The sequence below is a fragment of the Phyllostomus discolor genome, chromosome 13 (assembly GCF_004126475.2).
Source record: "Phyllostomus discolor isolate MPI-MPIP mPhyDis1 chromosome 13, mPhyDis1.pri.v3, whole genome shotgun sequence".
Taxonomy (NCBI): domain Eukaryota; kingdom Metazoa; phylum Chordata; class Mammalia; order Chiroptera; family Phyllostomidae; genus Phyllostomus; species Phyllostomus discolor.
In genome coordinates, this window is record NC_040915.2 from 27,779,530 (window position 1) to 27,908,131 (window position 128,602).

General features: G+C 45.3%; 3 protein-coding genes and 1 long non-coding RNA gene across 10 annotated transcripts; 1 reads left to right on the forward strand and 3 right to left on the reverse strand.

The window, feature by feature from the left end:
• The first annotated feature begins 20,920 nt into the window (after positions 1 to 20,920).
• On the forward strand, positions 20,921 to 52,367 carry TTC1 (tetratricopeptide repeat domain 1). Of its 2 annotated transcripts, none has more exons than XM_028527892.2 (8): positions 20,921 to 21,076; positions 22,030 to 22,389; positions 38,872 to 38,932; positions 40,382 to 40,494; positions 43,358 to 43,394; positions 44,914 to 45,062; positions 47,588 to 47,642; positions 51,799 to 52,367. In XM_028527892.2, the coding sequence occupies exons 2-8, from the start codon at positions 22,060 to 22,062 to the stop codon at positions 51,930 to 51,932; spliced, it is 879 nt and encodes a 292-aa protein (XP_028383693.1). In that variant the 5' UTR covers positions 20,921 to 21,076; positions 22,030 to 22,059; the 3' UTR covers positions 51,933 to 52,367. The 2 variants fall into 2 exon arrangements, with proteins under 2 accessions (XP_028383693.1, XP_035870294.1); XM_036014401.1 differs by having other exon boundaries at positions 21,075 to 21,196; positions 51,799 to 51,938.
• Positions 37,262 to 37,701, reverse strand: LOC114509545 (60S ribosomal protein L34-like). Its single transcript, XM_036014402.1, has one exon. It carries the CDS (start codon positions 37,659 to 37,661, stop codon positions 37,329 to 37,331), a length of 333 nt encoding a protein of 110 aa, XP_035870295.1. The 5' UTR covers positions 37,662 to 37,701; the 3' UTR covers positions 37,262 to 37,328.
• Positions 47,560 to 47,999, reverse strand: LOC118497980. Its single transcript, XR_004900510.1, has 2 exons — positions 47,705 to 47,999; positions 47,560 to 47,668 (listed from the first exon to the last, which is right to left on the reverse strand). It is a non-coding gene; the product is annotated as an uncharacterized LOC118497980 (long non-coding RNA).
• A 7,381-nt stretch (positions 52,368 to 59,748) lies between the features above and the next one.
• Positions 59,749 to 94,016, reverse strand: PWWP2A (PWWP domain containing 2A). Of its 6 annotated transcripts, XM_028527873.2 has the most exons (4): positions 93,353 to 94,014; positions 73,888 to 74,852; positions 64,210 to 64,329; positions 59,749 to 61,926 (listed from the first exon to the last, which is right to left on the reverse strand). In XM_028527873.2, exons 1-4 carry the CDS (start codon positions 93,919 to 93,921, stop codon positions 61,913 to 61,915), a joined length of 1,668 nt encoding a protein of 555 aa, XP_028383674.1. In that variant the 5' UTR covers positions 93,922 to 94,014; the 3' UTR covers positions 59,749 to 61,912. The 6 variants fall into 6 exon arrangements, with proteins under 6 accessions (XP_028383674.1, XP_028383672.1, XP_035870557.1 ...); XM_028527871.2 differs by lacking the exon at positions 64,210 to 64,329 and having other exon boundaries at positions 73,155 to 74,852; positions 93,353 to 94,016; XM_036014664.1 differs by lacking the exon at positions 64,210 to 64,329.
• Between the last annotated feature and the right edge of the window lie 34,586 nt (positions 94,017 to 128,602).

Sequence of the window (128,602 nt, forward strand, 5' to 3'; positions counted from 1 at the left end):
AGGACTCAGTGAGATCATTGTGGTATAAACACTGAACTGTAAACCACTGGGCAGATGCAAGCTATAATTTGGACCTCGGGCTATCTGAAGCCACAGGCACCAAAGGCATTTCCTGAGCCACTCAGTTCTGATAACCTCAGGCCTTGCTGGTGTTTGGAGGCCACCCAGGAGGCACCGGGAGGCAGGGGCAGCCTCCTGCCTCTTTCCAGAAGGAAGGTTTACCAGGCAGTGGCTCTCATTCCCAGAAAATGCTGGGTTCCAGTTTACCCCCAGGTGAAACCTGCATCATGCTGACCTGGGCAGGTCACCTCCCTGTGGTCAGGCCCCGGATGGGCCGGAAGTTCAAGAGCCCATGGGGTCCTACTCTGACCTCTAGGTGGCAGCAAAGCAGCCCTACTTTATCCTCACCAGCTACCCAAACCCTGCTGAGTCTTTTGTTACCACTGTGGCAGGAAGAGCAGTACATCTGCCAAAGAGGGGAGTGGGCTAATAGTCAATCCTCCAGATTTGGGCTCAAATCCCACCTCTGCCAGTTGGTAGCTGTGTGGCCTTGGGCAACACGTGGCCTCGGTGTAAGCCTCAGTTTCCTTAACTATTTAATAAGGAGGATTATAGGGCCCACTTCATAGGGACACTGGAGGATCAAATGAGATCCTGAGGGTAAAGCACCACCACGCCAGTCTCCTGGACAACATCCCAGCAGAAGCATACCTCTGCTAAGGTATTCATGACTCGCTTCTTTCTAGAGTTTAGAAAACCTGAATAAAGAGACAGAGACAACACATTCCATGTCATTCATCAGATTCCAGGGTTGCAGGCATCAGACCACCTTGAAGAAGAAAGACACACGCGTGTGACAGCGTGAAAGAATCCTGTGTCCCACGGTGCGAAGAAACACAGCACTCAAAGAGGTAATCGACCTCAACTAAGAGTAAACATGAACTCTAATAAAAAGTGTGAGGTGGTTACAGCACAACAGACTACAAAGGGAAGGTCTAAGCTTTCTACCAGTCTGACCTCGGAATTCACTTTCGTAACCATCCCCTCAGCACCTAACTGCAAACGTGCCAGCAAACCCGGCAAACCCAGCGAACATCCCTTCTCTCTCGACAGAGCTGGTGAGATGCTGGGACAGACTCGAGGTCTGGCGCCTTCTGGCCTTGACTTGAAAAGTACACAGAGGGTGTGATGGGAAAAAAACAGAAAATCGGGCCTGGAAGGGATAGATGGGCTTTGTGGTTTGATTGGTTTTCCCCAGCTTCACTGAGGTATCGTTGATAAATTAAAGTTGTATGTAGTTGAGGTCAGAATGTTATGTTTTCATACACATTTACACTGTGAAATTGGATTATCACACTCAAGCTAATTAACATACCCATCACCTCACAGTTACCTTTTTTGTGGTGAGAACATGTAAGAACTACTATTCTCACCCTGGCTGGTGCGGATCAGTGGGTTTGAGCGCCAGCCTGCGATCTGGAAGGTCGCCAATTTGATTCCTGGTCAGGGCACATGCCTGGGTTGCGGGCCAGGTCCCAGGTTGGGGGAATTTGGTTGGGGGTGTGAGAAGCAACTGATCGATGTTTCTGTAGCACATCGATATTTCTCTCCCTCTTGTTCTCCCTCCCTTACCCTCTCTAAAAAAAATCTTTAAAGACAAAAAGTACTACTACTCTTTTAGCAAATTTCAGGTGTATAATAGAACGCTATTAACGGTAGTCCCCATCGTGTGCGTGAGGTCTTCAGAGCCTACTCCTCCGGCACATCGGAAACTCCGTGCCCTTTACAAACATCTCCTGCCCCCTCCCCCCACCCCTGGCCCCTGGCACCTACCATCCCGCCCTCTGCTTCTGTGAGTCAGTCTTTTTAGATGCCACATGCAAGTTTGGTCGTGTAGTATTTTTCTGTGTCTGACATTTCGCTCAGTAGAATGCCCTCCAGGTTCACCCATGTTAGAGCACATGGCAGGGTCTCCTTTTTTTTTGAGGCTGAATAATATTTAAATTAGGGCAGGCAGCTCCGTGCTCCCCAATCTCGAGGACCTCCAAAGTTTGTTTAGTGCTGACTGTGTCGGTTTGCCGGGGCAGGCATAACAAAGTGCCACAGACCAGGGGCTTGAACAACAGAAATCTGTTTTTTCGAAGTTCCGGAGGCTGCAGGTCCCAGATCAAGGTGTCGGAAGGGTCGATTCCTTCTGAGGCCGCTCTCCTTGGCTCATAGATGGGCGTCTTCAACGTGTGACCTCTCACAGCCCTTCCTGTCCCCGTCCTGTGTCCAGTTACCCTGAACTACGGTCCGCCCTCATGACCTCATTCTCCGTTACCTCTTTAAAGACCTGGCTCCAAACAGAGGCACAGTCTGAAGGGTTTGGGGTCTAAAGCTTCAACACACGAATCTGGTGGGGGCGGGGGGCACACCTCCGTCCATAACATGTGTTAGTGCCTCAGAGCAGTGGGACAAAGGCATAATGTTAGGACACAGCAACGAGGCAGCACTGTCTCCTTTTCAGGCTTAAAGAAGTTTGCGTAACTGTCCACGATGATGTGCCCTGCAGGCGGGAGAGGCAGGGTTTGAATTGAACAGCCACCGACCTTTCGCTGCACACTTACAGAAATCTCTTCTGCACGTGGGAGGAGGTCTCTCGCCTTCTTGTTTCTTCAAGGGCCCTTCTCCCCACCCCCACACCTCCACCCTGCCCCATCTCCACCTCTCTGTGGTCCTGGGCTTTTAAAAAAGTCGGGAAACCTTGCAACTTCTGCTGCCCCTCTATCCTCACCTCCCCTGAAGATTTGAAGCACAAAGCCTGCGGCCTGCTTGAAATACCGGAAAGGGATGGGTGGGGGTGGGGGGCAGAAACATGTATCACCCAGTCTCACTACCCAAACGTCCGACCGACCCCCACCTGGAGGGCAAATCAGTGCGGCCATGCTCCTTGTTGGTGCGTGCTGACTCAGCCAGGTGCGGAGGGTCCAGGGCACACAGCCAGTGCAGCCCCGGGCCACCCCACACAAGCTCTTGCAGAGCAGGGGCAGGTGAGGAAGCTTCCGCTGCAGCGTTCAGGGTTGAGGCGACCTCCTCCCCACCTGATTCCAAGATGAGCTCAGCAGCTTTCCCAGGAAGGGGTCACGGGCCTTCGCACCACAGCAGAGTCTGCAGGGCTGACCCCCCCCTGCCCCCCACTGGGTCCCCGATGCTGCCCCGACCGGGCTCTGACCCCTGCACCCTGGGCGGGGCTTCCCTCTCCCCCCACTGCTTGGAAAACACCTGGGAGATGGTGTCAGGGGAATGAGATGCCCTGGTGACAGACTCTGATCTTGAGTTAAAAACAGGAGAATTCTGCTCGGCACACGGCACGGTGAGGGCGCTGTGAGACCTGCAGGGAAGACACTTCCATCTGGTCCCTGGGGTTCGCAGCTCTGGGAGGCCCGGGACTTTGCCCGCAGGGAGGCAGCGAGCTTGGGAGGTACCAGGGGACTGAGCTGCAGCGCTTCCACTGTGGTTCAGGCTTCCACTGCGGTCCAGCCTTTCGCAGCTCGCAGGAAGCAGTCATTAGGGGGATGGTGGGAAAAAGGAACTCCCAGGGGCTCCCAGGGAGTCTTTCTAAGAGGGCCTGAGGTTTGATAGATGGGGGCCACTAGCCAGAAATAGTAATTATTCATATGCACATGACCTAGTGTGTACCCTCTGACGGGTGGGACCAGGGACAGCCAAGGTGGGAAGGAGAGAGGGGCTCAGCGGCTGGCTCTTGTGTCTGAACCAAAAGCTTTTGGCACCGAGAGCTGAGCCTTTGGCTGTGAAACTCATAGAGTAAAAGAATTACTCAGGGTCTTATTAAACACTCCACCACCTCTGGCCTCTGCCAGCTGCTTGAGCAGGTGGAGGGGAAGCCCAGTAGTCCGCACTTGAGCAAATGATCCTGGTGGTCCTTAGACCACATTGTGATAAGCACTGTACTTTGCATGCACGCGGTCAGGAAAAGGGCCGGATTTCACTTCCCTCGAGATCCCCTACCGCCTTCTGGGACCCGCTCTACTAAACACTGAGTTGGAAGAGCCGCTTCCCCCTCCCCGAGGCCTGCTAGCTCTCCGCTTTAAGCCCAGGATGGCTTGGGGGAGAACGCTCTCAGCTGACCCTCACTTCTTAGACTGTTTACGTCCTCACCGTGCCTCCCTGGAGGAAGGAGCCAGGCCCGAGGGCGAGGGCGAAAGGGCGGTGTTGTAAGAAGCTCGGGGAGCCTGTTTCCAGAAATCAAACAGCAGTTGTTTTTCGTGCCTTTTAAATCGCGCGCGGGGAGGTTTCAATTTCTTCCATTTGCCGGCTCATACATATTTGGCGTTCGGTTTGTTTTCTTCCACTGCCGGGAGCCCTGATCGCGGGTCCCCGGGAGGGGGTGCAGTGGGCGCCCAGGTGCGCGGGTCTCTCCCGAGGGCCCCGCGGGCCCAGCGGGCCGGCGCCGCGGCGTCTCCAGCTGCGCAGAGCCTCTCGGAGCCGCTTCTGGCCTCCTGGAGCCTGGCGTCTTTCCTCGGTACGTGCAGAGCATAGGAAACAGTTCTTTAGACACCGCAGTGACCGCTCCACGCCCCCTTCCCGCGAGCAGGTGTTCGGAGTGGGCGAACTCGGCCTTCAGGCAGACCCGGGCGCCCCCTGCTGTCCAACGCGCCCCGGCAGCGGGGTGGCAGAGGAACGAAGTTGCTTTGCAATTTCGCCTGCGCTGCTCTGCCTGCTTCCTCCGAGACCCCCTTCGGTCTCTCAGCTATAGCTAGACGTTCTAGAAATCTGGATGCTTAACTCGGAGTCACATGCTGGCTTCAGCGGACCTGGGAGCCCCCTAAACAGCTATGCAGAAGGTAGCGTCTCTCTACGTTTTTCTGTAAGAGTGGGGTACAGCTTTCCTGAGTCTGTCATTTCATGATCTGGGGACCATGTGCCAGGCAACGTGCAAGCCATTGGTGGTCACTGGTAACCAAACAGGTCACGTCTCCTCATGGACCTTACATGACCTTTACTGCAGTCTGTAGTAGGCTGAATAATGACCTCCACATCTATCCAGCTCCTAATCCCTGGACTTGTACACATTTCCTTTTCTGGCAAAACGAACTTTGCAGACGTGATCAAGTTAAAGATCTAGAGATGCGGAGATTATCCTGCGTTATCCCAGTGGACCCAATGTCATCACAAGGGTCATTGTAATAGGAGGGACACGGGAGCAGTCAGAGACAGCCAGAAGGCGATGCGACGACAGACACACGAGGAAGGAAAGAAAAACGTTTGAAGATGCTGCATTGCTGACTTTGAAGATGCAGAGCAGGGGCCAGGAGCCAAAGGATACAGGCCGAGTCCAGAAGCTGGAAAGGGTGAGGAAACAGATTCTCCCCTAGAGCTGCCAGGAGGAACTGCTGTCCTTGTGGCCTGAGCTCTGGAAGTGGCTTTCTCGCTTCCAGCCCCCAGACCTGCGAGAGGATACATTTGCGTCGTTTATGCCACTAAGCGAGTAGTGATTTGTGTCAGCAGCAATAAGGAGCTAATGCACATCTTAGCAGGTGTCAGACCCCAAAAGTGGTGAAACCCCTCACCCACAGTCCTTTCCAATGCTGGGGACCTGGGTGTCACTGGCCCTCGCCCTCTCCAGGAGGGGACAAGTCAAAGAGCCAGAGAGTGAGTGCACCTAACCCTGAGACGTGGCTTCGCCACACCTCTCCCCGGGCTCAGGTAAGTCCGCACCGGAGTCCCTTTCCCGGAGAGCTTCGGGATGAGCGGGGAAGGTCAAATTCAGATTGCATTTTTCTGCCTGGGCAATAACAGAGATGTGCCAGGGACTCCACAGAGCTACAGGGTAAGTGTGGGGCATCTCCTCGAGCACCAGTTGTCCTGGAAGAGACAAATTTAAAAACGTGTAACACAAGCCTACCTTGGCAATGTTGCGGGTTCAGTTTCAGACCAGCCAGTTGTGATCTTTTTGACTGATGGGGGGGGGGGGGGTCTTGATGAAGTGCAAAAAAGTGAAGCGTGATAAAACAACGTATGCCTGTGTATAACTAGTGTTAAGACAAAACAAAGGACTTCAATGAAATTTTTATCTTTTTGTCCCAGACAGTCTGAGTTATACATTCGTTCTTCCCCTGCCCTTAGTGATACCTTGGTGGAGAAATCGGAAAAGATCAGGTTAAAGAAACAGGGGACTTGGAAGCAGTGTGGGAGGTGCCTTTAGGTAAGTCTCTGTGGCTCAGCGGGGGCCTCCAGGCAGAGACTGAGGCAGGAGCCGCTGGGAAGACTGCTGAGAGGTTGGGCCGAAGCCTGCCTGGAGGATTGTGGGTGGCAAAGTGGAGGGGAAGGAGGGAGAGACCATGGGAAGACGGCGTAGGCCGCTGTGGGCCGCTGCGTCGGTTGGAAAAGGTGTGCAAGGTGGCCTCACTTGTGGAGGCCTGGGAAAGCACAGCAGGAAATATTTTGTAAATTGTTAATTGATTGAGAGTGTGGAGACAGAGGCAGCCTCATACGGTGCTGCGGGGTGGTGTGAGTTAGCGCCGGCATTTTTTAGGGTGATTTGCCAACATCTAAAACGTTTTAAAGGGGCGTTCCTTCCGCAGAGCGCACGTAGGCCTGGGAGCCACAAAGATACTCCCACAATGCCGTATGAGGATGTTTCCTGCAGCGTGGAAATCTTGTAACTGTCTGTCCAGAGGAAAATGTTTGAATAAGTTATGCACATCCGTGCCGTGAAACTACGCAGTGGTTAGAAGAAGGACGTCACTCCCTATGTAGCGACAGGGGAAAACCTCCGAAACGTGGCGGACACGGGAGAGGGCAGGCTACCCAGCCACAACTAGACCTTCGTTCCGCGCAGACACGTGTTCCAGCCGTGTGTATGCGTGCGTCCCGGCAGGAAACCGGCACGAGAGCGCCAGGAAGGGGGGACAGGGGAGGTTTTCTCTCTTTATTTCATGTGTTTCCTGTCTGTGTTGTTTTTTACACAGATAATGTAGTCCTAACGTATTCAAGTAAGCTTTCTTTTTCAATCGTGGTAAAATACGCTTAACATAAAATTTACCATCATGGCCCTTTTTAAGTGCACAGTTCCATGGTGTTAAGTACATTCAGTTGGTTGCGCAAACTCCAGAGCTCTTCCATCTTGCAGAGCCGAAACTCTGCTCCCCAAACAGCAACAACGCACCCACCCTCCACCTCCCCACGCCCCACCTCCCCACCCCGCTCCCGCACCCTCCCTTCTCCCTCCTGTTTCTGTGAGCTTGCCGCCTCTAGAAGCCTCCTGGGCGGTATCTGTCTCTCTGTGACTGGCTCATTTCACATAATAGAATATCATCAAGGTTCGCCCATGTTGTAGCGTATGTCACAATTTCCTTCTTCTTTTAAGGCTGAATGATATTTCATTACATTTATGCACCACATTTTGTTTACCCATTCTCTCCTTGATGGATGTTTGGGTTGCTTCCATCTTTCCGCTCTTGTGGGTAATGCTGCTATAAACACGGGTATAAATATCTGCTCCAGGACCTGCTTTCAGTTCTTCTAGGTGGACATCCAAAGCAGAATTGCTGGATCACATGGAAATTCTCCGTTTAATTTTTCAAGGAACAGCGGCACCATCTTCCGTACATAGTTGCTGCATCATTTTACGTTCCCACCAGCTGTGCAAAGGGTTCCGATTTCTCCACCTCCTCGCCAGCCCTTGTTATTTTCTGGGGGTTTGTTTTTGTTATGTAATAACCGTCTGAAAAAGTGTGAAATGATATCTCCTTGTGGTTTTGATTTGCATTTCCCTAACGATCTGTGGTGTTGAACAAGTTTTCATGTGCTTCTTATCCTTTTGTGTTTCTTTTTTGAAGAAATGTGTATTCAAGTCCTTTGCTCATTTTTTTAATGGAATGACTTATTCCTTTGTTATTGAGCTTCAAGTAAGTTTTTTTCATCAGTTTTATTGGAGTATAAGTTATATAAAATAAGATTCCCTCTTTATTAAGTGTATGGTTTGATGGATTTTCAGTCGTTTGCAATCATGAAATCAACACCACAATCAAAATATAGAACATTTTCATCACCCCCGAAATTTCTCTAATGCCCCTCTGCAGTCCCACCCTCTGTCCCGGCAACCTCTGATACTTCCTATAGTTTTGCCCGGTACCGATCGGTGAAACCCTCCTGCGTGGTAGCCTGCCAGGTCTGGTTCTGTTCGTTTTGCATGATGCTTTGAGATTCATGCATGTTGTTGTGTGTGCCAGTAATCCATTCCTTTGTATTGATGGGCGTTGTGCTTTCATGTGGATAAAACACAATTTGTTGATTAATTCCCCACTTTATGGACATGGAGCTGTTTCGAGTTTTAGGTTATTATAAATAAGGCTACTGTAAACAGTAGCCTGCGGGCTTTTGTGTGGGAAGATGATATGTTTTTCTATCTCTTGGGTATATACCCAGGAGTGAAAGTTCTGAGTTGGATGGTATAAAAACTACGGAACTGTCTCCCAGATTTGCTGTACCATTTTGCATTCCTTCCAACAATGCATGAGATTTCCAGTAGCTCCACATCCTCACCAGTTTCTGGTATTGTTGGTCTTTTTAAGTTTAATCATTCTAGTAGATGCATAGTCTCTCTTGTGGCTTTAATTTGCATTCTCCTAATGACTTAGAATATTCAACTATGATCCCATTTATATGAAATATCTAGAGTCAGCAAATCCACAGAGACAACATGGGTCAGTGGTTGCCAGGGCTGAGAGGAGGGGCAGGAGGACGGGCCATTGGTACAGGTGCTGTTCCGGGGATGATGACAACATTCTGGAACCAGGTGCTGGTGGAGGCTGCACGACATTCTGCATGTGCCAAAGGCCACTGATAGCAGCTTTCATGTTACCTGGGCTTTACCGCTATAAAAAATGGGAAGTTCCTTTGTCCTCCTCTCCCCCTCGGGGCCCTAGTTCCTTTGCCTACACAAGGAGGAAGTTGATCTCGTTATGTCCTTCTGATCCTAATTTTTTAAGATGCCGTAACTGCTCAGGTAGTGGGTGTGGCGCTCTGCCTACATGTGGGACGGTCATGATGAAACCAAAACAGTCAGTACTGTTGGGCCATAAAATGAGAGCGTCCTCTCTTTTTTTGGTCTCTTTCGCTCCATCTGATCACATCCAGTGGGAAGTCTCAGGCTGATGCTAGTACATCTCTAACATTGGCCAATCTCTCTCTCTCACAAATATATGTATATTTAAGTAAAGAAATAGCCCTGGCTGGTGTGGCTCAGTGGACTGAGCGCGGGCTGCAAACCAAAGCATCGCAGGTTCAATTCCCAGTCAGGGCACATGCCTGGGTTGCAGGCCATGGCCCTCAGCAACCACACATTGATGTTTCTCTCTCTCTCTCTTTCTCCCTCCCTTCCCTCTCTAAAAATAAATAAATAAAATCTTACAAAAAAAAAGAAATAGCAGGGCTTAGGCTGAGGGCTCAAGTTTAATAGTACTGATTCCATCATATTTACTTTTACGGAAAACCTTTTAGAGCAAGCAGCGCTGACATTATGCAGATGACATAACATTTTCCATTTAATATAAATCTTACTAAGTGGAAAAGGGTGACATTATTTTAAAATTTCGGTCAATAATAGAAGAGCACAGAAAGAGCAAAAGTCACAGCGTGAGTACACTGATGGCCGAAGCACACTGTTCAGTCACTGCTGGTCCTTCTCCGGAACTGCAGCCCCTCAACCCTTGAGAAATGACAGGCTGTGGTGGACCAAGTTCTGGCTCGGAACGTAGACCGTTCCAACCCCCACGCATCCTGTCACTGTGTCACTGCAGTGGAGCTCGGGGCACGGGCCAGAGGGGCCTGCAGTCTGGAAAGGAAAGCTGAGGAGACAGGGGCTGGCTTCTGGTCCGAGGCCCTTCTCGCTGACCCTGACCCTTCTCGGTGAGAGGGGTGTGCTGTGACTCCATCGCAGAATTTCCCAGCAGGGAAAAGGGGGACCGACGACAAAAAAATGCTTGGTCACTCTCACTGCCTCCCCAGTCCCACCCCACCCTCCAGAGGGGGCCACGGCAGCCGCCCCCGAGCTAAGGAATTGCCAGGGCTGACCACCGCTCGGTAAGAGGAGGAAGGGAAAGAGAGGTTCAGCACAATGCGTCACTTGGAGAAACTGTCCGGCTCCTGTACTTACGTAATGAAGTCAGCGTATTAGCTCGGGCAGCCATAACAAAGCAGCACACACATGGTGACTTAAGGGACAGGAATTTGTTTTCCCACCGTGCTGGAGGCTGGAAGTCAAAGGTCAGGGTGTCCGCAGGCTGGTGTCTACAAGGCCTCTCTCCTTGGCTGGCAGGCGGCCCCTCCTCACTGTGTCCTCACGCGGCCTTCTCTCTGTGCGTGCATCCCTGGTGTCTCTTCCTCTTCTGTTAGGACATCAGCCCTATCGGATCAGGGCTCCACCCGTATCACCTCCTTTAACATTCATTATTCCTTGCAGGTGAGGTCTCCAAACACAGTCACAGTGGGGGTTAGGGTTTTCACATGTCACTTTGGGGGAGACACAGTTCACTCCGTAACAGTCAGGTCATGGGGCTCTTCTGGACGGACACACAGCGCACTGTTGCCGCTGTCATTTCTGGGCCGTGGTGCTGGGCTCCCAGGCAGTCCTACTCTTCCACCTGAACTTGTTTAATGGTGTTATTTTAAAAGGCGGTAATGATGATAAAAGGAGAGTAAACGAAAGGGGTGGCGAATTTTAGCCTGCCGAGTACATCTCGAGAGACAACCCAGCCCCGAGTGCCCCGGGCCCCACTTCCTGATGCCCGGGAGGCCTGCTTTGCAGGCATTAGCACCCCAGGTGGTCCCCAACCCATCGGTGCTGAGGGAAGGACGAGGGTCCTGTGGGAAACACCACCATCCTGTGACCAGACCGTAGGCCACACACATCTTTAGGAACCTCCCCTGCCTCTTTACCCTTTGACCCCTCCTTAGGCCTGTGGGCTCACACATGCCCTGCACTCCCCATGCGTCCCCAGCTCTGAAGGCAGAAGGTCCAGCGAAATGGCCACTGGAGCAAGGTGTTGGGAACCGCCCTGCCTGGTATCAGAGCTGTAACCCCCGCCTAGGCTAAGGCTAAGGGAGCGCCCTTGGAACCGTAAGCCAGCAAGGAGACAAAAGCTTATCTCCCTGGCAGGAACGCTGCTTCTGCTGCTTCATTCATAACTGACCCCAAAGCTTGGTCGGTTAGTCAAAGACGGGTAAGATTCCCCAAGGGGGGAACGACCTAAGACAGGCACGATCATGTGGGAGGTACCCAAAAGAAAGACTTTGGGGGCTACAGCAAAAGGGGGTGATGGACCCTCGCTCCTCGGCTTTGACATAGCCTGAGTCCTCATCATCTGGGAGAAAATCTCCTTATCTCTTGGTTGCCTCACTTCCCTTGCTCCACCTAAGCCTCAAACAATGACAGGGTGGTGCAGCTCTGTGCTGAAAAGGGCGGATTCCCCGGGTGATCAGAAAGAACATGTAAAATCCTGTGAAGCCTTCTTTGTTTAGAATGCTCTCAGTTGAATGAGAAGGGTCCAAGGAGGAACTTAGTTTGTTCCTCAAAGTCTTACAGCTCTTTGACCCTGACTCAAAATAGACCCGAAGAGTTCCTTGTTACCTATTGTTCCTTACTTCCTCGTAGTGAGTAATGTACTTTACCTGAATTATTATGCAAAATGAGCCCAATAAAAGCAGGTATGGACATTAAATTGGTGCGCTCCCCACTAGAGGGGGTGGCCATTCCGTCCCTACTTCTCCACAGAAACTAGTCTGTCTCTGTGCATGTTTTTTCTCGCGTGTTTTCATCGAGCCATCCGCAGTGTTCCGTGATCACTGCTGGCCGGTGACCCACACATCAGCAAGGAGGAAGGAAGGAGGCAGACTTCAGGGTCTGCAGGTCCTCTGCAGCCCCCCACAATCTCTCCACTCACTTCTCATCCTTCATTCTTCCTGTGAAGTCAGCCCTGCTGGCAGAAATGACAGCTCAGGGGCTTAGGCAAGAAATGGAGGAATGAATGAGAAGTTTCTTCAGTCCCCTGGATTTACATAAACCTCCTAATTGCCTCCGTGTCTGTGGTTGTTAGCCACTAATTACCAGGTGTTTTGCCTCTGTCAGTGTTTTCATAAAACACTGTTCCTTTCTGCGAGGCATGACCGCCATTTAACCAAGGCTGAGATGCCGTGACAGCGTGTGTACCTGAGCATCCACCACAGCGGGCTGGAGGGTGGGGGCGGGGCGATTTTGAGGCTGTGTCTGGGGGCTTGGAGCTGTGAGCCAATGTGGTAGAAAGCGCAGTGATATAATAACATCTGCCTTTTAATGTGCCGGGCACTGCGCTGCATCCTTGGTGTCCTCTAGTCCTGGCCAGGAAGCCTCAGATGGTACCCTTCTGGACGAGAGGCTCGGTCCCCAGCCAGGGAGGGGTGGGCGTCAGTCGGGACCTGTGTTTGGCAGCACATGACAGAGACAAGTGACGGTGGTTTGGACGAGCCAGAAGATTTTTTGTGTCTCTCACTTGAGAAGTCTGGAGCTAGCCAGTCCGGGAGCAGTGTGGCTGCTCCACGGTGTGGGGAGAGGGCCACGTCCCTTCTAATGCTCGCCTGCACCCTCCTTCCCGTGTGGCTGTCGTGTCCCTCTTCTGGGCAGGAGGAGGAAAGGGACAAGAGCAAAAGCCACACACAGTTGACTGTGTCCCCCTTTCAAGGGGGTTTCCAGAAAGTCCTATTTCCGCACTTTGGTGGTTTCTGCTGGACGCTGCTGTGCACCTGATACTGTGCTGAGCCTCACACGTATCACCACACTGAGCTTTCACGGCAGCGCTTGCAGGGAGGTGTTTTCAGCCCCGGAATCTTGTGTCATCCCTGCTGCTATGCTGCTAAGTAATCTGGGTCAACCGCTTTCCCTCCCTGCCCCTCCGTCTTCTCCCTTGTTTTATGAGGAATTGGACCAAATAAAGGAGTTCTTGACTTGGGGTCTTGCAGACCGCTGTGGGGACATGGATAAAATTTAAGGGGGGTGAGTCATGAATTTGGATGGGGAAAAATATTATATTCTTGTTTTCACTAATCCCTAGTTAAAATCAAGCTTTTCCTTCTTTTATGACTGTAGGCAACAGACCACAGTAATCTTAGCAGAACCTGTGACTTTCTCACCAAAAGAAATCACAGATTTTTAATAGCACATTTCAGTTTTTCAGCTATGTTAAAATAATGTTTTTTTCTCACCACTACTTCAAAATTTTGGTAGTTATTACACCTACCATATTTAATGTAATTTTATGTACACATATCTCAAGGATATGATGTATGCCATCAGAATATGTTTAAATATTTCAGTAACTTATTGCAACATAATTTTATTTCTTTACAATCCTGTGTGTTTTGTTTTGTGCACTAAAAAACATTTTTCTAAAAAGGGGTCCATAGGCTGCGTGGCCTGCTGGATGAGTCAGTCATACTCCTACACTATGAACTCGCTTTGCCCCTCTGGCTATGAATGAAACCCTGCCACTAGCTATCACGGTCATCCTGAACAAGTCCCTTTATCTCTCGAATTCCTCAGTTTTCGCTTCTGTAAAATGGGGATAATACGTGCCTTGTCTAGCTCAGAGCTTCCAGGAGAACCAAAGTAATCTGCATTAAGCTCACTCAGTTGCAGAGCTTACACCAACTCCTTACACGGAGTCAGCTTCTGAAGTGCTAAGCAAATGCTGAGTGTTATAAAATCATTCAACTTTAGCTCAATTTCCCAGAGATGCTGATGTTTTTCTATTGCTTCTGGATAAGTGTCCTGCTACAGCCACATATTTGCTAATGCCAGATTGGGATTGAACTAGTAGAAAACTCAATAATAAAGATGAAAATGCACCTTAAGTGCACTTGCATGAACCTACTTAAGAACACAAGGAGATAAAAGGAGATTTCACCAATGAATCATGTAGCTTCAATTGTCTAAGGCTCTTTGAAAAACTTGAGCCGATATACCATGGTTTAAAAAAAGTCGTAGGTCAGCAAGTCATTTCTCTTCAATCTCAATGTACAGGGATAATGGGACGAATGACAGGAAAGTTGGTTTCCTCTAGAATCCGTGCCTTTAAAATATCTGTGCCTACTTATTAAATATTTATTGATCCAAGAAGTCTGCTGAGATGGCCATAATCAATGTGTGAAATAGCAAAGTAAAGATCTACATATATCTTATTTATTAAGTTATGTTTTAGAAAGAACCTTAAATTATGTCTGGCTCCTCACAGAATGCTTGCAGACTTGAACTCAAAGATACAGGCAGTCCACTTGGCCAAGGAAGACGGTTCCTAACCAGGCTGGTATTTTGATCAGTTTCCTCAAGGATCTATGGGAACACTCAGGGACTCGGGTGTTGGAGAGGACGTTTGGGCTGTGCAATGGAACCGGCCCTTTTCTCCGGCCTGGAGAGAATTTCAGTCTGATCTGGGATCTGGGCTGTATAGAGGATCCAGCTAAAAGTTTGGCATGGAGGAAAGGTTTATGCCACCGAAAAAGAAAAAGAAAAGCCTAGTATATTTAAACAAAAATTACAGAGAATAAACCGTGTTGTTTTGTTTTTTGTCTTGGGCCTAGTAAGAGATCACTCATTCGTTCATTCATGTGTTCATTCGTTGACAAGAGTTCCTTGACTGCCTCCTTGTGCAAGGCGCTGTGCCGAGCACTCAGGGCAGAACCGATGTGGCCCCTGCCCTAGGGACACTTAAAGGCTATTATTGTTGATAACGTTCAAATGTTTAAAAGACAGGCTCTGTTCTGACTATTTTAATATATCAATTCATTTATGCTTCCCAACCACCCCAGAAAAAAATACTGTTTTTGTCTCATATAACAGGGAATCAGGAATTATTGAGCATAAGGAGTTTCCAGAAAACTTTATGGACTAATCATGGGCTGAGCTGAGATTCAGTCTTGGTCTGTCTGATGCCACAATCTGTGTACTAACACAGGGGTTGGCAAACTGCAGCCCGCTGGCCAAGTCCAGCCTAACTTGTGGTTTTCTAAATAAAGTTTTATCGGGATTCAGACACTCATTTATTTACATGGTGCCTGCAGCTGCTTTCAGGTGAGCACAGCTGTGCAGCCGTTGGCCCCCAGGCCCTTAAATATTTACTACCTGGCCCTTTACAGGAAAATTTGCCAACCCTTGTTCTAAAACTCTACTCCCAGGCAGAAAAGGCAAGTAAGAGGTGAGAATAATGATTGGAAATCATTGTTTAAGCGCCGTGGTTCATGAAATGGAGTGCTACGAAAGAGAACAGGTGACCGGAGCGGCAGGTGTGGTTGGAGCCATCCTCTCTATCATGCGAGCCCCCGGAGAAGGGCCCTCCACGCTGAGATCCGAGTCTGGAGCACAGCTTCTTGCGGAGGGAACTATAGATTGCTTAGTTCCCCAAATGTCCGCCACCTCTGCTTGGACCTGAGCAGAGGGTGACGAAGAAACCAGTCTCCTATCTGTAGTGGAAAGATTTTCTCCCCCTTTAAAGGGAGCCTGGGAAGATTCAGTGAGGGGAATGACAGGTGAAAATGCTCAGCACAATGCTTGACCCCCAGCTGGCCCCTTTCCTTCTGGCTCCTGCCCCTGCCACCGGCTGGACCCAAGTTGGCCCACTGCCTGAACTTGCAAAGGTTTGTACATCGTGAACTCCGTGCCTCATGCTTTTAAATGGGCATTGACATTTGATACAGAAAAGTGAGGGTCGGAAGTATGTTTCCCAACTTGGAATAAATTGTTTGGTTCCGTTGACGAGTCCCAGGGGGGAAAATGTGCTAGCTCAGTCATTCCGTTTGTGGTTGGGGCACAAATTCCCTTTCTTGGTCCAAAAGACCAAGGTTGTGAGGGCAGAGGGGGGTGGAGCAGTGGGGCTAGTGGGTGCAGGAGGCTTGCCTCGGCAGTCTTCAGGATGCCCGCCTCCGAGACTGTCAGTCTCCATTTGCACAGTATCTTCATCCATCCATCACCAGCCTCAAAGGCCTTATCTTTAACCAGGCTCTGAGCCATTTGCTTAACACTGAAAACCAGCTGAGTTTTCCTGCCAAGTATATATCCCCGTATATTTTTTATAGATATAGATCACCTTCAAAGGGCACTCCTGCTTTTTGCAGTTAAGGTTACTATATCTGCCCACCTCTTTTGTTCTTTAGGAAAACATACTTTGTGGCTAGACCTGGCATTCTGTCCTTGGCTTGTTCTACTAGCTGTGTGACCTCGGAGAAAACATTCAGCCTCTCTGAGCCTCCACCTTATCGTTTGTAATAATAATGCCTAACAATGCCATCCTCTTATACAATATTTGAGGGCTCATTGTGCACCAGGCACTGTGCTGGGCTCTGGGAATTTGAAAACAGGGAAGAAAGACAAGGTGTTGATCTTTGTGGCTCATACAGTCTAGTAGAGGGAGTTATAACAATCAAGTACATAAATACTCAAGATTGTTACATCTGTGCTAACGATGTGAAGGAGATACACAGGGAGCTTCTTTAAACGACATTGAGGCGAGACCTGAAGGAGGAGAATGAGCGAACTGTGGGAAGAGCATCGGCAGAGGAAACACTGAACTCGAGGTCTGGAGACGGGAAAACACCGCGTTTGGGGAACACGGAGCAGTATTGGGTCCGAGGGGAAAGGGGCACAGGTTAGGTCGGAGAGGCAGGTCACATGCACCTTATGGGTCGTGAGCAGGAATTCTAGATTTTGTTCCGATTGCAATGGTAAGTCACTGAAGATGGTTAAGGCTCATCCAGGATTCATGCTGTTAATGACCGGGCTGGTGATTGAATGGTGAAGGGACTGCAGGAAACAGGGGTGAAAGGAGGGAGGCCAGGTGGTGTTAAGGATTCCCTACAATCACAAGTGTGAAATGATGAGCACAACCCCTGACACACAGAAGTTCTCCGTGAAGGTCGTTGGCTGCTGTTCCGGGAAGTCTACGCCCGTCCCAACATTCTGCGGCTCCTGAGCATGCGCGGTGTGTCCAGCGCAACCTCAGACGGAAAGTTCTCATTTCATTTCATTGTAATTAAATGCAACTCAAATTTAAAAACTAGTATTTGATTCAGTCATTGGGAAGTATATCTTTTTAAAACTTGGATATGTGGATCTACTTTTCTCATGGTAAGTGTTATGAAATCTGAGTACAGATCCCAGTGTTTTCAATGAAAACTTGATGTCCGGATTGCGGTGCACTACAGCCGTAACACACACGCGATTTTAAAGACTTAGTTTGAAAAAGAGAATGTGAAATATTCTTTTCATTTTTATACTGATTACATATTTATATGATACTATTTTGGATCTACTGGATTAAATAACCTATTATTTACATTCATTTCCCTTCCTGTACTGTTTTAAATGCTGCTACTAGAGATATGAAATTACATCTGTGGCCTATATTTTATTGCTATCGCACATACTGATCTAAGGGAAAAAAGAAATACAGAAATTTAAATGCTCAGTGTGTTAACTGTTGATCGTGTCTCCTAACCAGAAATCTCAGTTTGAGGGCTGGAACTGGGAAAGAGTAAAGAGCAATAGCATCTTGGGAAACACGAAAGGAAATCAGGCTCTGCATCTTAATCGTGTATTTAATTCATATCTCGTCGGCATCGCGGACTGTTCCTGGTTGTCGGACCTGCCTTGGCAAATTCAGGTTTCCCAAACCTGGGGAAGGTGAAGAATGATCCCAGAGTGTGAAAGCATCATTCCCGAAGCTGGGCTCAGTAAACCTCGTGGTATTAATATATCCATCCCCTCCGGCACAGAGAGGACTGAGTCAGTCTAGCGTAGATGTATTAAATCTCTAGCTCCAGGGAGCAGAGAAGCACAGAACCTCCCAAAGGCTTAGCACAGTGCGTGCATAATAAGTCACCGGGGAGGCAGGAGTGATTTCCATCTCTGCCTGCTGATTCTCCACAAAGCAACTTATTTTAAGTTAAAGTTTGTGCCAGGGTCTGTGCAAAATGGTTTAGGTTTGTTATCCCATTTAAGCCTCATAAAACCTCACGAAGTAAGTATCAAGGTTCAGTGATTTGTCCAAGGTCAGGTTCCCCAGCTGCCAAGAGGCTGAGTAGGGATTCAAACCCAGGTCTTCTGACTCCAGAACCTTCACTCTTAACCACCAGCAACCCTGGACGGCAATCCTGTTTCCCTGCCAGTGACCCAAAGGACCACCTTGAGGACAAGCCTCCTCCTCTAGTATCCTCCGTCACTTCCCACCATGCTAGGAGCTGCTCACCTCTCCCCCGTTTCTGCCCTGCTCCCAACAGAGCTGGCTGGCCACAGACCGAGGGGGCAGCTCCTTACTGGTTGAGGGGTAGGTGTGGGCCATTAAGACATCTCGCAGCTGCTCCCGCAGGTAGAAAAGAAGAGAAAATAGCTTCTTTGCTACTCTGATTTATTGCTGTGCCCACCGCAGGGTCTAGTCTGATGCCTAGTGTTCACTCATGATTTATTTATTCATGTTCAGCTTCCGTTCTTTCAACAACTTCGGTGCTCAGTCCGGTGTGCCGGGGCGGGGGGAAGGGGGGTGAATGAAAGCTGCACAAATATCACCATTAATGAGATTATGGTTATCATTAATAACACTAGTAATAATTAAATTCCTATCACCATTAATAATTGATCATAATAGTGGGAATACTGTGAAGCCTTCATGAGTAACAATTACAACAACAGCAGATGTTTATTGAGTACTTTCTGTGCTAAGTGCTGTAAATAATATTTTTTTCTTTTTCAAGCACTTCCTTTTCTGTGTTTCAGATAAGCCATGGCACCCTTTAATTCTTACAACAATTTACCTGGAAGGTAAATCCAGAAGTCTCCAAATTTCTTTATGCAATTCATCAGAGCACTGAAAGTCCAGCATTTGGACTGTAATTCCTGGAAGAGGATCATTCACCCATGTGGTAACAGGATATTCATTTGTAAGCAAGGCACACATGGTCTCTACCCTGGGAAATAACAACAGAACGGCCCTCTCAATGAAAAACTTTTTTTCCCCTCTTTACAGTGTGGCTGTCAGTGCTGAGACACACAGTCTCCTTGGTTCTGGGAACTGATCAGTGCACTTCCGTCTGTAAAAACCTGTTTCTTGCTTTGGGCTCTATACTTTAGCAACATCCACCAATTTATTGGCAAAATCTGAAGCAAATGGAGACCAGCCTTGAAGTTTCTCTGAGCAGATAAAACCAATTTAGTCATTAATTTAGTTTATGGCCAATCACAGGGGAGAATAAGCAGTCGCTGCTTCCTCACTCACTATATAAGCTGCTTTATAACAACATACCCTGAGCCTCATTCTGTGTTTTGAATGCTGCTGGTTTGCAAGCTGTCTTTTTGGTGTGGGCATGATACATTTTTACTAATTGCCACTTCAGTGACTCAGGGTCTTCCTTTGGCTATTTCTGGAACCTTGACATTTCATGGCACCTGAACAAGGCCCAAAGGAGATGAACCCCTGCAACCCCAAGGCCGGTGAGCAAACCGGGTGCCCGCACCCAAACAGCTCTTTGTGCTCGCTGCTTTCTCACCCACGTGGGGCTCTTGGGTTAAGTGCTTTTTCCCTATAAGCTCCCCTCTCTGCCTTCTGAGTTCTCCAACTGTATTGTGCACACTTGCTCTCCGTTTCTGGTTGTTGTTTTTTTCTGGTATGTTTCTGTAGAAGTTTCCAGGCAAGTCACCTGGCCTGTTTAGAAGTAGGGAAAACATATTGGAAAACAGGGCCCCTTGTAGGTAAGATGTTTTAGGGAATCCAAAAACAAGAGAGGTTACACCTGTCCTTGGACCAGGGTTTTGTGCCGTTCTCGAAAAAGGGGTGAACCGTTGGATATTTGGAGTTATAATGGCCATTCTGGGGAAACTTGGTTTCAGGTAAGTCCACCTTCGGGAGCACACTTGAAAAGGAAAAAATCTCAAACCACTGGGAGACAATGGAAGGCGTTATTTGGTATGCAGAAGCTTCTTAGTTACAAAATGACTCCAAACATAGCCCTAAAAATACCCTTACTTAATGCAAATAAGTATCTTCAGTTAAAGACTCTGGACATCCGAGAGGTCCAGAATCTGAGATGAAACAGAATTTGGATCTAACTATCCTTTTGTGTTTGCTACCTGAGACATGGCTAAAAGGTTTAAAAGGTCTCTGAATCTGTCCATCCATATATGTATGCCTATGTATGATCGTATAGATATGTGATCTTTCTCTGCCTCTGGATGGTATTTCCAAAATTAATTTGTAAAAAGCTCTATTCCATTGGTTTAAAGACAAGCTCTATACAAATCATGTGCTCAGAAATATAGAAACTAACCCAAATATTTTTCAGTTTTACATGATCTGGGACAACCTTTGATACATAAAAGCTAGTTTGTTTAACAAAAACAGTCATGTCTTAGAGTTGCCAGTATTGAGTGTACTGCAAATATACAGCTTTATCTGGGTTTACTAATCAAATAAACTCATGTTACCTCTGTTACAAAATTCATCAACCAAAAAAATGAGATGATGGTCAACTGTTTAATGTCCAATCCAAAAGCAAATGATTTAAATAAATTTAAATAAATGTTTATAAGTTAAACTAAATCATGGATATTCGTTGACATCCAAATCATTTCCAAGTAAAATAAACTTTCCCCCAAACGCTCCTAGTTATTTTCATAATGTCCTCTTGAAAGGCACACTTTGAAGACCATTATAGGGGAAAACTTCATTTTTGGACAAGGTTTATCCTCAGGATTCTTCTATACACTGCTAGAATGAGAGAGGCCGGAGTGAAGGAGTAAAAGGAACACCGTACAAACAGCCTTCCTCTGTTCCTTTCTTGTGTCCTAACGCGGACTCTTGCCGTAACCCAAGATGGCAACCGTCACTCATGTTGCAGTCCGTACAGTGACGTCACGAAGTGCCGTTCCACTACATTTCCCAGGATGCTCTGCCAACAGCGACGCCATTGGCCGGCGCCGACGGAAATGCACTTGACCGAGCGGAAGTAAGAGGATCTCGGAGGCTAGGAAGGTGAAGAGGAGAGGACCTGCGAACCTGTAAGGAACCACCTGGGTGTTTCTATTTGGCATTGGGGGGCGCAGCCAGGGTACGAACTGTTGGAAAGCGCGGGGCGGCCGTTTCTTTATCCTGGGGCCTTCAACGACTGTGTTCTTCCAGTAGGCCTGGAAGCGGCGAGAAGCAAAACATTGCTGTGCAAGTGAAGTCTCCCTATTTAAATGTTACTGTTTTAAGTTTGGTTGGGACGAGCTGGGGCGAAATTGGGCTGTTGTCGGGACACAAGTGCCGCTGGCGTGGTTTTGCTGCGACCAGAGGGGTGGGGCTGTGACGGTGTGACTCAGCTTCTCGCGCAGTGGTTCTCAGCTGGCTGTATATTAGTGTCACCTGGGACGCCTTTTAAAAATACAGATGCCCCAAGCCAACGCCAAACCAATAAATCAGAATTGTGGCACCTAAGCTCCGGGCTGAAGCGTTCCAGGTGTTACACTGTGCCTAATGTAATATCTGATTTTAACCCCCGTGGTGATCCTGATTTGGACCACCCGCGCCAGGGCTCCCCTTCCAGTATAACCGGCATGGGCTTATCTAACGGATTTGGGTGGGGTTAATGATCACTGGGCACCGATTGCATTTTGAGCGCCATCAGAAACTTATTCTTGACCTTCGTGTGGTGATGCTGGAAAGACAGGGAGTATTTTCTTACTGAGTAAAGATTAGGGTCGTTTCGTTTATCTTGGCATTGCTTTAGCTTGTGCCTATTTCTTGCTATCCCGACAAAATGCGAGCAGTGGAAGTGGAAGAGTCACGTTAAAATCCGTCTCTTTTGTTGTTAAGAATTTCTGAAAGGGATATCAGTTTGGCATTATTTATGGACTCATAATATCCTAATATAGTGAATTCTAATGAAAGGAAGTTAGGGTGTGTTTTGAAACGTAATAGGATTGTTTTTGAACATAAGCACCATTGCCAGACGTGTTTCCTTCTTTCCCAGAGCCATCTTCATCTCCCTCACTGATTCAGCATGGGGGAGAAGTCAGAAAATGGTGGGGTTCCAGAGGACCTGTTCAATGGTTTGAAAGTTACAGATCCCCAGGAAGCAGAATGTGCTGCCCCTGCCGCCTCTCATACCAAAGACCACCAGCCCCAGAGCAAGCTGCTCAGGGAGGTTGAGGCTCATCCGCAGGAGGAGCAGGGAGAAGAGGAGCACTTTCATGACTGCAGCGCCTCCTTTGAGGAGGAGCCAGGTGTGGGCAAGGTTGAGGACAAACCTGATGATGGTGTGGATTCCTCTGAGCTCGATGAAGAATACCTGATGGAACTGGAAAAAAATATGCCAGATGAAGAGAAACAGGTAAGTAGTTTGTTTGTTTTTTTTTTACTTATGCATGACTTGCCATGTAAACTGCTTTTTAAAGTGAGTAAATGTGGCTGGCCCTGTTATAGACCGCTTCATCTGTGGTTAAGAATGACTTGCCCACCTGTGTCTTTATTGCTTTAGTAGGGATGCATCCGAGATAAATCAGTAGCATGAGAGGGAAGCATAGAATGTGTCTGCTTAGCAAAAAAATTTCTATTTTTCTGTGGATTTTTAAAATTATATTTTATTGATTATGCTGTTACAGTTTTCCCAATTTTTCCGCCTTTATCCCCCCTCTACCCTGTACCCCCCCCCCCAAGCCCTCCAGCATCCCCTTAGTTCATGTCCATGGGTTGTACATATAAGTTTTTTGAGTCCTGTTTCCTGTACCATTTTAGACCTCTCCCCATCTATTTAATGCCTGCCAATTATGCTTCTTCCCTGTACCTTTTCCCCCTATTTTCCCCTCCCCACTGAAAACCCTCCATGTGACCTCCATTTCTCTGATTTTGTTCCTGCTCTCGTTGTTTGCTTAGTTTTTGTTCCTTTTATTTTTTTAGGTTCATTTGTTGGTAGTTGTGAGTTTGTTGTCATTTTACTGTTCATGTTTTTGATCTTTTCTTAGATAAGTCCCTTTAATATTTCATATAATAATGGTTTAGTGATGATGAACTCCTTTATCTGGACCTTATCTTGGGGAAGCACTTTATTTGCCCTTCCATTCTAAACGAAAGCTTTGCTGGATAGAGCAATCTTGGATGTAGGTCCTTGCCTTTCATATTTTGGAATACTTCTTTCCAGCCCCTTCTTGCCTGTTAGGTTTTGTTTGTTTGTTCATTCATTTGGTTTTTTGATAAATCAGCTGATAGCCTTATGGGCACTCCTTTGTAGGTAACTCTTTCCTTCCCTCTTGCTGCTTTTAAGATTGTTTCTTTGTCTTTAATCTTGGGTAACTTAATGATGATGTGCATTGGTGTTCCTCTTTTGGTCCAACTTCTTTGGGACTCTCTGGGCTTCCTGAAAGTCTTATTTCCTTCGCCAGGTTGGGAGTTTTCCTTCATTATTTGTTCAAATAATTGTTCATTTTCTTGCTATTGTTATTCTCCTTCTGGCACCCTTATAATTCGGATATTGGAACCTTTTTCAGGTTGTCCCAGAGATTCCTCAGCCTCTCTTCATTTTTTTTTGGATTGTTTCTTCATTGTTCTGATTGGATATTTATTTCTTCCTTTTGTTCCAAATTGTTGCTTTGAATCCTGGTTTCCTTCCTGTCACTGTTGGTTCCCCGAATATTTTGCTTATTTTTTAAGATACCTTTCATTCTTTTTTCGACCAAGCTCAATCAGTTCTGTGAGCATTTTGATTACCAGGGCTTTAAATTCTCCATCAGATAGATTGGCAATCTCCTCCTCGCTTAGTTGTCTTTCTGAGGTTTTGCACTGTTCCTTCATTTGGGCCATATTTCTTTGCTCAGAGCCCCTGATAAATTGTAAGGGGGCAGGGCCTTCGGTAGTCACCTGGGCAGGGCAACCTCTTTGCTGTGCTGGTTGCTGCCAGTGGGTGCTGCCTGTGGGGGAGGGGCCAGAGAGGGAACAGTGTGGTCGCCTGCTCATCTCTAGTGCACTTTCTAATGAACTCTCCTGTGTGAGACTGGGAGATTCTCCCGCCGTGTTGGCTGCCATAGTCCACAGCCACCTCTGAGTCTCGGTTTCCCCTTAAGTCAGCCCCTCCTGCACAGCCAGCCCTGCCCCCTTGGTCTGCTGCCTTACCGGTCTGGTGGTTCTGTTTGACTGTTTCTTTAATTCCGTGGTTGTTGGGACTTCCATGCAGTTTGATTTTCTGGCACTCATGGTGGTTTTTTGATTTTTAGATTGTTTTTTTCCTCCTTTTGGTTGTGTGAGGAAGCAAAAGGTTTCTATCTATGCCTCCATCTTGGCCAGAACTCCAGCTTTGATTTCTTATGTTCATCTTGTATAATTATTTTCTAACCTGTATATATGCCTTTTAGCTTTTTTGTGACCTCATGTATGGTTGGCTGCTGAAATTCCAACGTAATGGACATTGTTTTGGATTTGTTTTAGAGAATGCTGCCTGTTTGTGTTAGCCCTTGTTAGCAAAAAATGACTGTCTGGATGCCCTGGTGGTGGTTTGGTTACAGAGAGGAGTGGCTGGGGCTTGTATCAGTTACACAGCATTCTCAAGGACCAGAATTGTGTGTGGTAGAAGCTATAATTTGTTAAGTACCTAGAATGTGCCAGCTGTTGAGCTTAAAATGTTAATTGTATTTTCCTTTTGTCTTCACCACACACCTTATGAAACACACACACGAGAAAATGTACACCTTCCGCTTCTTTGTCTCGGGGCCTCATCCTTCACTAGGCAAGCTTTCTCTTTTGGAGACAGAAGTCTTGGTGCCCTGCACATGTCCCCCTGATCTCATAAGCAAGGTCATTTGAAGAGTTACCATGATGTCTGAGCTTGTGTGCAGAGAACTTGAACGAGATTTGTAGCTCAGCCTCTGAAGAACTGCCGCGCTGACCGGGCTGTGAGGGGTTGGTGATGGGCTGGGGTAGCAAACGTGCAGCGGCAATGGGAGCGGGCAGGCAGGTAGCCGGGGATGAGAGGAGCGGCTTCTCTTTGTCTCTGCTTAGGCGCTTGTCATTATTGAATCTCTTGGTTTTGACGAGCTTGTGTTAGCTTTTGTGCTAGTTGTGTGCCACCGGAAGAGGAGGGTGAAGGGCAAAAATGAGCCAAGTTCAGACACTTAGCAAAAATGACTTGGAAGATTAAATCAATGTTTAACATCAGGGAAATGATTTTCCAGAAAGTGTTTGGTTCAGCTTTCCTATCACTGGTGCAGGCTTTTTAGAAAAAATTTTAAATGGTAGCAAAGCTTTTCTGATGCCTTAATATATTGCCTTAATATATTTTGTTGATACTACAGTGAATTTTCTACAGTGCCATTGGTTTCACAGTCAAGTGGTTTGGCTTAGGTGTTACACGCTCTCTGCACGCCGTTCCCAATTTAACAAAACTTTTCGTGTCTCCCAGCCAGGAAATTACATTTTAAGTTCCAGAAATACTTAAAATTATTTTTATTGCCCATCAATCAAATATTCTGAACAGCACAATACTTTTTAAACTTTAAAAAATTTATAATTTACATATAGTGAAACTGTTTCTGTTCTAATGTGTACAGCTCATGGAGTTTTGATAGTTGCGTGCGCCTGTGTAACTCACACCCTATCAGGGAAGAGAACACTTCCATCCGGCCAGAAACCCCCTTTGTGTACTTGCCCATTCATTCACTCCTCTCCCAGCCCAGGGGCCACTGTTCTGATTCCTGTCCCATGGGCTGGTCTTTCCTGTTCCACACTTTTCGGTAAATGTAATCCCTTTTAGAATATAAAAGTTTGTAACAATATCTCCTGCAATGATAGCCGTTGTTATTTTATAGAGAATGTAAACCATCAACTCCACTGTAAGAAAACAGCCGTGAGAATGCAGGCTGCCTTTAGCTAACTGTGGTGCTCTTCTGTCAGCTCTTTTGCTGCTGGCCTGATAAATGTCTTTGTGAAATGCTCGTTAGGAAACCAGCAAAACAGTTGAAGTGTCTTCTTGGCTACACATGGTTAGGTTGTACAGGTCATTGGGAACAGGATATCTTTAAACTTGACTCTCAAAATAGACAAAGTTTAGATAATTCAGCAATAAAAATAAGCACAAGTGGCCAAAAAATGTGAAAAGACTTCTAGCCTTTCCAATAATGTAAATTAAATCGTATGCCTCATCTATCAGAACATTGATCTGATATTGGCAAAAAGCCAATGTAAGCACTCATGCTGGGAGTTTACATTGCTACATCATTTTTATGGGATACAGGGAACACATTTTTATGTGAACTTTTCCGTAAACCAGGGCTGTCAGTAGAACCTTCTTCCGTGATGAGAATGCTCTGCGTTTTCACTGTCCGGTATGGGAGCCCCTGGCCTTCTGCTACCATATTTCAACAGTCACCTGGCTGGCGAGCACTGGAAATGTGACTCATACGGCTGAGAGGCTGAAATTTTAAATGTTTTATTTTAGTTCATTTAAATAGTCATGTGTGGCTGGCAGATACTGCGTTGGACAGAACAACTTTAAACCTCTGATTCTCTTCTGGTCATTAAGGAAGTTATTAGAAACATGCACACACACATGTATATAGAAAGATGCGTTGCAGCATCATAATTTAGAAAACTAGAAATAATGTTAAACAGAGGGTATTACTTTAAATATATTTGGCATATTGATGCAGTAGTGTACACTGAACTCATTAAAAAGGAAATAAGTCATGGCAATGACATAGAAAAACGCCTGTAATGTAGTGTTAAATGAACTAAGCAGGTGTGATAATATGATTCATAATATATGCATAGCTGGTGTTTGTCCAGTTCTTAGCACAGAGTGCCTACAGCCCTTGGAATGTCCTAAGTGAGAAGAGGTAAAGTAAAGGGGTGTTTTATTCGTAACACTCCCCTTTCAGCCACATCTAACTTAATGTCACCAAGGGGACTTTAGTAAAGCCTGTAAAGATGAGGTCTGGTTGTCAGTTTGGAGCTTTCAGCCCCACTCCACTCCCACCCCTTAAGGGCGGAAAGGGGCTGGAGGTTGAGTTGATCACTAATGAGCAGTGATTTGGTCAGTCCTTCTTACCTAATGAAGATTCCATTATGACTCCAAAAGGATGGAGTTTAGAGAACGGAGTTGTTAAATCTTTGGGGGTACTCGGAGGGGGACCCACCCAGGGGCATGTGCGGCCCTTCCCGTGTATCTTGCCCTGTGTGTGTCTCCCGTCTGGAGAGTCTCCCCCATCTCTCCCATCTGGCTGTGCCTGAGTTGTACCCTTCATACTAAACCAGTAGCGAGTGAGTCCCTTGTATTCCTGAGTTCTGTGAGCCACTCCAGCAAATTAATTGATTTCGTGGAACTGTGGCCACACTGAGGAGCCAGAGGGCCAGACAACACTGATGACTAAACTTCCAAAGTGAAGTAAGTGATGACCTAACCGGTGTACTGACTGCGTCCGACATCAGAAGGATAGTTTACTAACAGTACGTTTTCCTTTAACCCTCACCTCTGCTCAAGGTCTAAAAGGGCTTATTTTGGGGGCAGAATTTAAGCAGTACCAAACGGAGGAAATGTATCTCTATTGAGTTTTGGGAAATAGAATTTTTGAGGTAAGAAACAAGGAAGTGTTTTCAAGATTAATCCTCAAAGGTCCATCATCTTTCCTCATAAGAAAATCTTTCTGATCAGCCTTAATATGAGTCAGGTTCTGACCACAGCTTAAATCCGGAGATCCTCCCTCCAGACTTCCTGATGGGCTTCTAAAAGTGATGTGTGGAAAGAACAAAGTGTCTGCACGTGGAATAAAGTGATGTCTGATTTAAGAAAAAGCTCGAGCTTTTGCTAATTTTTATGATGAAGGATTCCCTTTTGGAATAATTTGCAAGGCTGCTGTCCTGAGCCCTGTCACTGTGCCGTTTTCTCATCCCACCTGCATTGTGCTCACGCGAGTTTTGTTGCAAGTGCCTCCACTTTCCAGCCCTTTAACAAGTATGTGGCTTTTAGAAACCCTCCTTTTACCAGATGCGATTGATCTCTGGGCGATTCTGCTGGACTTAAAAGTTTATGCTGTTTTATTTTGTAGCAATTCCTCTACAAAGCTGCAGTGGGCAGCAGAGAGCTGCTTATAGGTTTACAACACGGACATGGCTGATGTTAACCTCATGGCTTTTTCCCTGTTGTCTATTAAACACATGCTCACTGCAGGATTACTTAAGGGAATATTTTTAAATGTATTTAATGCCAGGTCTTATCATTTAATAACGATAGGAGGTACATACACGTGTAAGCACCATGTCAAGTGTGTTTTTGTTGTATTCACTGACCCAAAGTCCGGGGAGTGTCCCCAGTCAGCCGCCGCACTGAGAGGTCTGTGGTGGAGAGCGGTGGCTTTGTGGCTGACAGAGGGACGGAGACCTACCTTCTGACACTTGGCCAGCTTGCACCAGGATTTAAAGTTGTATCAGTTGGAGTTCTCTAGGATTTTGAGCACAGTTAGAAAGCCATTTCTGCACGCTGAGGTGAAAGTGGGATTTACCTGTGTGTTTTTCCTAGTACTTGTATGGTTTCACTTTTTACACGTAGCTTGCCAATCCATTTGGAGTTTATTCTTGTGTGTGGTGTTACATACAGCTCTAATTTTACCCTTTTCCAAATGACCAGGTTGTCCCAGACCCATTTTTAAAAGTCATCTTTGCCTCAGTAATCTAACTAAATTTTAATATCATCTAAGACCAAGTCTGGACCCTTTTCCAAGTGCTCAGCTCTACCTGTTTGTCAGATTATGATTTAAAGCCTAACTTAGTATATAATGGCACTGATATCAAAATAAAGAACCTCATTTAGACTCAGACTGGATCACCATTCAGATAACTGGAGACCTGAAAAGTTTGAGAAGTAGAGAAACAGACATCCAGTCAAGAGGGCGGCACAGCTAAGCACGCCCTTCCTCCATGCACAACCACAGCAAAAATACACCCAGACTACAAAATAAGTATCATCCAAAATTGTTAGAAATCAAGCTGTGTGGAAGTCTGACAACCAAGGATTTAAAGAAGCACATTCATCCAGACAGGTAGGAGGAGCAGGGAGATGGAGAGACGTGGAGACAGGAACAAGCATTCCCACATCCACATGTGGTGGACAAAAATTGGGAGGGATACCTCAGGAATAAGGGATCCCAGCTCAGACTACCCAGGCCAGGGTTCCAGTGTCAGGAAGATAAGTCCCCATAACTTCTGGCTGTAAAAACTGGAGGGTGTTGGGGTGGCAGAAGAAACTGCAGGATTCTCAAGAGATTCCTCTGAAAGGGCTCACAGCAGACTTAGGACTCAGTAGACCTACCCCCTCTGGGACTCAGCATCAGGGCACCAGTAGCATACGGGGAGAAAGTGAAGTGACTGGCATCAAGGCGAGTGCCAGGAGACATCTTCCTCCTGGGCAGAACTCCAGAGGCCAGAAGCATTGTCTCCCCTCTGAGCCCTCCGCCACGGAGCAACAGAGTAGTGACACACACTGCCGCACCCCGGCACCCCGAGGGCTCTGCCCCATACAACTTAACAGGTGTGCTAGGCTACAACAGGCCATACTACTAAGACAAGAAGTCAAAGCAGCTCTACCTAATACACAGACACAGGGAGGCTGCCAAATTGAGAAGACGAAGACATATGGCCCAAATGAAAGAACAGAGCAAAACTCCAGCAAAAAAACTAAGTGAAATGGAGATAAGCAACCTATCAGATGCTTAGTTCAAAACACTGGTTATCAGGATGCTCCAGGAACTCACTGGGTATTTCAATGGCATAGAAAAGACTCGAGCAGAAATGAAGGTTGCAGTAAATGAAATAAAGAAAAATCTCTAGGGAACCAACAGTGGAGGGGATGAAGCTGAGAATTCAAATCAATGATTTGGAACACAAGGTAGGAAAAAGCATTTAATAAGAACATCAAAAAGAAAAAAGAATTTAAAAAAATAGGAGGATAGGCCTACAGACCTCTGGTACATCTTTAAATGTACCAACATCTGAATCATAGGGGTGCCAGAAGGCGAAGAAGAAGAGGAAGAAATTGAAAACTTACTTGAAAAAAACTTACTTGAAAAAATAATGAAAGAAAACTTCCCTAATTTGGTGAAAGAAATAGACATACAAGTCCAGGAAGCACAGAGAGTCCCAAAGAAGTTAGACCCAAAGAGGACCACACCAAGATACATCATAATTAAAATGCCAAAGGTTAAAGATAAAAAGAGAATCTTAAAAGCAGCAAAAGAAAAGCAGATAGCTACCTACAAAAGAGTGCCCATAAGACTGTCAGCTGATTTCTCAGAAGAAACTTTACAGGATAGAAGGGACTAGCAAGAAGCATTCAAAGTGATGTAAAGCAAGGACCTACAACCTAGATTACTCTATCCATCATAGCTGTCATTTAGAATGGAAGGGCAGATAAAGTGCTTCCCAGACAAGGTAAAGCTTAAGGAGTTCATCATCAAGCCATTATTATATGAAATGTTAAAAGGAATGATATAAGAAAAATCAAAATGGTGAACATTAAAATGGCAAATTCATAACCCTCAGTAATTGAACCCATATTCATAACTCTCAGTAACTAATTCCATATAACAAACTAAGCTAACGAGCAGAACAGGAACAGAATCATAGGTATGGAGATCATTTGGAGGGTTATCAGCTGAGGGGGGAAGGCACAGAATGGGGGGAAAGGTACAGGGAATAAGAAGTATAAATGGTAGGTACAAAATAGACAGGGGTGTTAAAAACAGTATAGTAAATGGAGAAGCCAAAAAACTTAAATGCATGACCCATGGACATGAACTAAGGGGAGGGGAGATTGCTGGAGGGAATGGGGATACTGGGAGGGAGTGGGCAAAGGGAGAAAAATTGGAACAGCTGTAATAGCATGATCAATAAAACATATATATATTTTTCAAAAGACTTGTTTGTTTCCAGAGAGACAGGAACGGAGGGAGAAAGAAAGAGAAACATCAATGTGTGGTTGCCTCTCATGCACACCCCCAACTGGACTCCTGGCCCACAACCAAGGCATGTGCCCCAACAGGGAATTGAACAAGTGTCCCTTCGGTTTGGAGTCCAGTGCTCAATCCACTGAGCCATACCAGCCAGAGCACAATAATTTTTTTTTTTAAATAGAGAAACATACTGTTGAATGGTTTTTTGTAATAGAGTATTTCAGAGTTCTTTCATCTTTAAGTACAGTTTCCCATGTAATACAAAATTCTTTTACCCTGTGGTCCAAGAAACTCATTCCCTGGAAATTACCTTTCTTTAGGACAGTGAAGCATTTAACTCTGTACTTACCTTTTTACAGCAGTTTCTGTGCCTTATTCAGTTACTTCTTCCTGCAGTGTCAGTTCCATGCTGTGGAAGACAGTGAGTCGTCTTGTGGTTAAGAACATGAAAGCTTAGACACATCTGTCCTAACCATCATTTAACTTGGGATAATAATAGTACCAGCCTCATGAAGTCGTAAGGATTAAACGGCTAGCACATGAAAGGAACCAGAAGGTATTAGCTGTAGCTGTTAAGTCAGAATTCAACATGAGTAGAGACTGCAAAATACCTTTAGGGGTCTGCAACCTCTAAGGTCTCTTAAAAGTCATTTTTGAACACATTACCCCCAAGGTGTCAAGCATACGTGATTCTGAAATGTTTTAGAAGTATGCTAACCTCAGTCAATTGTCCATAAATTATCCTTCAACTTACGAAAAACGAATTGAGTGTTTGGTTGCAGCTGTTGGGTACGGGGTGTGGGAGATGAGCGTTTTGAACTTGAAAGGGGCACATGAGAAGCTTCTGAGGTTCTGACAATTTGTTCTTTCTTTTTCAGTAGTGGTTGTGCGGATGAATGTTTTACAGCAATGTGTTAAGCTGTACATTGTTTTATGTGTATTTCTCCATGTGTTTGTCTAATTCTATCAATTTCTGAGAGTGGGGTATTGAAATCTCTAACAATTGATGTTGGGTTGTCTATTTGGAAGAGAAACAAGGGCATTCCTTGCATAAGCAAAAAAGGGGAAGTGAGTTTTGAGAGACAAAAAGAGATCAGACTGTTAAGAGAAGCTGTGGTTGTGTAGGGTAGTAAGAGGAGTTAAGGTTGAGTAGGCTAGAAATTTGATGTATAAAGAACAAGAGATTTCTAACCTGGATGTTCTTACCTGTAAAATGGATAGCTGAATACTTCCATGCCCACCTCTTAGAATTGTCTTGAAAAGCAAATAAGCTAATAATGTATAGGACAGCGGATTGTAGGCTGTGAAATGCTATGGTGGTATAAGTTATATTGAACTTTGACTACCAGGCTGAAAAGTCTGTGGTCGTGATAATAAATGTTGACACACTCCACTTAACCCTGCCCAGAGTAGCTCAGTTGGTTGAGCATCATCCCACAGCGTGAATGATGCTGGGGTCACCACCCCAGGTCCCGGTCAGGGTGCAGGCCTGGGTCATGCCTGTCCTGGTTGGAGGTGAAGAGGCGACTGACCGACGTTTCTCTCCCTCTTTCCCTCCCTTCCCGTCTCTCTAAAAATAAACTAATAAAATCTCTGTCTCTACCTCTAGCTATAGAGAGAGAACACATATATGTATACCATTCATCAAGGGCACTGTCTGTCTGGGGTTTCCCTTGACACTGCCGGTGGTGATTTTTACAATGCAGAACATCATTGTTTCCCCTGAGTTTTCAGGGGTGGGGAGGAGTGAGGGGTAGAGAGCCCTGCCAAGTTCCTTGGTGCCCATTGTTACAGAAGTAGGATTCTAGAGCAGATGCCTCCCTGCGAGGCCTCCCTGGAGTGTGTGGTGGAGAGGCATTGCTCGAGGCCTGTAGGAGGGCTCCTAACTGTGTTAGACTGGAGCCTGGGCAGGGTTGCACCTGATGGTGCTGCAGGAAGTCGGCGCCCATTTACGTGTGACTGCACCCGGCCCTCAGCATGGTACGTAAGACTTACACACTATAAAATCTGTCCTTGGATTCCAGTAGCATTACGCAGTATGCTGCTGTCCTTTGGAGAAAGACTGTATTCCAGCAGCAGAATAAACCCCAGTCTTTGCACCAGGATCAACTTAGTCTCTTGGCACAGTTGGGAGATAGTGCAGCTTTCTCTTCAAAGTGCTATTTTTAGCTGTTTCCAAGGAGATGTTCAGCACGATATTGATAACTGCATTAGGCCTCAATTTCCACAATCTGTGGAAGCAGCAGCTCCTCTCCAGTGTTTAGTGCTCAGTGTGTCACTGAGCTGTAATTGTCAGCCGAAAAAATAAAATGCCTTCCTGAGAATAAACGGCCTTAGAAATATGTCCTATAGCCTTTCCCTTTCCCAGTTTAACTTTCAGTCCTAGTTAGTAAGAGATACTGTGACCTTCCTCAGGCTGGCTGCTCAGGTTCGCCCTTAACCGGTAATTCCCTCTGGTGTACCTTGGATCTAGGTTTTACCCTTTGGGATCTTAATGTTCTAAATTTACTAAAGAATGATGAAACTCTTAACACACATGCACTCATACACACTTCACAAGAGCCTGATCTGGTAGGCTGAGGGATCCTCTGTGGTCATGGGACATTGTGATGAGCCGGCCCTGGAGAACAGATCATAGGCAGAAAGTGTCTTGAATTGGAGTTAAAGTAGAAGACATTGAAATTTCTTAAAGGATGGACACAAACTCTATTAACTTGATGAGTCGCCTTTCTCCAAAGAATTTTGTTTTTGAAATAACTTTTTAAAAATCTATTAAAGATCTTTAAGACCTGTGGTGCATTTATTCATGAGATCATCTGACTTTCCCTTTAATTCCGTAACATATTACCTTGCATTGAAACCTACTTTTCATTTCACTACTAAAACTTTATTGAATAGTGATACATTATGTGTATGAATTTAAAATTAGTGGAATACATTCCCTCCTAATATTTATAGGGTTTTACTCTTAATTGAAGTTGTTTGTAATTTTAAAGTTGAATGCATTGGGGTAACTGGTTAATAACATATTAATGTTGTATTTCAGATATACATCATTATAATTCAACATCTGTACACTCTTGCGTGTGTACCGCTCCAAATCCAGTTTCCTTCCCTTACTGTGTATTTGACCCCTTTACCCACTTCGCCCTTCCTGCCTGCTGGCCACCCTTCTCTTGTCTGTGAACGTGAGTTTGTTTTGTTTGGCCACTTGTTGCTTTTTGTTATATCCCGCATATGAATGAAACCGTACAGTTTTTGGGTTTTTTCCCCTCTGACTTATTTCACTTGGTCTATCCATGTTGTTGCAAATGGCAGTATTTCATCTCTTTTATGTCTGAGTCGTTTTCATTGTACACGTGCACCACATATTCTTTATCCACTCATCTGCCGGTGGGCACCTAGGTTGCTTCCATTTCTTGGCTACAGTAAATACCGTTGCAGTGGACGCAGGGGTAATACGTCTTTATCAATAAGTGTCTTTGGGGGGTTGAATAGAAGTTATTCAGATTTTAGTGGTAGATACCCACAAGCTTGCTGGATCACATTGTAATTCTATTCTTCATCTTTTGAGAACCCCCATACTGTTTTCCACAATGGCTACACCAGTTGACATTCCCGCTAGCAGTATAAGAAGGTTCCCTTTTCTCCAGATCCTTCCTAGCACTGATTTGTCTTTTTGTGAACAGCTGTTCTCACAAATGTGAGGTGATGTCTCATTGTGGCTTTGATTTGCATGTCTTCAATAGCTGGCGATCTTGAACATCTTTTCATCTATCTGTTGGCCATCTGTGTGTCTTCCTTAGGAAAATGTTTAGGTGGTGCTCGGCCCATTTTTTTTTTTTTCATTGGATTGTGGTTTGTTGGTTTGTTTGTTGCCATTAACTTGTATGAATTTTCTAAATATATTTGGATGGCAGCCCTTATCAGATACATGATTTGCAGGTCTTTTCTCCCATTCAGTAGGTTGTTTCTTCATTTTGTTAATGGTTTCCTTTGCTGTGCAGAAGCTTTTTAGTTGGATGTAGACCCATTTCTTTTTTTTGCCCTTGTTGCTTTTGCTTTTGGTGTTAGATTCAGAAAATCAACACTGAGACCTCTGTTAAGGAGCTTACTGCCTGTGTTTTCCTCTGGGAATTCTGTGAGTTTAGATGTAGCATTCAAGTCTTTAGTGCATTCTGAGCTAATTTTTGTGTGAGCTAGTGGTCTGGTTTTATTCTTTTGCATGAAGCTGTCTAGTTTTCCCAGCACCACTTTTTTTAAAGACAGCTTAATGGGTTTTGGTTTTGGTTTGCTTGTTTTGTTTTAAGATTTTGTTTATTTCTAGTGAGAGGGGAAGGGAAGAAGAGGGAAACAATCAACGTATGGTTGCCTCTCATGCATTCCCTACTGGGTATCTGGCCTGCAATCCAGGCATTGGAATCGAACTGGCAACATTTTGGTTCCCAGGCCGACACTCAATTCACTGAGCCACACCAGCCAGGGCTCCCAGCACCATTTATCAAAGACACTGTCCCTTCCCCATTGTACATTCTTGGTTCCTTTGTCATAAATTAATTGACTGTGTATGCCTGGGTTTATTTCTGTCCTCCACTCTGTTCCATTGACCTGTGTGTCTTTTATGCCAGTACTATATGGTTTTACTTCCATAGCATAGCTTTGTAATAAAGTTTCAAATTAGGCAGCATGATGCCTCCAGCTTTGTTTTCTTTCCCAAGGTTGCTTTGGCTATTCGGGGTTGAGATAACTTTTCATTAGATTTCTTGTGGGGTTTTCTTGGCTTGTGCATCCAACACCCCTACATGCTTGGAGGAATTCTTCTCTGTTGTAATCTTGTTGAGTGATAGTACCCCATCTCCCTCACTCCATTCTCTGACTACCAAGGTGTGTGACCTACACTTGGCTCATTTGATGCTTCTGATCAACACTGAACTTGGGGCAAAGAAAGGGGAATTGGTAGGATTCATTGCTACTGTTACAAGCCTCACTTGGCCAGATTCTTCCACTAAAAGACAATGTCACCTTGCATCTCAACTTACCAGAGCTGCCTTGAGTCTTGCCTGTTTTCTAAACTTATGCATTAGGCCTGTCATTGATTCTGTGAGCACCCCATATCTCTCCAGCAAATCTGCCCCCCTTAAAATATGTTGCCTAAGATAGTCTTTTTGCTTGCATCCAAAAACCCTAACCAATATGGTAGAGAACATTGTAATCCAAGCACCTCCCTCCTGGGTGGCACTATGTAAATGTGGCCACACACTCTTATGTCTGAGTCCCATCACTACCTCCCGTTTTACTTGTTCTCCACTCCCTTAGAATAGCTCTTCTTCAGATGTGTTATGTCTTAAATGAATTACTTTATCCGCTGTCATATGGCACACAGTAGACACCATAAGAATCTGATTAAGCCCTGGCTGGCATAGCTCAGTGGATTGAGTGTGGGCTGCAAACTAGGCATCGCAGGTTCGATTCCCAGTCAGGGCACGTGCCTAGGTTGTAGGCCACAGCCCCCAGCAACCACACACTGATGTGTCTGTCTGTCTGTCTGTCTGTCTCTCTCTCTCTCCCCTTCCCTTCCCTCTCTAAAAAATAAATAAAATCTTAAAAAAAAAGAATCTGATTCAGTCTACACCTCCGTTTTAGTTTCTGTGTTAAAATTCATCAGGTGCTCCGTTTCGTCCAGAGTACAATCATAAGGCATTCAGGAAGCACCCAAAAGCATATTTACAAATCCCCAAAGACATAATATTTTCACTTTGGTTCCTAATCTTAAGAGTACCAGTTGTTTGGGCTCCAGGCTTCTCCGGTGCATGCAGTACCCTGCTAACTGTACTTCCTCCCTTTGAAGTTTGCATGTAGTCCGAAGCTTCGAGTGTGAAGGGAGCGACAGATGGGCTCCCGCCCGCCGGCTCTGCTTGTGCCTCTGCTCGTGCCGTACTGCGCAGACGTGGGGGCTGAGGGCGTGTGCCGTCTCTGCTCTGCTGAGTAACGTTCACTTTGTCTTAGAGTGTGGTGGGTGCCTGGCCGGCCTCCTGTGTGTTTCTGAGCTGTTAGAAGAAACTGAGGAACGGGAGATTTGTTTATCTGGGTTTCCTCGAATTTCCTTGTGTTCTCCTGCTAACAGCGTACTGCCCTGACCCTGCAGATGAGGTGTGTCCCCCATAATGCACTCTGTCATCGTACCTGTGCCACCTTCATGACGTAAACCACAACTGTAGCTAAATAAGTATAAATGACTTATTCTATAGAAGAATTATAGCTCATATTTATTTTTTAAGCCTTTTAATTATTTTTATTACTCAGAAAAGCTCCATTTTTTTTATTTAGCTTTCTGACTCTGTGCTTATGCCTTCAGTACTTTCACAACAATTTTCTGCTCCTCAATAAGGAAAGCACACTTGATCCTGTCACGGTCACACTTAGCACACATGGATCCACCGTAGGCCCTGCTGGCAAGTTTTTTCGTTTTAGACAACCTCATTAGAACTTCAGGTCTCACAGCACGAACCTCATGAAGTTGGCCTGGGCACACGCCACATGCAGATTTTGGTGCTTTCCCGACTTTTTTGGTATAAAGGTAAACAGTTCTATTATTGCCAGGGGTTCGGGACAGCCTGTTTTTGTTAGAGGCTGTATTGTAGGACAGCCTCCGACGGTCTGTCAAACGCTGGACCATTGTGAATACCTAATAACACCGTTCCCAGAAGAGCCAGCTCATATTTATTGAGCCCTTATTTGCTAGTCACTGTATTGAGAGCTTTACAAGTCTGTCCAGAAACCGCCCAACCATTGTAATATAACAAGAACAACAATTTGCCCCACATTGATGTAACCTGGCAGCCAAGGAGAGTGGACCAAATGAGCATGTATAAACAATGACAGCTTCACTGTACTAGTCATTGGGGGTGGCAGACACCTTTGAGGAGCATGTGTACTGTGTGGCCATTGCATTAAAAATGACTGAACAAGTAGAACAATGAATCTGTATCCAGTTTTGTGTTAAAGCTTGAACATTCCTCTGTGGAAACTATTTGGATGATTCAGAAGGTCGCAGCTATGGGCAGCCGGTGATTCGCAGCTTCATCATGACAGAGCATCTGCTCATGCATCAGGTCTTATACAGAGTTTCTCAGTGAAACAGCAAATCACTCAGGTGACTCAGCCCCCCCACAGCCCAGATTTGGCGCCCTGCAACTTCTGGCTTTTCCCAAAACTAAAATCACCTTTGAAAGGGAAGAGATTTCACACCATCGATGAGATTCAGGAAAATACAATAGGACGGCTGATGGCAATTGGGAGAACTGTGTGAGATCCCAAGGTGCCTGCTTTGAAGGAGACTGAGGCATCATTGTCCTTTGTACAATGTTTCTTGTATCTTCTTCAATAAACGTCTCTATTTTTCATATTACATGGCTCGGTACTTTCTAGATGGACCTCATCATGTGTACATTATTACGTTTATCCAAAAGTGTATTAAAGCCTCACTTTTTAGAAGAAGAAAATAAGGCTCAGAAAGATCTGGAAGTTGTCCAAGATCATGTGATTAATAAGTAGCAGATCCAGAATTTGAATTTACAGTGGTATGTGTACCAGTGAGTATATTGTTTAGTTTCAGTTTGAGTAAATAGAAATTAAAGACCTGAATTACCACTCGTGCAAAAGATAGAAACATAGGAAATCCAGGTTTCCTGTTTTAAACACAATCAAGAATGCGGTTGATGATTAGCAGATGATTGTTTTTATGTTAGAGGTTTAGAAAGAACTGACCCAGTTCTGAAAAGTCAAGTTTCTGCCTATTAAATAGCCTGATGTGTAAAGAAAGCTGACCTTTTCATTCACTTAAAATGATATTGTGACAAGTTACGTGATTCTCTGGTCTCTCTTAGAAAAGGAGAGAAGAAAGCACTAGACTGAAGGAGGAAGGAAATGAGCAGTTTAAGAAAGGAGGTAAGAGAACTCTTTCCCCATTGGTGTCTGCTCACCTTGGCTCCTCTTTCTTCTGCAGGGTCTGTGAAGAAACCCCAAAGAGCATTTGGGATCAACTACCAAATAAGCTGCTCACAATACTGCACTGCCTCCCCACGCCTTAGAATTATGCTTTTTACCGGGTTCAGATTGTTCTCAGCTGACGGGAACCGGTGAGCTGTGTCCCTCGGCACAGGCATAGTAGTTCTTCTTTCCTGGAATCCACTGCCTGTAAACCCCACAGTGGGGAGGGAGATCTCTGCAGCTGTTGCTTTGGGCAAGTCTAACCTGGAAGGTTAAAAGGCTCTTCGCGGCACTGCTATAAAACCAGGGCGCCCCACCCCCACCCCCCACCCCCGCACTCTGTGGGCAGTGCTGTAAAACCCAGCCCGTTGGTTGCAGCAGGGCCTTGCGGGGAGCTTTGCTCGTACCTGGGGGGCCTTCACGGCCCTTTCTCTTTGGTGCTGTAAGTAGAGAGGTGCTCTCCTTGTCCTTCCGGACTTCACACATGTTTAGGAGTGCTGTATTTTGCTGTGTATAATGGGCACTTTGTTGCCCACATTTTTGAGGGAAAAATAAGGACATGAATTATGCATGTTTAGTACTAATTCCCTATCTATATAGATGCTTTAATTCTTTTATTTATGCTTATGCATTAAAAGTGTAACTCTAGAGAGCAATAACAATATCTGTATGTTCAAGAATAAATACTAAAATTCCTTTTATAATACAAAAAGTGTATCTAAATGTAAATAAATAAATAATTGAATTAGAATTAAAACAAAATATTTTTTTTTCCTGAAAGTTTGGGCCAAAACCATGGGTGCGCATTATACATGGCAAAATATGGTAAGCCGGGTTCATTCTGTTAATTCAGGGAAACTGTTTAATCTTCTGACAGCCTTCGTCATGTCGTAAAGTGTGGATGCTTTAAGAATCTAGGAGTAGTGATGTTTTCCCCCAGTCACTTTATCAGGTTAAAAATTTTTTTCTTACATCCTGGTTTAGCAGTCTTTACTTCTTTTGTTCTAAGAGAACTGAATGCTTCTAATGTTGAAAACATAACTCTTTGCATTTTAGTACTAAGTCTCTCCAACCTGGAAAGATGTCAGTAGGCAGTTTTCCTCCAGGCCTCTGACCGTCATTCTTTGTGTCAGTGAATATATACATTGGCCACCACTTTCTCTTCCAAGGGCTTTAGTCAACAGGCCACTGATTTCAGACTTCAGTCTCTCTCACCTGCCCAGTGTCCAGATCCCCTCTCAAAACGCCTTACTAGATTGATACGTTAAGTGGAGGCTGAACATTTAGAGTGTTCTTTTGGCGTCCTTTGCACTGTAAGTGGAAGGCCGTGCACTCTGAGATCCTCTGGAGTATGGGAATGTCAGGAATAAAATCATAATGACCTCTCACCTTTGACCTTATCCTCAGATTACATAGAAGCTGAAAGTGCTTACAGTCACGCCCTTCAGATGTGCCCGTCCTGCTTCCAGAAGGACAGGTCTGTTCTGTTCTCCAACAGAGCTGCTGCAAGGATGAAACAGGTATGCAGCTTTGGCCTTTTTTTTAAACGAGCACATGGACTTGCAGTGTTGTCGTACAGTAGCCTCTCCCTGAAAACTAGCATGGGCCCTCAATGTTGGTGCCTCCTTTTTCCTGCCCATTATTTCCCTGATATAAAGGGCATAGGAGAGATAGAAACGTATTTTGAAAAGCTTGAGTCAGATTACTGTTAGCATTCTTCATTAAAGTGGCTGGCTGAGCACTTTCATGGCAAGAAGGCTGGCAAAGTTTCTGCCAAACCAGAGCAGGTTAATGAAGCCAAGACCCTAGTAGTGCTACGAGACCCTAGAAAGCCACACGGCTCATGCTAGGCCTCTGGGATTCTAGACAGAGACCCAGAGAGAAACACTGATTAAAATCTGGATTTCAAGATGCTTATTCCTGAGACTCTGATTTCTCTGAAAGTATGGACGTGGGAAGAAGGGTCCGCCGCTTGGGATGAGAGGTGCCCCTAAATGCAGAGTAGGTCTCAGGGGAAGTTCAGGAGCATTTTGCCTTTCCAGAAGATGGAGAACCTGGTGAAGCAAGGTGAATGTAGAGTAGAAAAGAGTGTAGTTACATTTGTTTTGCACTGTGTTGCTATTAAAAGTTAGATCTCCAGTGGATTTGTCTGATCTCCTATTTAGTCAACACAGTAAATTATGCTGGATTGAAATGATGAGAATTTGGGGGGCAAATACACTTGTTTAACTATGGCTACTTGTGTCCCAAGTGCAAAGGGTAGGCTATTCAAGCAGCTAAGAGGCGAGCCCTAGAGTGGGTGGAGTGGTTTTGTGTCTGTTTAGATCAGCATCTAGTTCAGCATCTGTATCACTTTGTTGTTGATGTTGCCTGAAATTCTCCAGTGCCTGTACCAAAGGCTCTCTGGATAGCCAGGTTTGAAGGAAAAAAAGGGGGCGGGGGCTGGTGTTTGAAGGCTTGGCCATGCAGATAGGTGGGTTTTTAAACCTGAACTTGTATGTTTTGTTACTGGATTTAGTCCCCAAAGTGAAGTATTTTGGGGGTGATTCATGTGGCACTGGAGAAGAACTAATTCTAGAGTATATGAACAGGCATCATGTGTGAGGGGTGATAAAACAATTAAGTTTATTTAAAACAATACTCATTAATTATTCCACCATCAATCAGAATTCACACCTCCCAGTTTTTACACGTAGCTTGGAAAATTCTCATCTCTTGCGTTTGCTTCTTGGAACCGTCTTGCCACGTTCTCAGACTGGAAGTTGTCATTGCTAAATGGAATCAATGACACCTTGAATGTCAGAGAAAATGCACCATACCCATCTGGCTCCTGGGATTTGGGGTTCTTTGTTTCCACGGGCACCGAGTCACCCATATCGCTAGGGCTGGCCTAGCGTGATGGACAGGCGCCTGAGTCAGGGCCGTGTGCACGGTGTCCGACACGCCAGGGGGAGCCCAGGACAGAGTTGCTCTGTGACCGACTCCTTTGACAGAGGTTAGTTCTGCCAGTGGGGTGGGTGGTGGTGCCTTGCTTTAAGTGCTTTAAGTTGCACTCTTTTATATTTTTAAGAAGATTCTATGAAGTTAGAAACTTGAAAACTTCCAGAATTAACATGTTGTAACAATATAAAGACCAATTCTGAGTTTATTCACAGAGGTAATACCACTACAACAGACATACACATACATGTAAAGATTCACTCCTAGTTCAGAAGCTTTAAAATATGGGATTTTGAGTGCTAGCTGTATAGAAAGCTAATAAATTGGGGAAATACTGACTTACACAAAGTTATACAAATTTCTTTACTATAATATTAGAGCTTTTAATATGTGAATTGCCATGATGAACATTGGAAGAGATAAATTATAGTTAGTGGTTCCCAGATGACTCGGGAACCTTCTGTGTTTGTTTTTGGTAAGATACACATGACATAAAATTGACTATTTTAACCATTTTTAAAGTATACAATTTAGTGCCATTAAATACATTTATAAATATTATGCCACCATCACCATCTGGTTCCAGAACGTTCTCATGACCCCGAAAGGACACCCTGCACCGGTTCAGCATTCACTCCCCATCCTGGAACTGTTTCTGATTCAGTCTTAAAATTCCATTTGGTACAGCACATTGCTCTAAAAATTGTGAAAATATTTCGTGTGTGCTACAATAGCCATCACGGAAGTATTGGGCATTTGTTTGAACTAATGTTTCTGTAATGGTGGAGAACACTAAATTGGGGGAAATAGGCGTGTCAGAGCAGGAGGGGTTAAAGGGCAGGTTCCCCTCAGAGCTGGAGCCGGAACGGAGTTCTGTGGACGTCCAGCGTTCTTTCTGCAGCGCCACGCTCTCTAGACCCGGCAAGTTATCCCGGGGAGGTGGCTGTATAGTTTGTTTCGTCTGCCGATAAAGCAAGGCTTGTGACTGCACGACGAGCCACACTGCCACTGTGGAAGTGCCGTCGGTGTGCTCACTGGAAGGTAACGCTTTGGGTCAGCTCGTCAAAGAGGAGGGTTATTAGTAAGTCCAGTTTTTGGTGGACCAGCCATCTGTCCTGTTCGCTGACGAAAGCTTTCTCAGTGTCAGCATTCTGACATAAAGCATCGTGCAGATCTAACAGATCGATGATGACGATCTTGAAAGACACTTGAGGAAGAAGCTACTTGAATATTTTGTTGGCAGAACACTTTCAGGTTAGCGCTGTCACCGTGTTTGAATTTCAGCTTGGAAGTTGCATGTTTTTATGTGATTTGTTTGAAGAGAATTCTGCATCTCCACAAGCAGTTATTAATCATCGGCTTACATCATTGAGCTTTGGGCCATTACGACAGAACTAGGGTGACACATATTAATGTTGGAATTTTTAAATTTTTTTTTTTTAGGACAAGAAAGAGATGGCCATCAGTGACTGCAGCAAAGGTACAACTTTTTGGTCTTGTTACATGTCTGTATCCAAGAGCATCACCTCAGCTACACCAACAGAGGCGCTCAGTCAGGATCCCCTTCCTCTGAGGCCTTTCTAGAAGAAGCTTCTGCCCTGACTGGTGTGGCTCAGTGGATTGAGCACCAGCCTGCGAATCAAAAGTTTGCCAGTTCGGTTCCCAGTCAGGGCACATGCTTGGGTTGCAGGCCAGGTCCCCAGTTGGAGGCGTGCAAGAGGAAAGCAATTGCACACACCGATGATTCTCTTCCTTTTTCTCCCACCCTTCGCCTCTCTCTCTAAAAAAAAAAAAGAGGGAAAAAAAGAGTCTGGACTTTGCCGTCTGTCACCTGAGCTCTCTCTGGGTCTTTTCATCCCACCAACACACGGAGACACCCAGACTTAGGGGCACTGTTGACTGTTTGGTTTACAGAAGTGTCACTTTTCCTTGCGCCTTACTACTCACTCACTCATGAGTTTTTCTAGCTAATTATTACTTTTTGTAATTTGTATTTTTTTTGTTGGGTTTCCTCTCTTGGGATAATAATTTCTTTGAGAGATGGGTTTAGAAAGAACCTTATGTTGTCTAGTCGAACCCTCATACGAACCACAGGTTCCGTTTTCTATTCTTTAGATTAATCTGTCACCCTCTCTACAAGGGCTCTCTTTTCTTTACATTTGGTGCTTCTTCATAGTATCTGAATGAAACCATTAATACATTAGAATCTAGCCAGCTGCTTCTGGCCTGATACTCTTGGCCTGGAACTAAGTCTGAATGTACTGTCACGTGGAAGATGGTGTTCAACCGTAATCTGTATGTGATGTGTAGGTTTGAAAAGTTGAGTTTTCAGAGTGCCTTTCTCTTGTAACCAAATGATGAGAAAACGCCTGGTGAGTTTGATTAGCAGGGTGTGTGCTAGGAGACGGTTCGTTTCCAGCTGTAGCCCTGAGTGTAGCAGCCTTATCAAGGAAGTAAGAGGAGGGGGAAGAGAGTATTTTCCAGATTTGTGCTTGGATATGGTTGAACCAGTATCCGTGTGCTTGTATGTAGTCGCTATGGGCGATATGCATGGTACCATAGGCAGGACACACTGACACTGGTGTGGTTTGTTTGTGCGGTGGACCTCGCCCCACCCCGGCATGCACACAGCCCCACTCAGTCCACAAACCTTCTTGGCAGAGCATAGCTGCTTTCTGGGGTCATGTCAGAGTTCATTACTACCAGTCATATGGGACAGTATTTAATGCGTCTCACCTGAGGGTTTTCAGCCTTGGTTAAAAAAAGAACTTGAGCCCTGGTCAGGGCACATGCAAGAATCAACCAGTGAATGCATAACTAAGTGGAACGACAAATCAATGTTTCTCTCTTTCTCTCCCCTGCTCTCTTTCTGTCCTCTACTCTCTTTCTCTCAAAACCAATCAGTTAAAAAACACTTTTTTCTAAGAAAAGAAACTTGATATAGCTGAGGATGTATAGGCCCTCTTCCTTCGTGGTAACAGTGACCTCTTCGGTTTCAGCCATCCGGTTAAACCCCAGCTACATCAGGGCCCTGCTGCGCAGGGCGGAGCTGTACGAGAGCACTGACAAGCTCGACGAAGCCCTGGAGGACTACAAGTCCGTCCTGGAGAAAGACCCATCAGTACACCCAGCAAGAGAAGCTTGTATGGTAAACCTCACTTTTTTTCTTTCGTTCGTGTTGCTACTCAGTGAAGTTTCAATAATCCTTTGGAACACAAACGCATTCCATTTCTATACTTTTGAGGAGCTAGGAGCTGATCAAAATACACGAGCACCCTGGCCAGTGTGGCTCAGTGGGTTGGTTGTCGTGAAAGGCTGTGGGTTCGATTTCTGATCAGGGCACATACCTGGGCGTGGGTTCGATCCCCCATCTGGGCACGTGCAGGAGGTAACTGATCAGCACTTCTCTTTCACATTGGTGTTTCTCTCTCGCCCTTCTTGTCTGTCTAAAGGCAATGAAAAAATTGTCCTTGGGTGAGAATAAAATAAATATATATGTGATGGAATTTGGGAATAGTGGCCACAGACCCACTGTGACCGTGTGCCATTTAAGCTCCATTCTCAAAGTGTTACTTGGGTAAATCGTTCATCTCTGGGGTTGACAAGAATTCCGTTTCCTTGTTATCCCCTGTAGATGTACTATAGTTCAGACCAAAGTGAGTCTTAGTGTTATAGGCAATAAATTTCTGGGTTTCTTCCCATCCTTATTCAGTCTCCAAGTTTCTACTTACTGTCATATGCCCAACACACTTGCAGTTGAATGTATCCTGAAGTAACCTCCTTACCTCTCTTAATGATGTCTGTTCTTATTCGTGATGCTACAAATCCTTTTGCTTCTAAATGTCATATTTTTATGTCAGCTGTAAATTAACAGGTGTTACTGCTTCCCCCACCTTAAAAGTAACTGTGCGTTTGTGCTTCACCTTTCACTCCTCTCCCTCATCTTGCCTGATGCACAGAGCAGGGTACGCCCTGAAGGATGTGCTCCTAAGTTGGATATGCCTGTCATTACCCCAAAACAGTGTGCGGTCAGAGAAGTTTGAGAAACACTGGCTGTAGCTGAGCAGCTTTCTTCACCACCAGACCTGGCAGAGAGCCACTGGGTGGGGCGGCCTGTCGGAACCCCGCTGTGCAGCAGGGAGACCGCAGGCCAGCAGGCTGGTGGAAAGCCACAGGCACGTTTTATTTCAGCCAACTTACTGTTTGTTTTTAATGAAGCCACTCGCCAACACTTTAAAACAGGAAGAGTTTACTAGATAAAAATCAGAGCACACTCTTGAAAATACATTGGAGGATGCGGACATACTGGATTCTTCTCAAACTCCTGGACAGTGGTATTTGTTGGGGGCCTCTCCAGTCCTACTGCCGCCCCCCCCCCCCCCACACACACACAGCCCCCAGTCCCGGTCCTCATTCACATTTTCTGCCCAGCAGACCTGAGAAATGTCAGCTGATCTTTCTGCATTCACAAGTAGGTGGTTTGAGGTTTTTTGCTCTGTTTGTACACATACTGGAGGCGAAATCCTTCCGTAATACCAGATCTTCCGTTTGTCTAGAACTGGAGTAATGCAAAACAGCCTGGTTTGGATAATTAAAATTCACAAGCAACTGAAACCAGTTTTAATCCTTTATTTGACTTTTAACATATTTCTGAACAGTGGTAAGATTGACCAAATTTGACATGAAGAAAGGGAATACCTAAAATCTTGGCCAAATTCTTGCTGACTTCTATTCTTGTCATAGCAGTTTTAAGCCTTTTGTGAAAGGGAGCCTTTTATGCTAGTTATGTGCATAAATAATTTTATTTTAAATTACTATAACTGAGTTATTACTGGAATCTCAGAGTACTTGGGGCCGGTTGCAGAGTGAAGTGACCTTAGTCTCTGAACCAGATCCATGGTTCTCAGCCGGGAACGATTTGGTTCCCAGGGACGTGTCCGGAGACATCGTCGTGACTTGGAGGGTAGGGGCTAGGGTACCACTGACATCTCAGTGGGGAGAGGCCAGGGATGCTCTCAGCATCCTGTCGTGCACAAGACAGCCGCCGCCCGCCCCCCCCCACCCCGCCAGCAAGGAGCCGCCTGGTCAGAATGCCAGGAGTGCCGGGGTGGACCCGGCACTGAGCTAGATGACCATTTGGGATCATCCACTATCGATCTGACCCTTTCTTGATAAATTAGATTGTGTAAAGAAAAGACTTCAAGTTAAAAAATATAAATGAGCAAAAAAGCTAAAACTATAAATACCACCCATAATCTTACCATCTAAGTATACATTATATATACTACTGTGTGTGTGTACATATTATATATACATATATATAGTATATGCATACACACATATATACAGTATACACACACACACTACTGTAAACTTCTGGTAGTTTTTTTCCCCAGAGTGTTTTGTATGTGTATGTATGTATTCACCAAATTTTTAATGGAGGTTTTCTTGGGCCACTGTTGCCAAGGACTGGGCAGCGAGCAGAGCACCAAACGAAACTGCCTTCGTGTGGCTCACCCACAGACTGGTGCTCGGTGCGCTCTGGAGCACCACGTGTCTGTGCTTGTCCCTGTCTCACTCCCACCTGAATGTTCTGTGTTTTCCAAATTCCGGGTAAGCTCAGAGATCTTGGGAGGTTTTTTTTGCCGACCCGTTTCTCCTCTTTCCCCTCAGAGATTACCTAAGCAAATCGAAGAACGAAACGAAAGACTAAAGGAAGAGATGTTAGGTGAGTTTGCTTCCCTTCCTCCCTCCCTCTCTCTCTCTCTCTTTCTCTCTTTGTCTCTCTACCATAAGTAGCCGGGTGTGGGGGGTGGGAACATCGGTGTTTCTCTTCCCTGGAGGCAAACACAATGGTCAGAAACGGCTTCTGGGCCCTTTATCTGTCGCGGGCAGCCGTTCCGTGGGGCTGGTGCGGTCTCAGCTGGTTTTGCTCCAGAAGGATGGCTGTGGTGTGCGGAGGATGTCAGCTTTTCAAACCCAGGCTGCCATTTTATTTTTCTTGGGAAATGTGCCTGCCTTCAAGATGCAAACCCAGTTCAGTTCCAGCCTGGGTGCCGGCACCCGTGTTTCAGGTCATGAGTGCCGTGCAAACAGCTGAGTTTCTGCACCGAGTAAACAGCGTCGGTTCTGAGTCCATCAGGGTGCGGTCCCCACAAGCCAGGACCACGTCGGACCCGAGGGCAGTGTTGTTCCGGACATGCACCGACTCTGGGAGGGGGCAGGGCCGGGGGTGGAGAGCAGGGCAGATGGATTCTTTTGATCCAAGTTTTAGTCGGTTCTCTTACTTGCCAAAGCAGGCAGCTGGCGTAGCTAGAGAGCCCCTCCGTGAACAGTCTGCCTGACTCAGGGGAGTTTGGGTTCCCGTCCCGAGACCTGCCCGGAGTGTTCTGCTTAAAGCCCGTGTGGTACTTCCCTGCTCGAGGTCAGCTCTGGGGGGTCTTCCTTGTGGATACTTTCCAAATCTGCATGTGAGTTACATTCACTGTATTGTAGTCACATGGGCCTACAGGATAAATTATGTACGGTAATTTGAGCCTGGCCATTTGTGACCTCGGGGCATCGGTGTCCGGAGAACGAGAACAAATTTCCCAGCCGTTTGCGCTGACAGCAGAGTTGGCTGTGGGGAGGCCACGCACCTGGACAGTCCGCAGCCCCCCGACTCTGCTGGCTGGACGCGGACCGCAAGGAGAGCTGCTCCAGACTTGCACAGCTTCTGGAGCCTTCCCCAATTTTCTCCCCAAAAGGCTCTTGCCCTAATTTACATATTTAATTAAACTCTACTCAGTGTTTGAGCAGAAAAATTATTTTGGAGGTACTCTTCTGTCAAAGAGTAAAAAGAGCATTTTCTCTCCTATTCGAACTATGACGCTTTATTTTAGCCACACACAAAAAAATAAGTATTTGCATTTAGCCGAGCTGGACTTCCTGCTGAAAGAGCTACTTCGTGAAGACCACCGTGGGTGTGGGGCGGACACCTGGGCACTGGTCTCCGGCACTGTCGTCGTTTCTGAGCCAGTAGGAAGCCATAAGGGGTGGGTGCGGGCTGAGTGCTACTGCGTTGTCAGCTCCAGCTGGAACCAGAGCTTCCATCTGTCCCTGTCGCTGTAACTTCTGATGAGCCGAGACTTCCTGTCTCGTGGCTTTGGGTTTTACGTATATCGTTCCTTCCTGTGAAATGTGCACATTGAATTCATTCTGTCGGTTGCTTCTGTAATGAAATCTCCCATCAGACGTAAACAACTTAAGTTGCTTGGTAAGTAACATGTCAGTTCATTGTTATACAGTAGGACTGTGGATAGCTAGGCTCTTTCGTTCTCTAAACATAAGGACGGGGAGTAAAGTATCGTGCCTGGGTGTTGCCCGCGTAGGAGATCCCTGTGGGGGGCAGGAGCCACTCCCCACAGGGACCTCCGCCCCACGCAAGCTTTCTGCTGCCCTTCCTGCCCTGTTGTGGATGGTGCGGCCGTGGTTCCCGTGCCGTGGGGTCTGGGCGGGCAGTCACTCTGAGTGCAGGACCACGTCACTTCCCGGGAAGAGGAGCGAGCTTTTCGCAGTGGACACATGATGTTCAGTGCTTGTTTCTGTGGGAATGATGGCTTCTGCTGGTGGACTGGCGGTTAAAAGTTTAAAAACTGCTTGGTGTCCTTTGTCAGTTTATGAAATTATGTGATTATTTAACAAAATGAGCTTTTATTTAGGTTTGTTCCATGATCTTTGACTTGCTCTTTCCTTTCTCTCTGTAACTTCACTTCCTTTTTGTTAGAAAGAAGGCCTGTGCCCCACCCCCCTTGGGCAGCACACGCTTGCCCCTCCCTTCCTGGCCCGTCCGTCCCTTAGGAATGCCATCAGGAGTGGGCACCGGGGGCTGGCAGTCTCAGTGCTGCTGGCCTTGTGAGCACAGCACGGCCACGCTAGCCACAGATCTGAGGACAGCAGTCAGCAGCTGAGTGTTTGTCTTTTTCTTCGGGAAGATTAGCCCTGTGGCCCTGAGAGCCAGGGAACATCAAGTTTGACAGGACCGGAGGAGCCTGTATGTGGTCGATGTGATGATGGGCTTCGGACAGGTGCCCTGGACAGAGCACCTCAGGAGACTCAGGTTCTTTTGTTTGTTTTGAGCAGCTGGTGCTCCAGGTGATTGATGCCGTTACTGGTCTTTGCGCTCATCTAGCAATCTTCACATTTTTTAAAACAATAGATGTTTGTTTTTAAAAAGTTGTGTATGAGCCCTGGCCACTGTGGCTCAGTTGGTTGGGCATTGTTCCACAAACTAAAAGGTCTCTGGTTTGATTCCCGGTCGAGGTGCATGCCTGGGTCACGGGTTCAGTCCCCAGCTGGGGCGCATACAGAAGGCAGCCAGTCCACGTTTCCCCCTCACACTAATGCATCTCTCCCTCTCCTCCACCCTCCTTCCCCCTGTCCAAAGTCAAAAATATTTCTTAAATTGTATATGAAACCATTCGAAAACAAGAAGTATTTTATATGCATAAATTGAAACGTATGTCATTTATAATGAAGATAGATAGGTAAATAGTAAAACATTTCAAAGGAAAACTGATGGGACATTTTCAGGAGAGCTGGGTAGGGGAAGGCACACCCTCCCTGGGGGGAGGCTCTGGCCACAGGAGGGGGAGAGGGGGCTGACCACTGGGCAGCCCCGTGGGAGACCAGGCACTGGAGCTGACATGGGTCTCTGAACAAGTCTGGATTACAAACAGACAGGGTTGTGGGATGAGGCTTTTGTTACCATCATTTGCAAATTGTTTTATCCTGTGTCCTGGCCGAGCCATGAAATCCTCAAACGAGTGGAATTACTAAGAGCCTGTGCGAGTTGGTGGTTCTTCCTGGATCTCTGGCCGCCCCGGTGTGTCGGGCTGTGGGGGAGAAGACAGAGCCGTCTCCTTTCTCTGGAAGGAACTCGGGCTTCCTTTCCTGTCCTCTTTAGGGGGACGTTCCTCCCAGGCAGCCCTGTCCCTCTCGTCACTAGAAATGGCTGTTTTCAGGTCATTTTTAATACCGGCCTTCTGACCAAGACCCCACTCGGCGACAAAGGAAGTTACCTTTCAAAGCTGCTTCTCAAAATACAGTGCCCAGACCAGCCTCACTCGAGAGCTTGTCCGAAAAAACATATTTTCCAGCCCGCTGAACCAGAAATGGGGAGAAGCACCCAGCACTGTGTTGTGACCCCCTGGATGTTTCTGATGCACGCACTGAGTTTGTCCACCGCCGTTGGGAGGTGTGACGGTGCGGGAGCCGAAAGCAGAGCAGGGCGAGGAGTGGCCGGCAGTCAGCAGCTCTGCCCTGAGAGCTCCCTGCTGGGCAGAAGCAGGCATATCCCTGGGAGTTTTATCTTTCCCTCCTTGAGCTGTGGCTGCAGCAGAAAAAAAACAGAAAGTGGACCCATGGAAGGACACAGGCTCTGGGATGAGTGGTGGCCAGATCACCTGCTGCTGAGTGGAATTAGAGTCAGCAGGTGGCTGCTGCTGTGTCACAGGGAACAGACTCGGAGGGACCTCTGTCCTGGCTGCCAGGCAGCTGGGCTTTGGCAGGGTGCCTTCACTCCCCGGGGAGCAGGAGGTGGTCTGGCCACCACTCACCCCAGACCCTGTGTCCTTCGGTGGGTCTGCAGTTTGGACAGGTCTGCAGTTTGGCTCTCCTGGGGGCCAGCCGGGCTCCCTCACACTCATCTGCGCAAGCGCGGGCTCCGGGCTGGACAGCCGTGAAGTGACTGCACTCCCGAGGGGAAGCAGAGACACTGGTGTCATCATTTCAAAAGCAGGAGCTTCTGTAACCACCAGGAGTTGCTCTGTACTTTGTAATCAGGTAGGAAGACATGCCTCTGTCCATTCCCTGTATTTATTTCAGTTTCTGCTTTTACCTTGCAGGTAAACTAAAAGACCTTGGGAACTTGGTTCTCCGACCTTTTGGACTCTCCACAGAAAATTTCCAGATCAAACAGGATTCCTCTACTGGCTCCTACTCCATCAATTTTGTTCAAAATCCAAATAATAACAGATAACAAAGATAACAGCTTTAAAAGCCCGCTAGTACGTTGTGTGCGGCTTGCTGGTAGCTGCCGAGTTTACCTTCTAAAAGCATCTTATCTCAGAGATAGGCTCCCTCTCCCCGGTCCCGATCAGGGAGAGCTGCTGCACTTCCTTGTGTGGTGAGCCTCATTTGATTTCCGTTTTAACTGGTGTCTGCACAGCTGCTGTCCTCGGTTCCGGCTGGCCTTTGTTGCGTCAGGGTGAAGCCTGTCGAGGCTGACCTCCCGAACCTCGCCAGCGTGCAAGCCCAGACAGTCTCTCCTGGACTGAGCAGACCTGCTGGCCGGAGACTGCGCACACGGGGCTGATGGGGTCCTGCCTGCTGCCCCCGCTCCCCGATCACGCGCGCCGCCCGGGCTGCTGTGTGTGGGCTCCTGATTCACTCTGTGGTAATAAATGCTTTCTGTGATGGTCTGAGCTGGGTTGTGCACTTTGTCCCCCTAACAACAGCCAAGAGGAAGGCTTCCCCGGCTCTGGGCGGGCAGCGCTCCTGGGTGCCACCAGGGTACACAAATCTGACCCAAGGCTGAGTCACCACCGTTGAAGATGGCCTTGAGGAGTTGACCGTTCTGCCATGTGCCGGGATTCAGAAACCACCTCACAAGCTTTTGGCCTGTCCAGGTCTGCGCATAGAGACCTGTGAAGTCATTTTTATTTTGACCAAGCCTCGAGCTTAACAATTCCAACCTAAAATAGCTTCATTCAGGAGTGGTGGTATGTGAATCCCAGAGCAAAGCCTTTTTTTTTAACGTTTGTTTTTTTTTAATTTATTGATTTTTTTTGACAGACATTGATTTTGTCGTCCAGCGTATTTGTGCATTCGTTTCTTGATTTTTGTGTGTGTCAGAGGTCGAGCCCACAACCTTAGCACAGTGGGCCCACGCTCTAACCACTGGAACTACCCGGCCAGGGCCCCGCACCGTTGCTTTTTAGATTGGACTAACCCAGAGGTTTCAGAGGGAGTTTGTTGTTGTTTGTGTTCATTAGCCGATGCTGGTGAGAGCTTTCAGCTGTTCTGGTTTGAGGTCAAAGGGCAGTGACTGCACATTTCCTCTCAGAAATGGTGTGTGCGTACACCCTGAGAGTACAGCACAGTCCCTCCCCCGAGCTCAGGGTTGCACCGGTTCTGTGAGCTGCCGATCAGAGCCCCTTAGTCTGTGTTGCTGTGCGATAGCGGGTGATGCAGTGTTGCCTCTGATTTGCTGAGCTTGCCTCCCAGATCGAGGTAAATTCTCCATAGAATTTACTAGGGGAGAAGGAGAAAGAACGTGATTAATGTTGGTTTGCTATCTTTATGGTATGTCCGATATCTAATTTTCCCAAAAAGATGTATGTGAGAAGTCCCACATGTCGTGCAGGAACCTCGGGTAGAAGCTGTGGGGCCAGCCGTTGGTGGTGAGTGGCCCCGAGCAGCCGGGCACGGCCAGAGCGGTCCTCGGAGCGTGCGGTCTCAGGACCGGGTCCCACTGGCATTTACAGAGCATTTAGGCTCGTGTGCATTATAGCTGTTGCTATTTACCACCTTAAATTTAAACTGAGAAGTTATTTAGTTAATTCCTTTAAAAGAAATATATTTCAAGTTAATATAAATATTTTTAGAAAAATATCCAAAGCGAAAGCACATTTTAGTAAGAGTGACATTTTACATTTTTGCAAATCTTTTAAATGTGAGGCTTGATAGATTCTCATGTTGGCATCTGTACTGTTTGTCACAATATGTCACGCAGTCTGAAAAATTCTGCATACTGATGACAGGATGAGTGAAAATGCAAATAATCCCTTAGTAGTACTATGAACATATTATGAAGTGGGCTATATTCTGAGAACCAATGGTTAGATTATGACTTGAGTTCAATGGCTGCCACCAAGCAAAGGTTGGGACTGGGATTCCGGAAAGGCTGAGCTCCAAGGAACAGGAGATGGACTTGTGTGTGTGGAAGGACTTGTCCTTAAGGTGCTAGCAATCCTGCAGGGTGGAGGAGCGTTGCTTCTCAGGCCCCCTCTGCTCTCCTCCCCTCCCCCGCCCTCCCCCACCACCCTCCTGAAATCTTACAGGATGCCGAGCAAAGCCCACGTTCACCTCTTCCACTGAGTGGGCCATGTAAGGCACCTGGAGAGGAAAGAAATGGATTCTAAGTAGGTGTGACTTAAGCCAAGAAGTTTTTATCTACCACTGCTACTTCTCTGCTTCTGAAATCTGGAAGAAAAGGTGGAGATTCAGACCTTTTAACATTTGACAATAGATAAACCTTGAAGCTGTTGAAAAGCAGGTGTTGGTGTAAAGGAGGAAGGTGGCCTGTGTTAGCCTACTGTGGCTGAGATGTGTGACTTCAAGTTCTGCGATGCCTTTCTCCAAAACAGTATGCCCAAGTTTACTTTGAAGGTAATCACAGTGTGACATTGTATATAGTCTTATCCCAATGATATTACAGTGGATCAAAATAATTTTGGATTTCCTTCTAGGATATTTCTGAAGACTCAAAGACACTGTTATTGGGGGGGTGGGGGAGCTATTGTTTTTTTGTAATATGACTCTTCCCCGTCTGTCTCCGTGAGTAGACCAGAAGCTCCTAGAAGGCAAGGGCCCTGTTAATATTCGAAACAGCACCAGCCCTGCTGCTCCCTGGAAACTTGGTAAACTGGTATGAGAGTACGTTCCTCTGGAAGTCCCGGTGTGAGCCACAGCTATCCAAAAGTCCGGTTCCGTGCTTTTTTAGCCCGTGTTTTCAAATGTGTCCTTTGCTACTACTTGTTATGTTATTTCAAGATAAGTAGAAACTAGTTTTCTCAAAATTTTCAGATCAGCAAGTGATTCAAATGCCAGCTTAGAAGTTTATGTACTACCTTCACCTTCCGAAGAACGGGGTGGAGCAGTGAAAGGCAGCCCTGCTGTCGTCGCCGAGTCGGGGCCAGCGGATTGATCTGTGGCTCCGGGCTCTGCTCAGAGGGCCTCGCGCCCTGCTCGGGGTTCCAGTTACCCCTCCGCTGTAGAGGTCGTTCCGGTAGGTGTGCTGTTCTGGCTACTTGGGACGGTTCAGCTAGGATGTCTCAAGTGGACCCTATAAAGGTCACGTGAGCCCATTGTGTGTAGCCATGTAGAATGTGCTCAGATGCTGAATGTTGAACCTGGTTTCTGTGGTTTTTGTAATTGAGAGAGAACATTGGTTTGTTACCCTGCTTGCTTATGTGCGCCCCCATTGGTTGATTCTTGTATGTGCCCTGACTAGGGATCCAACCCACAACCTTTTATCGGGACGACGCCCTAACCGACTGAACTACCCAACCAGGTCTTTTCTGGTCTTTTCATTTTCATGTTTGCATCTTGGATATTTGCAAGGATTTATCTGGAGGCTTTCAGAAATCCCCAACTTGTCCTCTGGTTTCAGCTTCCCACATTCTCCCACATTCGCATTGCACCTTGTACTCTCTCCGTGTCCACTGTCCCTTAGCCACCTCTCCCTCTCACATGCGCAGCTTTCCCACTCACTGGAGCCTCTGCACGAAGCCTGCCCAGGGGATTGGGACTATTACCACAGCAAGGTCATGGCCAGCAGTGGTTTTTCTGTGCAGATGCACATCACGGATCTGCGCTATGGTTAAATTCTGTTCTTCGAATCGAGCCTCTAAGAACTCTGATTTTTCACGGGTTTCCCCCTTCCATCAGAAGCAGCGCAGCTGGGGTTTTTCTGTCCTCGTGCCCCGAGACTCAGCCCCCACACCCTACCGCGGCACAAGTCACTGTGCCGATGGGAAGAGAGGCTCCCTGCACCAGGCGGGGATGTGGAGGCTGCGGAGTGGCCGGACCTACCAGCTAATGACCCAGACATTGCAGCCGGGCCTGCGTCTGAGCTTCAGTACAAGGACAGGACCTCACACTCGACCTCAGAGTTGCTCAGGTATAGTCAAGGCACAAATGTTTGCTTAATCCATAAGTGACAGGCACATTTCCAGCAACGTCTTGTATAGTGGAAGGTGGTAGGGAACCACTTGAGGAAGCACTGCGAGGCCTGGAGACAGTCTCCAGTGCCCCCCAGGTCTCGGAGGCGGCCTCCGGACCACTGCTGAGACACGTCTCACACAGCGTCACGCTGGGCTCCAGACTGAGGAAGAAAGAGCAGGTGCCTGTTACTGTCTGAACAGAGTCCTGCGATGGGAAGCAGGCGGCAGGTGTGCAATGTAAACCTGACTGTAAAAGTATTTGCCAAGGTTGTCTGCTGCCCAGAGCTAAACAAACCTGCAAATCCTGTCTTTCACAAACTGCTTTGGCAAAACCTGGGATGTTGAAGGGAAGGCTCTGACAGGAGACCGAGGAAAATGGAAACAGCCGTGCAAGTTAATGATAGCTTTTCTCTCTCTGGGAGAGGTCTCTGAAGGGAAAGGTCCAGTAACCCTCCAAGACCAGGTGCACATCCGAGAGACACTGCACAGGACAGGAGAAGCCACTGAGTTAAGCCCCCGTGTCCACTCCTTCATTACCTTCAGCCCCTCTGAGACAAGGCGGGGGAGGCCGGAGCTACAGGAGCTCAGTCTCTCGGATGACTGCCATTCACATGCTCTTGGCGACCACTTCCTCTCACCGCCCGGCCTCCTCCCTCCCTCTCTCCTTCAGGCCTTGAACTGGAACGCTCCTGTCGGGGCTTACTGTGTGCTTGGGACCCACTCCCCCCTTAGAAACACCTCCTTGGGTCAGCCTCAGTGATGCGTCCCGTTCAGCCTGCCCACTCCGTACTGCACTAGTCAGACTCAGCCCTTCCGCCACACGGATTTCCTTTAAAAAAGGAAGTACGTGCATGTTGTACCAGGAGTGGCTGGAAGATCTGTTCCTTCAGGGAACTGCACAGTTAAAGCTGTACAGGGAAAGGTGGTGATCATTTCCAACCACTCCTGTGTCCCGTGGAGAGCCGCCCTGCGCCCACACTAGACTGAGTCCACTCGTGCTCCCGAGAACGAGAGAGGATTCCTGGCTAGCAGCCAGCCCAAGGGGTGTGGCTAAAACCACCGCAGAGCATCAGAACTGCTTCCAGACTAGTGAGGCTGCTCTCGTATTTCAAAGCATCAAAAATTTCAACCTTCCTGACTCTTTAAGTGGTACTTGAAGTGAGGGATAAGCACGTAAGATTTGCTATACTAGTGTACCTTTACAAACGTTTAAACCATTCAGTTTTCTTCTCCTTTTCCTTCCCACCCTCTGAGATCAGCCAGTGAGGGATAAGCTCCATCACACAGGCGTGGCACTCCATCAGCCAGAACCAGAACAGGACTCCCTACCTTCCTGTTCCTTTCACTCAAGGGGACACTGGAGCTCACGTTTCCCACTCCGCTAAAGCGGGGCTTGCTGCCCCTCTGCCAAGGAGGCCGGCTGCTAACGGCCTGTGGCTGTGAGTCAGTCCCAGCTACTAGTGTCTGGCTTGCTGAAAAACATGGCCCAGTCGGGCGGGAACCCATCAGGCATGGGGCTCCTAAGCAATCCAGAATCACAACACGTGTGCAGGGAAACAACCCACAGGCGGATCGGGACACTTTGTCCCAGCTGTGAGGTGCTGGGCCTGAAGTTCCTGTAACCTCCCTGTCCCTCTGTGGGGCCCTGTGCCGGACTAACGGGGTGATCAGACACCCCACCTGAACTCACCAGGCAGCCACCTGTGTGTGCAGGTGCTCTCCAACGCCCCGCACACAGAAAGCCCCAAGTGTAACGTCTTCAGGCACGCTGGAGACAGCAGTCCTCGGGGAGGCCAGGGAACGGGGGGCGCTGAGGGGGCTGTGTACGTCTGAGAGGACAGAGGCTGCGGTGGGCTCCCTCCGACACCGGGTCTCGAATACCCAAGACTGTTCTGTAGGGAGACTTTGATGGCCCCCAGAGTAGGATGTCCTGTTTGCAGCTTTTACCTGGAAGGAAAGGCCTGATGATTTCCTACGGCTGTGTGGCATTTTGACTGGATTCTGCCGCTGGCAGAGTTGGCACCAGAGGCTGGATTTACAGCCTCCGCTCATCTACAGCAGCTTTTCCAGGCCACCACTTCCCCAGGCGGTAAAGCAGCTGCGTTGACATGTGTGAGGACCACCCCACCACTGTCCCCTGTGAGCTGGCTTTGTGTCCACTGAGGCCCTGGTCGGGCTCTTCTGGTCAGTGACACCTCAGGACCCCTCTACCTCGTCCCATGGGACATGGTGCCTTCTTCAGAGCACAGGCTTCTGCTGGAGACTCGGGATCCACAGGAGGTAGGGCCTGAGCTTCAGAGAGAATTCAGAAATGTGAGATGATCCAAGATTTCCCTCAAGGGGGATAGCAAAATCCCCGTCTCCCGTGTTTTGGGTCTTGGCTAAGTAGGAACCGAAGGGCTTGTTGAGTGAGACCCCTCTTTTCCACACCCCATTTTGGCCTGTGCTGCCTGCACATGATTCTTCCGTGGGGAAGGTCACCACCAGAACTGAGATAAGAGCCCGTGTCTCTGCCTTAGACTAACGCAGTTATTCGCATAGAAGTATCCTCCTCTTGATACATCACCGACTCACCTTCCCTCCTTTACGTCAAAAGCTTCTACTTCTGTGCCTCGCAGGGCAATGAGGAAGGAGCTAACCCCCAAAGCATTCTTAACTCTTGCGGTCAATGCCCTAGTCACTTCCTTCCTCTGGCACAGTATTCTTGAACCTTCTTTCATCCCAGATTCGTCACCTTACTGAAATCCAAGCAAAGGAGTTGTTAGGCCATGAAATTTCGTAAGCAGAGATTGAGCAGGACCCTCATCAGTAGAGAAGTATGCTTAAACACTATGCTCTATTCAAAGCACTAAGGGAAGCGTCATCACTGAAGAGGAGAAACGACCTCAGATATAAAAGCAGCAGAACAGTCCCTGCCCGCAGTGCGCATTTGCGGTGACAGCCCCGCCTCGCCCAGGGAGGCGCTGGTGCAGTCCACGGGTGACTCCAGGGCAGGAATCCGAGTCTCCTTACCTGAAGAGGGCACCAGAAAGACCGTAAGTGTGTCCAAGGGTTTGATCCCTCGTTCCCTGTATCATGGAGGAGTCGTGTCTATACACACACTGGCACACGTCTGGGACACCATCAGCTACTGAGGGCTGAGAGGGAGTCTCATCTGGGCCTAAAGACAAGGAGCTCTGGCTCGTCTACCTCCCTGGTCCTCTCTGCCTCCCTTATCAACAGTGGGAAACCTGAGGAAGAAATACTGCCGGAGCCAGATTCCAGTGGCCTCCTTTTTCCACTCATTCATATAGGCTGAAACGGGAGGCTGATCGTTAAAGACTCCACGTGCACTCTGGAACAGCAGGCAGACTTCCAAAGGATTGCTTTACACAAATGGGGGCAGCAGGGGGCACCACCACTGACTGACCCAAGTCTTTGGATCAGTGATAAAAAGCCTCAGCTGTCTTGGGAGGTTTTAAGAGGCTAATTTTTTCCTAGCAACTGAGTATTTCTGGTCAAATACTTGCCCCGCCCCCTTTCATATGCTGGGCTTTTAAAGAAGCAACCATTTGTAAGATGGGACTCCTTAACATTCAAACAAAAACCCCCACCAGTAGACGCTCGTTTACACCCTGAAGAGAGCGTGCTGTTTCGGTGAGAAAGCAGTCCTGTTTGTGCACAGGGTCTCGTGACCCAGCCTCCCGCCAGCCTTAGTGACTAAGGACCTACAGGTTCTGCGAAGGAAGCAATGCCACTTAAAATCCAACCACTGGTTGTCCTTTGGAGAGCTGTTTTAAGTTAAAAAAAATAATAACCTTTAAAACCTAACTCCTAAAACGTAAACAGTCTTTAGGTAACTAAATTTTAAAAAATATCAAGACTTTATTGGATAAATGTTACACCACATTCTTTAACATTTATGTCTCAGCATACTTTATAGATGAGAAACGATTTTTGTCATTCAAGTCTACAAAATGAAATAGGCTTCTGAAATTTGAAATACAGACAAAGGTAGCACGAAGCAAAGCTTAAATATTAAGCAACTAAAGCAATGAAAGTGAAATAGCAACATGGTATATCTAGATTTTAAATACCACTAAGTTTCATTTTTAAAAAAATGAAAATCTGGTTTATAACAAAACACCCTTGAGAATTTGTCATGAGAAAAATTAGGTATTTAAAACCTGATCTCAATTCTTTTGCCTTTATCTTACTCCTTGGTCACTCCCATCACTTGGAACAAATAACTAGAAAGCCTAACTGAAACTCCTGACCGACAGTCACCCTGACTGGGGCGTCTGGTGAGAAGGGAACCTGAAGGTGCCGGGGGGTAGCGCAGCCGGGGGAGGGGATGGCCAGGCCTGCACCCCTGAGCCGAGCCGTGGGGGACGGCACCCTCGGCCCCCCGGAAGGACGCGCACGCCTCCGACCCCCTGCTGGTGGAGTTCCTCCCCCGGCTTCCTCACAGGTGTGCTTGCTGACTTCGTGATAAATGCTTTCCCAAAAAGACAATTTTAGAAAGCCACCAAAACTTTTAATTACTTACAGTGTAATTAGGATTTGCATTAAACTCACAGAAGCAAGACTGCCTACCTTTTCCTCTTGATTTGTAAAACAAATCGTTGGTCAGGTCTATTGCATGTTCTGAAACTCCCACCCAGACCTGTTACTGAGCCTGAGTGCGGAGCCAAATGATTCCCAACGTGTCCGGTGAGTATGGAAAGTTTGAACATTTGAGCCCAATGCTCAGTTATCTATTACGTAGCTTCAAATGATTTGTTTTTTGGCATTTTCCCCCTTTTTTGTATTAAGTAATATGGATTATTTTTCTGGTTTAAAAAATAAATCAAGTATTGCCACTAAAAAACTTGTTTTATTATTATTAAAAGTACGGCACCATCAAATATAAAATGCCTTAAAAATGTAGTACTAACAGGTCAATCTGGTTTCTTATTGTTTTCTCCACTCAATAAAAAAATTTTTTTTAAATATGTAGTTTCCAAAGATAAAAACATCACAGTCTCCATACTGACATGCCCCGTTGCTGGAAAGCCCGCCGCTGGCCGCACAGGCCCGCTCCTGCTGCCGAGGCCCCGGCTGGGCCCCCCGCACCTGTAAGGGTTTCCTGCACTGAGATGGAAGGAGGGCTCTCTGGAGAGAGGGCCACCTCAGAACTCAGAGTTGTCACCATTTCTGATCTGGATAAAATTAGTAATGGTAGGAAAAATAAAAGCCTTTCCAGCTCAGTAGATTTAAAAACTAGCTCTCAGAGTATACCTTTTCACTCCAAGATCAACACTAGCCAATCTACTTTGACTCAGAATTTAAAAGTACGTAATTATGAAAATGTGCACAAAATGTTAAAATACTGGTGTCAAATAAATACATCTTAATATGTTCTAACAAGCAAACATATATTCAAGGTAATACAGCCCTGCTTTATCGAACAAAGAAAAGATCCAAATTGTCAGGGTGAGGGGCCATCCTTTCAGTACCAAGTCAAACCGTCCCTGCTGTCTCCTCCACTGGGCACCCTGAGGGGAGCACGGGCGTCCCAGGCAAGCCGTTCGGAAACGCCTTTGCTCCGATCTGAGCTGAGGAACGCAAACCTCGGAGAAAGCACAGGGTTTTAGTTTGGAAGAGAATTCCACATCTCTGCCATCATCCTGTGCCTTTCAGGCCTGTCCGAACTATTCTGAGAAGAACTTCATAATCAAAACAAAACAGTCAGTGATTCTTCACGCATAAAATTCAAATGAGTTCTTTTCGTATTTCACATCACTTTTCTCATCTCATGCATAATTTATTGCAATAGTTTATATTTTAGAAAATATTCCCCTAATACCTTTTCTTCGGTTTAACATAGCACAATTTGCAGGTGCCCCTGGAGAGACTGTGGGTTTCGACCACTGCCTGAACATTTCACTTCTTAGTGCAGCTGTAAGAGTCAGTCCCCGTTTCACTCCGTGCTGGTGCTCTGTCTGGTGTCCTCCGTGTCGCTGCGGGACAGGTCTGTGAGCCCGGCGGCCTGCTAATGTCTCTGTGCTGCAACAGAGGAAAAGGAAGTTAAGCACAAGTAATTCTATGAGAAAAGTGATGCCCTTGTTTAAATTAAGTCCTGTATAGATTGTGGGATAACACCTGATTTCTTTTAAATCAGTTAAACTTTATGACTTTTTTTTTTAAACCACTTACTGCCAACTCTAAACCAGCAGAAGCAATAATTTTTTTCTGAAGTATATCTGGACAAATTTCAATACAAAATTGTCATCTTCACATAATCAATCTGTACTTGAACATTTCTAATGAAGGGAATTTCAGCTTCGTTCTTTCTACTACCATTTCATAGTCACAAGACTAAGCTTTGGGCGTCAGCTTAGCTGCTGTGGACTGCTAGGAAGTTCCAGCAGCCTTCCTTCAGCACAGGCTACACAGGCAGACTTAAAAAGCAAATTTACATACAAAACCTGGCTACATAATAAAAATCGGCTGCAGGTCACACTGCACATGTGCAAAGAGCAAAAAAGAGGAGGGTGGGAGTTGCCTCCCCCGAGGAAGACACAGCGAGCGCGTCACGAGCCCCGTTTTGCCGCTGGAAGACAACTGCACGCCGGTTGGGCTGAGCACAGCCTGCCTTGCCGAATAAGCCAACATCAGCAGAGGCACTCTGAAACGGACCTCCTACAGAAAGGACTCTGAAAGGACAAGGCTTATGAAAATTACTGCCAAATGGCATAAATGAGTGCCTACTGTTCTGACCTCCCTTTATTACCAAAAAGTAGCAAGAACCCCATTGAAACCCTCTACAATCCCTGGGAACCCAAGGATCAGTAAGTATTTGAATACCGAAAAGAGGTGGTCCAATAAAGAGAACAACAGTGAGGGGGTTTTTTGGTCAGATGTATTTTTAAACCAAAGATAGGGCATTTTCAGTGGAGTAACAAACAAAACAAATACAGAATGCAAAACAGAAAAAAAAAAAAAAAAGCCATCCCAACCTTCCCAGTATCCGCAATAGGCATCTTTCCTTTACCGGAACTCTTTCTGAGTTTACTTCCAACTGCTCACGTGCCTCATTCACTTGCTGGATCGGGGCCTATAAATACATTTCACGTGGTATTCTATCGCATTCCTTCTCAGGCAATGAAAATCAATTCTAGCCATAATGCAGCACATCAGAGTGGAAGGGGGGTGTCGTCTTGGCTTCTGAAGGACCAGAATGATTAACACTTTCAAAATCTGACATTCAGCTAAGAAAGTTCTTCTTTTCTAAAGCTATTAGACTAAAATTTAGACTCAGAACTTTGGTAATAAATATCTCACTTTATAAACTGAAGGAGAAAAATAGCAACTAGTCAGTCCCATGTACGTTTCCATTTCCTTCTATTTATGGCTGTCAATATCTAGCTTCAATCTGAGAGAGGCCTACTCAAGTTGGCAGGAAAGTCAAGGATTGAAACATCGTACTACTCATATGAGAGGTGCAGAAAACTGAAAAGACACTATTCCCTCGAGAGATCATTGTGAGGGGAGCTGCCAGCCCTATACGGTTAAGAATCCAAAATATCCCAGCCTCAACCTCTGATCCAAAATGTGCCCTTCTGACCCAGGTTGCAAATTACAGCTCGGATGCAATGATCCGGCCCAATTACAGCTCTTCACTAGCTGCAAACACCAGAGGGTTAAATAGCCTTGATTCGGGGAAGCAAAAAAAATCACAAGTTCAAAAGCAGCACAACAGAATCCCTAAACCTTTCCACTTGTAAAAGAGCCCAAAATAAGCCTTTTAGGCACTACGCAAGGTTTTCATAAATGTGCTTAAATAGATTACAGCCACATTCCCACACTCTTTTGCCACCCTGAGTTTTATAAATGACAATGGTTTTGAGGTTAATCACTAAGAATATATATGCTTATATATATTCTTATATATCATTAAGAAGAAATGACTATTAAGAAGAAGTTAAAGTAATGGATACAAAAGTGACAAAGGCTGAGGTAGTGAAAAGGTAAAGAAATCCACCATTTGACCATCCAGGGAGGCTCAGTTGCTATCTGACATAATTCTACAACTTGACACCCAATTTGTTCCACCATAGGAGTCTCGGAGGAGGCTGGCTCTGCCTCTCTAGTACAGCAGTACTAGCAAATGAAAAGTTATTTTCACTCATTAAAACGATCACCTAATGACGAGCACGCAGCTACCAATGGACTCTAAGGAAAAAGAACGAATGGATTCGTTCACAGCTAGCCTCATCTACTTGGGGAGTGACCAAGTGATGACATGGTGCCCTCTTCACTCTGTGGCAGGGCTTAACACAGACAGACCTGCCCGTTTCACTGTTAACTTCAATGCTCCCAGTCTGAATCCACAGTGGTCTGTCAGACACTGTAAGGGAGCAGCAGGATTCGTCACTGTCTGATGTAATAGCTGCCATTTGTTGAGACCTATGGTAGAAAAAACCAAGTTAACAAAAGTGGAGAAGTCATTTGAGTTCTTTTTAATCCATTTTACAAAAAAAAAATGTAAAAAGACCAAAATTCAGCTGAATTTTCATAATGAATTTATTCTACATAACTTGCTGGCTTCACAAAATGTGAAGCTTTGGCTCTAAACTAAGGGAAACAGACTTGAGGTGTATGCACCAGCCTTGGCCAGGAGAGGGCACTCTCCGGCCCAAGTCAGTTCAGCAGCAGAACACCTTCAGCCACAGCCAAGATGCTGCCCTCACATTTAATGTTGCTGACAAAAAGAATTCTTACGAACCTAACACTAGCCTCCTTCTGGAGTAGCCCTGATCTTAGTACTCAACAAGGGGTGAAGTCACCCCTTCCCTATCGCATTACAACATTAATGAGACCCTGTTTTGCAGAATCACCGAAATGTGCCTGAATCCCTTTCTCCTCTGAAGCCGATGCCCATCTCCACATAGTATTCAGGGCCCGGAGTTACTGCATGAGTTAACACCTGCTTGAAATAAGCTTGAGAAGATAAGCTTTCTCACCTAAGCTTTCAGAACCAAGACTTCATACACTAAGCATAATTCAAATGAAAGATTGCTATTTTAAGATTGTTTAATGTACTGTATTTGCTAGTCTGCTTCACTCCGTACTTTAAATATAAATTTAAAAAGTCATCTATCACATCGCTATAGTAACCCTGGGGTCGCCGAATTAGATAATGTTTGGTCCTTATAATGTTTAAAATGCTAAGTTAGAAGCAGTAGTATATGATCAACTCTTTTAAAAAGGCTTTTCTGACATTGAACAGGAGCAACTATATACACCTGGTCAATAAACATAATTTCAAATTTTAACTGAGAGCAATTTCCTTAAATGAGGCTTAACAATGAAGTTATTTACTCTTTTGTTCATGGGAAAACTTAACTATACCACAGTAATGGAACAGCAATCACACCAAGAAGAAAAGGAATCTGAATGTATAAGAGTTTACCTTTTGAACCTCTCCCTCCATAAGTAAAACCTGTTAGGTCTCAAAGATCATTCTCTAGGATCTCCTCTGCAATTCTAGGCAAGAGAGTCGAGAAGCTGCAACAAAGAATGACCAACGTTCCCTGGGCATTTCTCCCCAGACCCCAGAGCTTGGTTCATGAGCCTTTTGTGCCAATGTTGAAGATGAAGTTGGGGTCTCAGGGTTTTTCTTTAGAAACTGACCACACCTACAAGATCCATTAGAAAAAGCCAGAGAGCCCCTATGGTGATACAGTACATGAAGGGAAACCCTCATTAAAGCAATTTCACTGGAATTTCTCATTTTGCCCATTAAGACAAAGGTGACACGTAACAGTGGCAACTAACTATTCCTGGGAGGCAGCAGAGATAGGAAAGGACAACTCAGAACAGGGTAAGGAAACAATCTCCCGTTCAGAGCACATGAAAGAAGGAAGCAGAGGAGGTCACACTCTTAGAGCACAGCCCAGGATGGACAACTAAAGAATTAAGATTATATACATGTGCCTGTTAGCTTGCTGAACACTCAACATAAGTGTTCTCTTAATACAATACAGTACGATGTAACATGAGCAAGCAGAAAAAAGCATAAACAGTAGCTCATTTTATAACAGACATTCTGGTTTCTAGCCTTGGTCCTATTTTCCTAACCAGTTATTTTTCCAGGGTTTTAAACACACCGAGCCTGGTACTACCGAGCCTGGTTCTTCCCAGCATACCAGCAGTCACACCAAGATGTGGCGCTCCAAGCCAGGTTCCCTGCCAGAAGCTAAACTGTGGAGGAAAATCACAGGTTTGTCGTCAACAGCATCTGAGAAACGAGTGAAAATGACCACCCTCTGGAAAATGCGGCCACGACGCACACAGATCAAGGCCTTGGAATGTGAAGTATTTCCCTCCTAGAAGGGGGAAACAATCTCCTACTCAATCATACCAATAGCAGCAAAAAGTAAAATGTCCAAGTTAATGTCCACTTTTCACCATTCAGCAAAATACCATCACAACAGTACAACACCAGGGTCCCAGGGGAACACACCAACCACGCAAATCAGCGAGTTTACACTGACAGCTGTTAAGGGTGGCATTGTGGTTCGAACAGCTTTGGAAAGCTCCCTCAAGAGGACCTCTGCTCCACCGAAGCCGGCAGCTCAGACACTCCTCACGTCTCTGCAGGGATGTGCGCTGTGCCGGGATTCCGAAATGGCAACTGGTCTTAGCACATGAGCGTCGCAACAGCAGCCACTCTCCCTCAGGAGTGGACTATCATTTCTATGTCAGGCCACACGATTTCTATGGCGAGTCCAATACTCGCCATAGAAATCGGCGAGTATTGGACTCCTGGAATTTATGTGATCCATAAATGAATGGGGCAAGCGCTGAAATGTTAATGCACTTCTCCCTTCACCATAATTCCCGCGACCTCCAACCCAGCTACTCTCCACAAATGCCTGCTGGAAATAATTCATACCTACTTATAGGTATTTATGGATGATCATCCTATGGTTATTGTAATTTCCATATAATGTTAACATGTTTTTCACTTGCACTGAGTATGTTGCAGGATATTATGAAAAGCTACCTGAATGAAATTTCAATGCTGTGCACAGAAAGTGGTGGCTGTGGTAATGATAGCAAATATTTATCTTGTACTGAACACTTTATTGCTTTAAATATTTAAATGAGTAATTACCTTATGAGGAAATAATACTATTATTTTCCCTATTTCACAGATAAGGACATTGAGTAATCAATCTAATGTCACACAGCTTTGAAGTGGCAGACCCCTTTGCATCTAGGAAATCCAGCCCAAGAGCCTGTACTTGCAACTGTGTGTCTGAAAAGCAGAAAACAACCTGGCTCAGTGCAAGCCGGACCTGGCTCAGGGCAAGCCCGGTGTGGAGCACTCTGGTGCACAAACGTCAGTGCGTGCTCCACCTCACCCGCGTCACTGGCAGGTTATAAACTCAAAACCATTCACTTCTACCTTTTCCACTCAATAGGAAGGACCCTCGAATTTCTACAGAACATTCTCTCCAAGAAACAAGTTATTTTGTATTTTATGGGGGGGAGAGGCAGGAGTGCAGTATTATTCCTTCTAGGCTTTTTCAACAGCTTTTAGATGAATCTTTGTGTTGAAAAGAACTGAGACACAGAGGATTACACAAAATTATCTTAAATATTTTTAAAAGACCTCACTAAAACTTGATATACAATATAATTACAAATTTTTTAGTTTGTGTGAAACAGAAAAAAGTGTGATAAAAGCCTAGCACTTCAGCTATGAAGTATCTGGTTTTCCTTCTAATACTGAGTCTAGGGTAGAAAAGAATTTGAAGTTTTAAATCATGATTTCTGGTTAAGACTCAGATATCTAAGGCAATAAAAGAAGATCATCTGTCGCATTCTTATTATACAAGGAAAAATTTTTAAAAATCTCAACTCATGTTTAAACCAAGTTTTAAGACTGAGTATTTTTAAGTGGGCCTGTCTTCAACAGCGGAGCTCTAAGAAGGTATTTTACAAGTGTCCAACAGAAGAAGGCCCATACACAAGTCAGACATGTACTGCGAACATCTCCCTTATTCCGTTGGAAAATGAGAACCTGACTCACAAATTCAGTATTTTGATAAATCCTGACGATTGAGTCTACAGTTTCTTTTCCTTTATACCTCCCCACAACCAATCTTTAATTTGTGCCAAAAGATGGGAATCTATAAGAAAAAACTCAAGTTTGGTGATTTTTTTTCAGATTAATTAGATGCATTAAAATTTGATTTAGCCCTGGCTGGTGTAGCTCAGTGGACTGAGTGCAGGCTGTGAACCAAAGGGTCACCAGTTCAATTCCCAGTCAGGGTACATGCCTGGATTGTGGGCCAGGTCCCCAGGGGAGGCCACATGAGAGGCAACGACACACTGCTTCTCTCCCTCCCTTCCCCTTTCTCTAAAAATAAAAAATCTTTAAAAAATTTTTGATTCAATTCATCCCAAGATGGATTTAAAGACACAGTATAAAAATGCATTATTTCCTACCACAGTGTGATAGATGATCTTAAAATTGTATTTTAATAGTTATCTATGTGTCAAGAAACATGTTTTCCATTAGTTGTACAGACATAAAAAATGGAAAGTATAAACACAAATTTGAAAATACGGGGAAAATATGATACTATGTAAATAAGTTTTGCATCTAATTTAATTAACTTTGTAACAAATAACTTAAATGGTTTCCATATTCATAAATTTATCCAAAATATTTTTTTCATCACTGAGAGGGAATGGTTTTGACCTAAAAACTTACTCTTTAGAGTATTTAATGGGTAAATGCAGCCATGCTAACCCACCGAGAATCTCACCAAGAGGCAGCTCCAGTGCTGAAAGTGGGAACGGCGTGAGCACTGTGCAGGGCTGCAGGTTGGGTTGGAAGGGATTCTGGAGGCCAGGCGGCCAGTGGCACGTTCCCATCAGTGCTGACCAAGGAAAACACTCCTGTGACTTCATTTCCAAACACCTTCTAGAACAGCATCCCAAATTGAAAAGATTTCTATCAAAAAACAAATTACAAGCCCTGGCCTGGTAGCTCAAATTGATTAGAACACCGTCCTGATTTGCCAAGGTTGCAGGTTCAATCCCCAGTCAGGGCACCTACAAGAACCACCGATGAATGCACAAACAAGTGAAACAAGTCCATGTTTGCCTCTCTCCCCCTCCCCCTCTAAAAACAAATTTAAAAATTTTTAATTACAGATGGTGATGATGGTTATGCAATGTGAGTGCACTCAATGCCATAGAACTGTACACTTTAAGTAGTGGGTAAAATAGTCAATTTGAGCTTCGATACATTTAACGACATAAAATACAAAAAAATTACAGTGCTCTATTGATGTGATGAAGAAAGAATTTCCATCTAAAATCTCAAGGAAAGGAAAAAAATCCTTGAGTCCATAAATGTTAAGTGTCTTACCTGAGTGAAAAATTTTCAACGAGTTGAACTATTTCTCTTCTTAGTGTCAACTATCTGTGATAAGACACTGTGACATCTTGGAAAACTAAAAGTATATAGACCATGTGAATCACTACAACCTTAAACTTCCTATTCTTTCATTCAAAATAGCATATCAGAATATTAATTGCTAAAACTTTCACTTTTTAATTCTATTCACTTTGCTGAATATAGTAAGTGTACATACACTATATATACAGAATATGAAGGGCCTATTAACCAAGTCAGAACTAAGCATAAGTAACTAATGCAGCTTAGCCGTTCTCTTTCCTCCTGCCAACTGGCATGGCACCAACCAGCCTCCTGTTCCATTTCTAAATTCCCTGTGTCAGGCACTTCAACAGCAGCCATAATATAACCCCCAAGCAAACCCTAAACTTGCCCCAACTTTAAGATATTCACTGTCCCTGCCAATCACCTATTGGAGGGCATCACCTGACCCGAATCAAAACACCCTGAATCAATGACATTTGGACACCTACCAGTCTCTTCCCTGCTTTGACTACTTAACAAAAGTGAACCAATGCAGCACAAACCATAGAAAAGCCCACAGTTTAAGAGGAAAGCTAATTTTTTATCCAAATTGTATTTTCCAAATCCCAATTCAGCTATATCAAGGATATCTACGAAGGAAAAGTAAAGATGTAGCTTTCCTTCTACAAAACCATGTTAAGTAAACCTGCTCAAAGAGGGATAGCAACACAGTATTTTACAAATTAGAAATACACTAATGTACAGTTGACTTTACAATTCCTTATTTTTTTCGGGCAGTCTTATATTCCTATTGCACTCAGCACTAATATAAAATAACTGTTTATAGATTTTTCTGATCAAAACCACATCAGACCCTGGCTGGGTGGTTCAGCTATACCAGGAGGATGCACTGCGTTCAATACCAATGTGGGCAAGTGCGGAAGGCTGCCATTGATGTTCTTCTCATATCCTTCCTCTCTAAAATCAACACATCTTCCATTAAGGATTAAAAAAAGAAAAAACACCTCAAGACACACTATCAGGCAGTGCAAATGGACTTCCCACTGCATATTTTAAGTGTCTGCATATTTTAGGTTCCACATCTATGAGTTGAATGGATCCTTCTACATGAAGTCAGTTTTCTAGTCTATAAATCCTAGAAAACTAAAAGGGAATAATACAGATTTAATTTCTGAGAATTTCTAGAATTAAATTCAGCTTTGGCTTTGACAGCTCTTCACTTGATTTCTCCCCTTGCTAATCCTTGGTTTTAGCCACTTTTATTAACCCCTGGAGATCTAGACCAAACCTAGTTTTCGCTTTGCAAGGGGAAAATTTACCCATTTGGTTACTTTTATGCAAGTAAATGCCTGTTATCTTTTTAAAGAGAAATGTAAAGAAAAAGGGCTTACAATCACCCACTTCTACTCTAGATCTGCAAATTTATCTAGCTGCTTAAGAAGTTTCTATTTCAACAAGACATTAACATAGAACTATTAGTGTTCAGAAGTTCTTTACAACTTGTCTCACTATTGAAATTTCAAATGAAACATGCCAGACTGCTAGTTTATGAAGGAGGGGCCATTCTGCGTAACTGCAGAGCATGCCATGTGATTATGCTTCCAATCTTTTCCTCAAAGGTATGGACTGAAGTTGAGTGTCATTTGTGTACTCAACCACCATGACTATTTCCTTTCTTCCTCCCTATGGCTTCTGAAACCAGTCAAATTTGGTTTATGTCACAAAAGCACACTTGCCAGAGCACTTGACTTTACTAGCAGTATCACTGTCAAAACCAAGATGTTAACATAAAACTCACCTGGATCATTACAGGAAGCCTAGGAATCACATATTTTAGGTGACTTTTTGCTCTGCCTTGTTTAAATCTTAACCTTAGAATCAAACATTCAAAAATATCTGAACAAGTTCATTAATCTGAAACAGATACTCAGTAAATCTTTTAAGATACTTCCTTAAAACTCCTCAATCATGATGTGAACTTTCAACCTGTCATCAAAGTTTTTTTTTTAATAGTATACTTGTTTCTGTTTGCAGGAAAGAATATGTTCTATTCAAGTGAAACATCTTTTTTTTTTTCAATTGTGTGTTTATTACAATCAAAAAGCATTGACTCAGTTTCCCAGAAGAAATTCTTTTGCATAAATCTTTTGCAGTATATAAATCATAGAAGTCCATAACCTTCAGGAAACTGACAGAAGTCTATTGGTTTTAAATCTCCATTAATCTTTTCATCATTAATTCCATAGTATCTAATGTATTTCAAATTGGATTACTTAGAAAACCACAAAAAAAATTGCTCTTTAAAATTTAGTTACTGAAAGTGTTAACTTGACATATCAAATTTACAAGTTAGACACAAAAAGTGTGAAAGGAACTTAATCTTTGGATAAGCTTGCCTTTCAGAGGCAATCTGATCTGTTTTTCACTAATACAACACTAAAAATGGAAAATCAAATCATAGGAACGCATGGACCATGTAGAAAAATGAGGAGCTAAGGTACCAGCCCCAAAAGCAATGATACTTGAGGCAGAAGACCAAGGAGAAGAGAGACTGTTGTAATTACCCAAATATTAAAAAATGAAGCATGTAATAATGAAATATTAAGGCTAATAATGAAAAAATTAAAACCCATACATTTGAGAAACTGGCAGAAGGGTCTCATATCTATAAGCGTATCAGACCTCTGTGCTACAAAACCTCAGTTTAAGCATATTATCTATGCTCAGATACTATATTCTGTGATAGAGCAAGTAAGAAAGTAAGTTTGGTTTTTCACTTCCTCTACAGTTACAAAGAATAGTTTTCTACCATCTTGAAATTTTTCAAAGCTTTTTGAGAAACACACACAAATAATTTGGATTTAGTTGATTTTATTTACAGCTTGTGTTTTTACATCAGAGCATTACACAATTACATTTTCTCATTTTCTGACCTGCAAACAGATACCTTAAACGGAAATATTTTTTAAATTATCAAATTAGGTACATCCAAAATGCAACAATTACACATATGACAATTAATTCACAAAGTGTAATTCATCAGGACGTATCCTAAGAATTTAGGAACAGCCAGTCAGGAGAAATCTGACCAAATGTAGCAATAAACTATTTACATATCCAAAGACAAACAAACCTATCTGAACTCCCAAACCAGAAGTTTGAAAGTTTTTGTTAAATCCCCACTGAACAAAGGAGAGTGATGATCCAACCCCAGTCAGCCCTGACAGTCTGAATCCCAAACACTGGGCCATTTCCTCAGTGTGCGGCTGAAGAGCAAGCATCTCAGTCTTTCAAACACCTTAGTATCGAGCTCTTGCGCCACTATGCCCAAAGAAAAGCTTAAGTGTTCATTAATTAAAAAACAAGTAGTCATTAAATATCCACACTATTCCCTCCCTGCTCACCAGCCCTTACTGCAATCCCAAATATGCAACCTGTGTCACATAGTGACAGGTTATATTTAAATATAGTATGTATGTATACAAACACACATACACACAGTACTAAGTACAAATGGCAATTAATAGTCCCTGCAAAAATTCATTTTCAGTTGAGGCTATGGCTCCTATGCCTTGGGATGGTTTTAGACTTCAAAACTGAAAAATGCTGCTAAAATCTCACTCTCAAGATAAAATTTGATTGCTTGTCCAGTTTAGCTTCTCAATCTAAAAATGGCTATAAGTTTTTATTTTTTAAAAAGCAGCCAACTGAGTGCAATTTCTCTCTCCAATTTGGCCACACTATTTGAAAGAAGTTATTCCTAACTAGACTAGAAAGTCTGGGGCGCCTTTCAATGGTTCTTGCCTACCTTACTGTCCACGTTCACGTTTCAAATTGTGTCAGCAGAGCCCGTACTTCGGGGGTCAGCTGCTTGGCAGCCTTAGCTGCCTCTGTGATAGCCTTGCGATACAGGCCCTTTCTCTTCTTATTAAAGCGTGTCTGGAAGTTTTCTAAAAAGGGGGACAGTTGCGAAAGAGCAAGGAAAGAGGTTGTTGGAGACCCGAACCATGAAATACGGGCCTCCTGTCGCACTAAGAGGCCGTTATCTTTCCGGCTCACAGTTATAGTAAGAATACGGGCTGGCCACCAAGGGAAGCCATATATCTTGGCCCAAACAATGTCCCCTACACATATGGTCCTGCCATCTGGTGTGACGCATTTAGAGACGTTTTTGGAAAAGACTTTCATTTTCAAGGAATTACTGAGCTTTTTCTCTTCCTTTGAAGAGGAGGATGTGGAGGAGGTGGAAGGTGCATGCATACTGCCTGGAGGAAAATCAAAGCTTTCAGAAGAACTACACTCAGAGTTGGAGGATTTCAAATCATCTGTGCTATCAATGCTACACACTGAAGCACTGGAAGAGTCAGGTTTCTTTTGATTTAGGGTCATGTAAACAGAGATACTGTTTTTGCTGCCCTTTTTGCCCAGTGTCTGTGGTTCATCCTGCTCACCAGGCACAAGCACTTCCTTTGTGTCCTGAACCTCACTGCCGGCCTCTTCAGGGCCTTCTGAGGGACTCTGATTTTCTGAAGGGGCCTCACCTGCTGAGCGGGTAGAGGTGCAACGGGACTGGGGCTTGGGTGCCAGCTTGCCACTCCGCATTTTCTCAAGTCCCGTCTTCAGAGAAGAGTCATTTTCTTCGTTCCTGTACCTCTGTGGTTTTAAACGAACCCGGGGTGGAAGGGAACCTGAGCTAGGATTCTGGTATCGACGTGTGAAATGGACTTTTGAATGTGCATTTTTGGACGTAGAGGTTTCGCTTTGCTTCTTTTGTGCCTTTTCTTTGGCAATTTTCAACACTTCCCGAGCTTTAGCATGATCCATGTTCTTACTCTGGAGCACTTTTTTAGTACTTAACTGAGCTTTTGATGTATTTGCCTGAGCAGAAACTTTGACTACTCTGCCTCTGCTGTGAGCAATATTCGGAACTTTAACCACAGCATTTCTTTTCTGGCTTTCATTTTGGTTTTTCCCATCTACTTTATGGTCAGTTTTCAGTTTTTTGTTCACAGTAGTTACACTTTCATTTCTCCGTTTTTTATCTTCATATTTAGAAGAGTCACTTGCACTACTACCTTTTCTAATTTCCTTTTTTTCCGCAACAACACTGTTTTTACACTTGTCACACAGGACTTGCCTTGGTCGTAGTTTAATAGCATTCATTATTGAAGTAGGTTCTTCCCTGTACATTTTTCTTTTGGGTCGTTTAATTTTCCGAGGAGGTGGCTGAGGTATTGACTGGTTATATGTGTCCCTGATAAACAAAGGGGGAGGATAAGGTGCTCCTTCATGGAAGAGAGGTGGTGGTTTAGAAGTCCACAAGCTTTCGGCCAAGCTCGGCTCGGGCAGTGGGACAGGAGAGGGGTCGTCGGGAACAGCACCATTCACTTCGCACTTGACTTCTGTCCCTTCTGGGAATGTATTACTTTGCAGCTGCATGGCTTCAGGCTTATCCTTATACTCCCTTTTGGGAAATACTGTCACGGGGATCCCATGGGGCCCAAACCTTTGAAAGAAATGGAAGAGAAAAGGATTAAGTTAATGGCTATAATACAATTTCTTAAACAATACCTAATATTTATTTGCATGACCTTTTCTGAAAATTATTTCATATTAAACAACAAATACAAAAACCTATTAACTAACTACCTCCCCTCCAAAACCCCAAAGCCCTCCATACTTCATTGGTCCCACATTTTAGGTTAAAATAGATATACTCAAACGGTTGCTCTACGCAATGCCAGAATAGCTGGACTTACTTAGAATAGACTTTTCCAGTATTGAATCAGAAAGGACACCAGACCCCTTAATATTAAACATCTGACATTACATTCACTGAACTATACACAGCATGTCCAATACATGCAATTATAAATTTGCAACATACACATCTTCCTCTGATTACAATGGCTTTCAAAAAAGCTTCACAAAATAAATTCACCCTTAGCTACCCCCAAAATACTGAATCGGTAAAACCCCATCTCTATTTTATTAATCACTAAAGTTTCAAAAAGTTGCCCCTTTATTCTTGCATCTGAACTCTTAAGCCATTCATCCACACCAACCCCCATAAAAATACTAGAAACTCCGATACTCAAAAGCTGTACCTCAAAAGCAGACAGATATAGAGCTGTGGGTTTCTAACTTTTTAAAATCGTATCACACATTAAGAAATGACAGCGTGTAGCCCTGACTGCTGTGGCTCACTGAGTTGGTCATCATGCAGGAAGCCCAAGGGTTGCCAGTTTGATTCCCAGTCAGGGCACATGCCTGGGTTATAGGCCAGGTCCCCAGTTGGGGTCACACAGAGGCAGCCAATTAATATTTCTCTTGCACATCAATGTTCCCCCTCCTTCCTTCTTCCTCCTTTCCCCTCTCAAAACAAAGGAAAGGAAGGGAAGGGGGGGGAGGGAAGTTTATCCTTGTATTGTAATTTAATTATTGTATTTTCCATATGAACATACAGTTAATTAGTAAGTTATAATACAAGAATAAACCATGTTTCAAGTACTCAAAACTGTGAATCTACTTCTGCCCCAACCTGTATTTTCACATCACAACCCAATAAAAACGTTTATGTCTGTGCACATGCCTGCATCCATCCATACATAAACACACTCTTTGTTTTCATGCTAGTCAGACGCATTAACTCCTTAAGGGTCCAGATTCGGTTTGCAAAGCAATGGCATGCAACACAAATCTTTATACTGTTCTTAGTTTCTCATAAAACAGGGCCAATAACCTTGTTGCTTACGTATAATGAGAAGTAACTGTGGCTTAATCTGCCTGGGCTAAACATCAAGCAACCTTACACTAAACTCACTATACTCAGATTCCTGCACATAAAAATAAGTCACACTAACAACTTCATCATATGCATGTTAACATATTAATTTTAAACACTATGAGCCAAACAGCATTAAACACAATTATTGGACTGGCCAAAAAGTTTCTTCCTTTTTTCCCCATACAATGGCTCTAGTAGTGCTTTCTTTACCTTCATTCGAAGTGATTTTATTAGATTGTGTTATTATCAGCTTGCATTTAAAAAAACCATCAAAATAGGTAAATTTTTGTGCAGCCATTTTAATATTGAAGATAGAAAGAATATGCAACATTTTCAGCATATTATGCTATATTATTTCAAGAAAGGTAAAAATGCAACTGAAACATAAAAAAAAAAACAACAAAAAACTGTGCTGTGTATGGATAAGGTGCTGTGACTGACCAAACATGTCTAAAGTGGTTTGTGAACTTTCTTGGTACTAGTGGCATTTTGGCTAAATAATTCTTTGCTGTGGCCTGCCTTACGTCTTGGAAGATGTTTAGCAGCACCCCTGCCCTCTGCCCACTAGAAGCCAACAGTAGGCTAGCCAACATACTCAAAATACTCACAATTGTTGGCAAAAATGAAAAATGTGTCTTGTCTTTTACAGAAAAAACTACATGAGACTTCTGGCCAACCCAATATACTGCCAACCCTTAAAGGCAGAAGTACTCAGAACTCAAGGATTAACTTCAGGTAGTCAGGCAGAGCCCTGACACTAGATGCAAGTGTTCCGTACGCATACTTTCCCTAAAGGTTCAGAGTATCTGTCGAAAAGAAATCTTGACATTAGGCAACTAATGGCTAGGCTGTGGACACACCTAAAATCGGGCAAGGATACAGGAAGAGCCAACACTACCAGGGCATCTGCATCTAATACATAGTTTTTTTCCTAAAGCATTATTAGCTTGACTACCACAAACCAACAACTTATAGCAAATATTTAGAAACCACAAAGGAAGAGGAAAGCCTTTCTTTTTTTTTAACCTAAGGTGAGGCAATTCGGGGTCTGGCCTAGCCCACAAAGGAAGGACACCCTCCTCACTGTTAGACTTAGCAAAAAGTGGCTTTTTATTCTAGCATAGCAGCTGGTACCTAAATGTTTGCTTCTTGACTACTTAATTGCAAGGCATTTTGAGCATTTAGCCTTTTCTTACATGTAAGTGACTCAACCACCTTTTCAAGATGACAGCACAAAGGAGAGGTGATTCTTGCATTTTATCACAGAAGTTTGTAAAATAATACAACTTAACTGAAGTAAGACCACTGTTGGTATCAACAATAAAAGTAACTCACAAGAAGCCATCATTTTGTCCCCATTATATTTTCATGTATTTCCACAGCTGAAGGAGCAACAAATTTTCTTCCCTTTTTAAGGAATAACTAAACCATAGTCATGTTAATGTCTGACATAGTTTCACAGCCATCTCTTATCAACCTGTATCCTTCAGGTGTTACTAACCCTCTCTAAACTCAGTTTTCTCATGTGTAAAATGGGTTAACATTCTTTCCCACCTTAAGGATTAAGGCCAATAAATGTTGGCCATTTTTCTTGGCTAAAATTTACTTCATTTTAAGTAATTTGAATTTATTTTCAACTAACAATTAACTAGATCTTCCCATATCTTAAATTTATAATCTCAATGTGAGGATAACCCAGCCAGTCATTGAAGTTGTTTATGTCAAATAAGCTGTGGAATCGGATGTGTTTACCCTCATGGGATTAACAAGAACATTAATTCCTCATCTAGGTTTTTTCCCCTTGCCTCTCCCTCCTAGGCAGATAAAATACAAGCATTAAATGTTTTAATAACACAGGGAGGTGCTTAACTGTGTGCAAATAAAAGGAAACAGCACCAAAAGAAAAAGGGAAAAATAAGTACAAACTGGTAATTCTGGGTTGTGGATGACTGGCAAAAGCAGAAAAATAGTTTTAAGTAAGACTCCCTGAAAGGACCAGAAAGATAAAGCACTTCAAGAGGGATCAATATTCTACTCCATCCCAGTAATCATGCCGTCACCCTTACATGGGCAATACCACGGCAATGTTTCAACTGAGGGTGGAGAGGCTGGTTGTGAAATCAATTCCAAGGGTTTCGCAACTATGATTAAAGTAAATTTTGAAAATCAGTGTAAATATATGTAACAAGAATGAATCTGCTTCATATATGTGTATATATATGGATTCACATATAAAATGTATTTGTAACTATGCTCAAAAGTTTAAAAGCTACTAACCTATGCAACTGTAACTTGAATAAGGATACAAAGTAGCAACAAAGCTATGGTGTCTTAAAATCCTCCAATCTAATTTCTCAAGAGCAGTCTTTGGAAATCTGCCACACAATACTCTGGTGTTTGAAAATAGATTCCTAAAACTGCCTCCAACACCAAATGCCAACACTCTCCTAAGATGGAACCCAGGACCTTAATTTTTAGGAAACACTTTTGCTTTAGTTTTTTTCTAAGGTGAAAAAGACATTTATGTCCCATGTGAATGCTCAAAGGGTAACCTCAGCAGAAGATGATTTTAATGGTAGTAGCAAGGTAGAAGGCTGATCAGAATCCCTTGCCTGAGCTTTTTCTGTAAGAACTTTTACAAATATTGCAGGAGTTGAGTAATAAGATGCAAAATATCTCTTTTTTTCCACCCCTTCTTTGTACAGCATGAAAATATTAACATTTTAAAGATTCAGCCCTGGCTGGTGTAGGTCAGTGCATTGAGCATGGGCTGCAAACCAAAGGGTCGCCAGTTCAATTCCCAGTCAGGGCACATGCCTGGGTTGCAGGCCAGGTCCCTAGTGGGGGCCATGTGAGAGGCAACCACACATGATGTTTGTCTTCCTCCTTACCTTCCCCTCTCTCTAAAAATAAAAGAAATTTTGAAAAAAAAAAAAAAAGATTCATTCTACCCCTTATCCATTTTCAGTCTTATTTAACCACTACACAAAAATTCTTAAGGAAAATTATTCAGGTATTATGGCTTAAATAAAAACAGCATGTGGGGCCCTGGCTGGTGTGGCTCACTGGATTGAGCACTGGCCTTCAAACCAAAGGACTGCTGGTTCTATTCCCAGTCAGGGCACATGCCTGGGTTGTGGGCCGGGTCCCCAGTGGGGCACGCAAGAGACAACCACACACTGATGTTTCTCTCCCTCCTTCTCCCTCCCTTCCCCTCTCTCTAAAAATAAATAGATTTTTTTTAAAAAAGACCTCTCTGTATGATCTTTTCCATCTTCCTGTGAACGTATAAAGTGTTTTAAATATAACTATCTTCTCAATCATTTAGAAGTAATAACTGCCAAAATTTGGGGGGAGAATACTTGGGCTTAACAGTTATTTTGTGTCAAGGCAAAAGAAAGTCACTATGAAAAAGAATCCTCAGATTATATAAAGGTGAAATAAATGTAAATGTAGAATATTTAAGCCAAAATTCAAAATGTGACTATTGTAGGAAGTAGGAGAATATTTTCTATTATTTAGGTTCTACTATAGATATATGAATTTTATTGATGATTCTAGCTTTGACTAAACGAAGCCTTTATTGCCCACTGATAAGCTTTACCAAATTATGGTATTTGCTCAAGATTTCTAGCATTACCAATCAATCCTACACCTAAATATGCATCACTTCTTGAAGTGAAGCTCATAACCATCATCCAAATTCCCTTTCCAAAATACCTCAAGTAAAACTAAAAATGTTACCAACTATTCAATTTTTTAAAAAGCCAGACATAGTGATAATTCTTACCTCTTATTTTGAAAATGTTTTTTAACAGCTAATACAGTGTTCATCAGCTGTAAGTTCATAGCAGCCTCAAAACAACTCACCCTGACCCAGGGTTGTTATTTTTTTTTTTTCTTTCCTTCCTGTTTACAACAGTTTAACCGTGCACAACTGATTCTCATTTTCTTTCCTCCAACTCTGCTGCCAAGCTCCAACTGCAGGAGATTCTTTTTAAAATACTATAAACTAAAAATAAAGAAACAAAAACTAAAGCATTACAAACTTTAGGCACACAAACAGGTCCTGGAGAATTCAATGCTTGAAAAAAAGTTGAGGAGGGTCACTGAGACAGGCCTCCGTGCTCTGGGTGGACGGAACTTCTGTCCATTAAACAGAACAGAAGACAAAAAGAAAACTTTCCCTCCCAGAATTCTTTTTCCTTAAAGAACCTACAGTGAGAAAAAATTTATATTCAATTAACCACTTAAAAATATCCAGATTTACTTCATTTCAAGGACGTTTTTAGTAACTACCTTTCCTTAAACCATAAAGGAGGGAAAACTGTGAAGCTTATTTTGGTTCACATTTCATCTGACTGGTTATGTCCAAGCTAACCTCAGCACAAGTGAAATTCAATAGTCAGCCACATGCAATAGAAAATTTTACAAAATAAAAATGTACATCTATGCCTCAAAAAATTAAAAATGTAAATCAGCATACCCATTTCTGGGTATATCCAAAATAACTGAAAACAGGCACAGAGTTCTAGTTTTGCAAGATGAAAAAGTCCTGGGGATGTCTTTCATAACAATGTGAGTGTATCAACATTTACTGAACTGCACACTTAAAAAATGGTTAAGATGATACATTTTATGTGTTTATCACAATTTAAAATTGTTTTAATTGTGTATCTACCTAATGGAGAGGGAAAGAGTTTGGTGAGAAGCAGTATATTTTCATGGTATAAGGAAATTACTACCCGGGCAGGCGTGGCTGATTTGGTCGAATGTTGTCCCACAAGACCTAAGGTTGCCAGTTCAATACCGTCAGAATACATGCCAGGGCTGCAGTCCTGGTCCCTGGTTGGGGCCCAGGCAAGAGGCAACCAACAGATGTTTCTCTCCCTTTCTTTCTCCCTACCTTCACGTCTCTCTAAAATAAATAAAATCTTTTTTTTTAAGGAATTACTAAAGGGAAGTACAAGAATAATAATAGCTGGTGTGACTCAGTGGATTGAGCACAGGCCTGAGAACCCAAAGGTCACCGTTTGATTCCCTGTCAGGGCACACGCCTGGGCTGCAGGCCGGGTCCCCAGTTGGGGGCGTGTGAGAGGCAACCACACATTGATGTTTTTCCCCTCTCTTTCTCCCTACCTTCCCCTCTCTCTAAAAAGTAAACAAATAAAATCCTTAAAAAAAAAAAAAAGAAAGAAAAGGAAATAATAGGAACTACACTGGGGAACAACAATAAGACAAGACTGACCGACCTGAAGGAGAACCCCAGTGAACATCACCAGTGGAGAAAATCATCATTGTGTGCCTGCAGGTGAGGGACCCAGAGAACCCAACACCGACTGAACCTGAACCTCTCATGAGCAAGTATCAGACAATCCTCAACTGAGGCATAGTCCCTATTAAATAAACTCTACTAACTTATTTCTTACTGATTTTAGGAGTGAGGAAAAGAGGGAGGGAGAGAAACATCCATTTGTTGTTCCACTTAGTTATGCACTCCTTGGTTGATTCTTGTATGTGCCGTGGCTGGGTATTGAACCCACAGCTCTGGCATATTGGGTCAATGCTCTAACCAACTGAGCTACTTAGCCAAAGCACACATGCTCTATTTCACATTGCAAATAAATGCAATACATCATCATTTTCTGAGGTAGAAAAAAGGTTCAAAGAACATTACTGGAAAAAACTGAGAAAATAATGAAATATGGACTACAAATTAGATACAAATGGTCTTATCAATGCTTCCTGAGTTTTAAAGATACATTGTGCTTATATAGGAGAATTATCTTCAATCTCAGGGAATAAATGCTCAAGTGTTAAGGGGTAAAGGAGGATGATGTGTATAACCTACTTTGAAAGAGTTCAAGGAAAAAATGTTTATATGAAGAATGAAAGCAAACGTAGTAAAATTAGTAAATCTAGATAGTTTATATTTGAAAAGATTTCATTCATAAAAAACTTTTAAGTATACTCTTAAATTTAATTTACCTCAGTTCCACCAAAACGTTTAAGCGTATTTTTAAAAATCTGTCCTATTTTAAGCATAAATCCTGGCAAACCCACCTAAAGTACCAGTAAGCACAAAATCTATATTCAAATACAAGTATGCTAGTTATAGTCAAACAGCAAAACCCTAGGTCCAAGCCCTGGGACCCACCTCCACAGGTAGGACTAGGATGCGAGAGTCATTGCCAAGAGGCCGAAACTTCAGAGGGAAAGAAACCCAAGTGGAGCTGTGACCAGGCAGCGAGCTGTGCGGGAAATGGGCTGTGCCTTGAAGGGGCTGAAGCTGATTAGGTGAAGAGTGAAATAAGGAATGGTGAAGACTGGTTACCCACTTTTGAATGCTGGTAACCAATTAAGCTGCTTTAAAATGAAGAAGTAAAACACTGAGCAGGTGGGTAAAAGCCAACAGATGACCAGATTATAGCCACAGGAGTCACCAGTGAGCAACGCAACTCCCTCCTGCATAGGAGACGAAGATTCAGAAGCTTAAGTAAACAGTAAAAGGAAGGTAATCCATCTGGCAGAAAGAAAGAAGGTGTGTTATAAGGGTTAGGTAAGTGTGATGGCTGACCAATACTAGTCTCTTAACAAGACAAGGCCAGTGAAAAGGATTGAAAGTGTCTAAATCACTTGGTTAAAAACTTAAGCTGTTATACTAGTCTGGATCCATCATTTAATAAGTACAAAAAGCATAGAAAATTTCCTTTCCCTAACTTCACAAGGTGTCATTCTCAAAAGTGATTCCTTTTCAATTAGGTTTTAAAAGTATACAGGAAGCAGAGAGAACATAAGGACTCAATTTCCCTAATGAGACTTTAATCTTCTCTCCATGACAAAGACCAAAATCTCCTCACAAAACAAAACCATCTGCCTAGGTACTAGTGGAAAGAAAAGAGTGAGACACATCTCCCACCCTCCACTTGCAAACAACTCCTAGTTATCTCATCCCTAGTCAAATGTAAATGCCCTGTGACCTTCCTTACTAATTTAAAGGGGAAAGTTATACTTCACCAGTATCACCTGAGGTTTCTACACATTCTTTCAAATATTTTAAAAGATGCAGATTACACTGTAGCCCACGATACCACAGGATCTAGGTTAACTATTCAAGCCAACCCATATTAAATGACTAATACTGGCTGTTGTCACATCCATCCGAGTTCTGCCACTTTGTACCACTTCATAATAGTTAATGCTTATACAGCCCTTACTATGTGGCATGCACCATTCTAAGTATGTACTCATTTACATTCATTGATAATCATCAAAACCACCCCATTAAAGTGTTACTGCTATCCCCATTTTATTGTTGAACGAACTAAAGAACAGAGAGCATAAGTGATCTTCCCAAGATGACACAGCTAATAAGCAGCAGAGCCAGGGTACAAATACCAGCAGTGAGCTCAGTCTGGTTCTGAACCACTGCCTCCGCTCACTTTCCCCTCCACCACTTCACCGCTAAGGAAGTGGAGCAACTGTCCACGTGCTCTTTTTGGAGTCCTATGGATGTAAGACAGGCTTCAGAATTCATAATTTTTCTGGTTTTCAAAAGATGGTAAGCACCCTTATTATCAAGCATGTTAATATTTCACTAGTAAAATTTAAAGCATTTACACTAAATTGGACAAACGGGTCTACCAGCCTCACGTAATTTCAGGTCATGATAAGTTTTTACCACCAAAAAAGTAACAAAGTTGTTTTCAGAGCTTTAGGATTCTGAAATTGCAGTTAAGTAGCTTGGCAGAATTGTCATCAAGATTACAGAATACACATAATTACCTACCATGGGGCCTACTACACAGTAAGTAGGCAAAATATATGGGGACTATTACTGTATTAAAATTAAAATGTATCAGGTTTTATTACTTGTACGTGACTAATGTTCTTAATCAAAAGCCCCACATGTTACAAGGGCAATCTGAAGGTCATGGACACCTGAATAGGTGAGAAGGGAGGATGATGTCAGCAAGATAAAAACACAGCACACACCAACTATGAATTAAGAATTCCAGGAAATATCTTTTTAAATTAATGGGTAGGGAAGGGGGCTGCATGAAACTCTCGTAAGAATATCTAACCATAAAAATTTACTCAATCTTTTTAAAATCTATTCAATCCTTTTATAATATCACACATAGCTTTTGAAGATGGAAGGGGAAAATCTAATAATGTAGATTTCAAGCTCCCAAACATGTACCTTGTAACAATCCTCTTAAAAAAACTTGCCTTGATAACTAGGATTGAAAATAAAAATGAAAACTATGTAGGGGTGACCAATCTTTTGGTGTCTCTGGGCCACAATGAAAGAAGAGTTGTCTTGGGCCACATATTAAATACACTGTGACATGTAATCACAAAAAAAAAAAAATCTCAATGTTTTAAGTAAATTTACAATTTTGTGTTGGGCTGTAAGCCCACACCTAAGCCACATGCGGCCTGCTGGACACAGGTTGGACACCCCTCCAAGAGAGAAAACCTTTATGCCTGTCTTCTTAAAAGCAAAAATAGAAATAACATCTACATAGTGTTCAAATTATAATAGTAAATTCTTTTAAAATAACCATCCAGCTTTGACCCATGTGGCTCAGTCGGTTGGGCATCATACTACAAAGCAAAAGGTCACAAGTCAGATTCCAAGTCAGGGCACACACATGGGTTACAGGTTTGGTCCCTGGTCAGGGCGCGTGCAAGAGGCAGCTGACTGATGTTTCTCTCTCACATTGATGCTTCTCTCCCTCTTTCTTTCTCCCTTCCCCTCTCTTTAAAACATAAAAAAAAAAAAAACTATTTAAAATAACCATCCAAAAAAATGGTAACAGCCACAAAGTGGCAAAGTACTTTTACAAGCAGACACATCCTAATTCACTTTTGTACATCACTTAGAACAACATGCTTGACATTTTCCCAAAAATATGAACACTGCTATAAAAGGACCTTTTTAATTATTAATGTAAATACTCATCCCAGTTTTCAAACACAAACAGGATTCCCTTGGTCCTGGCTCTAAGATCCAATAAGCAGTTTAAAGCAGTTAAAATCATATGTTTCCATTATGGTTTCTATGTACTTTTTAATATTCCTTTCACTGTTATGTTCTGTAGGGTTCACCACACAGAAATCTAATTATTTCTCAACAGATGGACTTTTTTAAAAAGGGGAATATAATCAATTTATTTCATTATTCCTATTTTACCATAAACAGGTTGTTCAGCAACTTGTAATTCAGCCTTTAAAATCCTTTTCCCACTTAGTTGCCCAGCACTTAAATAAACACCGGGCTTGTGCCCCAGGAGCTCCAATCTAACTCTTCTCACCACAAGTGACTCCGGTGTTGCCAGGGCCAGGCCAACCAAGGCACAACAAATGATATCTAATTTAAGACCCAGGACCATAAAAGAAGAAATTCCAATACCAAAGTGCCCAAAGAGGTCACTAAATTGCAGCTCACATTTTCAAAGCAGCAGCTGTTGCCTGGTTGAGTGAGGAACAGAGCTATCAGCCTACCATGATGACACACCACCAAAATCATAAGCTAAAATGGTAATGATAAAATTTAGTTAAGTGTATTATAACAGGTTTGTTCTCAAATCTTAGAGAACTGTCTATCATTCAAAAAGGCATTGTCAATAGACCTAATATCTGCCGCTTATATTTTAGGCAATTAACTTAAATCTCTCTGTGCCTCAGTGTACTTATATCTGTGAAACTGGGTTAGAATTTACCTCATTGGCTGTTCAGAGTGAAAGGAAACAATGCACAGAAAGTGCCTGTCAAAGTACCTAACAGTGGAAAATACATAGTAGCTATTATTACAGAAAGTAAAGCTTGGTAACTTTCTTACATGTTGGGAATATGAAGACAAGTGAAATCAAATATTATAAGAAGTGCAAGTTTTACAACGGTAAAAACAGTGCACTATTCTGCAGTAAAGTGACCATATAAAATTGGCCCAAAGAGGCCCTGGCCAGGTGGCTAAGTTAACTGGAGCATTGTCCCATGCACCAAGGAGTTGAGGATTCTATCCCTGGTCAGGGGATATACCTGGGTTGTGGGTTCAATACTCAGCTGGGGGGGCGTGTGTGGGAATGACCAAGGGATGTCAATGTTTCTCTCTCACGTCAATGTTCTCTCTCTACCCCCACCTTCCTCCCTCTCTAAAATCGATGAACGTATCATATCCTCTGGTAAGGATTTGAAAATTTTTTTTTTTCATTGGTCCAAGGAGAAAGAGAGGAAAATTATGGTCTGCCTAAATTTCTAGTGGGCAACCAGATTTAACTATTTGCAAGTTTAATTACCAGTTCTGTAAAAAGGACCTACATCTACCACCCAAGTGGCCCATACCTACATGTATTGCTTCTTTGTAATTTCACCTATTTGAAAGTAACCACTAACTTTTCAAACAGACTTAATAAATTTATCACTCTACTATTTTGGCAAAATCCCTCCCCCGCTAAGAAAATTAATTATCTCCAAATATGGTCTGAGAATCGTCTGCATCAGAAACACCTTGTTAAAAATGCAATGTGATGGAGATGATCTCAGAAATCTTGTTCACATGTGTCTGAATTAATTCGGGAATTTAAGAACAGGACCAATAAATACTAAGAAATAAGGATGCACTTTAGTCACAAATACCACTAAGGACATCTTTCAGTTTTTATCAATGTGAAATTAACTCGACCATTATGAGCACATGATACACAACTTCTTTAAAAACCCTCCACAGGAAAACTGATCTTAGGAAGATTAAAACTAGTTGCATTGAGAGCATAGTACACACTGAAGTATTTACACAACACACACTGAAAAAAAAAAAAAAGCTGAAAATTAACCTCATTAGCCCAGTGCAATAAAACATTCCAGGCATAGTTTGTTATCTAGTTTATACAATTTAATTTAGTTTTAAATTTTTTAATTCCACGATGTGACAGGATTCTTTACACTCAAGATTCAAACTAGGTGTTTAACATTGAACTAATCACTTTCAAAAAATTTTTTCAGTCCAACATGCACTGCAAGACCTCACTCTCAAAACAGTGTGTGTACACTAGTATGGTAGTGGCGTGCTACAGGTGTCTGGGTCAGAAAGTGGCTGGCCCCTCCCTCTGTGCTCTTCCACTGTGTGAGGCCTTTACCAGCACCTTGGGATATGAGCAGAATCGTCACCAATAGTTCAGCGTTTTAAATATGCACAACTCAACACAATCATTTAAGCACACTACTAGAGAGCCTAAAGTCTCGACCTGAACGCTTAATATAAGCTACTGATACCACTACTCACTGCTTCACCAGAATGGCTGTATATTTTTCCCACCAAAAGTAGGGCTATTGCACCATAGGTTTCATGGTTTCTGTAAAGAAAAAAAATCATTGTCTTGGTTTATATTTCCTTTAAAAAAAAAACAAATTTTCTACAAACTGATATAAGAAATTTGGCAACAGTATATCATACACACACACAATCTTTGTAAAAGATCAATTCTGAAATACAACTGACCACAACCTTTAATAAGTATGTACCACTAAATTAAAATACACAAAGGTTTTTAAGCATTAGTATTTACTTCATGATTCCTTATTATATCAGGTCCAAAAATGGAATTCAGAGAGCTTTTTCAGGATTTCAAAGTGGCTTGATAATTATGTTTTAAGATATGGGGAACAGTATGAAACAATTTAAATGATCCATCTGTGTAGAAAGAAACCACAGGTCTCAGGAAATGCTATCCCTTCAAGTGTGGACTGAGAAGGCTGAGAAACCTCTTGCCTTTGTGGCTACTTTTGACTGGTTAAATTTTTCTACGTTTGCAACTACTGAAGTTGGAGGTGTATTTAACGGATAGGTCTAAAAGTTTGCTGGCAGGGAAAAGATATCCATATCACTTCTAATGATTCAAAAGAGGCCCTCACAGGACTGTGGGTTTTCCTTCCCCTCAGGAACAAACTTAAGGGGCAAGAATGATTTTAAAAACATTATGGAAATGCACCCAAGGGGATGCACTCAGAAAAAAAAACCCAGAATGTGGAAAATGCTACGAACTATGGTTTAACAGATAGCAAGAACAGATAGGAATAAAATAGCAAAACTGCAGATGAAAAACTTATGAAAGTTATCAACTAATTGCAATGTATAAACTTTACATAGGACCCTGATTTAAACCAAACATGTTGACTGAGATGTTAATTTTGAGACAGATCTGGAAAATGTTAAGCCTGACTAGATACATGATATAAAGGAACTGCCTTTATGTTAGGTGCAACAATAGCAGTACAGTTATGGTTTTAAGTTCTCATCTCTTTGGAGATCTATACTGTAATATTTATGGTAAAATGACATGTTTAGGACTGTTCAAAATAATCCGGTGGTTGCCTTGGTTGGGTGGCTCAGCTGGTTGGAGTGTTGGCCCATATACCAAAAAGTTATGGGTTTGACTCCTGGTCGAGGCACAGACCTAGGTTGTAGATTCAATCCCAGGTCAGGGTGCAATAGATGGATGTTTCTCCCTCTCTCAAAAAATCAAAACAGCACTGGCTGGTGTGGCTCAGTGGATTGAGCACTGGCGGGCAGACCGAAAGGTCGCCACTTCAATTCCCAGAGCACAAGCCTGGGTTGCAGGCCAGGCCCCCAGCTAAGGCATGTGAGAGGCAGTCAATTGATGTTTCTCTCTTACTCCCTTCTTTCCCCTCTCTCTAAAAATAAAATATTTTGAAAAAAAATCAAAGCATATCCTTGGGTGAGAATTAAAACATAAAAAAATCCTAATAATCCAGTGGAGGTGCACATATAATGACACAAGTTTGGCTAATGGTCGATAGATGTCAAAGCAAGAATAATACATACATGGAGATTCACTTCCCATAATAAAAAATTAAATAAAAATTATTACAAAACCACAGACTTATTATTCTGTTTAAAATAATCATTAAGACAGTTTAACAACTAGCCCTGGCTAGGTACTCAGTTGGTCATAAGAGTGTCCTGATACACTAAGGTTGTGTGTTCAATCCCTGGTCAGGGCAAAACAATCAACCAATAAATGCATAAATAAGTAGAACAAATTGATGTTTCCCTCTCTCTAAAACCAATTAAAAAAAAACTTGAAAAAGACAATTAACTTGAAGGAATGCTTATTATATAGTACTAAATGAAGAAACAAATGTACACGTCAAAATCTCAAAAGCATAATGTTAAAGAAGAAAAAGAAATAGAAAAACTAAACTGAACTTGTGGGTTAGCTGATTATTTTTGTTAGTATTACACCATTGTCTGATTTTAGCAATAGGCAGGTAATTTAACCTACCTAAGAAAGCTGGGTATAAAACAATGGAAGAGCCTAGAGTAAACTAGAGAATGCACTGCTCACTTTAAAAGCCTTCAGTTTCCAATAAATACTATGATACATAAAATCTTTTTAACCTGATATTCAAATATCCTCATTTTTAGGGTTATCAGCCACAGCAACCTACACTGAAGAATAAAAGGAGGAAGTAACCATCAAAGCAGGATGAGACAGGAAAACCAGATCGACTGGCCACCCTGTTCACTTTACATATATTTAAACTGAGACAAGGCTTGTTTGCTTGCTTGTGTTTAAACAAGCTGACTTTTGTCAGCTGCCTAAAGTCAAAATGAATTAGCCTCAGAAGAACTAGAGAGACTGGAGTCCAGAGAGGCACAGACTTACCCAAATTCACAGTGCTAATCGGAGGCCAGTCCTAGATCCCAAGTACCCTGACACTGTCCAGATCTACACTATTCAGAACCCCTTTTTGTTCTGTTTTTTAATTACTTGTGCCCTGCTCCTTTTTCCCATAAAAAGATTATCCTAAAAAATGTGCTATTCACCCTGGCCGAGCAGCTTAGAGCGTTGTCCTGATATGCCATGGTTGCCAGTTTAATCCCTGGTCAGAGCACAAACAAGAAACAATCAATGAATGCATAAAAGAATGTTTCTCTCTCTCCCCTTCTCCTCTCAAATCAATAAATAATACCTAGTCAAAAAAATATATAGTTGATTTAGTTCTTCAATCAACTAAGTCTAAAATTAAGGCAAAAAAAACTAATACAATGAGCCCTGGCTGGTGTGGCCCAGTGGATGGAGCACCAGCCTGCGGACCAAAGGGTAACCGGTTCAAACCCAGTCAGGGCACATGCCTGGGTTGCAGGCCAGCTCCCCAGTGTGGGACGCATGACAGGTTAACCTGATGTTAACCAATGTTAACCTGGTTAACATTGATGTTTCTCTCCCTCTCTTTCTCCCTCCCTTCCCCTCTCTAAAAATAATAAAATCTTTTAAAAACTATAATTTAAAAATAATAATAATACAATGAAAGGAAAGGGAAGATGTCAAATGCTTGACAAAAGCAGACTCTTGATCAATCCACATATACATATATATGAATCCTGTAATCTAGGATTAAGTGCTTCCTACATGGTGAACAACTCTTCCAACCTTGAAAGACATTTGTCTACCATGCATAATGTTAGAATAAAATAATAAAAGCAGTAACTAGCCTTTTTTTAGGCTGAAGAAAGTGCATACACATTGACGCGCTTAGTGGTGTCACAAATGTTAATTCTTTCCGACTATCACTCAACAGACAAGAACCAAGACTTCAGAGCCCGCTGTGCCTTCCAGCATACAGCTGGGGAAGGGAGGAGTCTCCAGGCAGAAGGCCACGGTGATGAGCTGACTGAAAACCTCCTGGGTTCTAACACCCACAGCCTTGGAGTACCCCAGGCTGCTACTGAAATCAAGAAAAGCACTAAATTTCAGAAATACGCAATTTTTTTACTTACTACTTAAAAGAAAATTTGCCAGCCCAACTGGCTTTTTAACATGAAAGTAGAACTACAGACTTTTTAGATTCAGATCAACCTATATTTGTAGCTCTCCTTTGTCATTTATAAGCTAAATGACTTCCCAAATCAAATGAACCTCAGTTTCCTCCCATATAAATGAAAATACCACGAGAGTTATAAAGACTAAATAAAGCATGTGGTACAAGGCCTGACACATAAGAGGCACTCAACAGGAAGCTCATTTTTACCTAAAGGTTTACTTCAAGACCAAATTCAAATGGGACACCAACTGTTCTTAAAGCTACTGATGACTATGGCTATGGTCTTGGCAGTCTGTGACGGGTGGCTCCTGGACGGTCAGCTAGCCCAAAGTGCATGTGAAGTATGCAGTCAAGATGAGCACAGATTACACAAGATACTGGCAGTTTCGCTTTTCCAAATTATATTATGAAAAAGGGATACCCAGTTAGTCAAGTCCTGATCCAATAATAATTCCTTGAAGTGCTAAATTTTAAAAACCCTGTATTTAATTTCCTTACCACTTCTAAAATGGGTGCCTCCCAGGCAAATTAACAGAAGGCAGAAACTGTGTCTAATACATACCCAGATATACCTCTGAGATATTGTGGCTCAGTTATAGCCCGCTGTAATAAAGTGGGTATCACATAAAGTAAGTTTTAATCTGTTTCGTGGCGGAGGGCTTTGCCTTCAGCTTGTGAGCAACACCTGTGAAGCACAATTAACCAGCAACACTTGGGAGGGTGTCTCACATACAGCTGTGCTCCATAAATATTTGTTGAATAAAAAGTTGTTTCCCATAATGGTATTTTAAATACTTCATTATTAACCTTTTAGATTTTAATGTTTTGAAGTGAAGGTATTAAAAAGTTACAGGTTAATAATAAAAATACCTTCCCCAATAAAAGAAATTGCTGTTTACAAGAAACACTGTTAACAAAATAGATCAAAACTTAAAAAATAAATTGCAATTCGCTCACAAAGAAAATTAAAAAAATAAAACCACCATGAGCACCTCAGAACAGGAAAGCACCATCCACCCCATTTCCAGAAACAACTTACCTTTTTGCACCTCCCTTTTGCAGATTTGAAATCCAGATTCTCACACAATCACCGGCCTTCACTTCTGTTTGATACAATAGCATACACACTACTAAGTCTCTCTTTCACTATTAAATACATCAGTAGAAAGCCCACTGGTCTTATGCTGCTAACTATGAAAACAAAAATGCAAAAGTCCAAAGTCAGCATTTTTTTTAAAAACTCTTTTAAAAAATTGAGATTAAACAGCATGCATAAATAATTGTAAAGGTTCCCCTTCTTTTTGCCCCAAACATCATACTTCAGAATGTATTTTAAATAGATTTTTTTTTCCCAAATGGGAAAGAATTCTTGTGCCTTGACGGAAGGACAAGAAGTTCAAAGTGAAACATACTAAAATAAGCCATTTCCACACAGGTGAGATGCCATCAGTGTGTGTGTGCTGTTGCAGGAAACAGAATGGAGAGCCGTGAATGGGAGTCTGCACTTCAGATCTGCAAAAGAAGAGTAAAAAGGTTAATTTAACTCTAGACTTCTACCTGTTTAAACCAATGCTCGTAACCATTTGTTAAAAGATGAAAATGTGCGAAGACAGAGGTTTGTGGGTGAACTCCACCTTCTTGTCCTTAACACAAAAGTTCAAACTGTATCTACAGTATTGTAAGTCAGCAATCGAACACTTTTACAACATACCATCCTGATATTGAAGGTATTAAAAAAGTACCTTTTCTTTAGACTTTCCTTACAACTATCGTCATAATTAGTCAAATGGGTTTCCTGCTGAACAATTATCTAAGCAGAATTAGTGCTACCAGTTAAGAATAACCGCCAAAAAGCACATTTTAAACAAACGCTCTTCCCCTATAAGGAGTGACAAGTAACCTTTTGGGCACTCCAGTGCGCACACCCCTTTCCCCAACCTCATTAAGGGTTAATTTGAGAACAGAAGTGCCTCACAAGCAATCTCCCCACCCCAGCACCCCGTTTTCCGCAAAAAACCCTCCGTATTCTGCACTAGCCACCCCCTCCCTCGCCCCAGTGTGGGTGAGTGGCGCGGAGCGAGACCAGAGGCGAGGGGCGAGACCCGCGAGCCCGCGGTGCACCCTCCACCCCATCCCGAGTCACACCTGCGCTTGCAGGCGCTCACCTGGGGCGGGGACCGCCCCCTCCCGGCCTCCCGCGCCGGCCCCACTCGGAACGCGCGCCACGCGGGACCCGAAGGCGATGCCGGCAGCGGGACCCTGGGGTGGCGGGCAGGCGGGGTGAAGGGGCCACCCCAGCACACACCCTCCCTGGGGACCGAGCGGACCTGGGCGCCCAAGGGGCGTGGTGGGGGTGAGAGAGGTACCTTTTGGACAGGTCCATGAGAACCCCGGAGAAGAGCTTCTCCCCTAGGCGGAACGACACGACGAGCGCGTCCTCAATGATGTGGTCCAGCGTGACCCGCACCTCCGAGCCGGGGATGAGTTGCGACACGGCGGAGTCCCCGCCCGCGGGCGGCACGAGCGCCGGGGTTGCGGGCTGGGGCAGCGGCGGCTCCTGGGACTCCTCGGGAGCCGGGGGCTGCTCGGGCGGCGGTGCTGGGGAAGGTGGAAGGTCAGGCCCTTCCTGAGGGGCGGCTACCGCCGGCTCCACCGCCCGGGCGGGCTTCTCCTCAGCCTCCAGCTCCGGCCCCGCCGCCTCCGGGCTCCGGGCGAGCTCCCGCGGCGGCGAGAGCGGAGGCTCGTCGGCCTGAGGGGAGGACTGCTTCCCGTCGGCCTCGCCGTCCGGCACAGATGCTTCAGTGGCGGTGACCGGGAGGGTGTCAGTACCGGCCTCGCTGCCGGGGATGGGCTCCATCTCCGGCTCGGCCTCGCCGGCGCCCCCCTCCCCGGGGGACGCTGCTGTCGCTGCCGCCTCTGCAGCCACGGCCGCCATTTTCTTCCTGGCTTCTCCCTCCTCCAACTCCGGCTGCAGCGGCGGTGGCGGCAGCGCTGCTTGGTTCCCTGGGCCTTCCCCTCCCTCCCGCGAACTGTTTCGTCCCGCCCTTTCTCTGATGCTCGTTATTGGCACCGCGCCGTTGGTTCTGTCCTACACTCCTCCCTCACTTGTGATATCCCATTGGCCAGATCCGGACGTCTATTTTCCAGTCAGTCACCCCGCCCGTGCAGAGTAGGAACTTCTCATTGGCCAGAGAAGTTGTCAAATGTCGAATCAGAGTGGAGGAGTGGAGGGGCGAGCTCAAAGTGGGCGGGGGAAGTCAAAAAGCTCAGCCAGATACGTATCGCTCCTTTCTATTGGCTGGAAAAGGAGATAAAATTCTACGGTTGGCCTGTGCGCCTGCCGGTTATCAGCCAGGCTTTCAGAGGTGGGGGAAAGGGGGGAATCACGTGGCTTGCTGGTTCTTTCAAAGGCGACGGAGGGGAGGAGTAACAGGCGAATGCAGGAGAGAAACTGCTTCCCAAGAATCCCTGCGCAGAGGTCCTTAGAATAAATGTTATTTCTAGGCGCGGACCTGCTTGCGGCTGCTTGTGAGCATGACAAGTTTTCTTGGGAAGGACAACTAAAGTTTGAAAATAATTCTACACACACTTCTTGAAAACAGTTTTTGATTTCCTTTTATGCCAGCACTGAGCTGCGTGCTGAGGATAAAAAGATGTGCAAGACGTTCTCTGTAACCTCATGGTAGGCGCTCCAGCCTCACACAAGGAAAGAATGTTTTCTTTGACTTCACTTTCTAGGAAAATGTTTGTGAAAAGAGGAAGGACAAAAACACAATGTATTAAGCCAAGAATTTTCTACTTTTTTCATCTCATGGCACACATAAATTAATCCTAAAATTCTGAGACACACCAAAAGATATATTTTGCAGCTCTAACAAAAAAAGGTATAATTTTTTATTCATTCCCACCAAATGGCTATTGTTGTGTTGGCTGTTGTCATTTTTTTTTTTAATTTGACAATCTAAGGGAAAAAGAATCAGTACCCCTGACTAAACAGTCAGGTGTCGCGTGTTTTAAAAATTCTTGCAGCACACCAATTGGAAATCGCTGGGTTAAGCGGATCGAAGTTCCAGACGCTACCTCTGCCTGTTCTCTCAAAAATCATTGGAAAGGCGCTGCACCTGGTTTCTTGCTTCAGCGGTTTTTCTTTCCTGGCCCCTCGTGTGCCACAGATACAAAGAGTGCCTCTCTTCAGTGTCATGAAGCTCCAACTTCTCTATTCCTACTTTAAGTCTCTTGGTTTGCATGTCTGAAGAAGCAACTGTACCCATTTCTCTCAAATCGCACCTTAGAGTCAGTGTCCTCTCTAGAAGAGGTTGTAGTCACTGAGAATTCCTACAGGAGGGGGAGGAGAAAAGTGGCCAATATTGAGGAGAGTAAAAATAAGATTCTAAAGAATTACAGCAAACATGTGAGTACCTACTATGTACCAGGTACTGCACAGACACTTAGGATACCATCTCATTTAATCCTTACATCTTTACAATATTCCTATGAGGCAGGCATTATTATTATATGCCCATTTCAAAGAAACTGAGGCACAAAGATGGTGCACAAGATTACTCAGCTTATAAACTGCAGAGTCACGATTCCAGATTTGCAATGAAAGGACTGAAAAAAGCAAAAACTAAATATCACCATCTGCTCTATTTCAAGCCACAGAACATGGAAAAAGGCCAGTAGGAAATCCCTGTCAGGGCAGGTTCAGCATCTCCAGAATAACAGAAGGAAATGAATTTACTGAGTGTCCACTCTGTGCCAAAGATTTTCCCATAAGCTCTCATTTAAAATCCTGTGAGTTAAGTCTTTTTTCTCTTTCACAGATAAAGAAACTGGCCTACGCCAGGCTAAGGATCCTTTTAAAGGTCACACAGATGGCTAGAACCAAATCCTATCTAACCCAGGTCTTTCTAAGTGCATGATTGTTTCATTCACTCATTTATTGAAAAATAATTTATCTCCTGCAAGTCTGAAGCCTACAGTAAACAGACATGGGTCCCACCTTACAGGGTTTTCACTGTGGTTACTTTGTATATAGTTCACCATTATCAATTAATTAAACACAACATACAGTTCTATGAGACTCCTAGACCCACACTGAGTTCCCACATTGTATAATCTCTCCTACAGGGAGAAAAATACAGTCCAGGTCCTAGGACCTTATTAGCTCTTATGACTATAATTCATTGCAAGACACTGCAGTGAATTATTTAAATTAAGGATTTATGGCAAATTGTGGCTTACCGAGTCACCCTCCTAAATCATTTCTTCATTCTGCAACTCAGAAACTTCTCCTAGCTCCCGATGTTCACGTCAAGTGTACCCTCTTCTGCTGGTCTTTCAAGGCCCCCTGTGTTCTACTCTCTCTTTCAAGGTCTGTTTTCTACTATTCTTCGAGCTTCCTATTACTGGAAAGACCTATTACTGGAAAGATCTGGTCATAAATTTCTTTCCAACAAATAAATATTGAAGGCCTACTATGTGTCAATTACTGGGCTAGGGAGGGAGAAGCCATACAGAAAAACACATGAAAGTCTTAGTACTTGGCCTTCTAGGGCTTTTTTTCTGGTTAGGAAGTTAGAAAATAAGTAAGAAAGAAACATGATAACTACAGATTGTGAGCAATGCCTTAAAGAAATAAAATAAACAGGGTAGGGTGATTGGAAATAGCTGGGGAGGGAGAGCGAGCCTCTACTTTAGATAAGGTAGTCAGAAAAGACTTAACTGAGGACTTGACATTTTAGCCAAGATGCAAAGGATAACAAAGAGCCAGCTGCTGACATTGTTTGATGACTATTTGGGTCAAAAGGAACGGCAATTACAAAAGTCCTAAGGCAAAGAGGTCTCATTCCAGGAATGGAAAGGAGACCAGTGTGACTGAAGAAAAACAGCAACATAAGTAGGTGAGATAAGACTGAAAAGGAAGACAGGAACTAAATCATATTTTATGCACTACAGATACAAAAGCAAGAGATGCTGTCCCCGGGAGTTCTAAATCGAGTGAGCACCAGCTTCCATTAGTGCTGTTGTATCCTGGTCACTTCTTTATTCAGCTTCCTCCTGGCCCAGAATCTGCATAGAGAAGAACTTCAGTATTTGTGGCTCGATGGTTAGATGGATGGATGGATGGAGGAGTGGATGGATGGTTAGATGGTGTCTTAGTCTGTTCTGGCTGCTAGTACAGAATACCGCAGATTTGGTGGCTTATAAACAACAGAAATTTATTTATTTTTTTAAAGATTTTATTTATTTACTTTTAGAAAGATAGGAATGGAGGGAAAAAGAGACGGAGAGAAACATCAGTGTATGAGAGACATATGGATCTGTTGCCTCTCACATGCCCTCAACCAGGGACCCGGCCTGCTACCCAGACATGTACCCTAACTGGAAACTGAACTGGCAAACTTTCAGTTCACAGGCCAGCGCTCAGTCCACTGAAACACACATCAACCAGGGCAGAAATTTATTTCTTACCGTTCTGGAGGCTGGAAGTGCAAGACCAGGGCATCAGCATGGTCAGATGGAGGCCCACTTCCAGGCTGCAGACTTCTCTTTGTGTACTCACATGGCAGAGACGGGCAAGGAAGCTAGCTTTCTTGGGTCTCTTCTGGAAGGGCGTTAACCTCACTCATGAGGGCCCTGCCCCCATGACCTAATCACCATCCAAAGGCCCCTCCTCCTAATACTGTCAATGTAGGGGGTAGGATTTCCACATATAAATTTTGGGGGGACACAAACATTCAGACCATAGCAGATTCCATGGCTGATTGAACAGCTCATTGAAGGGATGGATGGGAGGGAGGGTGGGTGGGTGGATGGCTGGCTGGCTGGATGAATGGCAGGGATAAGGAATCCAGCTGACCACTCAAGCACATCCTCGCCATCACAAGCAGACTTTGATCTCAAGCTCTGCGGGTGATGCTATAGTTTGGTGGCTAAAAACTCAGAGAATAGAAATGAATGATCCTGTATGTGACTCCCAGTAGGCCTCTGACATGATCTTAGGCAAGTTGCTTAAACTCAGTTTCCTCATTTATAAAATATCTTAATAATAACTAGCTTCCTATCAGGTTGGTCTGTGTTTTTAAATTATGTAATATACATAAAGTACTCAACATAGACCCTAAATCATCATAAGTGTAACAATAATTGTTAGTAACCAGATATACAAATTCAGTCTCATCATCCATTGTATCTGGGATTGATACTGTAGGGCTCTGACTCCCAATAACCAAATTTATGAAAGACTAAGGCTGGCTGGGTAGCTCAATTGGTTAGCTAGTTGTCCACATACACCAAGGGTGCAGGTTCAATCCCCAGTCAGGACACATAAGAGAATCAACCAATAAACGCAGAACTAAGTGGAACAACAAGTTGATGTTTCTTTTTCTCTCCCTTGCTTGTTTTCTCTCTCTCTCCAATAAATAAAGTTAAAAAAAAAAAAAGGCTAAGCAGCCCTGGCTGGCATAACTCAGTGGATTGAGCGCGGGCTGTGAACCAAAGTGTCGCGGGTTCAATTCCCAGTCAGGGCACATGCCTGGGTTGCAGGCCATGACCCCCAGCAACCACACATTGATGTTTCTCTCTCTCTCTCTTTCTCCCTCCCTTCCCTCTCTAAAAATAAATAAATAAAATCTTAAAAAAAAAAGGCTAAGCAAAAGCCTAGATATTGGGCTGTTGCTTTATAGAGAAGGATAAATATCTCTAATTGTAACCTTGTGAGGTTATAAGGGTTTTTTGTTTTGTTTTGATTTTTAGAAAGAGAGAGAGAGAGGACCTTTCTCTTTCAAGGCCAGAATCAAGATGCCAGCAGGGGCTGCAGTCTCACTGAAAGCTTAACTAGAAAAGGGCCCATTTCCAAGCTCAGTCACATGATTGTCGTCAGGATTCCATTCCTTGGTGGCTATTGGCCAGAGGCTGCCTTCAGCTCCTTGTCACATGTGCCTCTCCATAGGACAGTTCACTGGCTGCAGCTTGCTTCAGCGGACCCAGCATGGGAGAAGAGCCAGAGAGAAACAGTGCAAGAAAGAGGGAAGCCACCGTCTTTTATAGTCTAACCTCAGAAGCGATATCCCCTCACTTGCATTGTGTTCTGTTCAGAAGCAAGTCACGAGATCCAGCCCAAATACAAGGGGAGCACATTATACAAGGGCACAGAGTGCCAAAAGATGGGGATCATCACACAAGTTAAAGAATTAAAAAATATACAGTTCAGAAATTTCCCCTCACCCCCCACATACTCATCCACAGACTGCTAAATGCCTGATATCTCATGCCACCTGCCCCCTAGTGACAGATCCTCACGTCAGCCGGGCATGTAGAAAAGGCGATCATATTTCAAAGGTAAATCCCAATATTGAGGACAATCCGTATAAGGAGAGTTGTCACTGATTCAACCCCAGATTGAACCTGACCTTGGATTCTGAACCCCCTGATTGAACTCACCCCCTCAAACAAATTCTAAGAATGTTTATTTACTTGACATTTCTCTCAGTTGGGTTCTTCCATCATTTACTGTGGTAGCTATTAAATTATTAGACCCCACATAAGGACTTTATTTTATAGCTTCCTTAGCATTGTGCTGGGCCAAGTAATAATACCCAATAGTGATCAAGTGTTTACTTCACATCAGGTATTACATCAATTAAAGCTACTATATCCCTATGAGGTACATCCCGTAATTATCACCAGTACAGATTTAGGAAACTGAGGGACAGAGACGTTAAGCAAGTTGCCCAAGATCACACAGCAACCAAGTATAGGTCAGAGAGTAAAACCTATTTGCTCACTGATTACAAAGAGCTCCTGTGATTTCACTGGGAAGGCTATCATTTGCTCTGAGAGCCTTAAGTGCAGCCTTCTGAAGAATGGGTGGAAACCTCAGCTAATGAGATACATGCGATCTGAGAGCCATCCTTGGAAAGCCACACACCCAACATCATATTGTCAGAGTTGTTTCTGAGTCAATACAGTTCCTCTCTGTTTTGGTTTCCTCGTCTGTAACATGGGAATGATAATAACCATCTCTACCTCGAACAGTTGCTGTGGAAGTTACCTTAACTTGGGTCATGACTGTGCAGAAGTAACTATTCTTATCCCGCCCGGCGGTCTGCAGGCCTGAGTGGGAGCAGGGAGGTGATCTGGTTCATCCAGGGCAAATTCTGAGCCACAAGCTGAGGTCGGGCACTGGTCTCAGCTCTGACTCCATGGCTGTTCACTTCCAAGTAGACATTTCAGTGCTTTACCCCCAGTCATTTCTCTGACTGCGTAGTTGCTGCACACGCAAACACAAAAATGACCTGAATATTCACTTGTAAGTTGCCCTGGTTCTTTTTTTTTAAAACGAAATTCCTACTTTCTATATATTTTATTTATATTTGTCTGCTTTAAAAACAGCAGAGATTTTTTTAAAGAAAGGAATGTGTGTACAGCTGTACAAAGAAAGGAGCCCCTTGTCCAGTCCCGTTCATCATCGCCCCTCTCTCGCGGAGCACAGTGCCTGGTCCACGGGAGGCCTTCAAAAATGTGTGTAAAATTCACAAGCAAATGACTCAACCAGTGAACAGTTATTTCCCGGGGTTTGGATCACCGTGGGTTGTCTTTTCCTTTTACCCATCTACATGTCCCAATTTTCCTAATTTTCTCATTTTTGTACAATGAACATGTGGTTTTTAGCGGAAATGTGTAAGTTTTTTTTTTTAATTTTTAAAAATTGAGTTGAGAGCACATATGCCAGAAGGACAGATTTGTTGTTCCACTTATTTATGCATTCTTTGATTGCCTCTTGTATGTGCCCTGACCTGAGATCCCACCCTCGGATTGGCGCTGTAACCCACTGAGCAGCCCTACCAGGGCTGTTTAAATTCTTCATCACAAAAATACGTAGACAAGTGAATACAATGGGGCCTGAGTAGTCTTTTTTATTTTTAAGATTTATTTATTTTTGAGAGAGGGGGAGGGGAGAGAAAGAGAGAGAATCATAGATTGATTGCCTCTCTTACACGCCCCACCGGGACCAACGGCAACCCAGGCATGTGCCCTGAGTGGGAAAGGAAAAGGAGACTTTTGGCTTGGGGAACATGCCCCCACCGCCTGAGCCACATGGGGCAGGGCTGCGTGGTCTGTAATCGGAGAATTTCCAACACGGTCAGGTGTGCAGAGCCCCAGGACTGACAGGGTGGCTGGGCATCTGGTGAGGGGGACAACAGCCCCCATGCTCGAACCCGGAGGCTCTACCCGCCAGCTGTTTCCACTCCCCTTTGAGTCACATCTCCTTTGCTGTGGTGTGCTTGCTGGGCGAAGGCGAGCAGCGAGTCCCAGAAGAGTTTTTCGAGGACTCTAAATGATTCATAAGGAGCTCTTCTCCTGCAGCAGAGGCCAGGGTCCTGGTTTTCTCGGTGGCAGGCGCGGCATTGGAGGTAGCGCCCCTCCCACCCCCGCCCCCGCGCCACAGCCCCTGAACCCCTACAAACGACCCCCTTCTTTGAGTTGGCGCCTCTACCCAAATCCACTCAGCCCACTGCATCCAGGTCTGTGGATGATGACGAAGAAGGGAATAGACAAGGCAATTTACTTGTCGTTCTCTCTTTGTTCCCTTGACCTTGAGGCACTTCACTCAGCGGAGCTCGCTGGTGGGGGAGCCCGGCAGAGTCCCGGAATGAAAGACAAGAGACCTTGGAGGGCTCTCGAAGCCGCACTCGGCCTCTCCGCTTTGGTCACCATAGTGACTTCTCTCTGAAGCCTCGCCCCTGTGGTTTTTGCTGGATGTTCATTCATAATAAAGCCACCTCTGCGTTTTCCGCCCACTGGGGAACAGAGCACCACATGCATTCACAGTCACGTGGCTGACAGACACACTGGGCCTTTAAAACTGTGCCTGGTGCGTGCACACGTGTTTGTGTGTGTGGCGAGGGTGGGGGTGGGAATCCTCTGTGATGCAGAGGAAAGGGTCAGGGCTAGGAAGGAATTCAGATTTCTCTAGTTCTGTTTCCTCCATTTACATAGGAGAGGGGTCTTGCCCAAGGTTGCTCAGGCCCTCTGAAGGGCAGCCCTGACCGGAACACTGGAGCACCCCTGGCCCAGTGCTCACACACCCGACAGACAGGGGCATGCAGGGCCCACTGTTCTTACCCCAGATTTTCTACTGTATTGGCCTTTGGTGCTCAGCACTAAAGTCACATTTCCTGGCACTGTTGCTAAAGGTTACCGAAATTTATGGTGATCAGACCTTGACCCCCTAGTGAAAGGCCAGAACTGGAGCTCCTGTAGTGAGACAAAGCACTTCCATTTCTAACACAGATTTGCAAGTAAATTAGCTCACTTAATTCTCAAAATTAGTCTGCAAAGTGACTATTATTCCCTTTTAAACTGAGAAACTGCAGCTTCGGAGTGGTTGAATGCATCACCTGGGAGTCAAAGGTGAATGTGAGATGTAACTCTACAATTTTCTAATGATAAAGCATGGCATAATCTCTCATTAGTTTTGGCACTGCCTTCAGATTCGAGGACATCTAGTCCGGTCTGTTTCCCTGCTGTGTGACTTTGGACAAATTAGTAACTTCTCTGAGTCTCCATTTGTAAAAACAGCATAATAATAGAACCTCTTTCATAGGGTCATTGCGAGGATTAAGTAAAGTAATGCATGTAAATCACTGAGCACTGTGCCTTAATAAGTGGTTTCTATTATTCCAAAATTAGGAGGCATTCTCTTGCTAGGACTGCTGGTTATCCACAAAAAGAGAAAATCTACATCCCACTTCCAGGCTGATTCCCAGCCCAAGGCCTTCCTTTGTGTCAGCCTAGGAACTGAGTGCCTGGGGGGGAGGGGGGGACATGCTGAAGAGAGGAAAGTGAATTTCATAGCTTGATTTTGCATTTTTAAAAGATTCAGACAAGGAAAAGGAAGTGTTGTAATCGGTGTCTCTCTGTAGCTTTGCTGCTGCACCCTCCCGAGCTAGGTGGCCACCAGCCTCTCGCGGTACTGAACACGGGAGATGCACCTGGTCCATATCGAGACTCGTGCAAGTATAAAGTATGCATCAGGTCTTAAAGACTTAGTGGGAGAAAATATTATAAAGTATCTCATTGATCATTTTTATTGATTACAGGTTGGAATACTTTAAATAAAACACATTATTAGAATTAACGTTTACCCATTTGCTTCCATGTCTTAAATATGGCTACCGGGAAATTTTCAGTGGTGTGCGTGGCTCACCTCGTATATACAAGACTGAACCGGCACAGAACAATCGCATTCCTGCTCGGCTGACCTGCTCAGGGCATCTCCCCAGGGTTCTCTTTCAACTCTCACCACAGTGTTGTTTGGAAGGTACTGGTATCTGCGTTTTACTCCTGGAGGAGAAGCTTAGCGACGCCAGCCCTTCGTTTTGCCAGGTGAGGTTGCCAGAAACCACTATTACTATCACTTCATAAAAGAGAGACTGTTTTTAATACTAACAAAATTGAGCATTTCAACTAAGTAAAACAGTGCATTGTGCCCTACGGCTGTCTCCCCATAAAAGCACCTGGCATTTCTTCATGTTTTAGAGAGAGGGGAAGCAAGAGAAAAAGAGAGAAAGATGTGGGAGAGGAACATCGATCAGTTACCTCTCTCCTGCCCCAAACTGGGGCCTGGCCCGCAACCCAGGCATGTGCTCTGGCTGGGAGCCCAACGGGCGACCCCTTGGCTTGCAAGATGACACCCAAACCACTGAGCCACACCAGTCAGGGCAAGCTGGCATTTGAGGAGCTTATTACTTTTGCAAAACCCATGAGGTTGGTACTATTATACCCCTATTTAACAGATGAGGAGACTGAGGCTCTGGGAGCCACTTGGCTAATTCAATGGGGGCTGTAGGATTTGAACACACATCGGGTGAGGGAAGGAACAAAATTTCCTCTACCCACAAGGTTCTTCTGACTAATAACCAAATAGCCATGAGACAGATGAGCAACAGAAAAGAACCAAATGCAATACATACATATGTATGGCAACGCCACATACATGAGAGAGTCAGAGACCCCACCTGAAGGGAAGGTTCAGAGGTAGAAAGGGAAATTGATGTCTATAAGACATCCTGAGCCAGGGATGAGGTAATGTACCTTGAGGGCTTCAAAGGGTCCTGGCAGAATGGTAAGAAGAGCAGATGTTTAGTAAATAAAGTTTGTCCTCCAATATAGACAATTAAAGAAAGGTTATCTCCGATAATCTTTTATTGTGGGTAAGGCTCCTGATTCAAGCTCCTCTATCAGGGGTGTCCAACCCACCACGGGCTGCACGCGGCCCAGGATGGCTGTGAGTGTGGCCCAACACAGAATTGTCAATTTACTTAAAACCTTTTTTTTGCTCATCAGTTTTTGTTAGTGTTTGTGTATTGAATGTGTGGTCCAAGACAACTCTTCTTTTTCTACTGTGGCCCAGAGATGCCAAAAGGTTGGACACCCCTGCTAGGTAGTTCAAGGGAGGGGTAGAAATTTCTCTTGAGCCTGAAGCAAAAACTGCCTTTAGCTCAAAGGAATCTGTGTATCACTGAAGCACATCTTGGGGTGGCTCATCCCGGACCCCCACACTGGTAAACTCTAAAGCTTGTTCTCCCTCACATCTGCCTCCCCATAATTGTCCTAGGAAGTGACTGCAGTTTGCATTTGGCTAAAAATTAGATGAGTTTTGACTTTTTGTGGGGTTTTTTTTTAGAATCTCATTATAGATTCATATCCTTTCCTGCCCTAGCCTGTACTTGAATGTGGGAAAAGGTAATCACAGTTGAAGTGACAGGATCATTTAAAGAGAAATCAAACACATTTGCCTTCATCCTGCAGGAAAATCGAAGAGGAATTTCCGTCTAGCCAGCCTTTCTCATTTTCCCTTCAAATAGGAAAAGTCAGGAAGCTCTGGCTACTAACCCGAGCCCACGAAAAAGGCCCCAGCGTTCTACATCCAGCGAAGGCCAGGCTGTAGTGGGGCTTCCTGCTTCCTCCTCCCTCAAGCCTTCATCTGCATCCTTCCAGGAAGCACCTGAGGCCCTGGGGGAGCAGGGACTGCCAGGGGGTTACCTCTCCAAGTCAGCCCCTTTACCACCTGCCAGGATTTAGAACCCAGCTTTCCATGCCATGACTGAGTTACAGTTGACTTCTGACTTGTCTGTCCACCTCCCGGATTTGAGCTTTCAGAGCTCAGCCCTTGCGGGGGTCTGCCTGACTTGTAAAGCTAAGAGGAAACTGGCTCAGCATTTGCCTTCTCCCACTCCAAATTCCAATCCCAAAGTTGCAGATTTGCAGGCATTAAGGAAGCTGGCATTTTAAAGTCACAAGTATAAGGGGAGGCCGTGATAATCACGTGTTTTAGTCAGATTGGGCTTTGTGACTATGACTGTTACTTGCCAGGTGCTTTGCAAACATGCTGTCATTTAGTCCTCAAGCAACCTCAAAGGTCAGTCTTGTTCATCACACACGTACGAACACTGAGGCCAAGAGGAGTGAAGTGACTTACCCAACGTCACACAGCTGGTGACGGCTGAGCTAAGACCCGACACCGGGACTGTCAGGCTCCAAAGCTTAGAACTGTGAACGAGTGTGTTCAAGGTCACAACATAGCTAGTAAGTGAGGGAGCCCGAGCTCCAATTAAAACAAAAATGAGCCCTGGCTGGCGTAGCTCAGTGGATTGAGCACGAGCTGCGAACCAAAGTATCACAGGTTCGATTCCCAGTCAGGGCACATGCCTGGGTTGCAGGCCATGGCCCCCAGCAACCGCACATTGATGTTTCTCTCTGTCTCTCTCTTTCTCCCTCCCTTCCCTCTCTAAAAATAAATAAATAAATAAAATCTTTTTAAAAACTTCTAAAAAAAACCCAAAAATGAGAGGCCATGCCTTCCCCAGCAAAAGCGATGCCACCACACGAGAGTCAGGGGGCGACGAGATGAGCATCCTTGCAGGCACTCAAGCCTCTGCAGTTTGGCATTTACCTTTTGGAAGCAATTTGATGTTACATACAGGGACCTTAGTTTTTCAATTCTGTCTCTAGGGAAGTAAGTTTTTTTTAAAACTTTATGTATGAAGAAGTTTATTGCTACGTAATTAAAGGAGAGGAAAAGGAGGAACCTACATTTCACCAACAAGAATTTGTAAATGAATTTATAACGTGTTCACTCAATGGTATATTCTGCAACTTTAAAACAGTGTTAAACTTTTGTTAAGGATTCGTTAAAGATTTGCATTAACATGAAAAATGTTTACGTCATGCCCTGACTGGTGTGACTCAGCGGGTTGAGCATCATCTCGTAACCGAAAGGTCACCAGTTTGCTTGCCCGTCAGTGCACGCGCCTGGGTTTCGGGCACGTGGGTCCCCGGCTGGGGGTGTGTGAGAGGCAACCAACCAATCAATGTTCCTCTCCCTTCTCCCTCTACCTTCCCTTCCCCTCTCTCTAGAAATAAATAAATAAAGTCTTAAGAAAGGAAAACATTTCTGTTATAAGTCTAAAAGTATAGAAAGTACTACAATGGTTAAATGCATAAGAAAGTCCTTAATAATGGTCTCATTTGAATGTTAGAAACAAAATCCACTGTAATTTTTCTTCTTTCTATTTTTCTGCGTGATAAAAATTTTCCATAAGGATGGGTTTTTTTCCTTTAATGGATAAATATTGGCCACTCTAAGGAGTATTCATAAGTATGTGCTCTGTCTCTGAAAGCTCTTCCAAGAGAAGGAAACCCATAATGAATAATATCCACGTCTTTGGAATAAGAGTAAAGCAGCTCAATGTGACTAATTTGAGGAGAGAATGACAATTTATCCAGACTCTGCACCTCCACCTCTCCTATCTACCCCTGCACCTGCTTCATTATCTTTTCCACACGGATCACTGTATGAAATGATAGGTCTTATTTACTTCTCTACTTATGTACTTAATTGTTGTCCAGGTGGCTCCCCCTGCCCCCCACTATCCCCACCCCTGCAGCTAGAACAGTCTCTGGCAGTCCGTAGGCCTCCATAAAGATTTGTAAGAGGAATGAATTCATTTTTGCCCTGACATTCCCCTAAGGCCGAACTGCCGTTACGTTCACTTAAAATCAGCAGCTCAGAGAAGAGAAACTGAGAAGGGAAGGATAGGAAGTTAATTTGACAATATCTCTGATCTGGCTGGCAGCCGGTGTAAGGACTGTTGGCAGCTTGCAATGGATCAGGAGGATTCCCATAATGAATCACTCTCATTGCCCACCTCACCAAAAGAATATTCCATTGGTAGCCAAAAGTACTAATAAAAAGAGCTATCATATTTGGGGGGTTTACTACACGCCAAGGATTCATGTACTAATATCATTCATCCTCATGATAGCCCTTTGGGGTGATATTCTTTTCTTATGGAAGAAACAGAGTCTCAGAGAGGTTAAAAAACTTGCACAGGTTCACCCGGATGGTGGGTGGTGGAGCCAAGACTCAAAGTGAGAACTCGGTGGTTTTCATTCCTCGCTGCACATGAGAGAATGAAGGTTACCAGACCCCACCTCAAGTCACCCCCTCAGGCCTTCCCAGGATGTGGCCCCGGGACGTCATGACAAGTCTCCATGGGTGACCTGAACTCCACCAAAAACTGAAGACCTGGGCTTAGTTTGGTCTTAAGCCTAAACTCACTTTTTTAACCACTCCCTAGTCTTGGCCCCAGTACTGATCATATTTTGTTACGGCCCTGGAAGGATGTTTGTTTGGTAGAGCCACTCACGGGGCTTTGAGATTAACTTTCAAGATGTGACTTTGCCCTTGAAGTAATGGAAGACAGCACACGGGCTCAGAGGATTCTAAGAGAACCGGTCTCAAACCCAGATGATCTAGTCCCTCCCGGGCTCAGGAGGGCCGCCTTTCACTCCCCCTGGAGCCCTGCACCCTGCTCCCTGTCTCTTCCGCGTCTCCCCATTCATCCTTCAGGTCACAGTGTCCTGCCTGGTCACAGGAACTGGTATCCCCCACACGGCTTTTTCTGTTTCTGGGTAGGGTTACTTACTTGTTGTTTCCCCTGGTACTAGACCAAAAAGAGCAAAGACCAGGCCTTGTTTCGCTCATCTCCAAACCTGAGCCCCAGGCCTAGCATGCAGTAGGCACTCAATAAATAATACCTCATCTTTGTAGACCTCCAACTATGTATGGGTCAGGGACTGTGCTGAGCACTTTGTGTATTTTCATTCACTTAATTCTTAGAACCCTCTAATCCCCACTTCACAGATGAGCAAGCTGAGGCATAGAATGGTCAAGTGAGCACTTAGGCTTAAAAGGCTCCAATATACCAAGCTAGCCAATGGCAAAGCCCAGATTCAAACCCAGGCAGTGGAACTCCAAATTTGAAAGTCTTGATTGATGGTTTAATTAATAACCTGTGGAACACGCCCCCTCCCCCCACTCACAATTTGCCTGCTGGAGACTACAGCTAATGCCGGACCGGGTAGGCTGATCGGTATATATCCAGGCAGTGTGGCCAAGCACCGGCCCTGAGAGATGCCAGGTACCCTGGGAAGGAATGGGTGTAGGAGGCTGTTGAGAAGTTACATTCTGGCTCGCAGTTCTTCCATCTGCTGTGCGGGTTAACTGTTCCTGCTGGCAACAGTACTGTGAAGACTCAATGACCCAATGCACGTGAAACAACCGGCCGCGATGCATCGCACCTGGCAGGTGTTGCACACATTCCCTTCCTCTCTCTAGTCGGTCTCCCCTTCCTGTCATCGGAGTCTAAAGACGGTTCTAACAAGGCTCTAGCTTTTTCTGAGGAACGTTCCCCAGCTGGGATACAAAGGCAGCCGCAGCCTTTGCTCACGTGCGCCTGCTCCCTCACCGAGCTCTTCCCCTGCTCTCTCCAGCTCATCTCTCCTCAAAGTCCTTTCTGTTTCTCCAGCGTCTCAAGGAGACAGACTTGGGAGGCCTGGCCCTGGATTCGCTGAGGTGGCCAAAGTAGGGCCTTGGACAGGTGGACACAAGGGGGAGCCGAAAAGGGCAGAATCAATAGAAAAAAATTATCCTGAGAATGAGGGCAGAGCTTTTGCCTCTAAAGTTTCCACCTTGCACGGTTTCAAAATTTGAAGATTAATTTTTTTTAATTGCCAGAATCGTTGTAGCTTCCACCACCTCCCAAATAGCTCCTGTTATTATCAAATTTGCTACAGTCACCCCCACTGCCACCATATCCGCCACCACCACGACTGCCACCCAAGACACCGCCACTTGGTTCATGTAGGTTACAGCATAGACTATTATTGGGCAATAAAAAGAAATAAAGCACTGATACCTACTATAACCTGGATTATGCTAACTGAAGGAAGCCAGCCCCAAAGGACCACATAGTGTATGACTCTGTTTTTGTGAAACGTCCAGGACAGGCAAATGCATAGAGGCAGGAAGTAGATTCGTGGTTGCCTAGGACAGGGGGCGGGGGCGGGGCTGGGGGAAGACACGGTCAGTGACTGCAAATGGGCAGAGATTTCTTTTTGGGACAATGAAAATATTCTAAAATTGATTTTGGTGATGGTTACTCAGGTCTGCGAATACACTAAAAAACACTGAGCCATATACTGTAAATGAATGACTGGTATTTGAATTATATCTCAATAAAACTATTCTAAAAAATAATAATAAGGTCTGTGTTACCACATGGCTTCTCACGGGCTCTGTCAATCATTTAATGAGTAATTATTGAACCCTCCCATGGGCCAGGCACCATTCTGGTCCCTGAGGATAGTGGTTTACAAGCCAGACAAGGGCCCTGCCCTCACAAGGCTAACCTTCTAATGAAGGCAGGCAGAAAAAAAAAAAAACAGGTTTTAGAGAGATCATTTCAGATAGTGGTACATGCTGTAAACAAATTGAACTGGTATTTTGTTTTTTAATCCTCGCCCAAAGATATGTTTATTGATTTTAGAGAGAGAGGAAGCCAGAGAGAGAGAGAAACATCGATGTGAGAGAAACATCAACTGGTTGCCTCCTGTACTTACCCTGACCAGGGATCAAACCAGCAACCTAGGTGTGTGCCCTGACTGGGAATCAAACCCACGACATTTTGGCGTATGGGATGATGTTCCAACCAACTGTGCCATCTGGCCAGGCCTTAAATGGATATTTTAAGATAGAAAGTGATTGGGTTGAAGGGGGAAGTTAGCTACTTTAAATAGGGTTGCCAAGCAAAGCTTGTTTGAGGAGGTGGCCTTCAGCTGAGTTATTCAGTCATTCATTCATGCATTCATTTATGCAAACATCCTTTGAGCTTCTGCAGGCACTTTGATAGGAACTCATTTCATTGCAAACGCAGCTTCAACCAACGCTTTTTCTGAGTGACTAATCTGTTTCCTTGCTCAAGTCAGCGCCCATCTGATTTGTGAAAAGTCTCTAGGGCATCTTTCCCTTTCTTTGTGGGAGGGAGGAGGTAGCAAAAACTGCTTCCCCTTGGGACGATAAAGTAAAAATCGTTCAGCAGTTACCGAGAAAACCAGGATATAAAACAAACATTTTCTCAAAGTCAGTGCCACAGACTAAACACATTGGTTTTGTTCAAGCCCCCGGGAATTTCCCCGTATCTTACATAAACCTGGTTGACAAATGAGAAACGAAGCCCCAGAGGATGAAGCTGTGAGTTGGCCAGGCTGTGGCCTCGGCCCAACCATTCCAGTGGGCCCTGGGGTCCAAACTTGGATGGTGCAGAACAGTTCTTTGAGCTTCTTTACAAGCCCGTGGCTTTCCGTCTGAGACTCCAATCCCAGTCCAGTGATCGGGCAGCACTCGATGGCTCAGAGACCCCTGACTCCTGAGGGTGCACCACCAACACGAGTGCCACTCGACGTGGGAGTTTCTGAGCTTAACTACAGCAAGCAGCCCCACTCCCGGCATCTGAGGCGGAGGCACAAAAGGCAGACTGACCTCTGGAGACAATGGAAAGAGCCTATTGTCCAAACTCTGGCCCTGGTTCTGCCACCAACCAAATCTGCATTTTACTTAAGTCTCATCATGTTTTGGGGCCTCAGTTTCCCTGTTTGTGAAGCAAGGGGGTCAGACCAGTTCTGGGATGACTCAGACCAGACCTACATTCTGCCACACGTACTCCTGTCATGGCAGCTGCCACTACCTGATCCCAGAACTCTTGGGAATCAGCCTCAGAATCCTTCTGCACACAGTGCTCTAATCAGGTACTGCCGATGGATCAGAGTTAGCACATAGCTTAGCGGTTAGTAGCCTTGTGCCTGAACTGGGTCATTTCCAAGGGCCCCTCCAGCTCTGATCTTCTGATGCATTTTAGCCTCTAGGTTTGCAATCACAACTGGAGGCCTGCATGGGGTGGTAGGGAAGGTATTATAATAAAAAAGTCCTGGGTTTGAATCCCAGCCATTCCACTTACTACTTTTGCAATGTTCGGTGAATTAGTTCCCTCTGGTCCTGAAAACAGGACCAGAGTTCCTGACACATAAGGGGTTGTACAAATTAAATGAGGCAATGCTTGTAAGGTACCTTTTACTTGCACATGGGACACAGACACGCCAAGCAAATGTGCACACCAAAAGACTTGCCTTCCACCCTGCTCATGCTACCCTCTCCGTCCCACACAACAGACTAGCCCTGACAAGTGGCTTCTGACTTGTGCTGCCTCCCCTCCTCCACTGACTGTCCCTTCTGCCACTGTCAGATTGTTTTCCACCCTTCCAAAGCTCCCTGGGGCCTGCCCTCATGCCAAACAACCTGGTAGCCCTTTGGACAAGGCAGAAGCTCAAGAGAATCATTAGAGATTGGTGAACTGTGGGCTTCTCCCAACCCTCACCCGCTTTCTCGTTTGGCCTCTGGCTAATGACAGCAGCACCAGATGCTGGGTGCAGGTGGGAATGTAGTGTCTTAGAAGCAGGGCTGTAGCTGGGCTGTGTTTTATGCTCTCAGGATAGGTAGCAGGGGCCAGTATGGGGAAAGTTGCTTTATAATTTCTCTAGACCAGAGATGACAAATTCATGGTCCAATTATCACCAACCCCTTCACAGACACCACACTCCCATCACTGTGCTGTTGGAGACCTGGGTTCTCTGGGAAGTAGGCTCTGAGAGATCTGCCTGCAGGAAATGTACTGGAAATACTTTCAGGACCAACAGCTATGGGAAGGAAGGGAGGGAATCAGGATGCGGCAGGGGAGAAACTGAATTACGATGTAGGTGCACCAAAGGCCCCTACTGGGAGCTCAGGAGCAGGAATGACTTGTGCAAAGTTGTCTCCTATGGTGGGCCCCTCCACTGCCCAGTGGGGTAGCACTCTTCCGCCAAGGGCAAGGCTCAGAGAGAGGCCCGGCTGAGTTCGCCCCTGCAGCACCTAGCAGCTGGGGAAACGCACAACTCAGTCCCGGAGCCCTAAGCCTGCAGCACCCAGCAGGACCCATCACAAGTGTTCACACAGACATTGCTTTCCTCCTTCCAACCAAGAAGGGGCTTCAGAATTCTCCCCCAGACTGTGCTCCAGGCAGCCATCAGCAATCTTTGAGGGCTGGCAGGCTAGAGGAAACATATTTGTCATCTCTAGGCTAAGCTTAATGACTCATTTCACAGAGTCAGAGACTGAACCCAAAGAAGGAAAGACGCTTGCCCAAAGCCACACAGATGAGTTAAAGTCAGAGGCAGGACAAGAATCCTAACCCCTTGGCTCTAAAACTGATGCTCTACACTTGTACGGATTTAGATTTAAATTAATCAAAGTTAAATAAAACAAAGAGCTTAGTTCCTCATTTGCACTTGCCACATCTGAAGTGCACAAAAGCCACATGTGGCTAGGGGTACCATACATGAATAGCACAAGTTTTTTAGAACAGCTTCATCGCTGTGGAAAGTTCTACTGGACAGCTCTGGCCTGGACCCACTACCCCATGCTGCGCCTTTATCCTTAACTTCAAAATTTAGGGCATCACCTAAACACCTGTGCTTCCCTTAGTAACCCATCTGTCGATGGGTAGTGATGGTGAGCAGTGATACGGGATATGTAAATGTGGATGTTAACAGAAATACCTACAAAGTGCAACCACTACTGGGCAACTAGGGACCCAGAGGTGGATTCTTCTCAAATGTCAGTATTTGTAAGGAGAGAGAGATACATCATACTTCACTTACTTATTCATCCAACAAATCTTTACTGAGTTCAGTCTAGAGCCAGGCACTGACCCAGGTGCTGGCGATAGCAAGATGAATCAGACACGGTCCTTGCCCTCAGGCTGTTCCCAGTTCAGTGGGAGGAACACAAGGTACAGCTTCGATGGGAAGCACTGAGGAGGGACCTGAAGAACGTGTATAATTTCGCCAGGCGGCTAAACACTCCTGCAACCACAAAGGACAAAGAAGGGAGTAGGCACAGGGTGACTCTGCCCCCTGGGAGACCTTTGGCAACATCTGCAGACATTGTTAGTTGTCAAAACGAGGGGAATGGAATGCCACTGGCTTCTAGTGGGTACAGCCCAAGGGTGCTGCTCGACATCCTATAAGGAACGCACGGGACAATCCTCACAAGGAGGAACGATCCTTCCCAAAATGTCAGTAGAGTAAAGGCAGAGAAACCCTGGGCGCTGGAGAGGGGCAGGTCCCAGTCTTCAGTCCCACGGGCGCGCACGGGGAAGAGGAACAGGAACACACAGGAAGTTGTAGGCCAGTTTAGAGGACCTTGGGAAGACAATGCAGAATCTTAATGAATTCAGCATCAGGATTAAATCTGAACGTTGGAAAGGCCCCCTGGTCACTGGGTGAGAAAAGGACTGGAGGGCGCCGGAACTGGGGGAGCCTTGCCAGCCTGTTGACAGGGTGGCCGTGAAGACGCAGCCGAGAAGGCGTGGCTGAGAGCTCCGGTGCAGTCGTGGGTCTCAGCGACCAGCTGTAGCAGAAGACACAGCACTTGTCACAACTGTGACTGAGCGACTTTTGTGCAATTAGCTGCTCGATGCTGTTCTGCTCCCCTGACTGTCAACTCCGGAAAGCTAGGGACCACATACCTTTGGACCCACTTCCCGGTCTTGGGCAAATTACTTCTTCCGAGCCTTCCTTTCCACATCTATAAAATGCAAATGATACTGATGACCCTCTTCAGTTACACATAAAATTAAATGAAGGATCCAGCAATTCCACTTCTGGGTATTGTTAAAAAAAAACAAAATGCATCCCAGTATATTGTAAAGATCTTACTGGCTTTACTCAATGAATCCGGTGGCAGCCAGTCTAGCAGCCAGAAAGGGGCTCTGAGAAGTGGCACAAAATGAAAGACTTCTCCCCGCCGAAGGGAGTGGAAACAAGAAGGCAGTGAGGCTGAGCCTGGAGGCGGGGACAGGGGCACTTCGCCTTAGCAGACGGCAGAGGTCTCTCAGGCAGGTGACCTCACTAGTGCTGGCTGCCGATGGGCTGGCGTGAGACTCATTTCCGGGACAGCTGAAACTGGGATTAAGTCCTCTTTTGGTGCGATGGGCCTTAATGTAAGTGACTCCATTTCGAACCTGCTGTCTTGTTTTTTAATAATATATACCCAAAATAATTGAAAGCGGGGACCTGGGCAGATATTTGAACCTCCTTGTTCGTAGCAACATTATTCACAAATAGCAAAGAGGTGGAAACAACCCAAAGCTATCAGTGACAGGAGACAGGCTTGTAAGCCCAGACGAATGGAACAGGGAAACAGGTAAACAAGAGTTTGCAGCCACCTAGTACATCCCATCTTCTCTAAACCAAGGACACTTAAAAGTAAACCATTTGCACTTCTCCTCCCCAACCAGAGAGGAAATAGCTTAAAAATCACCCTACTGGGGGCGGGGGGGGGGGGGGGGGCAGAGAGAGCGCAAGCGCAGAAATCCAATTAGTGGCATTTGCCAACCACACTCAAGGACAGATGAAGTTAAAGGAATAAATCTCATTTTGGCACATCAGCATAAAACTGATGGGTATTCTATTGAGATCCTCCCCAAGACCTCCCCTAAACCCCTCAGCCCCTGCTCTCCCTCTCAGGAGCATGCCCTCACAGGTCCCTTCCTTCACCTCTTCCCCCACAGGCAAGCATCTGCCTGGGAACCCCAGGAGGCTCGCAGCCAGCCAGCAATGGGCAGCAGCAGCTCTTCCCTGGCTCACCCCTGACCCTGGCCCCGAAGCAGCCCAGCCGAGGCCCCTTTCCTCATCTAGCCCGTCTCCTGTCACTTCTTCTAGCCTAGGCCCTTCCTTGTTTCACTGTCCCCAGCTTTACTAAATGTCCCCTAAAAACCACCTGGACTCGTGCTGTGAAATCTTCCCTGCACAAAGTCAAGAGCCCACACACTACCGGCCGGCCCTCGGCAGACCTGCCCAGGGCCAGTCCGTCCCCTTTCCGGTAACAGAATGAAGGCCCAACAAATGTGAAGTATACATGTAACAGAATATTATTCAACCTCAAAAAGGAAGCACATTTTCAGACCTGCTACAACACGGAAAAACCTTGAAAACACCATGCTAAGTGAAATAAGCCAGACACAAAATGACAAATATTGTGTGGTTCTGCTCCTATGAGATGCCCAGAACAGCAAATTCATAGAGATGGAAAGTAGAATGGTGGTTGCCAGGGGCTCGTTGCAGAACAATGTAAATGCATCTAATGCCACGGAACTGAATACTTAGAAATAATTAAAATGGTAAGTTTTATGTTGTGTATATTTTACCACACCAGCAGCAAACAAGATGAAATGAGATCACTGTTTAAGGCCTCTTAGCCTGGAGCTGAATGCTCAGTGCTATCCCTCTCCTCCTAGCAGCACTGAGACAGAAAGGAACCCGGAGCTAGAGGTGCAGAAGCATGCAAACCGGCGGCGGCTGCCTGTGGTCTGGGTCGGGGGCTGTTTCACAGCTGAGGCAACAATGGCTGAGACTTGGCTGCAGCACTGGGGGCGGGAGCTTGGGGAGGCCGAACCTGCAGCGCCTGTGAGCCTGAAACCACCTGGCTGCAAATCTCTGGTCGCTGGCTCCACACAAGCTTAGCCTGCTTAAACCGAGCTGCAGCTGGGTGGGGTCCACGTGGGTGAGCCCTCCGTTGTGACTGTCTGAGGTCCGGTCCTTTGTTCTCACAATCGCTAGGCCTGAGACATTTGCATTTGGTGTGTTGACTGCGGACCTGTTCTAGCAGCTGTGAAACCACGGATAGGCTTTCTCTGAAACCCCAGGGGACAGGCAGAGAATAAGTGAGCTTGGCTCTCCCAGCGTTTGTCTAGAGAGAAAATAGCCAGAGCACCTGTTCTTAGAGGCATCAGTTGCCACGAGATCGCCTTTGTACTCCCTTTGTATAGATATGATTTTAGGGGAAAGACCTTTAGGAGTCATCTTAGTCTAACCCACTCCAGTGAAATGCCAGGGAAGGAAACAGACTTGGCATGCAAAGGCTATGGTTCAAATCTCATCCGGCCACTTCAAAGCTTTGCAACTCAGGCAAGTTATTTAACTTCTGGAAGCCTCATCCCCCCTCAGTAAAATAAGGATAATAATACCTTTCTCTTGGAGACCTTCTGAGAATAAAGGCCACAATGGAGTTGAAACTAGCTGACAGGCCCTGGCCAGGTAGTTCTGTTGGTTAGAGCATCATCCTGATACACCAAGGTTGCAAGTTCGATCCCCAGTCTGGGCACATACAAGAAGCAACCAACGAATGCATAGAGAAGTGGATCAACAAACCCACGTTTCTCTCTCTCTCTTCCTCCCTCCTTCCCTCCCTCTCTCTCCTCTCTAAAATCAATAAATAGAAAAAAGAAACCGGCTGACAGCCGACCATCTGAGAGCACTCTCTACACCAGCCCCATCTCTTCACGCTCCACCCCTCGCCTGGCGCTGTGTTTATCCTTACTGGAGAAAGTTTGTGTGTGTACTTGCGGGTTTCATTCATCCCCCTTCCTCCGCTAGAGAGTAACTCTGACCTGCTCTGGCCCAGCAGCTAGGGCTGCACGTCACTGATATTTAATAAACATCTGTAGAATGAATGGCACTCTGGCATCACTCTGGCCTTAGATCAAGCTTGTTTGTTCTCACAAATGCCACACAACAAATGGCCACTTTAGGGAAATTATTTCAGTAACTGTTGAGAAGCCGTCAGCCTAGGAGAGATATATTTAGCTGTGTGGACCTCACCTCTGCAGGGCCTAGGAGAGTGACTGAAATGGAAGCTTTCTGTACCAGTACCTCCTCTGGTGGAACCCAGTGCCAGGTGGCCCAGGAGAAGTACTGGGGAGCTGAGGGCGGAGGTAGGAAGAAGATGGGTGGGTGTGAGGTGAGTAAGACAGAGAGACAGAGTGGGCGAGGGGAATAAAACTACTCAGTACTTCATTGGCTTTTCTAGGATTTTGAGTTCTTAGAAATTACTGTGTTGAACCAGGGCAGCTTAGTGGGCTCTGGGTCCAAAACTACCTTCACCCCTACTGCCTGTGTGATCTGGAGTCAGGTTTCTTGCCTCTCTGAGCCTCAGTTTCTTCATCTGTAAAACGGGATGATAACAATACAAGGTAGTTTATGAAGTTATTCCATGGTTAAATGAGAACAATCACATAAAGGTCAGCATAGTGCACTGTTGAAAAACATTGCTAGGCTCAAGATGGAGCCACTCATGCGGCGGGGTGGGGGGGGGGAAGTCAGCAAAACTTAGATAACTTTCTATCTGAAAATGCCTTGCTTAACCAGAAATGTAGTATCTCCAGTCAGCCAGTTCCCAAACACCAACCTACCTCTGGGCTCTGTACTTATTTCCCCGTTCCTTATTCATTCTCTATCTCTCTCTTCCTTGTTCCTTATTCTTTATTCTATGACAGCTTCCTTCCTTTCACCCCATTAAAAAATTTTTTATTGATTTGAGAGAGAAAGATCAATTGTTTGTTCCACTTATTGATGCATTCATTGGTTGATTCTTTTTTTTAAAACCCTCACCCAAGGACCCCTGGCTGACATAGCTCAGTGGATTGAGCGCGGGCTGGGAACCAAAGTGTCCCAGGTTTGATTCCCAGCTAGGGTACATTCCTGGGTTGCAGGCTATAACCCCGAGCAACCACACATTGATGTTTCTCTCTCTCTCCCTCTCTCTCTCTCTCTCTCTCTCTCTCCCCTCTCCCTTCCCTCCCTAAAAATAAATAAAATCTTAAAAAAAAAAAAACAAAAAAACCCCTCACCCAAGGATATGTTTATTGATCTTAGAGAGAGAGGAAGGGAGGGAGGGATGGGGGAAGAGGGAGAGAGAGAGAAATGTTGATCAGTTGCCTCTCGACCAGGGATTGAACCTGCAACCTAGGTATGTGCCCTGACTGGGAATCAAACCCACAACCTTGTTGTATTGGGACAATGCTCTAACCAACTGAGCTACTCGGCCAGAGCTCCTTCTGCCCCATTTTACAGTTCTCTGGATGCTTGAAAATGATGACTGCTTGCTTCATGAAGTATTAAATAGAGATCCTTTATATCACCTAAATTGCCTTCTTTAAGCATTTTTAACAGTGCTCAGCACAGGGGAGTGGCTGAATAATTCTTAGCTACACTTTCATCCAAATGAAATATTGAGATCCAGAGTAGAGACATGACAGCCAGCTGGTGTCAGAGCGTAGGCCAGAACTCATCGCTCTTGGTCAATGCTCTTGGCTCCGCTATCTGTTATGGCTGCTATTTCTTGTCTTCAAGGGCCTTGGGGTCTAAGAGGGGAACCTGAATGTGTGCAAAATAAACCTCAGGAACATACAAGGTGACCAATGAGGCTTGTGTGCAGTATGGTAGATGACTACTTTGTGACTTTAGGGTCTTCAGAAAGAGCCCCTTAACCCAGAATGATGCTGATGAGCATAGTGTCTATGTGCAAGACACTGGTTGAATGATTTACATGAATTATGTCATTTAATCTTCAAAGCAACCCTAGGAAGTAGGTAGGAACTGTCCAGACTGCCATTTTATAGAGATGGAAACTAAGGCCATGAGTTTAGTTCAAGGCCACGTTAAGAAAGCTCTAAGCAGAAAGAAAGAGAGAAAGCGACACAGAGAGAAAGTCAGTCAGTCAGTCAGTTCTAAGCAGAGCCATTCTATGCAGCTTCCGCCTCCTCGTCCCACCACAGAATGAAATTCTTGCATTAAAGCTTCCTGCCTCTGAATCACAGCCTCACCCCCTGCAAAAATGCAAGACTGTATACTAAGCCTTGCCAGCTATGCACACATCAAAATGTGTGAATCTGTTCTCCGTAGGTTCACACAAGCCTCTCAGAGTTGAAAGAACTATGAGCAATAATGATAGCCAATTACTATTGTTGTAAGTTCACTTAACCTTTAAAAAGAAGACCACGAAGTAGGTGCCATTGTTATTCTGGCCTTACGTCTGCAGACACCGAGCAGAGAGAGTTTGTGTAGGTGGTCCCTGGAAGGACACAGCTAATAAATGGGGCAAGGCCTCGAACCCGGGCCACAGGTAGTCCTGTGATCCTCACTCTGCGCTGTCCTGCCTCGTGGCTGCCTACCCATCCACTCGCTTCATACTGGTATCTCTCTATCGGCTCAGGTGCTCCTTTTTGAATCTGAAAGAAGCCATAAATCCTCTCTCAGACCCGTCACTGTAATTTTAGGGAGTTCCAAAAGCCTCTGATATTTACCAGAGAGCCTCCAAAAGGTCGTCTCAACCCAGACTCTCCACCTCTTATCTTCCCACAACGTCTCCAGCAGCGGCCTGCGGCCTGGCTCAACCATCTTTGAAAGTGGGAGCTTCCTGTCTCCCCAGGCAGCTCATTCTTCAAACAGCAAGGCTCAGTAGAAACTTCTTCCCCCCGGGGAGACATCTGCCTCTCGGAGGTCACTGCAACGAGCCCGGAGCCTCAGGGAACGAGTCGGCTCTCAACTCCCAGACAGCTCTTCAGATGACGGCCCTCAGTCCACCCCACCGCATCCCATCCCATGCAATCCCAGCCCTCCCTCCTTCCTTCCCGGAAGGCTTCTGAAAGGCAGGGGCCCGACCCCTCATCCTGCTGCTGCCTCCTCAGCAAGGGCTTGTTTTCTTTTCTTTTTAAGTTTATTGATTTGAGAGAGAGAGAGGAAGGGGGAGACAGAGAGAGAGAGAGAGATGTGGATTTGTTGTCCCACTTATTTATGCTGCTTCAGAAAGGATGTGCTGGTCCCTGCCGAGGGCAGGTGTTGCTGGAGAGAGCCCAAAGCACCCTCCCCATCCACGAAGCACAGGTGCAGATACCCGAGACTGGACTGTACCTTCCTGGGCCCAGACTGTCCTTCTGTACAATTAGGGGGGTGATTAGTTTGGGGTTGCAAACCCACATGCTCACTGGGGCCAACCTAATGAGAGGAACATCAAGGACCAATCATTCTGCAAAGAGGCAGGTTCTCTTCTGATTTCCTTAAAACCTGCCACCCTCTCAGTCTCTCATTTCCAATTTCTGAAGGTGCCATAGAGGCAAGCTAACCAAAGTAATAAACACAAAAATGCCAAGGGTGAAGGATAATGGCACTTGGCCTTGATGGAGGAAACCGAGGGGTCCTGTGGCCCTGTCCACTCCCTGTCCATAGGAGCAGCTTCATACTCGTTGGATGATGCCTGCTCTCTGTCTCCCCGGGTGGCTGGGCAGCTGACACTCAGCATTGCAAGTGGTGCCATGTGGACATGCAGGCCGTGTTAGCAGATCCTGTGAGCTTTTTAAAGAAATTGAACACATGAGTTTTTATGTGAAATCTCTCAATTTTTAAAATGTTGGCTCAAATTTTTCTTAAACCGTGGGAGGGCCAAATACAACATGTTCTGAACTGTAAGCCGTCAGTCTGTAGTCTCTGGAGTTGGGTGTTTTGAAAGCTCCCTTTCCACTGGAACACTCCGTGGAAGAAGAAGTGAAGAGGGAAGGAGGATAGGAAGGAAGGAAGGGAGGAAGGGAGGAAGGGAGGAAGGGAGGAAGGAAGGAAGGAAGGAAGGAAGGAAGGAACTACAGGGAAACCTCTCTGAGTCCTGGCTTAGTCTGCTGAGCCTCTGAGCCTCTGCTGGTTCTGCAGGGGGTGGTGGGAGACAGGGAGAAAGGCCTGGGCCTTTCCGTGCTATTAGGCTTTGCTTAGGTTAACGACCTTTCCTCTAGCTTCCAGCTTGCACTTGGGAGAAACATAATGGCCCCAGGCCTCAGGAGTGTCTTAGCAGGTCTGAACAGCACGCTCTGGTTTGTGGTTGGAGAGGAGGGGCCCTCCTGGCTCCCAGGGCTGGTGGAGGGAGGGATGGGAGTGGAGGGACACTCTGAATCCTAGGCAGGAGGAGGGTTCTGAGCCCCAGGCTCAGGCTAGGCTGTCCCTGCACTCTGGCTTGCTTCTAGCTCCCCAGAAGCCCCGGATGTGCTTCCAACTGGGCCTCTGTGTCAAAAAGGGAGTGTATAGCCCATGGCTGATGTGGCTGACCGCCAGCCTGGCAGATGGCCAGATCCCAGAACTCACTGGGAAGGAGCATAAACAAGGCCCCTGTGGGCAGCTGTGACCCAGAATGTTCCAGCAGAAGTGAGGAGAGAGCAGGAACACCAGAGGGGCCCTTCCACACATCCCTCAGGCTGCCCAGGAGTCAGGCATCAGTCAGGGACAGGATGGGGCTCCCCAGGGCAACAGGCGAGCAGCTGTCACAGAAAGGGCTGCATGAGCCCACTTTTAAGGAGTCTTTCTGCTCCAACCTCCTGAGCCTGTGATCCCACAGCTCTGTGATCCAGCTTTCCTCACACTGGAGACCTTTCTCTGTATAGAGGACATCAGTGGTTTTCCTGGCTTGGAATCCACTGCTCCTCCTGTTAGCAGTGCCCTAGTTATCCCTCCTCCACCCTCAGTCCGTGCAGTTTGGGTGGGGTTGAGGTTGACCTGGCCTTTCTACCCTCGAGGCTCCGGGGTGGGCAGGTGTGCCAGGCCTGGCCTGGCTGATCAGCCTGTTTCTTCCCCTGCCGGGTCCAATGAGACCCAACCCAAGGACTCTTGGAACTCTGGGGAAAAGAAAAGTTGTCAGCTATTGCCTTCGTGCACATCTGGAGGGGCTGGAGACCATCTGGCCATGACGTGGGAGGAGCCTGCTTCAGAATGAAGCCACTGCAGAAGAAGGCAGCACGGACAGGGAGAGGGAGGAGTAGAAAGAGAGGGAGGGAGAGAGGAACAGAAGAGAGGAACTCTCATTCACTGATGTGCATGAGGGAGACCGAGGGACCTGAGACTTGACAAAATGGTTTGAGCCCCTGGGTCCAGCTTTAACTGACGAAGTATTAAATCCCTGGACTTTTTGGCGAAGGGGTCCAGAATATGCCACATTGGCATAAAAATTAATTTGAACAGAAGGCATTTGAATTCCTAATACCTCTTGTCTGCCTAGAAGCACAGACCCCCCCCACCCAAAGAACTCCACTGTCATAAAGGGGGAGCAGTCGGGGAAGGCGGACGGGCATCGCCATGCGTGACCAGACCTTGTCAAAAACCACGGTATGCCCCACCTCCCCTCCTAAGGGCCCAATTATCTTTCATAAAAGTCACTGTAAATGCCCTTCTCCCTCCTCCCATCTTTTAATATGGTATATAAACCCCCAGTCCTCCCTCCTCCCCCCTTTAATATCGTATATAAACCCCCAGTTCTCCCTCCTCCCCCTTTTAATATGGTATATAACCCCCCAGTTCTAACCACCTTATTGAGTCACATTTTTGAGTCTGAAAAATCCTGGATGTATGTAATTAAATCTGTCTCTCTCTTTTTTTTACTGGTTAATCTGCCTGTTGTGAGTGCAATCCACAGGCCCCCAATTCACAGAGGACCCAACAGAACAGAGGAAGAGCTTTTCCTCCCGACATCCACTTTATAAGGGAAAAATCACCCCCTGCCATCAGCTTCCATGACTCCGATATTCTGCACAAGCCTATGACTGGCTGTATAATTTACCTAGGGGCTAAATTCCACTTTACTTTTCACAGGGCGTAGAAGAGCCTCTGAAATCACAGGAATCTGCCCATGCAGCCTCGAGACCTGGGCTGTGTTCCTGCCCCGCCTGCATCCCCAGCGCCCCCTGGGCGGCCCTGGGCAGTGCCCAGCCCGCAAGCGGGAGTGCCGCAGGCACCCGTTCATTTGTTGACGCCACACACAGTTGTGGAGCACCAGCTGTGTTCCGAAGGAAGTTCTTAGGGTCTGGTGAGGAAAAGAGGCCAGTAAAAAGAATGGGACTCAGGATCTGCTAGCAGTAAGCACAGAAAGGGGGCCTCTGGAGCAGGGGAGGGCAGAGGGATGTCCCCGGAGCTTCCTGAAGGACCGTGACCTCTGAGCTGGATTCCACAGGAAGCCAGCCAGCTAGAGAGCAGCGGAGATGCCTTCCAGGCAGGAACAGCATGAGACACAAATTCCAGGTGACGGGAGAGGCTGTGGCCTGTCAGAGGAGCTGGCTGGGGAGAGGTACAGGGACTCCTGTCAGGGAACAGGGTGGCTGGGCCACTGTTTGGCAAGCTGGCTTTGAGGAGGACCTCTTCCTGTGTGTACAAAAACCCAGACAGCAAGCAACACGGCTCAGCCCTGAACCGGACGCCAGGGAAAAGCCCCACTCACGCTCCCAGAGGAGAAAACAAGCTGGAGGATCCCCAGCTGGGGTCCAGAGTCAGGGGGTAAGACAGAGCCCTTGAGCACAATACATTGGTGAGCTCCTCGCCCACACAGAAACCCTGGACCTTCCAACTGGAAATGACTGCAGGGCAGTGAAACCAAGGCTCAGTGCAAAGTCTCCCATCTTTTCTCCCACCCCTGAGTCCTCCCGGAGTCCCCCTTCCCTGTCTGTGTCCTTGTCCTGTCTGTGTCTATACAGGGCCTGCGAGGACAGACACGGCCATGGGTAAAAGCGGGTACTTTTGGAGTCCGACAACCCTGGGTCGTAATCCTGGCTGGGCCGTGAAGTGTCGCCTTCTTATTCAACCTCTCCATCTGTCTCCTCCTCTGCAAAACGGAGCCGACAGTAGTACAGGTTAAATAGAGTCATGCACACATGGCGACAGTCATTTCATCCCTATACTTTCTCTTTCTGTATTGTCTGCAGAGCACTCCTGTCTTTGGGATCCGAGCCATTCTACGTGCTCTGTCGAGACTTTCAGTCACAGAGCCTGGGCCTCTTCCTGGCCACAGGGAAGGGACACTGGCCACGCCCAGACAGTCATGATGTCCCCTTCCTGGCAACAGCGATTGGTCTCTAGGATGAGCTCAGGACTCCTGCAGGCCAACTAGAGTCTGCCTTGGGGAATGAAGGGGGGAAACGGGACAACTAACAGCATAATCAATAACATATATTGAAAACAAAAAGAGTCTGCCTTGGGAAAGATCTTTCCTCCCTGCAGTTACTGAGCTAAAATTGTGAGTTTGGAGAAAGCCCATCTAATTGTGGATTAAGTCATTTCTTACAAGGAAATAGAACCAAGATGATGATGATGATGGTGCTGGTGATGGTATCACCATGCATCTCTTGAAGCCAGCTCTACTCCTGGACTTCCCAGTTCCATGAGCCAATTCATTAGCATTTTTTTCTAAGTCAATTAGTTGGATTTTTTTTTACAGGCGGCTACAAGTCACTTGGCCTGTAAAGTCCTGAGCACAGTATCTGTCACCATAGGAAGAACTCACGAATAATCACTCCAATGAAGAGGGAGAAAATGATCTCATGCTTTTTCCCTACCACCTTTTTCCCTCCCAGAAAACACTCTCTCCCCTTTCCTTCTAAACTGGGGACCAGTCTACTGGCTGCCTTAGCTTCCCATTTGCAAGGATGGGCTGGGTGGGAGTAAGGGATATGGTGACAGGCAGGCCAAACCACTCAGTACCCACCAGCCAGCGTGGAAGCTGCAGCAGCCCCACGGAGGTCCCCAGCCTGCCCCCGACTGTGACTTGATTGTCTGCAGGGTAGAGTGGGCATAAACAGGAGTCCCACTGACCGAGTCTGAATCTCATTGCTAAAGCTGAGTGACTTCGATCACTTTATCTCTCTGGGCTTCTGTTCCCTCATCTGCAAAGCCAGGATAATAACAACCCCTGTTTCTCATAGAAGTTGCAAAAACTAAATAGGAAAAAAAAAACCTAGTATTAATATTGTGCTTAATATGTTCCAGGCATTGTTCTAAGCATGTATAAACTATTAGTCCAATTAATCTTCCTAATAAGCCAAGGAGGTAGGTGCTATTATTCCCACTTTACAGGTGAAGGAAATGAGGCTCAGAGAGGTTAGTAACTTGCCCAGGGTCTCACAACAGCAAGTGGTAGTGCTGGGATTTGCATCCAGGCCATCTGACCTCAGCCCACATTCTCACCCACATCAATGTGGTCCAGGCCGGAGCACAAAACCTACACCAGACAGTTCAAGAGAAAGCATTTAAGATGGGCGTCTAGCTAGAGAGGGGCTAGAAGAGATGAAAACCAGGGAAGGGAGTGGGGGGCAAACTAGAGATTAACAACTAGAAAATCACTATTTCCCCAGGGCTGAAGGGACAAAGGGAGGGGTCAGTGACGCTGCAGCCCAAGAGCCATAGCTACCTCGTGGGACCCTGGAAGAAGAGTCATCCTCTGGAGTCACTGCCACAGGCGACAGAAGTGTTGGTGCATGTATGTGCGTGCGTGAGTGCGTGTGTGTTGGGGAGTGGGGGTGGGGGCTACATCCTGTCTTCTCCCCAGCCTGTTCCCTAATCTGCCAGTACCTCCCATTTGGCCAAACTTAATAGGAAGCCAGTGGGCAGGGGCATCTGGAAAATGTAGTTCATCCCCCTAGATGCTGAGCCCAACAGGGGACGGGCAGGGAACAGATCTAAGGGCATAAATGTAAATGCCCCGCACACCCACTGTCTCCTCATGAGCATGCAGGGCACACAGGGGCGAGTGTGCTCTGAATGGAAACGGAAGACACACGCTGCAGGGGCCAGAATGTAGGTCCCCGACTCCTGGTTCAATGTTGTGTCTGGCACAGGAGTAGAAGCCAGCAGTTACGGGCTGCCCGATACCTGAAAAGCAGGGAAGGGCAACTGGGGCTCTTGATGATGCCTCCTGCTCTTGGCCTCTGCCCATCTGGAAGCTTCTGCAGACAGCTCTGCACAGCTTGGTGCAGATCTGCCACCAGAAGCAAGCTCTGTTTTTCTCTTGAAAGCGAGTGGGAGCAGCCTGAAGCTTCCCGGCAACTGCTCTGGGGTCTGAGAGAAACAGATGCAACTGCTGCTACAAATTAGGAGGCGAGCAAGTGGCACCCCACTTGCCTCCCAGCTCCCCACATCCTCCTTTTGCAAAGGTTATCGTCTCTGTCCCTGCGAGTCCCCTCAATCTCCTCTCCCCTGCGAACCCCTCTGTGATCTCGCTGCGTAAAGAAGATGCCATCTGCTGCTCTGGAAGCAGGCGAGACCCCAAAGGTGAGAGCTTGAGAAAGGGCTAGATCCGGGCCGAATGCAAGAGAAGATGTGCAGTGTGAGCCTGTTTTGCCAGAGCCTAGTAGAGGTGGTCTTGGGAACCCTTCCCTTGGAGCTAGAATTCTGCCTCTAGGAATTTATCACACAGATAATCTTACACAAGGGCACAAAGACTTCTGGGCAAGGCTATGCACTGCAGTATGCATTGCAATTAGCAGGAGACCGGGGGAAAAACAAGTGGGCAATAGGAGGTGGTTTGACAAAGCAAATTATGATGTATTTAAACAAAGGAATGCTCTGTGCTCTTACAAGGAATGATACCCATCTGTATGTGCTGAAACAGGCTGATCTTCGAGACGAATTAAGTGAAAAATGCAAGGGACAGAACATTGTGTCCAGGATGCTCGCATTGTTGGGTGGAAGGGGTATTTTATGTGCACTTACACAAGCATCTCTTGCGATCCAGATCTACTTGATTTCTTAGTTCTGATAGTGAGGGTTCAGAAAGCCAGGGAGGCAACGTAACTGGAATTTTTGGTTCCTGCATTTCATTTCAGAGAGCAAAGAACACGAGCTCAGTGGCAAATGGCTCGTCCACGAGGCCGTCAGAATCCATTTTGTTCCGATGTGGAGCAGTGTGGGGAGAACTGTGAAGACAGGGATATCTGTGTACAAAAAACCTCACCCCTGGGACCAAACACAGGAAATTGGTTAGTAGTGGTTGCTGCCAGGAGGATAATTCAGCCCTAGGGGAATGGGGTGGAAGGGAGACTTATGTTTCAGTTTTAAAACATGGCCCCACATTCTTTGAGAGGTGGGCTCTCTGCCCCCTCCTGTTTGATCTGAGCAGGTCTGCATCTGCTTAGATCAATAAAAAATAGTGCAAGTGATACTATGTGACCTATACAGCTAAGTCATAAAAGGTCATACAGGCTCTGGCTGGGTAGCTCAGTTGGTTAGAGCGTCATCCTGATGTGCCAAGGTTGTGGGTTCGATCCCCGATAGGGCACATACAAAAATCAACCAATTAATGTATAACTAAGTGGAACAACAAACCAATGTTTTTCTCTCTCTCTCAAATCAATAATCTTTTTAAAGTCATACAGCTACACCTTGGTTTTTGGTTTGCTTGCTTTGAGGCCCTCACTCTCTCTCAGACCTGGTGGCTGGGAGAAGCCCAAGCCTCAGCAAGTAACCCCGTGTGGGCACTGTCGTCCTCGGTCCTGTCTGAGCCCCAGCTGACAGCTAGCGTCAGGTGCCAGCCTTGTGAGTGAGCCATCCTGGGACTCCAGGCCCCGCTGGCCAGGCAAATGACTGTACCTTCAGCTGTCATCCGACCACACCACCACCAGGTGCCCCAGGTGAGAACCACCTGTATAAACAAAGTCAGCACACAGATCTTTGAGAGGTAATAAGACAGTGGAAGCCATTGAGTTTGGGAAAGGGGTGTGTGTGTGTGTGTGTGTGTGTGTGTGAATATTAAGTGGAAAATATATACTATCACGTGTATTACCTATCCAAATTTCAGAGTGTTTTTTCTTGATGGTGCTAAATGTTAAACGTGCAGAATCTACTTGATTCCTCACAAGGTACGTGGCCCTCAAGTCCATTTCACACATGAGAAAACTGAAGCTCTGAGGCCTTCTCGGGTTCCTCACTCAGCATCACACAGCTCTTATAAAGAGGCAGCTCTGGGGTGTGAAACCAGGGTGCCTCTCAGTCCCAGGCTGTCACTGCGGGGCCCCACTCTCATTCCTTGCCCACTGTGGGCCTCAGTTTCCCCAGTGAGGGTTTTGGAACAAATGAGGGCAGAAAACTCAAAGCCCAGAGGGTTGCCCTGGTCATTGTGGCTCAGTTGGTTGGAGCATCGTCTCAGAACTGAAGGGCTGTGAGTTCGGTTCTCAGTCAGGGCACACGCCTGAGCTGCAGGTCTGATCCCCAGTCCGGGTGTGCACGACCACTGGGCCGAGGGCACACAGAAGGCAACCAATCAATGACTCTCACGACAATGTTTCTCTCTCTTCCTTCCGCTCTCTTTAAAAGCAGTGAAAAAAATGTCCTTGGGTGAGGGTTCAGGTGGCCCCCAGGGGTCGGGACTGCAACACAGAGGCTGCAGCAGGTGTGGCGGGCCATGGGAGCTGCCTCAGCTACACTCTGGACAAGCCAGCCCAGAATCGCCTGATCTCTGCACTTTTTAGGAGAAGCAGAAATCAGACTTTTATCTGCAAACTGTTCCTGTTCTAATGTTGGCAACCGATTCTTTTCTT

Coding starts and splice junctions, on each gene's coding strand:
- TTC1 (XM_028527892.2), top strand. CDS start 22,060: ATGGGGGAGAAGTCAGAAAATGGTGGGGTTCCAGAGGACCTGTTCAAT. Junction 38,933..40,381: donor TGAGCAGTTTAAGAAAGGAG/GTAAGAGAACTC, acceptor CCTTATCCTCAG/ATTACATAGAAGCTGAAAGT. Junction 40,495..43,357: donor CTGCTGCAAGGATGAAACAG/GTATGCAGCTTT, acceptor TTTTTTTTTTAG/GACAAGAAAGAGATGGCCAT.
- LOC114509545 (XM_036014402.1), bottom strand. CDS start 37,661: ATGGTCCAGCGTTTGACAGACCGTCGGAGGCTGTCCTACAATACAGCC.
- PWWP2A (XM_028527871.2), bottom strand. CDS start 93,921: ATGGCGGCCGTGGCTGCAGAGGCGGCAGCGACAGCAGCGTCCCCCGGG. Junction 74,853..93,352: donor CTCATGGACCTGTCCAAAAG/GTACCTCTCTCA, acceptor TTTCTTTCAAAG/GTTTGGGCCCCATGGGATCC.